At 37.4% G+C, this 115,822-nt stretch overlaps 2 protein-coding genes across 2 annotated transcripts; both read right to left on the bottom strand.

Moving 5' to 3' along the window:
* Positions 1–3,696: 3,696 nt before the first annotated feature.
* bean1 (brain expressed, associated with NEDD4, 1) lies at positions 3,697–61,419 on the bottom strand. Its single transcript, XM_051899654.1, has 6 exons — positions 60,456–61,419; positions 59,853–59,927; positions 58,907–59,035; positions 32,874–33,074; positions 30,699–30,840; positions 3,697–8,286 (listed from the first exon to the last, which is right to left on the bottom strand). The coding sequence occupies exons 1-6, from the start codon at positions 60,481–60,483 to the stop codon at positions 7,917–7,919; spliced, it is 945 nt and encodes a 314-aa protein (XP_051755614.1). The 5' UTR covers positions 60,484–61,419; the 3' UTR covers positions 3,697–7,916.
* A 14,421-nt stretch (positions 61,420–75,840) lies between these two features.
* cdh5 (cadherin 5) lies at positions 75,841–92,355 on the bottom strand. Its single transcript, XM_051899649.1, has 12 exons — positions 92,025–92,355; positions 89,106–89,330; positions 88,620–88,902; positions 88,294–88,407; positions 87,335–87,505; positions 87,049–87,227; positions 84,262–84,518; positions 83,992–84,128; positions 81,507–81,619; positions 81,317–81,419; positions 79,594–79,836; positions 75,841–78,499 (listed from the first exon to the last, which is right to left on the bottom strand). Exons 2-12 carry the CDS (start codon positions 89,328–89,330, stop codon positions 78,015–78,017), a joined length of 2,310 nt encoding a protein of 769 aa, XP_051755609.1. The 5' UTR covers positions 92,025–92,355; the 3' UTR covers positions 75,841–78,014.
* Between the last annotated feature and the right edge of the window lie 23,467 nt (positions 92,356–115,822).

The raw sequence follows: 115,822 nt of genomic DNA, 5'->3' as shown, positions 1-115,822 counted from the left end.
TAAGCTCTAAGCCTGTATCAAGGGTTAACATAAACCTCAGAATATAAGGGGTGCAACCCTTGTGTAAAATAGTCCATACAGCACATCACATGCTGCCCAACGCCCCAGTACAGTCGCCACAAACTGTACTGAATAAAAGGTTAAAATAAACCCCAGAAAATAAGGGGTGTAACCCTGGGGCAAATAATAATCCCTACATCACATCACATACCATGCAGGTAGTTACTTAGTTAGTTAGTTTCACATCACAAATTATACAGTACTTTATTTAGTTCTTAAAATTCTTTTTTTTTTTTTTTTATAACTATTTTTAATGTTTTTGAAAGAAGTCTCATATGCTCATCAAGCCTGCATTTATTTGATCAAAAATACAGAAATAAAGTAATATTGTGAAATATTATTACAATTTAAAATAATGGTTTTCTATTTTAATATGCTTTAAAATATTATTTCTGTGATGCAAAGCTGAATTTTAAACAGCCATTACTCCAGTCTTCAGTCTCACATGATCCTTCAGAAATCATTCTAATATGCTGATTTATTATCAGTGTTGGAAACAGTTGTGCTGCTTAATATTTTTTTGGAACCTGTGATACTTTTCTTGGCAGCGGCTATTTGCACTAAGTGTAAATAGCAGTATTTTGTACATTAACAGGATGCAATAATATCATAGAGTGTAAATGATTATATTTATTAAAATTATTAAATCGATGCTGCCTTTATTGGGAGAATAAAAACCCTTCTTACACCTTCCCCTAACCCCATCCAATAAACACTTCTAATATTATTAATCACTCATTAGCAGTTTATTTCCACTTTTAGAACATTATTTTCATTTTTATTGAAAATAAATGCGAGCTTGGCAAAAGGCGGATTCGAACCCACGTTGATCGTGTAAAAAGCCAAGACTACAAGCCTTACTCACTACTGTTGTGCCACTGAAGACATTAAATTTCATTGAGTGGCCCAAACTGACATAGGTGGGCAGAGCTAGTGTAAAAAGCGTTTGCCAACAAGGGAAAATATTTGCACTTAGTGTAAATAGCCACTCCGTACTTGGCAGAGGATTCATTGATGAATAAAAGGTTACAAAGAACAAAATGTATTACAAATAGAAATCTTTTCTAAAAATATAAGCCTTTACTATCACTTGTTATCAGTATAACACATCCTTACTGAATAAATTAGCTAATTTTTCTTTCAAAAAAGAAAGGGAAAAAAAGACTGACCAAAACCTTTGAACAGTAGTGTATTTTTATTTTTACAAAATGTTTCTATTTTGGAAAGATTATATATTACAAAATATGTCTAACTGCAGAAAGATTTCAATACACACCATGTTTTAAATGTATGTCTGTAACCTGTACAGTCTGAACTGCTCCAATCGGGACTTGAACCCCAGTCGCTGGCATGGGAGGCTGGCCCACTAACAAGAACACCAAAGACCACAGTCTCTAACGCAGGTTTACCTGCACAGTTCTCACCAGCTGGTCTCAGTTACAAGTCCACCAACGTCAATTTACTAACTCTATGGTTTGGTTAATTTGTCGGACAAAACGGCACATTGAGTGTTATGACTGGTCAGATTGCCTGTCAATCAAGTTATAATACATTATTATTTTTTAATACATTACACTTGTGATGGGAGTAACTAAGCTTTTCAAAGCTTCGAAACAATTGAAACAGATGCTTTGCAAAATTTCAAAGGATTTGAAACATGTTTGATATTTACGACTCTTGATTGGGCTGCCTCTGATTTACGATTTGACATCGGGGATGCTCCGTCTTGATCGGGAGCAGTTAAATAAGCATAATGACACCACACAATAGATAGAACTGGCCCACCAACCATCAAAGAGATCTCGCAATTGAACAAAACCGACCATTATTGAGATCTCGTAGTCGTACAAAACCGACCATCATAGGAATCTCGTAATGGAACAAAATCATTTGCGACAAGCCTCAAATCAGGCTGCGCCTCCCAGTTGTTCGGGGGTGCAAATCGGGCTTAAAATCTGGCTTAAAATCAAGTGTGTGGCCAGCCTAAAGGAACAAAACCGACCGTTATTTAAATCTCATAATCGAAAAAAATCTTTGAAAATCTTTGACAATCTTCGAAATCTCGTAACGGAACAAAACCACCTGTCATTAAAATCTTGTTAAGAAACAAAGCTGACCATCATTAAATTCTCATTAGGAAACAAAACCAAGTGGCATTGAAATCTCGTAATGGAAAAAAACAAAAACAAAAAAACAGCCATTATTTAAATCTCGTAAATGAACAAAATCAACTGTCATTGAAAGCTTGTAACAGAACAAAACCAACTGTAATTAAAATCTCATAAAAGAACAAAACAAGGTGTGAGTGCATTTTTTTCAAAACCTGCAATAAAACTCAATTAAAATCGTCAGTTGTTGATTCGACACAGCGCTGGGGGATGGTGTCTTGTAGTTGGTGATGTCTTTCAGTCCTTTCCACACTGATGCAGGGTTGTTGGCTGAAAACTGGTTTCTCAGCTTTTCAGAGTAGTTTCTCTTAGCCACTCTGAAGTTGGACAACAATCATGCCTGAAAAGAAGGACATCTGATTTTTCAAAATATTGGCTTACTCAAATATTTAAGTTACCTTAACTTCTTGGGTCTACTCAGTTTTTTTGTACCGAATGTAGTTATTCAGATCTACTTACATTTTTTACTTACCATTACTTAATTCATAAGGTATATTTAATTGATTTCACAACTTTAAAATTTAATCAATATTTTTAAGTGTTTCATCAAAAAATTGAGTACACTACACTATGTAAATTTAAACATTGAGTCAATACATCATCAACACTTCTTCAAAAACATGTTTTTGTCTTACCCTGATTCACTATGGTAAGCCTATTAAGTGTTTATATTTTAGACCTGATGGGATGGCTTTTTGCAGGAAATTGCATACATATGTCACTCGTGTTTCATTATATCTGTAATAGTGAAAAGTTTCTCTGGCTACTTTAAAGTGTGTATGGTGTGGGTGTGGCATAGGTTAGTTGTCACAACAAACGATCAAGGTTGACATGGAGTACAATAAATCTCGAAACTCCAGGGAATCACCTTTTTAAAAAAAATGCTGAACAGAGGCAAGTCTGCTGGCAAAAAGGAAACGCGACAGAGCTTGTAATACAATGAGAATCATTGCTTTGGCTTTTTTGGAGATTGCAAGTACTGAGGGATTTGCAATGTTGTAAAAGCGATGAGGAGATGACGTTTTATCACTCAAGAGGTGAGTAAGGTATTTTATTGAACAGATAAATTGCCACATGTAGAGTTCATTGTAAAACATTGTTTAATGTGAAAGGTCATGTGTTGTTGTAGCGCTGTGCTGGAATTCATTTGAAATTAAGTGTCTATTAATAGGCATAGCTACAGTAATGTCTACAGCTAGTCAGCATGAGATCCTTTCCATCTAAACTGGTTATATCTCTTAAGCCTAGTAGTAAATGTTTTATGAGCAGTAGGATAATCTTCATCTGCAACAGTCACGCAGAGCCGAAGCACAACTAAAACAATGTTCTTCTGTAAAATGCATGCAGTTTTTTTTTTAAACCATTAGAGGGCCAAAAGTTACACTAAAACTTAAAGGTATACTATGTAACACTACTCTGTACTTACAAAACGAACAATTTCGAAATTCTCCCAGAAAGCTTTTAGAGATTAACGTCTCAATAGAAGTCTTGTGTTTTTATTTATTCAGTGGATATAGTGGTAAAGGAATAAAGACTCTAATACAAAACATACATCAACATCTGCAGCTCTATGAAACAGCATTATCACTTTGGACAACCAACCACAACATTGTGACAGAAATGACACATTTGAGATGTAGATTCATTAAAAGTCAACATTTACAATGGGCTTTGATGCTAAGGTGCTATTTCTGGTGTAAGAATCAATATCGATGTGGTCTAATGAAACTAGTGAAATAGTTTAGCACACAAATGTAAGCCATTTTAAAGTGATTTTCCTGAACATCAGCTCCATAGATGCAACTAAAATGCACAAATCCTTAAAAGCCAACAGAAAAGAAATACTATGCAACCAGTTGGAAGTAGATCTTAATTAATTTGGCAATAATTTGGCAATATTCCTTAAAATCTGACTTGTATGTGTTAATTTTATCTTTATGCACACAGAATTGCTACAGTCTTGTGCTAACAAATGTGACTTAAACTCGAGAGTGTACAGACACAGTATTAGTATTACAGTGTGGTGGCAACAGCTAATACACCTCTGCTCGTTACATCATAGAACATCTGGACAGATTCTTTATCTAAAGTGTTGACCAATACAGCTCATGCCTATACAGAGCTATACGACCAGAACGAGACAAGCTCGACATTTACAAAATTACTTCATAATGCTACTTCTGATGTGTTATAGAATAAGTAGCCTTTCTTTATACGTAACGAGTATAACTTTTTAACTAAACATCGGTGGAAGTCAAAAGTACTTTAATATGAGAGTTCAAACTACGATAAATAAGTAATAGTGGGCCATTTAATATTCATTTCTGTTTTGAGCTGCTTTTCACTACACAAGAAACGCATTCATGCATCAAATTCAATTTAAAAATCCCTTACAGACCCTCTTTTCTATAAGTATATACTTTCGTGCGGTGAGGGGAAAGTGGCAAGAATTGAGGTGAGGTATCATGCAGTGTCATTTTCTGGGCAACTTGAAAATTAATCTAATTGTTTATCCTTTTGATCTTTCATTCAAAAAAAATTCACAAAATTCTAACCTTTCGTTGTAGTAAAACAACTGAAAGTGGGGGGAAACTCACATTATGAAATAAACGTTTTTCTCCAATGCATGTTGGTCATTGGCACCCCAGAAACTCTTATGAGTACGATATCTCTGAAGTATATTCCCATTCATACTTACGTTTTTTTTTTGTTGTTGTCGTCGTTGTTTTTTAAGACAACAGGGTCACTAGGAAAATTGTCCAGCCATGAATTTCTGTTCCACAGGAGTATACATATGAGGAAACATAAAGGCCAAATTCCCTTAATCATTCATCACAATGAGAAAAACCAAAGAATATAGTTCTGATGTGTAGCAAAAGATGTTGAGCTTCACAAAACAGAAAGTGGCTGCAAGTAAATAGCTAAAGCATTGAAAATCCCCATTTCCACCATCAGGGAAATAATTAAGAAGTTCCAATCAACTAAAGATGTTACAAATCTGCCTGGAAGAGGATGCACGTCTATATCGTCCTAATGTGCGGTGAGGAGGAAAGTTTGAGTGGCCAAAGACTCTCCAAGGATCACAGCTGAAGAATTGCAGAGATTAGTTGAGTCTTGGGGTCAGAAAGCCTAAAAAAAAATGTATCGCACAGCACCTTCATCACCACAAGTTGTTCGGAAGGGTTTCAAGAAACATCTCATCCATAAAACAAACTCCAGCATATTCAGTTGTTAGTCATGACCGAAACTTCAAAAGGGACCTGGTTCTATGGTCAGATGGAAAAAAAAAAGAAAAAAAAAGCTTTTTGGCAGCAAACCCACCAGATGGGTTTGGTGCAAACAGGGATGAAAAGTACCCTATGGTTAAATATACTGCTTGATCTTTAATGTTGTGGGCCTATTTATTATTTATTTTTTGCTGGAGGTCCTGGACATCTTGTTCAGATACATGGATTCTACCAAATACTAAAAATGTGTCACTGAGCACAAAACCTGCCCTGGTTCCCAGTTCCCTGACTTGTACCCTATAGTCTCTGACAAATGGTCTCTGATCTCTTGTCAGGTGTTCTCCAAAGTCATCAGGCATTAGACTCAGAGCTGTTCTCTTGGAAAAGGACGTTGCAATAATTGGGTGCCAATAATTGTGGCCAATGTGAACTGGAGAAAAACATCCCTCCCTTTCCACTGTTTTACTTCAATGATAGGTTAGAATTTTGTGATTTTCTTGAATGAAAGATCAAAAGGATAAACATATAGATTTATTTTCAAAGCCCCTTTTGCTCATATTTACCAAGGATGCCAATAATTCTGGAGCTGACTGTATATATATATTAGTTTCATAAGTTACATCAAAAGGTAAGACAAACCAAAAACAAATGGGTGGAAAGAAAGTTTCTTTAGCATGTTAATCTAACAGTCATGTTGATTAATAGGCACATTGTATATCAGATACATGCATGTGCAGGGAAACCACTGTTACAATGAATGAAGTGGGAAATGTTAGAACAAAAACAGGAACAAATCTGATAGATAAATGTTTTGGAAGCACAGATTGTGTCCAGCAAGAACTATCTTATGTTTCATTTCATTTTGACATCAATGCTACAATGGCTTTGCTATTGAGCTACTTAGGTACAGTCTCAGCTCTTATGTTATAATGCACACAGCATCAATGCAGTTTAGGAGAACAATGTAAAATTGTTAACACCCTTTTGCAAAGTGTCCCCTACAGCCCTTTCTAACTATAGTTTGTATTTGTCATATGAATTGATATCGTACTCATCGCTCATCTGCTGTTTTCCTAATAAGATCTTCAGATGCATTTGAAAATTAGCATTGCCAGGAGACTTTAGGAAAACAGTCTGCAAAAAAAAAAGGAAATATAAAGAAATCACAGTGATCTATGAACTAGATGTAAAACAGTGGTTCTCAATCTTTTTGACTCCAAGGCCCTCCTTTGTCCAAGACAATAATCTAAATTAAAGTCAGCATGAAATGGAAGTTGAGATATCTTTTCTTCTCAACTGTGATGTATATCTGAGTGAAACGGCATCTCGAGCAAGACAAAAGGGCAGGACATGATTTGTCCATTGGGAATGGATTGGATGGTTGTGGTTTGCTATTGCTGCGATCTCATGTGAGCGACAGGTTGTCTCGTGCCAGTAAACACGTCATCAGAGAAAAGAAGAGATGCTGCTGCAAGAGGGAGGGGAAGTTATTTTGATTAAAGATTACTAGGATACACAAATTAAAAAAAAACAAAAAAAAAAAAAACTAATGAGGTACATGGATAAATCATTTATAACTAATACTGCATATTGTCAATATTCATTTCATGGTGACTTTAAAATTATGATGTCAGTTTAATGTTGTATATCAAATTTTTAGTTTGTTTTTTCAGTATTTTAATTAACATTATGTTAATATAAATAATTTAAAGACTTTTGGGGCTGGAAGTCTCCCTCTGGTTGAGAACCACTGATGTAAGGAGCAAATAAATTATGAGTAAAAAAGTATGGACTAAAAGCATATTGATTTTCTGATGACATTCAAATTGCTTTAAAGGTAATTTCTCATCTTTGCTAGTTATTCTATGAAATTTACAAAATATTATCTTTAAAAAAAACTTTTCAGATTACAAAACATAAATGGTTAAAACCAACCCTAAATTTGAAGGAAAAAAAAAAGAAAAAAAAAGAAAAAAGGTTGTAATAGACAGTCAAGTGTAAATAGTCACTCATGCAGGAACACTCAAATTTTCACAATAAAAAGAAAGGTAAATTTCTATTCCTATGTAAATTTCTCCAGGTGATGTTTATTGAGAAGCTTTCTGCTCTTTTTAATGTCAGGGCATCCAAAATAGCGTTGAAATTAGCTGTGGTACTTGTGAAGTTGAAATCATCTATAAGTCTACCAGTAAGAGAAGTTGACATATAATTACACCATAAGCAAAAGACAAGGTGAGGTGACGCACAAAAAGTGGTCGATAGCCCTGTGCTCTCATGGCGGCTCCTGCTGTGTCAGATAAAACAGGAGGTGCAGTGTCCGTGTCAGCTGAAGTGAGAGGTAATTGTGGGCTTTAGCAGGTGTCAGTTTCAGCTCTTGACTCAGGAGACCTCAGCCACACAAAGGAGTCCCTCAAAGCTGGTTTGGTACTGGTGACGCATGAGTGTGCTAGAGAGGTCAGGATTACAGGATCCTGTGGGAAACGCTGTCCTGAGGACTGCTGTCCACTGTAGTGTGTTTGAGCAGATCCAGGGGCATCAGAGGAAGGGGCTGGTTTTGTTCACTCACTACTGCCTCGTATGGGGGCGCTTCTTCTAAAGGTAAGGCTGACAAAGAGATGGAGGCGATTGGCTGGTGTCTGAAGTCCCGTAGTCTGGCTGGGTATAGGGAAGAGCTACTTGCTGACACCCAGGAAGCACCAGCAGGCATATCCTCCGTCTCTCTGTGATAGTGTGAGGCTGGCTGCTCACGGCATGGGTCTGTGAGGGAGTAGGGGGGTGGATCGTCCGTAGGAACATATATTTGCGTCCCTTGTCCCACACATTCATCGTAACTGAAAGAAAATACCATTTTGATTAATATATACAGCTTATTTCAAAACATTTTGACAATATGTATAACAATATTACATAATTGCTGTATTTCCTATCAATATAATATATCAAATGTTTTTTTTTTTTTTTTTATTAAATATAGGAGGATCCTGTTGCACACCTTCTTTAGGGAACCACATAAGTACACATACTGTATGCATGACAGGTTACATATTCCAACCACTAGAGGGCAGGAAATGTATTAACGCTGGGATTTTCTAACTTTTTTATGCCAAGAACCCCTAAATATGATGATTTCTAACTTTTTTATGCCAAGAACCCCTAAATATGATGATCCCCTTGCTAATATATAAATACCTATAATTTGTATGGGAGAAATATGCTGTCTCCAGAATTAAATAATTGGCTTTTTTACTGTCATAATATTACATCCACAAAAATTATTAAAATATTATATGAAAAATATTAAATATAAATTTCAAATACACCTAAATGTAAGAAATCTTTAAAAAATATTGTTAATTACGGCTGTCAATGGATCAAAATATTTTGATTAAGCTCATGATTTCTCATGATACAGGTTACTTTATCATTCTTTTGGGAAATTCTTATTGGACTCAGCAGTGGCAAGGATACACAAATAACATTCAAACAATGACATATGAATCTAAAATGATGAATTAAACAATATATGTATTAAGAATCATTATGCTGGGTATATTTCATATTTAACACATTATCCTTAAAAGCTCTAGTGAAATATTTCCCCCCATTTCTTTAGGTTTTCTGTGGACCCACAAACACTCCCTTGTAGCCTCATGGGAATCCAGGCCTGTTTAAGAAATAACATACTTAAACTTAAAATGTAATAAACATGTAAGCAACATTTTACCACAAGTGTCAGATTTATGACAGATTTTTACATAGTTATGCTGTTATAATGTCTGAATGCAAGACCCTCTTGGCCTATGCTAAGTATTACTGACATTCAATTCTCTTTTTGCTCCTTCCCACCACACCAAATTGCCAATTTTACTTTCTCTTTGCGATATCCTTCTACACAGCAAACAAAGCTTCAGTGACGCACATCAGATTTAAAGCCTGATGTGTCCATCCAGGAGAAAAGCAAACAAAACGATAGAGAAAGGGAGTGAAATGGCCTACTTGCTTGCTTGAGTTGAGAGAGAGAGAGTGTGTGTGTGTGTATCAGTGGTGTAGTCCTAAAAAAAAAGAAGTGGTGTACTAATACGCAGTCTGAATTATTGTAATTATTATTCCAAAAAATGATAATTATGTTGTTGTTCACTAGTAACAATTGTTTTATTAAAAACAAATGAATACAGTGCATTCTTGGTTGACATTTTTCAGATTATTTTTGACTGCATTACAGTATTTAAACTATTATTTAAACAAGTTGTAATATAATATAGTGATATAGTATAGTGAAATAGTAATACAGTGAAAATGTAGTCCCTTAATAGATTATAGACTAAATTCTACAAGTTAGCCAATTTGACCACAATTAGCCTAATACAATAAAACATGATTTAACTAAGGGTGGGCCATGAATAGTTGTTTAGTGTTGTTGAATAGTGTTTAACTTTCAGTAGAATTCAAATGGATCGCATTTTATCATCATTAGTTTGTAACGACAGGAATGGCTCGTGGAAATCTTATCACATTTTTGGAGCATAATTCAGAGTATAGGGCGATTCGCGCGCCACTAATGCATTAAATAAACCGGGCTTCAGTTGCGCTGATAATTGGTCTTTCAGTTCGTACTAGGGCTGTGTATTGCCAAGAATCTGGATATACGATACGTATCACGATACAGGAGTTACGATACGATATAAAGACGATATATTGCGATATTTTTAGAAAGAGGATCTAATTTTAGAAAAAAAAAAAAAAAAAACGCTCATAAACACAACAATATGCATAAAACCTGACAAACAACTTTATTTTAGTTAATCAAAACAGTAAAATTTGCATTTATATCACTAATCACTATTTTGTGCAATCTAAGTAAAGGGAAAATAGTAAAGTGACTGCAGGATTCTTTAGGTGTGTATGTTTTAAAGGTTCACAGTATAGCAGTTTTTAATTTCTAAACTATTTAGCAACAGAAAGTTCATAGTCCAAATTCCATGATTGAATGACTCGTTTGTTTTATATTTAATACCGTACAGCTGCTTGCTTTTAAGCAGTCTATTGTATAAAGTGTTATTTAAATAAACGTGCCTTCACTGAAGTACTGAACTGCAGAGCTGGTGCAAACATATTCACATCACGATGACCAGAGGCTTTCTTTCTGCTGCCACCGCTGTCAATTTTGTTGTGTGTTTATTTTGTTACTGAGGAAAACGTGCAGTACATATCACATATTCTATCGAAACGCTTCTCAGCAGTGCAGATGACGTCGGGATGTTAAGTGAGCTCTCAGATTCAATGCTTTTCCCGAGTATTGGACTTTAATAACACTGCCATCTAGCGGTTGAGTTTTATACAGTCTGTGGTTTAAACCGAACACAAAGCCACGAATTTTGGATGTAAATAAATAAATATATAAATATCGATACAGTGTTTTTGAGAATCGAAACAGTAATCGCCAAACAGCGAGTTTATACAACAACATTGGACACAGTTAAAGGGGAAGCTAACATGACAATAGATTACGGACTTTCGAAGCAAAAAATACAAGTAGGTATACGCAAATACTGATCCTTAGAAGTCGTAATACGCAAACAGCCTTGCAAAAAGTAAGTATACGGCGTATACGTGCATATGGCCCCGACTACACCACTGGTGTGTGTGCGTGGTAAGCTACATTAACCAGGGTCATGGGCACTTCCAGTATAAGTAAAGCAGTCATGCCTCTGACCTCAGCTTGAGCAGGGCACAGTGTTAGAAAGAGTAAGAGCGAGTAGCAGCAGGGTAATTGGATCTCGGCATGGTTAACCATATCAGACTGTCAGTGAGAGCGGAAACGGGATGCTAGAATTGGTTTAGGCCGCCACCCCAGGCTTACACATGAGAGGTGGGCACAAAGATCTCTGTGATAGATGCATCTTTTGTCTACATACAAAAGAAAGAAATTAATACTGTTATTCATCAAGGAATCATTCAATTAATCAAAAATTGACAGTAAAAACAATTATAATGTTACAAAAGATTTCTATTTCAAATAAATGCTGCGTTCTTATGAACTTTCTATTCATCAAAGAATCCTGACAAAAAAAACGTATCATGGTTTCCACAAAAATATTTCACAAGTTTTGTGTGCACATATAATCTTAGCGTACATGGTAAACGGATTTGGCTTGCTGTCTGCTATAGAGGGGCTCGGAGAGGATATTCTACTCGAGATCCGATTGCCCCCTATTACAAAAATACATAAAGGGAAGAAGGAGGGATAAGAGGTAAGAAGTGGTAAGAGGCTGTTTTTATACCCTGGTATTAATTAGAAGATTAGATGGGTGTACTCCACCCGAAATTACGTTTAATAACTTCACTAAGCAGCACAACTACTGTTTTCAACATTGATAATAATAAGAAATGTTTCTTCAGCATATCATAAAAATTTCTAAAGCATCATGTGACACTGAAGACTGGAGTAATGATGCTGAAAATTCAGCTTTACATCACAGGAATAAATTACATTTTTAAATATATTAAAAGTGGAAAACAGTAAATTTTAAATTGTAATAATATTTCACAATATTACTGTTTTTACTGTATTTCTGATCAAATAAATGCAGCCTTGCTAAGCATAAGAGACTTATTTTAAAAATATTTAAAAAATCTTACTGACCCCAAAGTCTTGATCAAGCTCTGTGTAAATGCTATGCGTCATATAAAAATAATGGTATTAATGAAACAAGTGTTCATGCACTTTTTCCTTTATCAGTTGATTTTGATTTGATATTCATCTAGAAACTTCATATTCATCTGGGTTTTATTTTCAGACATCTTGAGGAAAATTCTCTCATGGAACCGTTTGTTAAATTAAGCTGCATGGTGGAAATGAATTATTTCTGATGCTTTTACAATTGTTGATCGTATAATAAACATATCTAATATCAGCAGCAGCAGCTGTATTGAGGGGTCTCCTATTTACTCGGAGATCTACTCCCTCTCCTCCTCCGTCAGGCTTCAGTGAGGTGATGAGAGCTAATTAACACACCACCTGCTCAACTGGAAGAGGTGATGATACCAGGGAAAATGGCTAAGCATGACTGGGACCCATTAAAGGAGCAAGTAAACACCAAAAAAGTTTTTAAGTGGTTCAGTCTAAATCAAGCTAGTCTCACTCTTCTCTCAGAGTTTCTATGTCTTTTTGGTTTCTCTTCTCGTGTCATGATGGTAATCACACCCCACCATGAACACCAAAAACTCTCTGAATAACATCTGTCGTGCTTGAAGGTTATTCTTTAGTTTTGCCACTGTATCTCTAGTTGGCTGAGATTAAAAACCTAGAGATATATCAAACAGTTGAAGTTATCAACCAAAAACAAATTTAACAAATAATAAAATATATTTAAAAAAAAAAAAAAAAAAAAAAAATATATATATATATATAACAAATGAGGCAACTGTGTAATGTGCTATTCACCCAATTCTGCATTCTTGATCCTGCCTTCTGTTTGGATTCACTAGTATTTTGTAGTATCTTAATTTCTGAATACTACTACTACTACTACTACTACTACTACTACTACTACTACTAATACCCAGAGATACATCACACAGTTGAAGTTATCAACCAAAAACAGATTTTAAAGGGTAAGTTCACCCAAAAATTAAAATGAACCCATAATTTACTCACCCTCAAGCCATCCTAAGTGTATATGAATTTCTTCTTTCAGTCAAACACAATTGGAGTTATATTAAAAAAATATTCTGGCTCTTCTAATCTTTAGTGAATAGTAACAGAGGTTTTGAAGCCAAGCGCATCCATCAATAATAAAAGCAATCCATACGGCTCCAGGAGTTTAATAAAAGCCCTCTGAAGTGAAGCGATGTGTTTTTGTAAGAAAAAAAAATCCATATTTATAACTTTATAGACTATAATCACTATTCATTTTTAATTTTCATTTTTGAGTGAAATAACCCTTTAACAGACACATTTGTTGGCACATACTAGTAAAAAAACAAAAAAAAAAAAAACAGAAATCAGGGGTTAAAATAATTCATTTAGCCTAATTAAATATTGCCTGAAAATGAATAATGTTATAAATGTGTTTATTTTTAGGTGAAAATGTTTTAGTGAATTGTATCAAAAAATTGTTTTCACATCTGCCTAGTGTTTTGTATAGAAGACATAAATATGAATCAAAATTATGATACCAAGTCAAAATTATGACATAAAAAGTTGAAATTATGAGATATTAAGTCATAATTATGAGATAAAATCAAAATTGTGAGATATATAATCGTGAGATAAATAATAAACACATTATTAAGACATTAAGAGTCATAAATATGAATCAAAAGTATGAGATAAATACGAAATTATGAGATAAATAATTTATGATCAGTTACGATAGAATTATAATTATGTATGCAAGTCAACATTTGAGTCATAGTTTATGGCATATGGATGTGTAAATTTTGACTTGTCATAATTATAACTTTTTACACAAGTGTATATATATATATATATATATATATATATATATATATATATATATATATATATATATATATATATATATATATATATAAAAAAAAAATAAGACTATATAATTTTTTTTTCCAGAATTTTGACATTAAAAGTCGAAATTATGAGATACTGTCATGATTATTTACCAATGCATGATTTTTTATTTATTTATTTAGTTAGTTAGTTAGTTGGTTAGTTGGTTTTTTTGCAGAAATGGGCCATACATTTTAAATGGTACTTTAGTGCTTTTATATTTCTATACTAAGTGTCTCATTTAAAGGATGAAATAAATTAACTTTAAAACAACTGTTGGCATTTCAATTGGTATTAACTATGTTTCTGAAGAATTATTTTCCCACAAGCCCCTGAAAACCCTGTGACAATGCAAGATAACACATAAACACATGCACATCAGCTCAGTATACCAATCCAGATATCAGCACATTTTGCAACAGGTGGAGACCACAGCAAACAAGACTCCATGCCTGGACACTTTACACTTTACACTGCCACCATAAGCAGGTCAAACAATATTGACAGCTTGACTGAATGCTCATAACCCCACAATGCTCTGGCACACGTCTCTGAGAACACTGCACTCAGATATACTGTGGTGCCACCGTGTCTAAGAATTACACACTTCAGCAGGCACCGCTAGTAAACTTGGCAATGATGGCCAATGACTGCATTTCTTGGACTGTACACAAATGCATTATGCAGTCTTTTCATTAAGTTGTACTTTACTTTGCTTTACATTATGTGATTAATTTGCAGACTTACACAAAGTCAAACAGCATCTTCCTCTGCAGTGCAGCATTCTGAGTCCAGTTCAGTCCACTTAAATATATACTAAGATAAATGAGGCCACTGTGTAATGTGCTAGTCACTCAATTCTGCATTCTTGATCATGCGTACTTTTTGGATTCAGTATTTTGTATTATGTTAATTTCTGAATAATAATAATAATAACAATAATCAAATAATGCAGACTGTTATGAGTAGCCTATGAATAAATCAATAGATCTTTATACTGACACTTGTACTTGCTGAAGTACAGCATGTCTCATTCACTACAAGGAAATTATACACTGTGTGCGTAATTATTATGCAAGTTGATTTTCTGATCATATTTTTTTTTTCCCAGGCACATTTAACCAATTCCAAACCACATCAATCTTAATAACTGCTATTAATATTGTATTTAATCATTTGTAAGTGATATATAAATGTTCATGAAGGCTGGAAATGAAAAACACCTTATTTTGAGGTGTGCATAATTATTAGGTTTACTTTTACAGACAAAATTAACAAAAAAAAAAAAAAAAAAAAGAGATTTAACTCGGACTGAAAAGTCAAAAATTATTAAATGCTCATGAGAAGGATGCAGTACTAGGATACTAATGCAATACTAGAAATTGCAAAGTTAAGTCCATGACCAATGGACAGCAAAATACTCATTGGGTCAGCAGGGTCAAACAAAAACAGGTAGAGAAGAAAAGACATGTTAACTGCAAAAGAATTAAGAATTTAGGTGAAGAATGAAGTGTGAAACCATCAGGAACCCTTTAGTCTCCAGCGCCACCATTTTCTAGAACTGCAACCTACCTGGAGTCTCCAGAAGTGCAAGGTGTCAGGATCTCAGAGACTTAGGTTAGGTAAAGAATCCTAAAAAATGACCCCCACTTAATAAGAATTACAAGCTGAAGTGTTGTGAAATACATGACTGTTTTTATAGGCTTTATAGACAGACAGATTGAGAGTGACTCTTGAAGGACCAGCACCACACCACGTTTTGGAAGTTCATTTAGTCCATCTCTGCAAAACGGACTTCAGGGTTGGAGATGGACTAAAAATGAATGCTCAAAACTTACTGCCAAATTCTGGAAGATAAATTCTTCTAACAGTGGTACAAGAGGAAGTGGTGCTGGTCTTCAAGAGTCACTCTCAATCTGTCTGTCTATAAAGCCTATTAAAAAAAAAAAAAAAACAGTATTCATGTATTTTACAACACTTAAGCTTGTGATTCTTATTAAGTGGGGGTCATTTTTAGGATTCTTTACCTAACCTCTGAGTCTCTGAGATCCTGACACCTTGTACTTCTGGAGACTCCAGGTAGGTTGCAGTTCTGGAAAATGGTGGCGCTGGAGACTAAAGGGTTCCTGATGGTTTCACACTTCATTCTTCACATTAATTCTTAATTATTTTGCAGTGTCTTTTCTTCTCCACCTGTTTTTGCCTGACCCTGCTGTCCCAGTGAGCATTTTGCTGTCCATTGGTCATGCCGTAACTTTGCAATTTCTAGTATTGCATTAGTATTGCATCCTTCTCATGGTCATTTAATCATTTTTGACTTTTCTCTTTTTTGGTTCATTTTATCTGTAAAAGAAAACCTGCCTAATAATTATGCACACCTCAATATAAAGCGTTTTTCATTTCCAGCCTTCATGAAAAATTATATATCACTTACAAATGATTAAATACAAAAATAATAGTAGTTATTAAGATTGATGTGGTTTGGAATTGGTAAAATGTAAGAAAGAAAAAAATAAAATAAATAAAAAAATCCAAAAATCAACTTGCATAATAATTATGCACACAGTGTAACCACAGATAATAAAAGAACTAAAGCCTTTTGTCACGTAGTGCTGTGTAGCTTAATCCCATGAAGAGTGAGACGCAGGAAGGACAAGATACTAGAGACTTTAATGAACAAAGCAACTACACATTAAATGCTGATGATGCCTAACAAAGTAATGGAACAGGTGTGTAACTAAATTACTGTATCTACCATGGCAACAAACAAGCAATAAGAACTCAGACAAACACAAAACAGGGAAAACAAAACTAAACAAAGCATGATTGTTACACCTTTATCATGTAACTCCAGCAACAAGCAGAGTTACCATTAGATAATCTGTTAACCAGGTTTTATCATTTTTTGTTGTTGTTTTTTTCCTTATGCCAAATAGGGTGTGTTTGTTACTTAGCTCAATTTTAGATTTGTAATTAGTTAATTTTTTTTTTTTTTAAATAGTTCTTTTTTTTTTATTTAATAATTATTATAAGCATTAAATAAAATAAATATTGAAAACATTATAGTTTTACTTTGTTTTTGTATTCTTTTTCATCTTTGAGTCAAATTACAGCACTGTAAAACTACATCTGCAAGGATCCATGCACCTGTGTTTGCTCTAACAGTTGTAATGTAACAAATAGCGACGGATCTTTTCTTCCGTATTGTGACATGTACATCAATAAACAGATTATTGAAAAATAAAGTAAGGGCAGGTAGGGCAGGGACATGGTTTGATGCATTGGCTGTTGACTGGATGGATACTCTATGGAAGATCAAGCTGTGATATTTTAATTAAAAATTACTAGGTCCAAAAGTTGAAACTTATGCACTTAAGTTATGAACTTATGCATTGAAGAACATCAAAAACAAGCATTTCGAAAACAGATAGGGTGAATTTTAATTTCATGTTGACTTGGAAGGGATTAGAGAGACTGATTGATTTTGACAGGTCATGTCGAGTTAGGTCACAAGGTTCATTTATAGACCGGATTCAGGCTTCAACTTTAATTTTCATGTAGACCTCTACTCTATAGCCTCATACAGTTGTGCTCATTTAAAGGTTCACAACACCTGCGGTGTAACCTATAATCAATATGAATAAGACATCTGTTGTTACCCTGGTTACCCTCAGCGGTGTGTTCCCCTACCCCTCATACATAAATAATAAGTCTGATTGAGAATTCTCCATGTGCAGGTGTATGTGTGTGCGGTGCTATCAAGATAAAAGCACATTCCAAATGTCGAAGCCTGCACTGCGATTAATTACAGGAAATGGTATGAAAACTAATTTGGCTTTTTCTGAATGATAAGAAGGTATAGCGCAGAGGTCGTTCTGGGCTATCTATATCCATCTGTGTTACATAAATCTGTTTGCTCTCTTCAGAAAAGGCCAGCAGGGTGAGAAATGTTTTGCACTACTTCCTCTGTTAAGGAACCTGGCTCCTCAGGGACACACACATACTGAGGTGCTACCTCAACTGACAATAATTCATTAATCAGGTTATGCAAATGTCACAGCCCAGCCATGACTGTGTCTCTCATCTCATCTATCCATATCTTAAAATAATAAACAGCCTGTGTTTTCTTTAATGTCTTTGATAACGCTTTATTTTAGCTTACTTTTAGCTTACACTTTACTTTTAACTAGTTGCTTATTAGCATGCATATTACTAGAATATTGGCTGTTTATTAGTAATTATTAAGCACATATTAATGCCTTATTCTACATGACCTTATTCTACATTCTTAATCCTACCAAATACCTAAACTTAACAACTAACTTACTAACTATTAATAAGCAGTAAATTAGGAGTTTATTGAGGGGAAAGTCGTAGTCAATAGCGAATACATGTTCCCTATACTAAAGTGTTACCATGTCTTTTTTAAAAACACACTATTGTTCTTCTCAGGAACACATATGAGCATCAGTTGTTTTTCCACCTTGGTCTAATGCAGACAGTTCACACTTCCCCAGAGAACATGATGAAAAACACCTGCAGAGGCCTGTATCAGAGGTATAGTATCATTCCACACTCAATCTTTAAAATAGATTTGAATATAAATATAAATACAAATGTAAATTTGTATATAGAATTTTTTCTCATAAATATTAAAATACAACATAACTTGTAACTTCTTTTTACTTCTAAGGAAAAAAAATAAATAAAAAAAATAATGTTGCCGCGAGTATATTGGGGCATTGAATCACGTTCAGTCTCTCGCAGAGGTGTAAAGAGTACCTGAAAACCATACTTAAGTAAAAGTACTGATACCTTGCAGCGAATATTACTCCATTACAAGTTACAAGTCACCAATACGACTTGAGTAAAAGTATCTGATTCTAACAGTACTTAAGTATTTTAGTCATATAATGTAGGCTCAAAGATGCACTAGTCCTTAACACCTAAGAGACATGCCAGTGAGAATTAAAAACAGATCATTTGTGAGGAGAGCAATCACATTTATTTTCTAAAATCAAAATAAAAGTAAACACCTCAAAATTGCACTAAATCAAGGTCGACACAACAGTCTCAGTTAAGCTCAAGTCCACAAAAAGGCCATAAGTAAACCAACATCCTTCAATGAATGTCTTGTCAATATAGCGGATAAATAAAATAATGTTAAGTAAAATGAAATAGTCAAAGTCTACTTGCACTGGATGGGGTGGATTTGACCTCATCAGCGGCTGCAGTCATGACCTCATCTCATAAATCAAACACCTGCGATTAAAGGTGCTGTAAGTAGAATTTGAACTACGCTGTTGGACATTGTTGACATCTGAAATCAACCCAAACAAACCCACCACTCTCTTCATTGCTCCGCCTCCAAAACTCACACTCCAATCCTAACCACCCTGCTCCGAGTCGGTCTCGAACCCCGGCCCGATCGCTGGTGGCATGTGAGGTGAATGCAATCAAAGACGCTAAGCAACGCATTCTCTAGCGGTTGTCAGTGTGCAGTGGTTTACCTGTACAGCTCTTACTGTAAAGCTGCTTTGACACAATCTGCATTGTTAAAAGCGCTATATAAATAAAGGTGACTTGACTTGACTCTGGCCACTGTTACACACGCAATGCGAGTGTATGTCTGTTTATCACAGCTGACGCACAACAAAATGCTTCACGAAAAATAAAGCGCAGTTGATGAACGAATGACAAGGAAGCACAAAAAATTAACGTACAGTACACAAGAGTAAATACAAAGTGTTCATTGTTATTCGCCAACAGCACAGCAGCTCCAGACAATCAAAACCGTGTTACTCACATGAGAAGGAATTAAAGCAGCCTCCATGTCTGTTTTCAGGCCTTCCCACTTAGCTCTCTCCAGCGCTGGAAAGTTTTTCTAATATAAACACGGGTCCTAAAGCGTTTTGCCCAGGCATAAACCTTCATTGCAGTGATATTCTTTTGAGCTCTTTTGTATTGTGTCCCATTTCTCGTTCTGCAGTTTTTCTCCCTCTTGCTTGTTCTCTCTCCTCGACCGTCATACGCCCCCTAATGCTGATTGGTTAGACGTTTGTTGTTGGTATCAGCCCAACTAACTTCCAAACAGTAATGCACTCACATTCATGTAAAGTAGCCTTTTTTGACAAGTTTGGCTGAGTAAAGTTAAAACGCACAAGATATAGTACCTTCAATGCCCTTTGATGGCAATATCGCTTCCTTACAGCAGAAACAAACTGCTGCAGAAAAAGTTAGGTGCCATGCAAAATATAATGTGTAATTGCATTACTCATCACAAATGTATTGGAGTAAAAAGTACATTTACTTATTCAAAAATGTAATCAAGTAGAGAGTAAAAGTTGCTAATATCTTTGATACTCAGTAAAACTACAAAGTAGCCGAAAAGATACTCAAATACTTTACACCACCGGTCTCTTGTACGTTATCTGTACACGAGTGTGAGCATGAGCAGTAAGTTGCTGGCTGCAGTTCACTTAAAGGCCACCAGTGTTGCTAATAACAAGGGTTTCTGAATTCTTTAATATAAATAAAATGTTTTTTTATATATAATTAAACATTGTAGTGATACTAAAATGGATTTAATATATATATTTGGTACTTAATTTATATATTTATGTTGTATTATTCTAAACACACACTTTATGAACTATCCATTGCCCAAAAATATGCAAAAATATATATACACACATTTCTGGTGGATATTTTTGAGCAATGGATAGTTCATGAATTGTGTGATTCTATGTGTATAGAATCATGAACACTGCAGAGTATGTGTGTGTGTGTTTTTGGGATCTGCCTATTTATTTTTTTTCTGCTCTGCGGAAGTGGCACTTCACGGGCTCCACAGGTGAGCAGCTCATATACATGCCCTGAGCACTAAGTTCCCAGGTGCCATCTGTGGCCATGGCAGCCCTGGCGTGAGTCACATGCCACAGCCCCTCCCTGCCAGTCCCACAGAGACACAAGGACAGCCACACAAACATACTGCTATTCTGTTGCAATGGTCTTGCACTTACACCTACTGCGCTAATAGCTCCTCTTTCCAAAGTCCTGAAGACATCAAAGAACAGCATAGCGGTGGACTCCATGTTAGAGTCCACATATGTGCATGTAGAATAAACTGGCATGTTCCCAAACGTGGCATGCGGAAATGCCTGGGTAGCCCAGCATAATGGTCCTATGCCAGTCCACATACACACACAAAAATAAACATTTCGCTTCCTCTAAGCACATATTTTTTTGTAGCTTTAACTCATGTTGCTTTAACTGTGAAGACAGAGAGGCATGAATTTGTAATAGTGGCTGAAAGGGCAGGCTGCAATGTGCCAGTGGTGATAAATGCACATTATGATGTGACTGGAGGCTCATCTCCTCTGATCTGAAGAGTGATTCTGCTCCCACTCATTTCTGGCACAGATGAATGAAGGCTAGCAGAGAGGCAGGCAGTGATGGAGAGCTCCGTTCAGCTTCAGTGGCTTAGCATCTGTAAGACCTCCTCTCTCAAACACTCTAAATTCACAGACACCATACAGAACACTACAGAACCGTATAACAGTAAAACATAGAACACTGGAATTGAGATCTTACAATGAAAAAAGCAAAAAAAAAAAATTGCAAAATAATATTTTTTAAGTAAAACAATATCATACAAGCAAGAGTACAATTGTTCCGAATCTCAGTGCGGCTTTAATTTGACAACAGGTAATCATTCATGCTGCTATTCAGATCAACAGCACGATTATGACTATGAGTATGATGAATTGTATAACAGTTAAACAAAAAGTTAATATTATCTAGATTACATTTTAGACACAATATTGCCAGTTACTTTGTCTATTTCTGCTCCCTCAACTAAAATCCAAATGAGGACCGATCCTGAATTAATGTTGTTGAACTAATGGGTTGAATGAATGATTCAATGACTCACTCATAAAAGATGACTTGTTTTGTTCCTGAATGATTCAGGGTGCTTATCAAACAGAAGGCTGCATCCCAGTGAGGCTGTGTGTCCTTCCAATACTAGTTCTTCTGAGGCTAGGCCAGACTCAGCATTGAACGCTAGAATGAGACAGTCTAGTAAATGTGCATGGCCACGTCACGCATGTTCTTGCCCCCACATACGGCATGAAAATACTATTAAAACATAATTTTGGAAAAAACACTTTGTATTGAAAATCTTATATCTTAAATATAACTGGCTTTTTATCAATGCAATACAGTGAATGACAAATGTCTGTGGTCTCCCAGTGGCTAAGATTATTTGCAGTTTAGTGTTTAATTTACAATGATTAATTTACACCAAAACAAAAGAAAACATGTATGGCTTAATCTCTGAAAACATTATTTTTGTCTTACATTTCACAATGAACTCAGATTAGTTCAGTGCTTGTGGGTGATTGAAGGACATGAAGGATCATTCAGAATGAGCTGAATGAAGGACGCAAAACAAAGGCTGCCTTCCAAGGATCCTTCAAATTGAGAAGGCCTTCAAAGGCACTCGATGACATGGCAGCCGAGATACGCAGCCTTACTAGGACGCAGCCTTCCATTTGAGAAGCACCCTCAGTGTTGTTGAACAAATTGCCTGAATAAATGATTCAATGGTTCTCTCATAAAGTCACACATTGCCACCTACTGACCCATCGATGTAACCTGCAGAAAGAGTCAGTAGCTGCGTTTCCATTACCCTTCAAATTGCGCAAATTGTAATTGCAAATTGAAATTACGCTCAATGGAAACACGTGAATTTCGCAAAAACTCCCAAATATCGCAAAAACTTTTTTACGCTCACATGAGGTGGTTTTTCAGGCAATTTGAAAAAGGAATATTTCGCAAAACTGCAATGGAAATTTTTTTTTCTTATTTACAGGTCACCTGACGTACAGTCACATAGCACGGTACGTTTGTACAGAAGACGAGACAGTGGTGCTTTTCTTTTCTTATTTATGCATCTCTTTCCTTGTACCTCAGCTTCACCCCCATAGATGCAACGGGAGGATGCAAGAAAAGAAAACGAGGACGGGGTAATCTGAGGAAATCTTATTTGTATATTGGAATATAATGGATCCCTCGAGCGTCAGTTCAAAGCGTCATCAGCTGCGCTCGAGTCTTGAGTGATCTGGGGACCCTTATTATTAAAGTTTGACATCTAATACTAATAGTATTAATCTATTAACAATTAATAATTAAAATAATAGAAACTAACAGTATTAGATGTCTATGCACCTGTACATCCTCGCTCATAGCTCCCCAGGAAGCTTCCTCGTTCCTCACCTCCTTACGGTGCATTTATAGAATTGAAATGGCCTTCGAGATTTTCTTTGATCGTTTTCCAGGTCACAGGCTGGAGGATGGAGGAGCGAAAAAATGAGGAAGCATCCATTGGAGAATTGAGAAGCACCCACGGAACCATATATGAGGGAGAAGGGCTTCCGGAAGCTGTGGTAAATATTACACTCAAAATAAAGCTCTCAGATAGAAGTATCTTTTGGAAATCTTATCGCGAGAGGAAAATGACTCATCGTGAGAGTTTTAGTCGCATAACATAGGTTAATGGAAACGCCGTCATGTCGCAATAGTTTTTTAATCGACATTTAGAAAATATCGCAAATCTGTAATGGAAACGTGGCTAGTGAAAAATCATCACTACACATTCCAGATAGACTGTCAGACTGTGTTAAACACAGACAAAATACCTTGAAACACAGCTCAGCCAATCAGATTGCAGGACCGGAACTAACTGTAGTAAATTAAGTTTCTTTCCATAAAAATCGCTGCATTGGATGCAGACTTTTCGCTGTAGAACAAAATGTGGTCAAGAGTGTGTAGTGGTAATCTTCCATCATCTTACCACATCCTCTCACTGAGGTGTGCGGGTATGGACCGCCTGTCTCTAATTAAATTGAGTATCTGGACCGAGGGTCGGGTATCTCTCGCAAATAGAATTACACACCATTCAGTAATTCTTAATAGGCCTCCAGGCCAGCACTAATATTCTATATCAGTCATAATTTGCTTTTTAATAGGAGGCGGCCCTGCTCTTTTAGGTAGCTCATGCTCTTGTGGAGAGGTAATTTCACCCTGTTCAAAAGCCCCTTCACAGAGCTTCACCAGAGGGCTCTGCCAGCCTAATGGAACTGTCATAGAGATGTAAATAACATTGGCACTTTGTGAAACAAGCCATGAAGGGCAGGCAAGTTGAGCACAAGCATGACCCTAACTAAACCTTTCCTCTCTGATATGCACACACAAGCACAGACAGCCACATGCTTAACAATTTAGGCATCTGTTATGCAACAGAGGAAGCACTTCATCACTGAGGAAGAATAAATACAGGAGTGATAAATAACCTAACTAGACAAAGTCACTTTAAGAGAAGATTAACTGACTCAACAGTCAGGTCAATCAGAAGTGATTGTTCTGCATGAAGTCACAAGTCAACCTTGACTTTAGTCAGGTTTAGAGTCAACATCTTTGACAGCAGCACACCACGGTTTATATTTAAGGGTAGGGAAACATTTACACACAATCCATCCGATAAGGTTCGCTCATGGGGGAATAATATTTTCAAAGTAAATATGCATGTAATGTAGTTATTTTGTAAACAAATTAACAAGTCAAATCAAACTTCCTAATGCCTCTCCCAATCTCATTTGCGTAAGAAGTTGTAGCATGACGAATCTGCATTTAGGCGGAAAATAGCCTATGGTATAAACGTCTTGCCTGTAGTGTAGCGTAAATGGATATTTAGCGTTTTTTTTTTTTTTTTTTTTTACAATGCACAACAACTGCAGAGAAATCCGGACTCACTCCTTCACTCCTTGATTTGCTTAATAAAAGCAGTTTGAGTTTGAGATTCTGTTGACAAACATGTTTATAGTGCATTATTTTCAATGTATTTATTTATTTAAATGGGGATAAGAGGGCAAGAGGGGATGGTTGTGACATCATCAAGTTCATGAATAATAATTAGCCAGGTAATTTTCCTAGACTGTTCAGCCATGTAACTTAATATTCATGAGCTAAGTCTTCACCTAGGTACACTTCATAAATATCCAGCTCAGATATGCTTAAATTCCACAGATATTCCACACTGTCATGACATTGAGATGAAATATCAGATCACCTTTACGTTTGCTCAGCTATTTTCACAAAAACTTAAAGGTGCAGTAGGAGATCTGGGAAATGTTAACATTAGCCTGCTAGCATTGAAAGCATACGAACCCACCCTTCCTGCAAATCACTGTCCAAATCCACGCCTCCTCCAAAACATGAACACGCACATACACAGCTGCTCTCGGCAAAGTGTCACAAGAGACAGCATTAAAAATTACCTCATGTCTCAAAGCACATAACATTACAATAATAATGAACGTAAACAACACAGAGAGCTTGTACCTGACTGCTGCAGATAAATTTCGGTGTTGATACTGTTGACATGGAAACGCATAACTCCAAGTCTGAGGACCTGAACAGCTCTGGTTAGAACATCACGGGTTGCCATCTCTTAATTATGTGAGTTATGGCATGAACGCTGCATAAGCTCATTGATATATATATATATATATACAGTATCTCACAGCAGTGAGTACACCCCTCACATTTTTGTAAATATTTTATTATACACTATATTGCCAAAAGTTTTGGGACGCCTGCCTTTATGTGCACATGAACTTTAATGACATCCCATTCTTAGTCCGTAGGGTTTAGTATGGAGTTGGCCCACCCTTTGCAGCTATAACAGCCTCAACTCTTCTGGGAAGGCTTTCCACAAGTTTTAGGTGTGTGTTTATGGGAATTTTTGACCATTCTTCTAGAAGCGCATTCGTGAGGTCAGACAGCGTTGTTGTCGAGAAGGCCTGGATCGCAGTCTTTGCTCTAATTCATCCCAAAGGTGTTCTATCGACACCAAACTCGCAGTCATGTTGGAACAGGAAGAGGCCATCCCCAAACTGTTCCCACAAAGTTGGGAGTATGAAATTGTCCAAAATGTCTTGGTATGCTGAAGCATTAAGAGTTCCTTTCAATGGAACTAAGGGGCCAAGCCCAGTCCCTGAAAAACAACCCCACATCATAATCCCCCCTCCACCAAACTTTAGACTTGGCACAATGCAGTCAGGCAAATACCATTCTCCTGACAACCGTCAAACCCAGACTCGTCCATCGGATTGCCAGACAGAGAAGTGTGATTCGTCACTCCAGAGAACATTGAGCTAATCTGAAGGCCACACTAAGTTTGGAGGTCTGTAGCTATTGACTCTGCAGAAAGTTGGTGACTTCTGTGCACTGTGCGCCTCAGCATGTGCTGACCCTGCTCTGTGATTTTACGTGGCCTACCACTTCATGGCTGAGTTGCTGTTGTTCCCAATTGCTTCCACTTTGTTATGATACCACTAACAGTTGACCGTGGAATATTTAGTACTGAGGAAATTTCACGTATGGACTTATTGCACAGGTGGCAACCTATCATGGCACCACGCTTAAATTCACTGAGCTCCTGACAGCGACCCATTCTTTCACAAATGTTTGTAGAAGCAGTCTGCATGCATTTTATACACCTGTGGCCATAGACGTGATTGGAACACCTGAATTCAATGATTTGGAAGGGTGTCCCAATACTTTTGGCAATATAGTGTATCTTTTCATGCGACAACACTGAAGAAATGACACTTTGCTACAATGTAAAGTAGTGAGTGTACAGCTTGTATAACAGTGTAAATTTGCTGTCCCCTCAAAATAACTCAACACACAGCCATTAATGTCTAAACCACTGGCCACAAAAGTGAGTACACCCCTAAGTAAAAATGTCCAAATTGGGCCCAATTAGCCATTTTCTCTCCCCGGTGTCATGTGACTCGTTAGTGTTACAAGGTCTCAGGTGTGAATGGGGAGCAGGTGTGTTAAATTTGGTGTTATCGCTCTCATTCTCTCATACTGGTCACTGGAAGTTCAACATGGCATCAAATTGGTCTGCATGGTCTGCACACTGCATCAAATTGGTCTGCATGGCTGTCATCCCAGAAGGAAGCCCCTTCTTAAGATGATGCACAAGAAGACTAGCAGACTAAGAACATGGATTACTGGAACCATGTCCTGTGGCCTGATGAGACCAAGATAAACTTATTTGGTTCAGATGGTGTCAAGCGTTTGTGGCGGCAACCAGGTGAGGAGTACAAAGATAAGTGTGTCTTGCCTACAGTCAAGCATGGTGGTGGGAGTGTCATAGTCTGGGGCTGCATGAGTGCTGCCGGCACTGGGGAGCTACAGTTCATTGAGAGAACCATGAATGCCAACATGTACTGTGACATACTGAAGCAGAGCATGATCCCCTCCCTTCGGAGACTGGGCCGCAGGGCAGTATTCCAACATGATAACGACCCCAAACACACCTCCAAGATGACCACTGCCTTGCTAAAGAATGTCTCCAGACCTAAACCCTATTGAGCATCTGTGGGGCATCCTCAAACGGAAGGTGGAGGAGCGCGAGGTCTCTAACATCCACCAGCTCCGTGATGTCGTCATGGAGGAGTGGAAGAGGACTCCAGTGGCAACCTGTGAAGCTCTGGTGAACTCCATGCCCAAGAGGGTTAAGGCAGTGCTGGAAAATAATGGTGGCCACACAAAATATTGACACTTTGGGCCCAAATTGGACATTTTCACTTACCAGCAGTTTAGACATTAATGGCTGTGTGTTGAGTTATTTTGAGGGGACAGCAAATTTACACTGTTATACAAGCTGTACACTCACTACTTTACATTGCAGCAAAGTGTAATTTCTTCGGTGTTGTCACATGATGATATATATTATATATATATATATATATATATATCTGAGACCCATAAAAACTGAAACATAGACTTGATGTCCAGTCACCTTACATTTGAGTAAGCAATCATTCTTTTCACTGAATGAATATGACAAACATATTGCACTCTCCATGGGAGAGAAAAAAAAAAAAAGAAAAAAAAAAAAAAACTCAAATGAAAGGTTTGCTTTGGCATGTTAGATTCATGTGGGTGTTTTTTTTTTTTTTTTTTTTTTTTGATTTCCCGATCTACTAAACACTGCCAGTGTGCAGTGTGTGCAGTCAAGAGCGCACACTCTCATTCATTTCATATCTGGGAGTATCTCGCTCCAATCGTTTTATAGGTCAGTAGATATAAGCATGGATCAGACACCTGTATTTTTTTTTCTTTTCTAGTGTGGCATAAAGATAAAGTTGCCTTTTTGCCCCCACATTAAGAAAGAACAAAAAACTGAAACACCAGGTACTAAAACTACAGCAAATTATAGTGTATTGTTCTGAATTTTCAATATGTTTATAATAATTTGAATTCTGTTATGAAGTCCTAAAGATATCAGAATGTACAGTATATCCTATCCCCAGAAAAGTTATAATTGTTTTGGAGTCTGAAGTTTCTTAAAATAAAATAATAGAATTTATAGACCCCAAATGCATAGCTTATAGTAACATGATACAGCGTATAGTTATAATGATTTCAGGATGTATAGATACCACTGAGGTCATAATCATTTTGAAATGTATCATCTCAGATGATGTTTTAGCATTGATTTTTGTAATGTATAAGTGAGGTTCCTTTACACAATCAAATTGCTTTTGTGGAGCTCTTATGAGTAACAAATGCTAAAAACAGCAAAGGCCACTGTTCATTGGAGCTACTCAAAAAAATGTTAGAATCTGGTTTTCGCATCCAAACCTAAAGTCACTGTATTGAAATGATACCTGATAAACAATAAAACCATTCTCACTCTGACACATCCCTCTGTAATGGGCTCCCCTACCTGAGAAGTATTTTCTGGGTCGCTGTGTGAAGGCAGGCAGGCTAAATGGCAAGGAAGGGAACTGACAGATTCTTTAAAGATGCCAATTAGACAAGCTGCCATTTAGATCAAACACACCAAGCTTTTTTCAGTGCAAAGCCATGGCATTTATCAGCAATCCCTGCTTGTTAGGAGAACAGGCTGAAGGCTGAAAGTTGAAGGTGTCCAACCTTCCTAACAGGATGAGAGAAGACTGCAAAAGGTGAAACCTTCTGAACAGAGAAAGGAAACGGACAGAGAGCTGAGAATAGTGAATACAACTACTCATCTGGTTACTGCAAACTATTTTTTTTTTTACTTTTTAGTCAAAAAAAAAAAAAAAAAAAAAAAAAAAAAAAAAACGCTTTTAGCGTAGTTATCAGCTCATGCTATGCTAAGGCCTGTAAAGACTGTTAAAAGGACGGCAGAATGGAATCCATTAAAGAGACGGTCTGCTTTCTCTGTCACAGCCGATAAAAGTGATCTCATTACTGATTACACACGCACACACTTCCTCTTCGACCTTTCACTGTACATACAATATATATATATATATATATATATATATATATATATATATATACACACATACACACACACACACACACACACACAATATTGCCAAAAGTATTGGGACACCCCTCCAAATCATTGAATTCAGGTGTTCCAATCACTTTTATGGCCACAGGTGTATAAAATCAAGCACCTAGGCATGCAGACTGCTTCTACAAACATTTGTGAAAGAATGGGTCGCTCTCAGGAGCTCAGTGAATTCAAGTGTGGTACCGTGATAGGTTGCCACCTGTGCAATAAGTCCATACGTGAAATTTCCTCACTACTAAATATTCCATGGTCAACTGTTAGTGGTATCATAACAAAGTGGAAGCAATTGGGAACAACAGCAACTCAGCCACGAAGTGGAAGGCCATGTAAAATCACAGAGCGGGGTCAGCGCATGCTGAGGCGCACAGTGCACAGAAGTCACCAACTTTCTGCAGAGTCAATAGATACAGACCTCCAAACTTCATGTGGCCTTCAGATTAGCTCAAGAACAGTGCGTAGAGAGCTTCATGGAATGGGTTTCCATTGCTGAGCAGCTGCATCCAAGCCTTACATCACCAAGTGCAATGCAAAGCGTCGGACGCAGTGGTGTAAAGCACGCCGCCTGCCACTGGAATCTAGAGCAGTGGAGACGTGTTCTCTGGAGTGACGAATCACACTTCTCTGTCTGGCAATCCGATGGACGAGTCTGGGTTTGGTGGTTGCCAGGAGAACGATACTTGCCTGACTGCATTGTGCCAAGTGTAAAGTTTGGTGGAGGGGGGATTATGATGTGGGGTTGTTTTTCAGGGGTTGGGCTTGGCCCTTTAGTTCCAGTGAAAGGAACTCTTAATGCTTCAGCATACCAAGACATTTTGGACAATTTCATGCTCCCAACTTTGTGGGAACAGTTTGGGGATGGCCCCTTCCTGTTCCAACATGACTGCACACCAGTGCACAAAGCAAGGTCCATAAAGACATGGATGAGCGAGTTTGGTGTGGAGGAACTTGACTGGCCTGGACAGAGTCCTGACCTCAACCCGAAAGAACACCTTTGGGATGAATTAGAGCGAAAACTGCAAGCCAGGCCTTCTCACCAACATCACTGCCTGACCTCACAAATGCGCTTCTAGAAGAATGGTCAAAAATTCCCATAAACACACTCCTAAACCTTGTGGAAAGCCTTCCTAGAAGAGTTGAAGCTGTTATAGCTGCAAAGGGTGGGTCAACTCCATATTAAACCCTACGGATTAAGAATGGGATGTCATTAAAGTTTATGTGCACGTAAAGGCAGGCGTCCCAAAACTTTTGGCAATATATTCTCAATCCAGAGGCAAAATGTTACTTACTGAGGTGGGGAATCTGGGTACATGACGTTGACTTGAGACAGCGTCTCCACATAGGAGTCAAAGTCAAAAGCAGGGGGAAAGTCCTCAACACAAGTGGACCTCAGCTCTCCAATGGAGCCACCATATGAGAGGCCATCTGGAGCTGTAGAAACAACAACAAAACATGTGAATTTCTGTTTCTTATATTATAAGTTTGAGAATGTTAAGTCTTGAGAGTGAGGCTTTTATATATATTGCACATTGTTTTGTCCATTATTTATTTCTAAAATCAATACTGTCATGTTCTTAAAGGGACAGTTCACCCAAAAATTTGAATTCTGTCATCATTTTCTCACCTCTCCACCATTTACTCATGTCATTTTAAACCCAAAAGACTTTTGTTCATCTTTACAACACAAATGATATGATAAAAATTTAAATATATATTTTAATGAAACCTGAGATATTTTGGTACCTCACTGAAACTATTCTACCATAACTTTGTGGTTAAATTCAGGACTTCTAAAGAAACATGATTGCTTTAAATGGTGAACAGATTTAATTTAAGCTTTTATTCACATGTATATATTGATCATCACATATATTCAGCACATCAAATAGTGGAAGCTCAATCAGAATCGGAATCAGCTTTATTGCCAAGTACAGTGGGTTTACATGTACAAGGCATTTGTCTTGGTGTACAGGTGCTTAGAAATAGTAAGACAGTTTAATAGTGAAAGAGAAAGTTTGAAATGAGAAGCATAAATAAGAAACTATAAAGAAGAAAAAAAATAGTATAAATATGAACAAACAATAGAGTTGATAAATATAAACAAACAAACGTAGTTGACTGATGCTCAAGAACAAAAGAGATTTGTTCTCACATCACACAAGCACGTTCAAGCTTCTGTTTTTAATTCCTAAATTAAATCTGTTTATCATATAATGCGATCTTGTCTCTTTACAATACTAGGATTAAACTGCTATCTCTTTATGAACTTTTTGAATAGTCAAAGTCTTGGTTGTGTAGACCTTCAATGAAGGGACAGATATCTCTCAGATTTAATTAATAATATCTTCATTTGTGTTTCGAATATGAACTTATGGGTTTGGAACAACATGAAGGTGAGTAAATGATGACAATTTTTATTTTTGGGTGAACTATCCCTTTAACGCACTTCCATTGCTAATATAATGTGTATAAAAATGTGGTTGTGACATAATACCATTATATTTCCTTAAGGTCTACTACACATTAAGACATTGTGGTAAAAGAACATACAGATGTCCAATCTAAAAGATTTCAACTAAAAAATTTATACCTCTGCATAAAACATACAGCTACAATTTATTGATAATAGCGTTATAGGTAAAGACACTACAAGTGTTTGTAATGGTTGAACAGCAATGAGAATGTAAATGGGTTTGCTGCCCTAACTGTCAATAACAGCATCTGCATTACAATCTGCAGTAATGTACTACATAAACTGTAAAGACCAGACTGAAATGGTCAGAGATTTAAAAAAAAGTTACGGTTTTCAGAGTAAAATTAACTCAATCATTTTTTTTTTTTTTTTCATGATATAACCTTATTAAAAATGTTTAAATGTCACTACATAAGATAACAAAAGGAATCTAACTAAGTGATGATTTTTAAAGAAAGATAGCACAAAAAAAATTACAATAACATAAGTTTGTTAGATTTAGGTTAAAAAAAAAAAAAAAAAGAGAGATAGAAAACATTAGAACATGCCCATGGTTAATGATAAAATACACCAGTGATAACTCTGCTAGGACAGTAAAATCCAAAGTAAACCTAAACCTTCAAAATGCTGCAGTTTATAATACAGTCAATGCCAAATAATAGAAAGATGGTCTTGACCATATCACTAACTACTGGACAAGGCTAAATGATAGACTCAGTAAAGCTATAAAAGGACAGGCTTTCCAATGGCATCATTCCCTGAACTTCACCAATATTTAAAAAAAAAAAAAAAAAAAAAAAAAAAAAAAAAAAAAGAGCAAAATGGGATGCTGAACTTTCAGAATAGCATTAACAAAATAGTATGACAAACCAACTTTTCATGCATGTCACATAACTACTTATGCCACAACACAGTACTATACACAAAGACTACACACAAAACCTTATGTGTTTTTGATATGTTATGGACCCCATGAAGTTAGGCCACTGACCGTAGCTGGCACGCAGGTGGGGGTTGCGCAGTCGGCTGTCTTTGCGCAGACTGCCCACAATGATGGTGATGCAGGAGAGGAAGAGCACCAGGCCGATGACGATGCCAGCCACCACCAAAGGGGACACCAGCAGGCTGGCTTCATTACCCCCTTCTTGGCAGTCTGGGTACTCATGAGCATGACTGCTCTGGTTTGAGCTCACTGGATGGAGGACATGGTAGAACCAGAGATGGGATGTGTGGAGGTTTGAGAGAATGAGGAAGATGGGAAGATGACATGAGAAAAAGAAATAAAGAAATAAGGGAAACAGGAGAGAAAGATGAGCCGGATGGTCAGTTTTTAAAGCAGTTTCAATAATTTACAGTAGCAAGTGTTACATAAAGCACAGAAGAGACATTTTCTTCTTTCCCACACAGATTTTAATGGTGTGGTATTATGTCAGTTTCCATATAATAACCCTTCTCTGAGACACACAAACACACTCACACACCTACCTCTCTGTGTACCGCAGATCAGGAATGCTCCCCAGACTTTCATCCCTCAGTGGATTAGATTCTCAAGTCTGCAGCGTTTAATTTTTAATCTTGACCCGTTTGAATTTTTAAATATGTGGGTGGAAGACTTTCATTTCAGCTCACAAGAAGCCCAACTCCAGCCATTACCTCCCCTCTGACTTCCTTCACCCGTTCCATTCAGACCAGAGAGAAACCAAAATAAGCCACATACACACACTTACACACATACACTTATAGGCTACAGAGATACAGACAGATTCAATAAAGCCTATTGGGAAAAATGATGATATTAACACTCTGTGGGCTTGAGGCCTCCAGCCCTTCCTAGAGATAAACAAGACAGAAATCAAATCAATGTATCTGTGGGGCCAGCAGTGCTTGAGAATGAGAATGGTAACCATATTTATTCTGAAGACAAAGGAAACATCTTTAAGTGTTTAGTGTAAAAAAAATCAGTAATTTTATATATTATATAATATATATTATATTCGCTATACGTTATATATATATATATATATATATATATATATATATATATATATATATTAGCTTCGCGTCATGCCTAACAATGCCCTTCAGCCGTGACTTATACATGATATAGCACTAGCCTCTCGTACCTTATTGCTTTTATAAAACGGTTACCACACAATACAAATATTAAAGCCAAAAATATGTATCAATGCAACTTTCATGAAGTAAACTTTCACTAAAAGTCTTCCTTCCGCCGGAAAAAATAGTCCCTGACCGTGAACAGCAACAGAAGTTACATTATTACGCCATTAGATGACGGCAAAGACTGTCTTTATGAGTGTGTCAGTCAGTAGTGAAGACTTATACATTGAAAAGACTGAATTGTTGTGAACATGGAACAAGACGCAACTGACAAATGCTTTGACTAGCGACTGTCAGTCACGGGAAAACCCCTTAACTCTTAAAAGGACAAGATAATACATCGGACATTTAAACAGATTTTTTATTATGAACATAGGACTGACCTGAAGGAAAATGCTAAATCTGAATGCAGGTAATAAACTCGCTCAATCGATCTCGTTCTCATATTACTCTACTAGTTCTACATAATACAGTAAGCTTCAATGAACAATATCAATTGAGAACATACAGTTTACGTTGCTAAGGGTGTTGTGTAGTGATACACAGAACCGTTGGGTGAAGCGGTCATAGCCGTGTTTTATCGTGAATAAAACACAGCTATTGACCAGTCAGAATTAAGGAACTAACCGTTTTTATAAATTAATTGAAAATGAATTTATTTGCAAATTATTTGCACAATTACTGCAGGTAAATAAAAATGCATGGTGATCACTGTTTGTTAAGTTCAGTCGCATTTTTGCATATATATAAACATTCTAATCAAAGATCGTGCCACTCAACTAATATGTCTTACCACATGTCAAATGCGTCACATGAAATCCCTGTGTAAAAGCATGAAATATGTGTATTATATTTCTGTAGATAGTCCAGTAATATTACTGTTGTAATTAAAGTGCCATTATTATACTGTTTTAAAGGTTCCTAATTTTGTTTTGCAATAGGTTTACATTCATCCAAAGTCAAAAAACATTTTAATTTTCTCATAATATAATTCGCACATCACCTAATTTCTCAAAAAGTCTGAAAGCGGTTAGTTTGAAGATTCAGTCTCTCTAAACCCCCTTCCGTGAGCCTACTCTGCTCTCATTTGTTTAGACAGCCTACTCTGTTGTGATTGGTCTACCGCTTACAGCGAGTGTCGGAAAACGAAATGCCTATTACCATATCTGAATTTGAGATCCGGAGGCTTCCTCAGTGCTTAATACACAGTGATACTAACAGGAACAATGTCGTCTGTGTTTCCGTACCAATTCCAGTGCAAGTCCTCAAGTCCTTTCAGTGCAAGCGCTGAAAACAGCATTTTCTCAACATGTCTACAACACGAATCACTTCTATGTCTCAGCTACAACTACAGTGTTTTAGGGCGGGTCAAAGTAGATGTTGTTCACGGGCAGCCAATGAAGACCATTTGTTACATTGTTACATAGGTATGTAACAGGAAGTGAGACTGGAATTGCTGACGACACGTTTCAGCAGTTCAGAATCGATTCTTTCTTTTAGGAGACTAACTATTTGTTGTGCAATTTGATCTTTAAAATTTTGCAGACCTTTTACATTCACAAACAGCTATATTATACACCACATGAAAGGTAATATTCAAAAAAAGCACAATAGGGACAACTTTAATGGTTGAACAATACAGTATCTTGATTTAATTGATCATATGAAAAAAAAAAAAACGTTTTCTGCCTGGAATGATTGAGCAAAATATCACACCTTACTGATACCAAACTAGGCCACAGGCTGTTCAAAATACTAGAAAGACTCAACACAAAATAATCACAGTCAATCAAAAGACCTCCTTAACATCAATAATTTCACACTTTTACCATCACATGTGCTTTCTCACACAAAGGTAACTAAAAAGGGTGCTGTGGTCACTTGACTATTGCTATTTTGAACTTCAGTCACTATACTGTTAGCAATTATTAATATTTTACTGAATATATTGAAACTTTATGAAGTTCCTGATTCTGAGTCAAAAATATAAATACAAAAACATATTGAAAAAGTTTTTTTTGTTGTTGTTTTTTTTAATATATTGCATCTGAGAGAATAATATCACCTGTGATATTCAGCAAACATTTGGCAAAGAAACTGAGGTGCTAAATGTTGGTCTGTTGTTATTAAACTTTGAGAAGGTGTAATACAGCATTGCTGTTCAAACACCTCAATTCTCATGAGACTCTTTAGAAACCAGGTTGTGTATCACACTCAATTAATTATTATCAGTTGACAAACCTTTACAGTTATTTAGGCAACAGAATAAAGAAATTAAGCAGTGCTATCAGTCAAATGTACTTTCAAAGACACATTTTAATTACACTGTTGTTAAAAAGTTTTGGGTCAGTAATTTCTTAAAACAACAACAACAACAACAACAAAGTTAATACATTTATTCAGCAAGGATGCAATAAAATGATCATTAGTGACAGTCAAGACATTTACTGTATGTATCTTTTGAACATTCTATTAATCAAAAATCCCGAAAGAATGAAAGCAGCACAACTGTTTTCAACACTTATAATAATCAGAAATGTTTCTTGAGCACCAAATCATCATATTAGAATAATTTCTGAAGGATCATGTAACCCTGAGAACTGGAGTAATGAAGCTGAAAATTCAGTTTTTCCATCACAGGAATAAATAATATTTTAAAATATATAAGCAATATCACATGAGTAGCTGTGTGATATCGCTCTATATATCAGCACGGCTGTGATTCGGCTGTAGGCCCGAGGCCGCAGCACTGCTGTGACTCGCCCGTAGTGCCTAATCACAGCCGTGCTGATATAGAGCATTATCACATGGCTACTCGTGAACTAGCTGAAGGAAAACTGAGTTGCTTCATTGAAGCTTATTGTATTATGTAGAGTATTACGAGAAAGAGACTGACCTAAAGCGAGCGCATTACCTGCATCTGATATTCTTCAGGTCAATCTTATATCATAATCACAAAATCAGTTTGAATGTCCACTGAGGAAAGCATTTGTCAGTTGCATCATGTAAGATGTTTTTTAAAGTAAAAACAACATCCTTGTTTACAACCTTGGTTCAGTCCCTTTCATTATAAAAGTCTCTGCTACTTACTCATAAAGACAGTCTTTGACATTATAACAGTATAAGAAGTTTGTATAATAGGAAATAAAACAGTTCAGTCACATGAACAAAAAGCAGCGCTCTAGTTAGTACAGGATTTAAGTTCAATGTACATATAAATTTATGAAACTTAATATAGCCCTTAAGCCAAATCAGTTTGCTCTGGAACAAGTAATAGATTAATAAGACTAAAGATTGCCCATTTGATATACCCAAAACGAATTATATCTCATATTTAACCAAACTCTAAAAATGCTGGGTTGTTTCAATCCAATTCAAATATGGACCAACCCAACTGTTGGTTTAAATTTTTTAATTAAATTTAAATTAAATTAAGGACTGGCTGAGATAAAGCTGTTCTTGGAGGGTACATGAGTGCTGAATGCTCGCTGACGGCCTGGAGCTCACATCTCCGAAAACGTCTAAACAAATTTTCAGAATTTTTACATATAGGTCATATTTGAGGTCTAAATAACTATTATCACACGGCTACTCGTGAACTAGCTGAAGGAACACTGAGTTGCTTCATTGAAGCTTATTGTATTTTGTAGGGTATTATGAGACATATACTGACTTAAAGCGAGCGCATTACCTGCATCTGATATTCTTCAGGTCAATCTTATATTCATAATCACAAAATCAGTTTGAATGTCTGCTGAGGAAAGCATTTTCAAATTTTTTACATATAAGTCACATATTTGAGGTCTAAATAACTACATTCTTGCCTAAAAAAAAAAAACTTTTGAAACTTAATTCTGGGACACAACAGTACAGTATCTGTGAAAATATGGTGGACTTGCTTGTCCGCCATGACACTCTCTGTGAGAATGTTGAAAGCGGAGTGATTTAAACGGTGAAACGTTTCCCGTGGTGATACTGATAGAATTCCACATGGCTGGAAAGACCTCTCAGCCAATCAGATTTGAGAACAGAACAAGCTGTTGTACAGCAAATTCACAATATTATTTTACTGCATTGTTCATCAAATAAATGCAGCCTTGGTGAATGGTGAGCATAATAAACTTTGAGCAAAAGCATTACAAAAATGTTACCAACCACACCAACTTTTGAATGGTAGTGTATATTTGCTACAGACTAAGGGGCCGTTTACACGACACTGTCAAAAAACACTTATTTCAACTAAAAACGGAAAACATTTAATGCGTTTTGGCTGTTCATTTACATGACAACAGTATTTTAGGGGCCTTTTGAAAACGGGTTTCAAAGTGCACATTTTTGAAAACGATACCGTTATTGGCTCCATGTAAACTACAAAAACGTGAATTTGTGAAAACGGTGACATGCACATATGTTTAGTATTACACGTTCAGTCTTAGGGCGTGTAGTTTTCCTTTACAAAGTGACATCGCCAACTACTGGCCTGGCATGTGTTTTTAATTATTTGCACTAGCGTGCTAGTGCGTGCCAAGGCCAGTCGTGTTTCCACTGTCAAATATCAATTCTGGAGTCTTAAGTCTTTAAATAAAGACCAAACGTTTGCTTCCAGTCATGCTCATTTTGTGATCTAGCTAGTTTTCAGTCAGTTGGTGAAATGGAAAGGTGGGGTTGTGTGACGTCAATCTATGGAGGCGTGTTAAAGGCATGTTTTAGGGTAGCGCTGTGGGGCTACTGGACCGACAGTGGAAACGCAACTTGTTTTTGGCCTTGGTGCTTGAGGTCCGAGGCTATTGGCCCCTCCCGGCATGTTGTTAACCCTGCCTCGCACTGGCTCGACAGTGGAAAAGCGGCTAGTGAGGTCTCTAAAGACCACATGGTTGCGTCTCCAGGGCTACAGCAGCATGGAAACCTCCAGGCATCCAGCTGGTGTATGCTAACATGTCTGCTGTGTCCTCATACTCAAGATGTGTGGTATTATGTGGTGAATCTGATTGGGATTGCATTTGGGAGATCAGTTCACTCTGGTCAGACTGGATTCAGTCAAAGCGTATGGCTTATGTAAGTTGTCATGTCCTTCTACTGTCCTTCCCTCTAGCCCTTGTATCCCTGTCCTGTCTAAGATAAAAACACATGGCTTTATGCTGAAGGTTGCAGCAGACCTACATGCAACTCTATTGCATAATCACTATTTATGCTTTTTCTGCCCTTCTTTAGCCTCTCCTTCACACACAACACACACACACACACACATACACGCACATGCACACACACACACACACACACACACACACACACACACACACACACACACACACACACACACAATGACATACACACTTTTCACACGCTGCTTCTTCTCTTCTTTCTCTTGTCATGCTTCCCACTGGGAACAATCCAATTCTGTGCCACGGATTTCCAAAACTGCAGCCCACATTTTGTGTTCAACATTAGGCACTTTCTCACATTACTATTTTCAGTTATGCACTAACAAATTACTACTCTTAAACTGCATATTTTTTATTGTCTTTTTATAGTAAAAAAAATAAAATAAATAAATAAATAAATAAATCTAAACATTCCAAAAATAAGATATATTTTGTAAATTTACTTTGTTTAGAACAAGTGAAAAAAATATCATAAAACAAGACAAAATATATACAATATTCAAGATAAATTCTCAAAACAAGTCTTACAAGGGTCATATAAAAATTTCCTTGATCTTTTTGAGAAAAAAAAGAGTTCCCTGTACTATGAAAAATACCATAATGTTTCTACTGAAACTGAACTTCAAAAAAGCCTTGCTCTGAAATTCTTCAATTTCAGAAAGCCATATTTACACCCAGATGGCAAATCTTCTGTGTATTACTCTATATGTAACGGAATTAAAACCCCAAACTGTAGCTACAAACTGTTTAATTAATCCAGTATTATATATGATTCTTCATTAAAGTGTACATTGCAAAAGACAAAAGGTTTTTCCATGTTGCTGAAGTTTTCAGCATGCTATGCAACGCAACAATAGGCACAGTGCCGAAACTCTACTTGGACCTACGCTCCTGCTGCACGGCACCACTCCGCTCATGTGGGCAGTGTGAATAACCTGTTCATATGGACTGCTTATGTGCAGTTTTGCGGTGCAGTGTGAAAAATGTTGAAGGGTCAGAGAGAGGGTGGAAAATGTTTATATAAAACAGTATTATTATGTAAGTATAGTCTACATGCATGTGTATTCACATACATATACTTCACATAGATTTACTTTACTCAGTTCAAGATTTTCCTGTCATTTACTCATTATATTGTCTCAAGCTGATACCAAGAAACCAACCAAACATATATTTCAGATCATCAGACAAAATTTCAACACTTTACCACCTCTCTATGTGAATGAGGTAAACATGATTCAGGAAACTGGAAAAGAAGTATCATGGCTAGAGCATTTCTCTAGCGGATATTACAGTCCTAGGCTCAACTGTACTGGAAGCTCAAGAGACAAAATACAGCAAAAGCAAATTAATGCAGGGATGTGTTCACAGTAGTATGTCTGGGATACTGCATTTATATAACATTAAGTTCTTTTCACAAGCCATGCATTAGGACTTTGCACCACTCAATGCAAGCCCCACTTTGGGCGCCACATGAAAAGCAGACAGCATCATGTTCGGGCAAAATGAGTTTGCTATAGAAAGTCAAAAAGAAAACACAGTTAAACATACATTTAAGCTTAGAAATAATTCCTGGTGATTACTTTGATTTGCACTGGATTCACAAAATATTATTCAATTAGTTAAAATTAGTTCAGGAACTGAAAGACCATGACAATAGGTTCAAGTCTCATTTCACGATGTTCAGCAGCAAACAATGTCCACGTTTTGTAAGGGTCTTTATATTAAGGAGCGTAAAACCACGGAGTGAAATATCAAACCACAAGCAACATTTATACAGTATGAGCACTTCTTCTCAGTGTGATTACTGTACACATAAACTTGCAGCAGCATTTACAGAAACATAAGGACTTCATTTAGATCTCTCAGTAACAAGGATGAAAAGTGTGCGAAGAGAAGGTCACGCGTCTACTACCCACACATTAAGCAGCACACACAACACACACAGGAACAAATACACAGAAGCTTCTAGGAAGCCGATTCTAATAAACACAAGCCCTGGTTTGTCTCACTGAATATATGATTAACAAGAAGATCACAAACAGTTCTACGAATCAAATGTGATGAATCTAAATAAATGATTCATCCAACCATAGCTCAATATTAGAGTAAGAAAATATGCAGTACATACAGTGAGGTCCAAAAGTCTGATCTAGATTTTATTTTTATTTTTTTCCCTGATTAAATGAATTAATGGAAGACAAACCAAATAAAACATTTATTTGGTTTATTTTAATTCAACTTGTAATTCTAGTAACATACTTTGTAAATAAAATATTGTATGAAATAATTTTTAGACTTCATTTGGACTCCACTGTTTGTACAACTAAAAAAATATTTAGACATGATATGCTGTAACTTATAACATACATACCTAAATAAAGCATAAATCCTCGTGTAACCCCTTCGGTCCTACTCGCCCTGCTCCGAGCGGGACTCGAACTGGCATCTCTAACAAGGCGCTAACAAGTACACTAAAGACCACAGTAGAGCTGCACGATTCGTGCAGAAAAATTGATTTTTCTGGCGATTTGCAATTTAAAATATATATAAAATCTGTTGTGCTTCTTTGTAGGGCTGCACAATGTGGCCCAACATTTGGTGCTTATATATAAATATGACTAATAATAATTATTAAAAATAAACATAATAAGAAATCTTACTTTTATAATAACACTCTCATTATTAAAAATAAAAAATAGAGTATTTAAGAATAAATACAACAATATAATAATAAGAAAATAATAATAATAATTTTATTTTACAGAAAACCTATTTTATGAAAAACTGCAGGGTTATATTACATTTAATCATTTAGCAGATGCTTTTATCCAGGGTTACCAGTTAACATGCAGGCAGCCTATGACTATAAATCATTAGAAAGGTCTAAGGATTTATTATAAAATATTATATTATTGTGATAAAAATCTGTGACAATATTTTTTCAATTTTTGTCAGGAGGTATGTAAAATCAAAAACAGAGTCATGTCTTTAATATGAAATATGAGCCTCATATGCATCCACTGTGAAAACAACAACAACAACTGTACATGAGGATTATCATATAAATTTCTTTAGAAATATTATTTTTCCTCTTATTTACCCAAAATATAATGTAAGTGAGCATTACTGAGCGCTAAACATGCCTGTTCATTCATACTGAAAGCCAGAGGGCGCCCTCGCACAGAAACTCCAAATATGCCTCACAGAAGTAATATAATTTGTGAAGTTCCAGGAAATCCCTAATACCAATGAAGGCATCCAGCTATGAGCTATCACTGTAGCTGAATAAAAAGAAGACAGAAATGCTTTGACTGATTAAACATGAAGACAATAAACACACTGCTGCTGCAATATATGGTGTATTTGAGTTCTTCAAGCCTTCTCTGGTATTTTCATAATAAAGTATATTTATAATGCAATACTAATCAACATAGCATTAATTACAGTATAGAATACTATAAAATAATATATTGTAGGCCTTGCTCTATAAGAAGCCACATCAGCTCAGAAGAGGAAGTTATTTCAAACACTCAACTGACATTATGAAGTGAGTTTAGTGTAAAAACTCATAGCGCTTTCAGAGATGGAGCAGCATTTACTACTGATCACAGAGCCACTGTACTAACACGCTGTGCATATATTTATTTAATTAAAAATCTAAATAAATCACAGCCTTTGCTATTTCAAAATCACACTAAGCCAAATCCAGTCTCTAGAATCAGTCACTAGTGCGCCTCTTGAGATCAGGTGAGTGAGGTTTACCTGCATAGCTCTCACTAGCTGGCCTCCGTTACACTTGCAGGAAGAATACTAATGTGGCTCACTACTTCGCATAGTTGAGTGCAGTGCAAAACCAAGTTTAGAAGGCACTGCAGTCCTGTGTATGAAACTATTGTTCTTGAGTAAAGAGACATGCAGTATGTAAACGCAGCAGGAGAAACTGTCAGGATTTCTTGGTCAAAACATCTGTGAATATCATTGTGATGATTTGCCCCTCTAAGAGTATGTGTAACTGTCATAATATGGCTTGTTGAGTTGCCATACTCTGTAATGATGTGAGGTGGCAGGGGTTTCAGAGACTAAAAATAACAAGAAGAGCGAAAAATGTGAAGTGACCAAAGGGTAAAATATTGAGTGGTGCAATTTTAAGTGGAAGGAAATATAGAATCCTATCATATTTTGGGGTGTCTTTTTTCCAAAAAAGTGTTTGAGTATGACCCATCTAAAACAGAGCAGGGTGATAATCCAGAGTAACAAATACCCAGTGATATTTATGATGCTCTTAGTTTTGAAACTGAAACAACTGAAAGACATTCAAATGTTTGGGGTCAGTAAGATTTATATTGTAATAATAACATTTCACAATATTACTGTTTTTGATCAAATAAATGCATCTTTGGTGAGCATTTTAATTTAATTTAAAAATCATGCAGACCCCAAACTTTTAAATGGAAGTTGTATGTATGTTTTATTTTTATTTATTTATTTTTTAAACTGTTGAGAAATAAGATACTGATCAAATAAAACTTTTACTCTGACAGCACGCCAATTCGGAGGCAGCTAACCCCATGAAATGTTGTATATATGGACAAGTACCTCATAAGTACACTTGTAAATGTGCTTCACACCTATGAGGCAAACATTTCTCATGAGAAATGCCATCTGCCAGAGTCGTTAAAAGTTGACATAACCTTTTACTCATTTCCACTTCTGGGTCCTAGGAGATCCAGCTGAGAAGGACGTGACAGATAGTGCAAGCCTTGGCACATCCTTCAATCTCTCCAGCTGACCCAGATAACACAGACCATGATTGAAAAAGTCTACAAAACTCCTCAAATGATCAAAAAAGCCTATTTAATTTTGTCACAGTCACATTTAGGGGAAGTTTAGCATAGAACTGGTTTATAATGAGTTTTTAAGCAAAAGAAATGGCATGAGAGTGTAGAAATGTCCAACATCACATATCTTATGTTTTCAAATCTGTGATGCACAGCAGGCAAAAGACTGATGAGATAAGACAGAGGGAAGAGCCCTTAGTGACAAGGTCACAGGATGGACAGACATGTTGTCAAGAACACACAATCCATTCTCATAAAGCTGGAGTGGGCCGCTCCAATGAACAGCTATTGATCCAGGCTTTGGCGTTTTGTTTCCTTTTAAATCAAGAGAGGATTTTCATGCTTTGAAGCCTCAGTGCTATCTTCTCTCCAACATCCCATTTAAAATTAGACAAGGCACTTGTACTTAAAATAATGAAGAATTAAAATAATAAAGATCATTTACTCTAACTGTGGCTAATATTGCTGTAATTAATATTTGGAATGAAGATTAACATGGCTTATAAAATACACTGAAATAACTAACAGAGGAATAACAGTAATAAAAAAACTAATAAAATTGCAAAAATGCACCCAATTAAGTCATAATGAAATAAAGAAGCTAAAATTAGAAACAAATAAAGTGAGGCAAATTAGTGCAACAGCTGAGTTATTACTGCTATAGTCTCTTGTGCATAATAATGTCTTTTTCATGCTCTCTATGCACCTGAATAAATCTCACTAACAACAGTTTATTTTCTTTAAAAGGAGCCTAACCTCTAACCCCAACTGTTCTGAGCCATTATAGGCATGCGCCTGCAGAAGCAGAAGTCCTAAACTGTCACTCTGTTCACTTCAGGACATCAGTGTGTTGATTTAGCAGCAGCAGTGCAGCTTCCGAGTATTGAGCAAACGTCAGCTCTGATCCAAGATCAGCACTGTGGAAAGCATTAGGCAGTCATGTCAAATGAGCCACTAAGCGAGGGGAGGCATGGAAAGCCATCAACACAAAAAACATCTTGTTCCCTCATGCCAAGGGCAAGTCTGGGCATACATCTTCCTATAACAGAGACTTATGAAGTAAGGAAGAGTTCATCACAAAATGAAAATTTAACTACTTTTTTTTTAAATCATCATGCCATTCATGCCACACAGTAGATTATATTAGAAGTCTTCTGGAGTCATTCAATAGCTTTTCGTTATTAAAAGGGGGGAAAATGTGGGATATTTTCCTATCGTACTTCTAAATGCTATTGTTTTTCAAAATGGCACCATATGCCTAGAAATGACACACATAAACCAGTGAAAGTTGGCATCAATGATGGTAAACCTGGCACCAAGAGTGGGGCTGATTTGTGAGATCTAGTGAAGGGAAATGCTCCTCTCATAAAGCGATCATATGGCTTCAGACGGCTTAGTAAAAATCTAGTGCATGAGTCATATGGGCCATGGCTACTTACTAAGTGGATAATTCACCTAAAATGAAAATTGAACACAAACAAATTTGTGATTTACAAAATCATTTTTTGTTGTTCCTATGAAAAACGTTCCTATCATTGAATCATAGCTTTAACCCTGACCGAGACTATCAGTGTTGTTCCTTCTTTTATGAATCATGTTATTATAAAAGCAATAAGATGTTTTGAATCTACACAAAACATTCATGCTTTATAGTATTTGCACACTGTATTTGCACATTAAAATCCGTATTGTTCATACCCCAACAAAACCTGGCAAAACCTCATATAACTGACATTAAAATTTCATAATCCTCTGATCTATGTTCATTACACTGGTGTATTTTGTCTAAACTGTGTGCATACACACCCACACAACAGTTTGGATGAGCTGTTCTAGCACAGCTGGCGTAATGCATTCATAATATTTCCCCTGCAGGGCCTTTAATGTGAGTGTGCGTGGATAAGCAGAAGAGTCAGCGGTGATCCTGCGGGCCTGTAACGGATGCTGGCTGTTTGCTCTGTGACGGATGGGGAATAATGGATCTGATTGTGGCAATGATGTTTGCTCCTGTCCGCCGCCTGTGCTGAAGGCGGTCTCTGGGAACACTGTGTCACTGTCGGGCCCTGTTTGATGAGGTTTGTTACTAGGCAGTCTGTCTGTCAGCATGCTGGGCTCACTCTAACCACCCCAAATCGACTGAACAGAACTGTGGGCTTCAGCAGCTCAAGGTCAGTCTGTACCCAGTGCCATCTGACTCGGACTGGACAACAGCTGCTGACCGGAGAGCAAGAAACTATAAAGAATTGGGGCAGCAAGCAAACACACACATATGATACCACAAAACATGAAATCACACTGACACAATACATGCACACATTAGGGTGAAAATAAGTAGGAGGAGATCAGGGATAGCTGCAACATTTTTGTCTAGCTATGAATATCTCTGGGAGATTTGGTCCTAAATCTCACAAACTTTAAAAGCAGACTTCAGAAAATGACATTAAACACACAAAGTACCAATACCAAGGTAGTTGATGTAACATGTAACAACAAATTAAATTAATAAAAGATGATTCATATACTTCTCATTTTAATAGGGTCGAACAACAAACATAGGAAAAACATGACTCTGTGTGCATGTTGATATTTGTACACTATCTGTATTTGTACACTTTTACACTACCGTTGTTAAGTTTGGTGTCGGTAAGGGTTTTTTAATGTTTTTGTCTCTTATGCTTTTTTAAGTCTCTTACGCTCACCAAGGCTGCATTTATTTGATCAAAAATACAGTAAAAGCTATAGTATTTTGAGAAATTATTACAATTTAAAATAATGGTTCTATATTCTGCTGGAGGGACAATGAATCATTTAGCTTTAGCTTCTTAACTTTAGTTTCGTTGTGTTTGTATGGAATTTAACAAAGCCCCAAGAACACCACTCTGTGTCATGCCTAACAACACTATTAGCTGTTCTAAAATCACTGTAAACCATGGCTTCACTGGGCTTATTGCTTTTATAAACTGACTACTACATATACCTGACAAGATTTCATAAAATTAACACACAGCAACAAAAATAATTTATAAATAATAATTTATTAATAACAAAAATATTTTTCCACCAAACAATGTAGTTCCTGACAAATATTAAATGCAGTGGCACAGTAATATTAATGTAATGAGGTCACAGGTGTGTGTTTATAAAGTATTTTACAACGCCTTCGAACGCAGCTCATCTGATCATAATCAAGAACCAAAAAAATATGAAAAAATATATTGCCACTAATGAAAAATTGAACTTAGTTCAAAAAATTACTTCCACTTTTTTTGTCTCTAAAACCTATAGCATTACATTAAAAATGCATGACACAACAATTGACAACAGGAACAAAGTGGGTATACTAATGACAAGAATTTTAATCATCCATTTTTTGCATTTGTGTCAAGCAGGGCGCGGCCGAGAGCCTTGGGAACGAAGCAAGTCTTGAGTCCCATGCAAGAGAAGACAAGACAAGCCTTTGGGACATTTATGTTGGTGTTTTTGTTTTAGTTTATGTGGCAGTCGTCTGTGACGGGCTGCCACTTTACTTTTTATTTAGTTGTTTATGGTTATTTTGTCATTAAAGTTACTTTTATTGCTCGCTGGTTCCCGCCTCCTTCCCTAAACTTGAAAATTGTTACATTGGTGGCAAAACCCGGGAGGAAGGAGGGGCACACTGTCGGAGGAGCGGTGAATGGTTCGCTTGCCGGTTTCCACCTCCTTCTTCCCTGAACTTGAACTTTGTTACGGTGTTGAATAAGTATCATTACACCTAGCTAATATTACAGTCTTCCCATTTATCAGACTAATAGGAAAACTACTGCAAGACATGTGAAAGCAGATGTATGATAGTGAATATGTTGTCAGTTATCTCATCAAAATCATGCCATGCAATTTCTCAATACTAATCAAAAGACTAGTCTAAATTTTTGCTTTTGGTTTGCACATCTAGATCAAAGGGGGAGACAGAATGCAACATGCCACAGTGAGTTTTTCTAATGGATATTCAGAGACATTAATTTGTGGTATAATGGAGGAGAAAGAGTCTGCTGTACAGTACATGGTGGAGCCTGTAGTGAATTGGATGTGGGTCAGAGAAATGCAGCATATCTAGGTCATACTGAATTGTACAGAGGCTTAAGCCTTCTCTCATTCTGGCTCACCTATTAATAAAGCCCATAGGGGAGACACAAATTACAATTCTGTCTGTGACACTCCATATTCACAAATCACAATCTCATTATTTAGCCAGACAACAAACTGTGCAGTGAGGAGGTAAATCATTGGGAACAGCTTTTATATACTGGCTACTCCCTAAGTTTTTTTCCAATCAGATGCTAGATGAGTGCTGAAATAAATGCTCTGGAATTCAGTGATAATTCACCCAAAAATAAAAATTCTGTCATCATTTAATAACCATCATGTTGTTCCAAACCTGAACACGAAAGTAGATATTTAGAAAAATGTTGGTAACAGTTTTGGTGATCATTGACTTCTATTGTATGGACAAAAAAAGTCATACAGGTTTGAAACAATATGAGGGTGCCAGCCAACTCGGGTCTCCCTTTCTGCGGCAAAACACCTAGTCATTGGGGGAAACTGTAGATTGTTGCAACTGTTGGTATGAAAGTTCCCTTGGTTAACAGGGAACTCTGATAAGCAGGACGGAATGAGGTTGTAATATATCCTCTGGAGAGATATATTTTAAATGTGGGTAAAAAATAGTGCCATAAACAGTCTCCCAAATCAGACTTACTGTAAAGTCAGCATGAAACGGAAGTTGCGATAGTTTTATCTTTCCCATTGTGACGTATATCAGAGTGAAACAGTTTCTCAAATAAGAAAAAAAAACAAAAAAAAAAAAACATAGGCGGGACTTGATTTTGTCCATCGAGAGTTGATTGGATCATGCTATTGCTCCAATCTCATGTGAGTGACAGACTGTCCTGCCCTCACACAGAGAAACATGTCATCAGGGAAGAGATGTCATTGCATAAGGGAGAGGAAGCTATTTTGATTAAAGATTATGAGGGCATTTGAATTAAAAAAATTATAATGATGTGCACGGATGAATAATTTATAATAAATGCTGCAATATTCTATAAAAAAAATAAGAATTTTGATTTCATGGTGACTTTAAAGGCACCTTTTTTGACAAGCAGGCATGTACACAGATAGATCCCAAGTGGTGCTCAGGCATCTGACTAGATAAGTGCCCTTTTTGCAAGACATTTTTTTACATTTTATATTTCAGTATTTATGTAAATTTGGACGATGGCATAAATTCTCAGTTAACTGTGTGCCCGACAACTGCATTTAAGTTCTAATTCTGTGAGACCGCATGAGCCCCTGCCCTTCCCTCTTTTAGACATCAAAGTTAGCGCACGCAAATTGCGTGCCCTGCAGAGCATCATCCACGTCTCATGGTCCTGTAGCACTGTTTGTCACTTCTGTGAAATTAAACCACTATTAGATCATCTCAATTAGTCTGACTTAGGCAAAAGCCCTCTTTAAGCTTAGCACTGGTGTAAAATAGCATTGTGCAAGGACAAAAAAGCCACTAAAATTAATAAAAATGATATGAAGATATAAATTGCCCTTGTATGAGTTTGTGTTCATAACATAAAATATTATCACGATTGCAAATGTGATATTCATCTTATACAACAGTTCAATAAACGAAGTTTATTATATTAATTTACTATTTTTAGACACAACATTGTCAGTTTCTGAATGAATCGGGTGATTCAATTCAATGACCCATTCATAAAGACAGTTGCTGAATTCGGAACCGCATACTACTCTTACAATTTTCCCCATATCTTTCTATGGCAAAATAGAAAGAGTAGTATGTTAGTATGCAGTTCCGAATTCAGCAAGTCACTTGCTTCGTTCATGAATGAATTAACCTGTTTGAACGAATTGGTTGATCGAATGATTCTCTGATTTACTTATTAAGACTTGCTGCCACCCACTATCATTTTATTTTCCCCAACATTTCTATATTTTAAATTTTATATATAGAACATTAATTTCTTAACATTATTTGTGCAATTGTAATCGCAGTGTAAATGGATTGTTAACCAATATTCAGTTGCAAATATGTTAAAGGGTTAGTTCACCCAAAAATAGTTCACCCTCATGTCGTTCTACACCCCTTCGCTCATCTTCGGAACATAAATTAAGATATTTTTCATAAAATCCGATGGCTCAGTGAGGCCTGCATTGACAGCAAGATAATTAACACTTTCAAACGCCCATAAAGGTACTAAAGACCTATTTTAAAACAGTTCATGTGACTACAGTGGTTCAACCTTAATGTTATGAAGCGACTTTATTCAACAATATCAGATATTAGAGGCTTTTGCATCTGAAGTCTTCATCTAGTGATGGGCGATTTTAAAACACTGCTTCATGAAGCTTCGAAGCTTTACAAATCTTTTGTTTCGTATCAGTGGTTCGAAGCGCGTATCAAACTGCCAAAGTCACGTGAACCATTGAAATTTCAAAACACTTATGACGTAACAAAGCCTTGTTTACTGAAATTGCATGACTTTGGCGCTCTGAAACACTGATTCGAAACAAAAGATTCGTAAAGCCCCCCCCCCCATCCCCATCCCCCATCAGTTAAACAAACAAAGCAATGTTTGAAAACAGTTGGAAAGTTAAGAAAAACAGAAAAAAACTATTTTAACACTTAAAAAAATACTCCACCTTTAATAGCTGTATATACATGAAGGACATAAATTAATCATTTGCAACAGTTGCTAGAGGAGAAACTTTATTTACAATAGATTGCTGTAGTGTCCTCCAGCTATTGCACTGCAGTATGAATGTAATTTAGTGTTTTTTGCTTAGCCAGTGTGTATTAGTCAAAGACAGCTGCCTCAGTCTGCTACACTGTCGTGGGAGCTGTCAGACGGATTTGGTAAACCAAGAGAGAGTATAGCAAGTCATTGTCAAAATCTTCCCGCTCCACAGTCTAATCCTAGAAGACTTTAATTGAGTGCAACTATCTGCTTTCATGTTTACTGCTCCTGAACTTTATAATGAATCTGTGAGATGTTTGTAATACCACAACCACTCAAAATAACAGAAAACACAGCACTGCACTAAACCTTAGAGCACAGCCTATTATAAGAATTTGACAACACTCACTATTCAACATAACTTTAGCAAATACTGTTGCAGTACAACAACGTCTCGGTTACTAACGTAACCCTCATTCCCTTAAGGAGGGAACAGAGACATTACATCAAATTAACATTATGGGGATCTCACTTGGGAGCCCAATCCCATTTGAGTGGTAACAAAACAAGCCAATGCACTTTGGCGAGTGAGATTTTCATGGCAAGCCACTCCCCATACATACATACAGGTACAGTATATAAGTTGGAGTGCAACTCACTCATTCAGATTTGTGCTGAGGAGCCGGGGATGGGATCCCGGCCATTCAGCGGTGGTACAAGGTTATGACAGGTGGGACGTGGCAGACTTAAGCCACACGTGGAGGTTCCAGAAACCGGGACGTGGGTGCAATATGGTGCCCCCTCCTGAGAAAGCAGGTCTTTCCTGAGGGGACTCCGCCAGGAAGGTGCTGTCACGAGAAGCATCATGTCCGAGAACCAGGTCCGGGTGGACCAGTAGGGTGCAACCATCAAGACCTGCTCCTTGTCCTCCCTGACCTTGCACAGTATCTGTGTGAGCAAGCTCACTGGGGGAATTTGAGTAGGCCCGTGAGCTGTTGTGAGAACTCGTCAGCTGCACAATTGTGCTCACCCGGAATGTAAGTGGCACGGAGCGATCTGAGCTGCTGCTGATATATACGCCACCATCAATGCGTTGTTCGACCGGACCAGCACATGCTTGCAGTACTGCTAGCAACTCAAGGCAATTGATATGCCACTGCAGTCAGGGTCCCATCCAGGAGCTCGAAATTACACACCTGTTGCATAATGCGCCCCAGCATGATCTGGAGGCATCGGTTGTGACAACAACGTGCCTGGACACTTGTTCAAGGGGCACTCCAGCCCGTAGAAAGGCAAGGTCTGACCACGAGCTGAAAGTGTAGTGACTGATTGGTATGATGGTCACCCGATGTGTGCCACAGCGCCATTCCCATCTCGGGACTCGGCCGTGTAGCCAGTGCTGAAGCAGTCTCATATGCATCAATCCGAGTGGCATGAACGCGGCAGCGGATGCCATATTCCCCAGGAGCCTCTGAAAGAGTTTCAGTGGAACCTCTTGTTTTCCCCCTGAATGAACTCAGGCAGTTCATCACTGAATGTGCACGCTCGTTCGTGAGATGTGCCGTCATGTTGACCAAGTCCAACTCCATAGCGAGAAAAGAGATACTCTGCTCAGGGGAGAGACTGCTCTTTTTCCAGTTGACCCTGAAGCCCCAGATGGCTGAGGTGCCAGAGCACCAGGTCTCTTTGCACCAGGTCTCTCAGATCTTGTGATTGGGCCAGAATGAGCCAGTCGTCGAGACAGCTGAAGATGCAAATGCCCACTTCCCTTAGCAGGGCAAGGGCAACCTCCGTGACCTTCGTGAAGACGCAGGGCGACAGGGACAGCCCAAAGTGGAGGACCTTGCACTGATATGCCTGGCCCTCGAAAGCAAAGTGTAGAAACGGTCTGTGTCGGGGTAAGATTGAGGCATGAAAGTAAGAGTCCTTCAGGTCGATTGCTGCAAACCAATCTCAGGGACGAACGCATGTGAGAATGCGCTTCTGTGTTAGCATCTTGAATGGAAGCTTGTGAAGGGCAAGATTCAAGACACACAGATCCAAGATCAGCCATAACCTTTAATACTTAACATGACATAATACTTTTAACATAACATCATACTTTTGGTCTTACTATTTTTCATATTTAATTTTTGTATTGAATGTATGGAAAATATTGGTAAAATGTACCAATTATCACATTTAAAAATAAACACTTTTTGGCATACCATAAAAATATTCTGTAGCCTATCTGGGCCTGTATTCACAAAACATCTTAAGGCTAAAAGTAGCTCCTAACTTGCTGATTTAGGAGAAACTCTTAAAAATAATGGGTGTGTCAGTCCTAAAATTAGGACTCCTAAATTTTTGCTCAAAGTATTTCACAAAGCATTTTAGTGCTAAAACTAGCTTTTAAATCTGTGAAAAGTTAGGAGTAGTTAATAGGACTCCTAAGTCACCAAGACCAAATCACAAATAATCCTAAAATGGTTGTTGCTGACTATCCGCCTCAGCAGTCCTACCAAAGACACTGTTCACCATTGAGGCAATAGGACATAGAGCCTTGGGTGCTGAGCCTTTTCTTCATAAATGCAATAAAAATATTTTGATTTACAGATTTTAATCTGTGATGACATAAAGGTTAGTTTATATACAGGCAAAATGCATTGAATGATGAAGAATAAAACATTGCCGTCAAGTTGAAAATAATGTCCTATCGTCGGTGGCAATAACTTTGTGGGCAGCTCGGGTGACCCGAGTTTGAGATCCGGCTCGTGGACCTTTCTCGATCCCGTCCCTACTTTCTCTCTTCTACATCGCTTCCTGTCTACTCACTCTCCTATCATAATAAATCAAAATAAATCTTTGAAAATATTTAAAATAAATAAATAAGAAAATAATGTCTGATTACCTGTGGCAGTTGTTTTCACGAGTTCACACTTACAAATGATCGAATAGAGTAAAAGAGTAAAATAAGCATATTTGGAGTGCTGTCCGAGGAGAGGCCCTGAGCTCGGAAAACCATCCGTGAGTGAGGAGTCGGGGTGGCGGAGGGGTGCAGAAAACTATTGAGGTAACTAGGTGAGTCAGCTGTATCTATATATTCCTCCTCTCTTGCCGATTAGATAGGCAATTTGATCGTGCTCCTCCAGAACTTTATGAAACATAATGTGTTGCTTGAATTCTGCAATCTTTCGAGATGCAGACATGTAAGAGGCTGAGAAATTAGCTGAACATATACTTATTTAATTAGTGACACTTAGCCTACATTTTAAAATCTTTATTTGAATATGGCAACATTTATATTTTAAAATCTTTATTTGAATATGGCAACATGATACCTTATTCTACAATATTTCTATGATTAAATCACTGACAGAGACCCCTCCCCCATCAGCCAATCACTGTGTGCATCGTTAGTAAGCACGTTGGCATCATCCATAGCAACGAGGTCAACCTGCCCTTTCTCTTTTGTCTCAGCAGCTTTGTGAATAGGTTTTAAGAGAAAATTTTTAGCTACGAACTTTTACTGCTATTTAGGAAAACTCTTAGTGGTAAGATAAAATGTTTTGTGAATACGGCCCCTGAATTATATAACAATTAGGCTATCCATCTCAGTGAAAACCATGTAGCATACCAAAATTTCATAAACCGTAGAAGTGAAATCTTATTGTAAGGCACGCAAACATGACAGTCAAGTGGCTCTTAGACGGTAAGCATTTCTTTGACTGGTTAGCTTTTTTAAAACGGTCTTTTTGCGCTCGCAATCTTCTAACATTACACTCTGACACACTGTATTTCTTGGCACACTTGTTTTACGCGGATTTGGTGCCACCTATTGTTGCAGGTGTACTATTCACGTAAAAATCTAGACCCTGAATATAAGACAAACCCATTTTTTCAGATGTATTTCTAAGAAAAAAAGTCTTATATTCGGAACAATATGGTATTGTTTAGTCGCAAATACTTTGCCGTACTGATTTAAAAGGTGTCACATTACTCACATTCACTCAATAACCTATATTAAGTATTTTATCCTCCCAACTTTATAAGCTTAATGAGTTCCAAATGCCACTTTAAATAGCTTCTTTCAACTTTTAAAAACACAGAAGCTCTTCCAACGAGATAATGTTGCCAAAAAAGTGAGCACCCAAAAATACAGTGGTTCCTATTCTCACCTCGAAGATACTTTCCTGTCATGGATGGGCAGCCATTTAAAGACGCCATTCCCATGTCATTTAACCCAGTTTAAAGGGCACAGTGGCGATAAACCTGGGCGCTTTGGATACCACATATCCCAAGCAAGTTAAGCTAAGGGGGGATTAACGCCAGAGATCCGTATTATCTAGACCTCTAGGGTTTTAGTGGGTCAGGGGATGCAATAGCAGGGTCCATTTCCACAGGATTTTCCAGCTTTGATCCCACTCTCGCCGATATGGCTGGCAGGCTGAGCCCATGGGATGAGGCATTGGCCCTGAGGCTTAATCTAGTTTAAGTGGCACCCATGAACCACTTCTGTATGTCTCACTCAATCAACAAGAATCCACCCATCTCCCAAATATAGATCACCTAAAAACATTGACAAAGATTTTCACTTTGGGATAATTCGGACTGCCAGGCACAGATGGAAAGCGCTGCAGGCTGGAATCATTGTGCTGCTGTTGAGTAATGCTGAATGCTGCAACTGCAGCTGTTACTGAGATGCTGTATACTCAGAGCACAAATCCAATAAAAAAGGGATCTCTTATTTTATTTTTGCTCCTTTTAATATGGTCTGATAAACTACAGTAAATGACAATCTCTCATTTAAAATTACATTAACAATTATGAACATGCACATTTAACTTTGGCATGCACAATACATTAATGACCATCAATATCAGACAATATTCACAGAATTTTACATTATCTGTATTGGTATGAAATGATGAATCCAATACTGAAAGTAAACAATGTAATGGATTTTTATACAGTTTATTTTCTACTATATCTAAAAAAAGCTTTACTGACCATTAAAATAATTATTGGATATTGGTCAATTTTTTCTTATACTGGTCCATTTCCAAATTCATTTCTATGCCAACTTTGTAAACTGCTTTATAAAAGAAGTGATTTAGTCCTAAAGCAGTAAAAGGATTTTACAGCAGTAACAATCTAGGGATCCAGCCGCAATGGTGGAAAAACTCATAAGCATTACATTCATGCTAACTCCCACTTCTCTCCTCTCACTCTTGTATATGGCTCATATGCATATAGATTTATATCTCTTGCAAGGTTGCTTCTTTCCAAGAGTGAAATTGTTAGTCATGCTCGCATAAGGATGCATCAATTTTTCAAAATTCATGCAGATATGGTCAGATACTTCCTGATGGCTGGAGCTGGAGGATATAGTTTGATGAAAAAAAAAAAAAAAATCTTTGCACTAAAATATGAGCAGATCACATGAGCATTTAGAACAGAGCAAGTCTCATTTTCCATGCCAAGTGCTATTTGTCTAATGTTTCAAATTTTCAGTCTCTGCAGAGAAAAGATAATATTTTTTAATAGGAACAGAATTCATAGTTTGTGATATGATATGAAACTGTAAAATATACGGTTAAAAGCACTTTGGCTATATCAGATGTCTCAAGGATCACAAGTGAATAAACTTTATAAACTGCACATCATTATCACTAGAGAGGAGAGCTGAGATGGACTGTTTTAATGTGGACCACTGACATTGACAGCTGTGCAAAAGCACGGCCAACTCAAGGATGTATGTCAGCGTGGGTACTCTTCCTCAGGGAGGGCTGTAATAAAGCTCATTTTGATAACCCAAAACTCAGAGCCGCCCGTTGCTCATCTAATTGGAAGCGTTTATGTGAGCAGCAGCAGGAGAGGCCTTCGTTCTCACTCTAGAATTAAAATGCTAATGCACTCGAAACAAACAAAACAAAGCCTTTCTACATCTGGGATTTGCATGAACTTGAAAGTATCCATGAAAGTCAATAACAGAGGGCACCAAGTTTGAAAACAGAGCATTTATCCAGCATACGACACCATGCGAAGCCATCTGACAGGAAGAGAAACAACCACGCATGAATCTAAAGGACTGATGCAACGACAAAGGCAACATTTTCCACCACTTTGAATCTTTCTTTCTTCTCGTCTTCTTTGCCGCTTCTTTTAGCCTCCCTCTGGGATGACAGTAGGAGGGAGAGTGTTTATGAGTGGGCTGTAGAGGCAATAATGGTAGATGTTGTCTGTGCCAGTGATGTAGGGAGAGGTATGATGGGTGTGCTATTCCACACGCACAGCAGGAGCATCCCCAGTGGGCTAGAGGCAGCGTCACCAACCTGGCTGCAACACACAGATCTAACCAGCTGAGACAGTGCCTGACTGAAGGTCACATCAGGAAGAGAGGAAACGGCAGCATAGCAGGCAACCTGCTGATCAATACTAACTCTTTAATTGATCAGTAAGTAACATGAAATATGTACCAGTTAATATAATGTCATGCTACAAAAACATTTGGTTTGTTCTATATAGAAAGCTATTGTATTACTTCAGTATACTTGCATTATAATGCTCAAGTTCCATTGACCACTTTTATAGTGCTTTTTGTCCTTTGGTCATTGACAGCAAAAATAATGTAGCTTTTTATCAGTATTTATTTCTTGTTATTTTCTTCCGTTGCGCGGGCTGGGAGCTTGAAAAAAGCTGGCTGCAGGAACCACAGGGCTACCGTGACATTTAAAGTGTTGGATAGATGAGCAATGTATCATGTATCAGAGCGAATTGAGGGGAGGGACAAGAGAGCGCTACTCTATGTGAGTGCATTTTTAAGGACACGACGTCCTGCGACCTGCAGGCTTCTGCATTGTACATGAGATTTTAACATCTGAGGAAAGCATATACGGTACATTTCAATATTTCAAGTGATCTAACGCTAAGGTGCCACAGGTTCTCTTCAGGTGCCACATACCACTACCTCAAAATATTCATGTTAATAAATTCATGCAGGGGGTTCTAAACAATATAATAGAAACTGCTTATATTTCAATATAATATCTCAGTCTATCTAATGCCTTACATTTGTCAGAAAGCATCATTCCCTACCTATTTTATACATAATTCCTAACAAACACAACAAGATGCAACAATTTCCAAAGAAAGGCAATTTTTGAAATCAATGAGGTAATGTTAAACAAAATACAACCGTCATGTTCTTTCGCTACGTGTTGAAAGCCTTGTGACATCATCAGTGTAAGTAGATACAATCTCCTGTGTTGGTAAACAGTTTAGCCAAAGGTCAGTCCAAATTATCAGATGCCCTAAACGTGCTATGGCTGAAGGGACTGCCTGTCCCTTACGGAGGCGTTTAAAAGAGGATGGTGGCCATTTAGCCGAACAAGATTATATGTCAGTGAAAGAACAGTACCATGATCACACACATTGCCTCAGGTTTCACAATACTGGTCTCATATAATAGTTACAGCAATAACAAAAGATGAGATTCTGATTAAAATTTGCAAGGAAAAGAATTAACTGCAGTCCCTTGAGCATGTATTAACATTCAGGAACCATTTTTCTCATATTGAATGGACTAGCAAAACTAATTTCTTATTGGATTTGTTTGTACAGAGTTGAGAATGATCCCTGATGGCTGACAACCTGCCTTTATGTAATTCAGCGAGAAGCTGTATCGCTCTCAGTCAAAAACCGAAAACATTTAAATTATCATTCTTAGATGACATTTTTGGCACTTTGAGATGTAGTTTACATGCTTTATATTTTGTTTGCACTGTAACTGAGCTCATTCAAGCTGCCAGACAAACAGAGGAGAAAAGTGCTTCCTTTAAAACAACACTGCTTAATCAACTCAGTGTCAAGATAGCCCAGTTGAATCACAACTTGGAGCCGCGTTGCCATGGTTTCGGTCTCGACCCCCAACTAGCTGCCTACAGTTTGGTTTGTTTGTTTATTCCTCAGGATAAAACTGGCATCAACATTACATGTGTGTGAAGCCTCTGTTCTATAAATTTGTGTAAAATTGTCATCTGTCTCTCAGAGATGTGTTTGTAACACATAAACCACCAGTGGTAGGTGAGATACAAATCATGGACTGGAAGAGACAGTAAAGGATAGAATACAGCTCCACACTCTTTGAATACATTTTATATCTATAGAATACTGAAAACTGGACATTTTGCTTACCTGAACAAATCAGTTTCATTAACATGTACTCCCTGCCACAGTCTTTCTTATAGTAGCATCTTAAACGACTGACCAAGCAGGTTCCAATTTTGACCTTCTCCTTTTTGCAAAGAAGGATGATGGTCTCATCTGCAGGAACAACAGAGAGATCAAAGGGAGAGAAAGAGTGACAGAATGTAATAAGTATGGAAGTCAGGGTCACCCATAAGTTTAAATGACCTTTGGCTATATCCCACCCAGGGATTTTTCAATCATATGACCACAGACCCTACATATTATGTAACAGTCAGTTCAGACAGATACACCAACTAACCTTCTCTTAAACACTTAAACTTGTATACAAAGCAAAATCACAATTTCAGATTTGTAGTGTTTACATGTCATTATTGCGTGTCATGTCTTATTCTTGTATTTTCTATACACCCATTTGCACAAAAATTGAGATAATTAGAAAATACGCATTGAGCTGTAAACAGTTGCTGATTTATTTTCAAATGGTTCATTCAACAAGTGCAAAGAACAGCATCTACACCATCTACAACTTGATGACTACATGAATACTCTGGGCTATTTAGCTTATCTTTCCAGGGCTCATTAGTCAGGCTACTAATGATTTAGTTTTATTTTGCATAGGACCATACTCAATACTTTTCAAAAACAACAGTGTCATAACTATAAAGTGAAGAATAAAAATGATGTAAAACATCTTTCTGGCTCATTCCCTGGGCAATAACAAACAGAATACCACTTCAAAGTATAGATTTTTCCCTTGAATTGCAGCCAAATTGTGTACTTATCTTTAAAATGGAACCACAGCTGATAATGTAATGGCATATATACGGTGTACACTAACCTCCAAATAACCTAAAGCAGCTATGCCTAATTATCCAGGGCTCACAAGTGCATTTGAGAAAGCATGCATAAAAGATTCAAATAAAGTACTCACATGCTTTGGTGTAATTCTTGCCAGTCTTGATTATATCTAAAGTAGTGAAAACAAGAGGACAGTGCAGGAGGAGAACTGGAAATTAAAAGGGGGAAGAGAGACAGAGAGTGTGAAAGGAAGAGGGGGAAAAAGTTTCATTTAATTATCATAGGCTATTATTTTAATTCTACATCCAGCTTGCAGGGTTGCCTCTGACAGTGTTACCTCTCATGGGATCTGAGATGTGTGTGCAGGTGCAATCATTCAGAATCAATAGAGACCAACTGACTAGAGCAACAAGCTACCATGGAGCCTGGCTAATAATTCAACAAACTAGTGCTACATAGTGACCTTTATGTTCAAGTTATGAAAATAGGCAACTCATTTTAAGGGTGGATGTATATAGATAGATAGATAGATAGATAGATAGATACTAACGTAGTCTATTAATTAATAAATCCTTAATATGTGTTAACACACGAAGCACTTTTATGTTACCTGATAAAACATTTTTACAGAGTACATTTCAGCGTAAAGAGACCACAGTCTCTGAAACACAATAAAACGAAAACTGTGGTGTCTGTATGACTTTAAGATAAGGAACAGGTGAAGTAACCTACTTACCCGCTCGCTGAAAAGAAAATAGCCCCATGCAACTTGAACGTCAGTGTTTCTGGGATTGCTCTGCAAAGCCCATTTGGACTCAGAGCTGCAGCTGAAATTTACTCTGCTGACCTCCTCAGACGTGTTTTAGCCTACCACGGTCCTGCAAATTCAGCTCCTCTACATGTCTAAATATCTCGCGCGGTCGTCTTGTTCACTGCATGCATGTGCCGCACATCAAATCATGACAGTGCTGCGCAAACCCCGCTTTACTATGAATCCAAATTCCAAAACGATTTCCTTGCTTGATCACGGCACTTTCATTACAGAGACTGTAAAAATCACGGTATACAACTGCTGTATGTGTATCCTCGCCACCTCATGGCTGAGTCTCCTGGCACTTCATAAGGCTTTCTGAATAAAGAAATGAGGGCAGGTAATGCTGTGCCATTATACACAGAGAGAGAGAGAGCGAGAGAGCGAGCGAGCGAGCGAGCACTACTCTCGCGACAGACAAAAACTGGTAGAGTAAATAACACGTCTCAGGCTAAACAGATATACGAAGAAAAAAAAAAAAAATCATAGGTCTGCTTTGCTCACCTCTACGCTCACTTTCCTGTTGAGCTGCTTGAAACAACAGTAAATAACTTAATTACGGCACATTTGTTATTATAGTAATGAGTGTAGATTTGTATGCTGAATAGTTTAGGGATAATCACAGGAAGCAACATTATACTGTATCATTAAAAATATATATATTTAACTGAACTTAATAAATTTGGCTCTATTCACTAATTTGTTTTCTCTATACACAAAACTGTGAGCAAACATAAATAAGGACAACACCACTGACATTTCTACAATTAAACATATGTAAATAAATCAAATGTCCTCAATCTAGTATACTCCATTCTTCTCCATAATGGTAACTCCCAAAACTTCAATCTGTCTTTGTCAAGTGCCGCCACACTCGTGAGAACCGAAGTGCATTATGGGTGTCGCCGGCATGTGTAAGGTATCAAACAATCTGTGGGTGCTTCTCAATACTCAAAATGATGCTTCCTCGTTTCCTCGCTCCTACATCCTCCAGCCTGTGACCCGGAAACCGATCGAACTCAGCCATCTTGAAGGACATCTCAATTCTCAAAGGCTGAATCCCAAATGAAACACTTCTATGGACTTTCGGTCTTGTGGACTTACAATGGCTGCGTGTCCGTTAGGTCCACGAGACCGCAGGGTGTCCCATTCATCATTTTAGGTTTCAGAAGGGTGTTCGCGAGCACCCCCTTTGCGGCCGCTATGCGCCCTAGATGCGCACTTCAGCTGAGCCCCCAAGTCTGCGAGCTACACAAAGTACTTTACCCGGCAGTCAAAGCGGCATTACATCACGAAAGTGCGGACTCAGAGGAAGAGCGTGAGGGTTTAGGGTGCCATTTGGGACCGGACCAGGGATGCGTTCCACTCCACTTTTAGACACGCACTCCAAACTTCCCTAAGCACTTCCCCTCGGGGAAATCCCTGCCACCATTTTGAAGTGTGTTCCACTTCGTGAAATGGATGAGGGAAGTTTATATATATAATATACAGTGGGTACGGAAAGTATTCAGACCCCCTTAAATTTTTCACTCTTTGTTATATTGCAGCCATTTGCTAAAATCATTTAAGTTCATTTTTTTCCTCATTAATGTACACACAGCACCCCATATTGACAGAAAAACACAGAATTGTTGACATTTTTGCAGATTTATTAAAAAAGAAAAACTGAAATATCACATGGTCCTAAGTATTCAGACCCTTTGCTGTGACACTCATATATTTAACTCAGGTGCTGTCCATTTCTTCTGATCATCCTTGAGATGGTTCTACACCTTCATTTGAGTCCAGCTGTGTTTGATTATACTGATTGGACTTGATTAGGAAAGCCACACACCTGTCTATATAAGACCTTACAGCTCACAGTGCATGTCAGAGCAAATGAGAATCATGAGGTCAAAGGAACTGCCTGAAGAGCTCAGAGACAGAATTGTGGCAAGGCACAGATCTGGCCAAGGTTACAAAAAAATTTCTGCTGCACTTAAGGTTCCTAAGAGCACAGTGGCCTCCATAATTCTTAAATGGAAAACGTTTGGAACGACCAGAACCCTTCCTAGAGCTGGCCGTCCGGCCAAACTGAGCTATCGGGGGAGAAGAGCCTTGGTGAGAGAGGTAAAGAAGAACCCAAAGATCACTGTGGCTGAGCTCCAGAGATGCAGTCGGGAGATGGGAGAAAGTTGTAGAGAGTCAACCATCACTGCAGCCCTCCACCAGTCGGGGCTTTATGGCAGAGTGGCCCGACGGAAGCCTCTCCTCAGTGCAAGACACGTGAAAGCCCGCATGGAGGACTCCAAGATGGTGAGAAATAAGATTCTCTGGTCTGATGAGACCAAGATAGAACTTTTTGGCTTTAATTCTAAGCGGTATGTGTGGAGAAAACCAGTCACTGCTCATCACCTGTCCAATACAGTCCCAACAGTGAAGCATGGTGGTGGCAGCATCTTGCTGTGGGGGTGTTTTTCAGCTGCAGGGACAGGACGACTGGTTGCAATCGAGGGAAAGATGAATGTGGCCAAGTACAGGGATATCCTGGACGAAAACCTTCTCCAGAGTGCTCAGGACCTCAGACTGGGCCGAAGGTTTACCTTCCAGCAAGACAATGACCCTAAGCACACAGCTAAAATAACGAAGGAGTGGCTTCACAACAACTCCGTGACTGTTCATGAATGGCCCAGCCAGAGCCCTGACTTAAACCCAATTGAGCATCTCTGGAGAGACCTAAAAATGGCTGTCCACCAATGTTTACCATCCAACCTGACAGAACTGGAGAGGATCTGCAAGGAGGAATGGCAGAGGATCCCCAAATCCAGGTGTGAAAAACTTGTTGCATCTTTCCCAAAAAGACTCATGGCTGTATTAGATCAAAAGGGTACTTCTACTAAATACTGAGCAAAGGGTCTGAATACTTAGGACCATGTGATATTTCAGTTTTTCTTTTTTAATAAATCTGCAAAAATGTCAACAATTCTGTGTTTTTCTGTCAATATGGGGTGCTGTGTGTACATTAATGAGGAAAAAAATGAACTTAAATGATTTTAGCAAATGGCTGCAATATAACAAAGAGTGAAAAATTTAAGGGGGTCTGAATACTTTCCGTACCCACTGTATATAAACTTTCCTCGTCCATTTCTACTTCATATGTACACTTCAGGCAGCTCCATATACCACAATGCAACATGATTGTGACGTCACCGCATATCGCGTTTAATTTACCCGACTCTATGATATATTAATGTTTTTTTTTTTTTTTTTTTGAATATTTAAAACAACCCAAACACACCTATATACACATAGAATGCTGCATTAAACAATTTCGTAAGGGAAAAAATTAAATAATAAATCAACTCCATAGCGGATTCCAAGTGATCAAGGGCGTAGGACGTTCCAGTTCAGCCCATTGCAAAGGTTCCGCAAGTAGTGGCCACTCATGCAATGTAAGCAATGACGTACAACCGAGTCAAGGAGACTGAGGGAAGTTAGCGAGGGAAGGGCGAAAAACAAACTGGAACGCAGCCCAGGATACACAGGTGTATCCTTTGCGGAAGTCTTTCTCGTTGAGAAACCTGACGCACATATATATTCTCCTCCCCCTTCATATCTGTCACAATAATTTAAATGTATGCTTTACTTTTGCAGTTTAAATAAACTTTACATCTCTCATATTTCAACAGGGCATCTTGCGTTATTAATATTTATTATGATTGTTTTTAAAATAACCAAACTTTAACAACATGAGGGCAGATCCCTCGAGCGCAGCTGATGACGCTTTGAAGTGATGTTTGAGTGATCAAGAACATTCCAATATGCAAATAACATTTCCTTTGATTCCTCATTCCTCATTTTCTTTCCTTGCATCTTCCCCTCACATCCTACGGGGGTGGAGCTGAGATGCGAGGAAAGAAAATCGAAGGAAATGTTATTTGTATATTGGAATGTTCTTGATCACTACAGAAACACCCCCAACCCCCCTGCCACTGACCACTTCTCCTGAAGACCACACTGCATGACGATGGGGATGACCTCTTCCTCTAAGAGCTGGGCGGCTTTCAGGTAGACTCAAGTGTCGGAACACATTTTGGAAGAGTTGTTCAGCTGTTTCTAATGGAGTGGGTAGTCCCTTCAGAAGGATTAACTTGCATGCCTTGGAGAATCGGTCTACCACTATGAGGATGCAGGTGTGGGACTCTGAGGATGGTAAGTCAGCCATGAAGTGTGACCGATGTGTGATGATGGACGATTCGGTATGGGTAGTGGTGCCAGCTTTCCTTCTGGTAGATGATGGGGTGTCCTTTATATGGCACAGACTGAGCAACCCTTAACATATCAGGAGACATCCTGGGTCATGGTGGGCCACCAGTAACGATTACGGGGGAGCGAGAGTGTTCGCTGGCTGCCTGGGTGTCCAGAGAAGTATGAACTTCCCGGAGAAGTATGAACTGCATGAGGGACAGGCGTAGGGATGATGGAACATAAGTCAATCCCTCAGGACCTCCTGGCGGAGCTGGCTCAGAACGAGTGGCTGTGGAGATCTGGTCATCAAGGGACAACTGGATGGGGCTCACTATAATGGCTGGAGGGAGTATAGGTTCAGGTGGAGTAGAATCTGGCTCTGGGTGATATATATGTGAGAAAGTTTCAATCTTTATGTTTTTGTATCCAGGTCTGTAGGTGTGAATGAAGTTGAACTGGGTGAAGAATAGCACCCACCAGGCATCACGTAGATATTCCAGATTCCGATGATCAGTAATGATTTCAAACTGATGTTGGGCTCCCTCCAGCCAATGTCTCCACTCTTCAAGAGCCAATTTGATGGCCAGTAGTTCTTGATTGCAGATGTCGTAGTTTTGGTCCGCCGGGGACAGTTTCTTAGAATATAAGGCACATGGATGAAGGACCTGCGTCATGTGGTGGCGATGTTCGGCCAGGTTCTGGGAGTATATCAGGATGTTGTCGATGTAGACAATGACGAAACGATGGAGTATCTCCTGGAACACCTCATTCATGTATCCTTGGATCACGGAGGGTGAGTTGGACAATCCATATGGCATCACGAGATTTATAGTGACTTGATGGTGTGACAAAGGCGGTCTTCCACTCATCACACTCACATATCCGAATGAGGTTACACGTGCTATGCAGGCCCAGCTTTGTGAAGATGCAAGCCCAGGGCTGCTGGGACCAGAGGAAGGGGATAGCTGTACTTGACAGTCTGGGCGTTAAGTGAACGATAATCTATCCACTTCTGATGTACACCTTCATGGCCTTCTGTTCCAGGATGGACAGTGGACAGATCTTACCCTTGGGTAGAATTGCCCCAGGCACCATGGCTGGTGTGGTGGTAGTTTGATAGCTAGTTGTTTGCCAAAAACCTGCTGGAACGCCCTATATTCGTGGGGAATTTCCTGGTTTTTGGCAGTTTCAGGACTCTCAGTGGTGGTGGAGTTCAAGGAGATGATGATTGCCATTCGGCAGAACGCTGGTGTGGTCATTTCTTGACAGGTGATAAACAGTTCTTGACACAAAAGTCACTCTACTTCTGAATCCCTCCTGTATTACAACTCACCAGCAGGAAGTGCTGTGACATCCAAGGGCGTCCCAGAATGAGATCAGCAGTAGAACCTTCCAGCACCTTGAATGAGATCTGTTCCTGATGAAGACATCCAGTGCAGAGCGTTACTGTGGGGGTGCAGTATCAGACGCGACCACGGCCCAGCGGTTTTCCCAGTATGGAGTGGATATTCAAAACTTCTGTGCATTGTCTTTTCTTGAGGTTGAGCTCTTGAATGAGATACAGCAGTTATAGTCAGAAATGTAATAAGAGGAGGACATTGTATGGTACTCACCGCTGGGCGTGGTGGTCTGATAGGACAGTTGGAGATGAGATGTCCCTCAGCCCCACAGTACAGCCATAAATGTTGGAGAATTCTGCATTGACGCTCCGCACGGGTCGGATGTCTTTTATAACTTACTATGGTTTACATGCAACTCAGGAAAGCCCCTTTCACTTTAATGGTATTTCTGCAGCTGTTAAATCTCAGTGGAGGTAAAATACAGCAGATCAGCAAGTGCAAGTGTGAATCACTTTCTCACTAGTACAAGATCACACCTCTGGGATTTGAGAATGCAACAGCTCAGCAGATATGAATGGGAACAGAATGTGCAGAAGCCATTAGATGAATTGCCATTGCTTGTTTCAAATCTCAACAGCCCCTCATTCTTGGCATGAGCTGTGCTGCACCATACATCACTCGCTTTGCATAATTTACTGAAAAAGACATGTATTATTATTATCATACTTAAAATTTATAAGTCTTTTTAAAGTCCTGTCTGTTTGTATTTCAGAGCTGTATATGTGCTAGTGTTACCCTGGCCAAACACGCACTCCAAACTAAATATTTTCTGTCCACAGATGGATATTTACGGAAATGACAACCACAGTCTACAACCAAATTCACTCTTGAAAACAGCACAAAACCAACTGCACAAAATTATAAATCATAATGTTATGGTTATCACTATATCACCAATTTCCAGAATGGCTTCTGGATTATCTAGTACAGTGGTTTTCAGTCCTGGTTTACAAACCCACAGAACAGCAAATTTTGTCTCTCTTATCTGACATACACTGTTTAATTCATGGAGGTCCTCCTAACAAGCTGATGTTCTGAATCAGGTTTGCTAAAGTCGGCATGAAATGGAAGTTGTGATAGGCTACATCTGACATCACATACCCCCCTACTATATAGTAGGTGAAAAAAAAAATGTGACAAGAGAAGTATGTCCGAATTCACAGTACTCATGAAAGAGTAGCCAACAGTACCCAGATGACTTATTACTTCTGGTGATTCGCATTCGATGGACACTTTACTATCCCATGGGGCCACGGGAGAGGATTTGTGAATGGCAGTGAAGAAACCCAACTGATGCAGGCAGACAACATGGTACATGTAAGTACATCGGGATTACATTCATACTACACTCATTCATGCTATATAGGACATGCTTTTTTGTGGTCACAAGGTTATTACTTATTCAAAATAAGTACTCAAAGAGTATGCGATTTTGGACGGAACCATAGTCTTTTCTTTAATATTGTGATGGATATCTGAGTGAAACAGCTTCTCAAAGAAGAAAAAAAATTTAGGGTGAGACTTGATTTTGTCCATTGGGAATTGATTGGATCGTTGTGGTTTGGTATTGCTGTGATCTCATGTGAGTGACAGGTTGCCCTGCTGTCACCTACAATGATGTTGTTGCAAGAGAGAGGAGAAGTTATTTTTGATAAATTTTGATACGAGTATTTATTTAAAAAAAATAAAATAAATAAATAAATAAATAAATAAAAATACAATGTGCTCAGATAATAAATCGAATCAAATAAATCAGTTATTAATGGAGTAGTATCCCATTACAAAAAAAAAAATAGTATGGGTGTTATGGGTGTGGTATAAATAGGATGTTAGTATTTGTTTCAGCACTGTGTAGACAATGACCACCACTAAAAAAAATTACACAAATGAAATTGGAAATGTTGAGTGGAATTAGAATAATCTGGCACACCTCTAATGTGTTCATGTTTTACTCCATCACAAACAGCTCTGTGTTAATGTGACCTTATTCTAGCTGTCGTTATGCATCTTGTTTGTTGGTCTGAAGTGTTGAGGTGTTAGTCTTCAGTGTCACATAATCCTTCAGAAATAGTTCTAATATTAGGATTTGATGCTCAAGAAGCATTTCTTATTATTAGCAAAAAAATTGTGCTGCATGCTTAATATTTTTGTGGAAAGGATACATTTTCTCAGTGTTCTTTGATGAATAGAGAGTTCAAAAGAACATAATTTATTCAAAATAGATTAACATTAATGGATGTCTTTACTGTCACTTTTGATGCTTAGTCCTGATGCTCCTTATGTTTTTGTAATAATTTTTTATCGTACTGCATAAAGAAAACGGATTGTTTGTGCTTTCAAGGTGTTAAAAATAGGCCAGTCACATTGTCCCTTCCGCAGGGATGATATTGTGCTGTCCTCTTGTGTTCACTTTGTCAAACTACACTTGGAACAAAAGCTTTATTTTGTTTTAGCCCATTCTTCTATACAGAATAGTTTTGTTTAACATGTATGTTTCTAGAATGTTTTGCTTGAGCAGCCTGAAACAAATTCAAAATGTGTATATCTGAAAGCATTTAACTCTGAAACAACCCATCTGACAATATGGCACCGAAGCTGTAAGATCATTTTATCATTCAGTGAATCGAAAACCACTGCATTCTTTAATTCCTGTCCTTTCAAATGCACATATTCTTTTTTTTTTATTCTGAATATACTACTTTGCATGCACTACTTCTAATATACTACAGTTAAAAAGTTTGGGACACATTAAATTGGTCATAAGTGACTGTAAAACATTTATAATGTTACAAAAGATTACAAATAAATACTCATGTGACTGAAGACTGGAGTAATGGCTGCTGAAAATTCAGTGTTGCCATCACAGGAATAAATTTACAAATTTTATTTTAAAATATAATAATAATAATAATAATAATAATAATAATTAGAGATGCACCGATGTATCGGCCAACAATCGGTATCAGCCGATAAAAGCTATTATTATCACTTTCGGCCATCGGCCGATTGTTTGAAAACAGCCGATGATCAGGGCCGATTATATCCTGTCAATCAAAAGAGTGCGGAAAGACGTGTTCAGACTGCAACTCATACATACTGTGTGTGAAGAAAATCACTCTTGTGTTGAATTTCTTCTTCTTCTTCTTCTTCTTCTTCTTCTTCTTCTTCTTCTTGGTGGTTGGCAAACCAGCTTTTGTGCTGAATTTTAACGCATTAACAGTTTAAAAATAGTGACGCTAAAGCAGGCTCTTTTTGACCCTGTGAATCACCCGTATTTCAAGCCAGGGTTGCCAGGTATACGTTTTTATTTGTAGCGCCTCCCATCCAATAATCGCAAAAGGCTTTGTGCTTTGTTACTTCTGATAAGAATAAACGTTTAAGTTTTCAAATCCTGTCCGTTTTATCATGAAATTCAAACCAAAAATGGCGTTTTGACGCTCTTAAATATGACGTGTCAGATCGCTGTAATGCCTCAGTTCAGGCGGCAGTGCGGAGCGCGAGTCTTTTCTTCCTCTTCAGTACAAGTTATATCTCGAAAAACATGCATGATCATCAGAGGTATGTTGAAAGATATAGCCTAGTACAACTTACCAGAATGTATCATGTCATCACTTTATTTGTGCTTCAACCGCGGAAAGACGTCAATAAAACAGCTTGTGAACAATGTCACATCATGTCAAATTTACCTCAGGAATGTTTTCCAATGTTCACAGTTCCTTAGCTCTCTCTCTCTCTATATATATATATATATAAAAAAAAAAAAAAAACACTAGAGAGGAGCTGTTACTGTTTACTGTTAATTAGGTTTGTGTAAATTTGCCATGAAGACAACAATTGTTTATGAAAACTACCTTATGTGATACTAAGTTTTATACATACATTTCAGTTTTTATTTGAGTAATTATTATATCTGAAAATAAACAGCAGCTGAATATAAAACTTCTATTGTTAATTGTAACCTTTAATTTGGTAGTGTAGCAAATGAGAGGGTTCCCTGTATAGTTTGCAACATTATTTGGGAGAGATTTTTTTTCCTTAAGAAAAACCAAACTATCGGTATCGGCATCGGCCGATATCATTCTGAATAATCGGCTATCGGTATCGGCAGAGAAATTTGAGATTCAGTGCACCTCTAATAATGATAATAATAATAATAATAGAACAATTATTTTAAAATGTAATATTTCATAATATTGCTGTTTTTACTGTTTCCCTTTCGAAGTGGAACTTCGACACTGCATCTTGGTGTTGACGCTATGGGGAGCGCTATCAGCGTGTAAACAATTGATGTTTTATTAACAAAGTTCGGGAGGAACACGTTCAGATAATCTACCCAATCAGCACGAGAGGAAGCTTATATACAGAGCCGACTTACCTCTGTTTTTTCAGCATCCCTCCTCTACTCCACTCCCTCCTCAACTCCTCACTCTCGGAGGCCTTTCCTCAGACAGCATGCCAAATATGCATATTTTAGTATTATATCCGATTATATGTAAGTGTGAACTCATGAAATGACAATAATCATTCGCAGACAGCACTCCATGACGTCACGCAAGGAGCACCAGTGAGTATAAAAGGGAATCTGAGGCCCTGTTTACACCTGTTATTAAAATGCTTTTTTGGTGGATCGGATCTCAAGTAGACAAGGGAGACATTCTCATTTTCACCTGGTGTTTTAATTCATCTCTTTTGTCTACTTTTAACCACTTCTGTCCAGAATTCTTTAAGAGGTGGGTCTATGGCTGGGTAAATGTATGGGCTTTTTCAGGTCTTTCGATCTAATAGACGAAATGAGCTCACACAATTTACATATGAACATGACCAGACAAAACAGAAAAACACACAGAGCAACAGCTTTCGTTTCTACTCTGATAGCTGCAAGACCACTCCAAATGAGTGCCTATTAGAAATCAGGAATGCTTATAGAGAACATTTAGAGAACAGAGAACCAGCAAGTTGAAGACCTAATAAGTTTTCAGCTACCTCTGGAAGTGGTCGAAAGTGGAGAAGCTCAAAAAGTTTTACACCCCGTTTACACCTGTATTTAGCGTTGTCCACTTGTGATCTGATCGACCAAAGCGCATCTTAATACCGTGTGTAAACAGGGTCTAAGTTACATGTCATCAGCTTTTTTGTCTTCAGGAGCCGCTTGTTTGTATGTAAATGTAAGATAAGAGTCTTTTGGGGAGCGTTTGACTGTCGAGCAAGCTGGATGCACTTATTACGTTGCATTCGGTATAAGAAGATCTGTTCTTTCTTGATTCTCTCCCGAGCGATAAGAATCTAGCGTTTGCACTGAGCGTGTTCGGCTCTTGAGGGAATTGGAGGCACTCATGGCAATGCATTCGCAGTAGGAGGCTCTGTTATTGCTTGATTCTCTCTATAATGATAAGAATATAGCGTTTGTATGGAGCGTGTTCGGTTCTTGAGGGATCTGAATGCATTCATTGTAATACGTTTGCTATGGGAAGCTTCACCCATGCATAACTTTCTCTTGAGGGGTGATAGTCTAGGGTCTTCGCTTCATGGTTTGGGTCCCATGGCCGCTGAGGTGGTAGGGCGGGATCGATTGCGGGGATTGTAGGCAGAGCATAGGGAGGAGGCTGATGGGAGTTTTTCCCTTTTGGGCTTCTCCTGCTAGCTCTGTTGCTTTCATGTTGGCTCAGAAAGCCACTCTGTGTGTGCTTCCTGAGCTGACTGATTGTGACATGTCTAATTCTGAGGATTAGATGTGGAGAGAGTTGAGGCAGGTGTTATTAATAATCCGCCTCCTCCCCTGTCCTGCATATAAATTTTCGAGCCTTTTATTCCTCCTAGATCTCCGCATTGAGATGTCAAGATAATGGCGGAATTTGTATTCAGCTCGTATAGTAATTCCCATGTAGTCAAACTATTTGTGTGTGGAGAGGCTGCGTGAGCAGCGATATGTGAGGATGTCCCAGTTGAAGAGCTGTTTGTGAGCTATCTCTCCCCTGGTTCTGCACGCTCTTTGAAGGCTCCCGCCTTACCAATGAAGCGAGTGTGTTTGGCTCTTAAGGGAGCTGAATGCACTCACTGTGATGAGGCATGGTGAGGGAGCTCCCCTCTAGATTAACTTTTTTCTTGTGGGATGAAAGTCAGGTGTTTGTACCTCGCGGTCCAGGCCCTGTGTCAACTGAAGTGCAGCAATTTCAATCGTGGCTCTGAGATCTTTCAACTTATTCTCCAGGGATTGGACATTGGCAAGCAGAATGCTCGGCAGAGAAGAGCTGTGTGCTCTTTTCCTCAGTCTGTTGTGAATACCAGCACATTTCCAGCTGTGTTTCTTGCTCCATCGCCTCAGGGAATTATTCAGCTGGCCATTGTTCATCTCCGCGTTCTATAGTATCTCCACAGGGCTGTGTCCTGAGTCCCCTGCTCTACTCTCATTACACAGATGAATGTGTCCTCTCACAGCTCCACATGATCAAATTTGCTGATGATACTGTTGTTCTGGGCCTCATATCCAAAAAAAAAGACCACACACTTGGATGAGGTAGAGAAACTGACATCATGGTGACAGGACAACTGTCTCTCTCTGAATATGAGCAAAACCAAAGAGCTGATTGTGGACTTCAGGAAGAGACAGCAGCAGACCTACAGTACACTCCTCTCATGATCAGTGGGACTCCTGTGGAGAGGGTGAGCAGCTTCAAGTACCTTGGAGTGAACATTTCTGAGGACTTGAATTGGACTACACACATTCAAGCTCAGGTGAATAAAGCCAGGCAAAGACTGTACCATCTGCAACAGCTGAGAGAATTCAGGGTTTTGCCAGAAATACTGAAAAAATTCTATTCAGGGGCCATAAAATTGTGTATTAACCCAGTGCATCTCAGTGTGTTATGGTAACAGCTCCAATCAAGACTGCAAAGCCCTGCAGAGAGTTGTGCACCTCAGGGACTGCACTCCCCTCTCTGCAGGACATCTACCTAGTTGCTAAAATCAACCACCTTCCGTATTCAAATTACGAAAAAATAACGGAACTGGCATTGCATCAGGGAAGGCGTAGGACGTAGCGTAAGTTTCTTCATAAGTAGAATATACGGAAGGCGGCATTTTACTTCATAACTTTTTAAATATGGATATTTTTTTTACACAAACGCTTTTTACACAAAGGCCTTTATTAACCCCCCGGAACCGTGTGGAATATGTTTATGATGGATGGATGTGGATGGAGACACTTTTTTCTTTAGCTCATACTTGTTTGGTAACGCTTACTGCCATTATAAAGCTCGGATGCGTCAGGATATTTTTTAATATTTCTCCGACTGTGTTCATCAGAAAGAAGAAAGTCATATACACCTAGGATGGCTTGAGGGTGAGTAAAGCTTGGGGTAATTTTCATTTGAAAGTGAGCTAATCCTTTAATGGACCTGCGTGAGTTCTGTTATGGAGGAGTAAAAGAGGTGAATAGAATTCAGCTCTATCGCCCTCTCCAGCTTTATAGGCTTGGAGAATAGAGTGGACACAGATTATGTTTGCTCGCTTCTCTAGGAGAACCATGCTTAATCCTTTCATGCTGCTTTGCAAGTGTTTAGGCACAGTATGGACTAATGTTAAGAGCGTGAGTCGTGGTTAAAAAAAAATTGTGATCCGCTACCTTTTCTGGTCTACAGTGATGCTGTGGTTCAGCATGCTCCTTTGGAACTTAGGTCCAAGGGCAGATTGATAGAATGTAGAGGACCTTGCTACTGTATATGGACACTACGTTATCATTCTAGACGTCCTTCTAAGGAGGATTTGAAAACAATCATTGCTGAATTGGCACAGGTATGGAGCAGGTTTTGGTTAAAAGAAAAACAGTAATCTGGAAACACTCTTTGTGCATTTTTGGCAAATATACTTTTAGATTAGGTTGTAGGACATCCTGCCCCCTTCACCTACCCCTTAAGTTGAGAGTGACACTGGTCAGTGGCTGTGGGAGGAGGTAGATTGCCTTTGGCATCTGTCTTGCTCCACTCTGATATCCTGAAAGTATCTTTTCCAGAGTAGAGCTACAGTATATTTTCCCATACTGTATGTTAGGGTCTAAAGTGGAATTGCACACTCTCCTGGGGATGGGTTGCTTAGCAGGTACCCCCTTAGGGTTGATAGAGGTTAAACGAAACTTCACATACTTTTGAAAATCCAGCGTTTAGTTGATCCTGGAAAGGGCTCATTGTCACAGTTGTAAACACTATGGCTTTCTTCTTGCACAAGGGGATTTGGCGTCATGGCATTTGTTTCCAGGCGGACCGTTAAAGAACGGACATCCTGTAGATTTCAACCAACCAGATGATGACTTTGAAAATCCTGAAGTGTTTCCAGTTAAGTGTGCCATATGCATCAGACCTTGAGCCAACGGTCTGTGGGCGTGACGTCTGAGGCTGAGACAAGGGTATGAACTGCTCTACCCCAGTTACATTAGGGTCTTTAAGTAGGGCCTAAGCTTCCCTGTGTCTTCCTTAGGGTATAGCGCCTGGTTGATGAGTGTTATTGGGCAAACTGCAATATGTCCTTCTCTTGTTTGCCTCCCTTTTCTGACTAATGGTAGGGACGTTGGCAATACGGAAGGTTGTAGCTTGGACATTATGAGTTGGACTACATCTTAAAAAAACAAGCAGTTGACCACTCCCGAGTTTTTTTTTTTTTTTTTGCACCCTGCATGCTCCTTTTGGTAGGCTGCTCCATAAGAGCTTTCTCAGGCAATATCTGAGTGATACCAGAGCATAGCCAAGGCTATGTTGTACTAACTGGGACTTCAAAAGGGATTGTCTCAGGTTGTGTATGCAACCTAGTTCCCTGAGAAGGGGAACAAGAACCTGCTGTCTTTTTGCCATGTCTAGAGCTTGCCTGCAGGTCTCCTTCGGACAAAAAAAGTTGATGACAAAAGAGTTGATGATGTGTAACTCAGGCACCCTTTTATACTCATTAGCATGTGAAGTCATGGACTGCAGTCTGCCAGTGATTATTGCTGTTTGTTTACACGTGCTTCAGACACGGGTCACACTGATGCCGTTCCCCATAGCGTCAACACCATGATGCAGTGCCTTTTTTCCCCTTCTCAGAGAAGCGGGTTGCATACACAGCCTGAGATGATTTTTGATCAAATAAATGCTGCATTGATAAGCAAAAACACTTCTTTCAGTCTTACTGACCCCAAACACTTGAACGGAAGTGTAACTAAGGTAAGATAACACTGGTTTGGAAGACAGCATGTGGTTACACAAGGAAATGGTGATGATAAATCATTAGTTTTCAGGTGAAAATGTATTTGATGATTTTTCCTCATCATATAGCATCATCTCTGTATTCATTGTAAGAAAGCCCTTTGCTCAGTGAATAATGGCTGAGTCTGAAGCCTCAGGAAGTCCCAGCTGGGTGTCTCACAGATGTGTTAGGCGTGACATCACTGTGGAATTTCCGCTAACATGCCGCCTATCTGTATGATCTGTTTGTCTGCTCAATAAACAACAGACATCGTGAACTTCACCTCAAGGCACATTCTGCTACCCAGACAACATTGGTTTAATGAGACGCACACTCTCCTGCCTTTACACTCAATCTTCAGAGGTAAAAGAGCCCTTATTTCACATTTCGTCATTCAATTTTAATCAAAACATAAGGTTTTTCTCATTAAACTGTATTCTGCAATTTATTTTAGATGAAGGATAGTGAAAGCATTTTACGGAATATGAAGTTTATTATTCAAATACAAAATTGGCAGTTTTAAAAGAGAAAACAAAAAGAATATTTTAACAATAGAAACAATAGAAAAAAGGCACATATTGTTGTCCCTCGAACACACAACAGAACCACATACTGAAATATTTAGTCTGACTGCCCAACACTGACATCTACTGGACCTTCTCATCAAATCTCAGAAACATCTGTTCATTTAGAAAAATGATCATAGAACACACTGTACGTTTTAAACTGGCCATTATGTCAAGAAGTGCTAATTCAAAGCATACATACTTAGAGGAACTATGATAAAAAATAAGGAACAATCACATATACAGTCTTCCAAAGTTAAATGGTTCCAGTCTTTCTGTACATTGTTTTACTTGAGAAATATGATCATTTCCTTTATGAGAATGTGCAGTCTATGATTTTCTCTTAAGTAAAAGTCTTTGCCCAGTAGTTATACAGTCTATTGATTAAACATCTAATTCTACGACCAATGATAAACATACATTAGAACTATAATATATTCCCCTAAAATAATTTAAGAAAATGATGAAAACAGATGTACAGTCAAATTAGATTATATGGTGAAAAAAAAAAAAAACATTCAAGAGCAGCACATTTTTTCAAGAGCAGGACAATGCTCTGTGACCAAGACAGTGTGATTTATGCTGTTCTTTAACATTTCCCTGCTCTCCTAAGTTTTCTTTCTTTATCCCTCCAAGACAAGAAAACAGGAAAACTGTTTCAATCTGTTCCTTCACTTGAAAGATAAGGGAACAGGAAGTGCATTTCCTTATGCTCACACAGACAGGAAGTTGACATTTCAGTGATGGAGCTGGTCATTTTAAACAAGACGGTAGAAGAGTGCTTGGCATGTAATTCCCTACAGGAAAGGGAGAAGGTGGCTTCCACATATTGTGCCCATGGTTAATGGGGGAAATAGGTTTGTGCACAGAGGTAAATATTTAAGGTATAAAGACGGTTTACACATTTTTCAATGAAAACTGTCTATTTAGTCTTGAATGAAGGATGAACAATAGTCAAGACACTCGCTGGCCTGCTACATGTTTTGGTTTTAACTATCATCAAAATAACATTTAGCAATTTCAGCTTTGCATTATTCTCTTTTGATGCTGTTAAATATATAGCCACGCTTATGATTCACATGGTAGTACAGTTATTGAGACCACTTCTCGCATTTCAACAGGCATACAACTCACTGCACATTTCCTGAGACGTCTGCAATTGCCTTATAATGGTCGACCTTAGAGATTTGGGCTTTACTCATAACAATCTATGTGCTGATGATTCCTGTCAAATAAACGTGGAGTAGCCTTTAATTCTTTCAAAGTACAGTTATCAACACTTCCTCTGTTGCTCCCATGGCAATACAGTAGTTTTCCTGATGAGAGGAGTCTGCTGAACAATGCTGGCTCCACAATTACTCTCTGAGTCCAGAAAACACTTGTATAGATAGAAAAAAAAGATAAAACACAAACTGACAGTTTTTACAGGAAATACAAGATAAAAAATGAAAAAGACCAACACACTCTCATTGCTACTCATAACTTGTACGTTTTGGTGAATCTGATGCAAATTTATATTAATTTGTGTGATCTCATTTATATGTTTTCATGAGGTCTATTTTTAACTCCCTGACAGTTAGGTTTAGGGGTGGGTAATGTTTTCACACAAATCTTATCGTACTATAATTCATACAAATTCTTTATCAGTTTGCCAAAACGTAAAATAGTTACATTTTCTCATGAGATTGGATTGAGTAATACAATATATGTAATAAGAAAAAAATGGTGTGAGCAAGAAAGAACACATATTTCGTTAACACAAATTCAAATTTGCTGTAAGGATAAAACAGCCTAAAAGTGAGTTTGTCCAACCAGTGTCCAATGCGGTTTTATACAAAATCCACCTGGAAAAACAACAGTCTAAAAGACCAAGGCAAGTTTTTCTACTAACATACACTTATTCTATGAAAATTACAAATACAGTAGTGTTCATCAAAATTTCATAACAGTGTTTGAAAGAAACAAGTATTGGCACTTCTTAATCACTTTCTTAAAGGGACCCTTACAAAAAGTCCCTTAAAGAGAAGACAGAAGTCTCCATGTGTCACCCCTGGACAATGACCACCAGATGACAATGGGCTTCAGTAGGAGCTATCGGTATCAGAGCCATCTACTCCATAGAGCTGAGCCAGGGTCCTGAAACGAGGTCCCCACTCATTTAAGAAGTCGTAATCCAAATTGGACCCACTGGAGGACGAGTCCAAAGAGCTAAGGGAACCAGCCAGGGATTCAGAACCCTCATAGCCGTAGATGTGTAAAGTATCGTAGGGAATCCCATCACGGTCATGGTCCGCCTCATCCTTCTTCACCTCGATCATCACGGCCATGTCACCCTTACAAGCAGGGGGTTTCTTCACCATGGCATAAAGCGAAGACCCCGCGCCAGGCCGAAAACTGCTGTCGTGACAGGCGGAGGTCAGGATGGAGACGTCATAACCATTTGTGTCCATCTCTCCACCTCCCTCCTCGTCATATCTCACCAGCTGCTCATGGATCTCGCCAGACGACTTGGCGACCAAAACATCTTTCTGATAGTGCCTCCGCAACACAATGAGGATGACGATGACTAATATGATGAGAGAAATAAACACAATATCACTATAACCTCTCTTTTTCGCTTTCTTTCTTTCTTTCTTTCTTTCTTTCTTTCTTTCACAAATAATCATTTTAACATCTTGATTTATTTCTGTAATCTAAACACATTATGAGATTTTAATTGACAGCACAAGTAGAAAAGAACATAAGGTGGAACCCGTGGGAATTTTAAAATAGCCCTGGTGTTGAAAGTCTCCTATTATCATGGGAGTACATGAACCTCAACACTTCTCGTGTATCTGATGGTGTGACTGATCAGTGTCTTTTAATTGTCATCACATCGTTTTCCACATCTGGAAATGTAAGCGCAAACTTCTACTTCAGAAAAGGTGTATAGATGCAAGCAAAATGTCTTCATCTCACACTCTCAAAAATTAAATAAATAAATTAAATAAATAAATAAATAAACTGGGGTACCCTTTCATACCAGTACCATTTAGGTTTACTTTACATTTATGCATTTAGCGGACGCTTTTATTCAAAGCGACTTACAACAGAGGAATAATATGTGTCTGTACTAATATGCACAGTGTAGGGTTAAATAAGGTACAAAAGTGTACCTTTTGAAAAGGTACTGCACCAATGACAGCTTTTGTACCCTTTTTTCTGAGAGTGTACCTTTGTACCTTTTTTTTTAAATCTCATCACAGTGAACCAACCAACAATGACAGAGAATGTGGAGTGCCTCTTTTACATGCTCTTATTTAGACTGTTTGGTCCCTGGGTTATTTATACAATCACACCACTTAAAGGATCCAAAGATTGTGAATTAAATAAACACCATCTCCACTTGGGAAATTACAGAGAAAAGCCTTTCCTCAAAGACTCACATTTAAAGTGTTTGCATGTATTATTAATATGACAACCCTGATGTCATGTCATAAATCCTTCATAACCTTTTTTGCTAGGCTTAATTAAATAATGCTTTTGGTTTTTAAAAATGTGTTCCCTTTTTTTCCCCTTAAAAAACACTGAAGAATGAAGAATGTGTCATTGGCCTTGAACGGATATCTTTGCAACAGAAAGAATAAAAGCAATTGAGATAAGAGATGCATGTAAACATACCCAGGATGGTGACGATGCAGAGAAGAATGGCTAAGAGGGCGCTGACGCTCACTCCGGTTTGGGCGTAGGCCTTACAGTACTCAATCCGTCGACCCGACTGGCATGTGCACACTTTGATCGGGAGTACTGTAATGCTCTTCTGTTCTGGTGTACCTCCATCAGTGATTTCGATTTCGAGCGCATGTTCCACTGTGTGCTCTGTACTGAAACCTCCTTGCTTCAGCACAATTCTCGCAGTGTTATCTACAATAAATATTAATAATTGAAGAGATGCAGTCATTAATTTTGTTCTTATTTAGGGGAAATGACTGACTATGTATGCCACAGGTGCAAGCTAACAATTTTCATCAGCAGCTCTATTGTTGCCATTGAACTCTGCTTTTGTTTTCTGTTGATGCTTGGAGGGAAATGTTGCTGAGATTCTTGTGACAATTCAATGCAACCAGGCCTAAGAATATCCCATTTTACACAATAGTAGGAAGAGTAAATCTTCACTTTGGCATTCATGTGGCATGAATTGAAATGCTCATCCAGCACATTTGGAGGAAAGTCAGTTGCAGTTGTAAAAAGTAACATTATGTGGTCACTGAATACATGGCTAGGAATAAAATATATTATTTTATAGATTACATTTATAAATAATTTAAACCATGTGCACTACTGTTCAAAAGTTTGGGGTCGGTAAGATTTTTGGTAACACTTTATTTTGATGATCCACTTAAGATATAAAGACGTATAAAGAGAGTAGACATTCTACATACGTAACTTTGCAACTACACATCAACTACCAGTCAGAGTATTAGTAGACTGTCTCTTAATATCCGTTTTATTTTGATGGTCCCCCAACAGACATTCTACTGACTATAAGTAACTTTGCAACTATATGTCAAATTATTCTGCTAACCTGAACCCCAACCTAACAGTCTTCTAACAGCCTACTACAGTCTACTAATACTCTAATGAGAGTAAGTTTACATGTAGTTGCAGAGTTACTTATAATTAGTAAAATGTCTGAAGTGGACCATCATTTTTAAATGTTTTTGAGTTTCTGAGTCCTTTATGCTCACTAAGGCTGCATTTATTTGAAATATTATTAGATTTTAAAATAACTGTTCTATTTTATATGATAATGTTAAGCTGAATTTTTTTGTCTTCAGTTAGGGTTTAATTCTTTAAAAATCATTTAAATATGCAGATATATAATTTTTATTAAAAAGAAAACTCCAAGACATTTTTCTTTGTTCCAGTCAATGCACCTTAACAATCTACTTTGGTTTCCCTTCTACTTGTTTCTGCCAGTTTAAAATAGTAGTCTGTCATATTAGCTGTGAGGAAAGAAACCACAGTGTTCTGAAAATGTTCCTCAGTCTGGCACATTTACAACATGGAGTGTCAGATCATAGATTCATTGTGCAGGGCTGCTGCTTTTAGAAAGCTTGTACCTAATGCATTTTACAGTACTTTGGTGGGTTTATTTCTATTCTTTTTATGCCTGATTACACTAAGAATGATCAGCAGTTAGTTTGCTTTGGAGTAGTCTAGGGTAAGTATAAAACAGTCTTGATGTCACTCATGAAGAAAGACTAGAAACGTCCTTTTCATCACCTCACATCTTTTATATTCACTGTTTAACATTATCCTATATTTATAATGGTAGAGCATTTTATAAAAGATGATTAGTACTACTCTATGGATCAATTTTAGTGAACATGAATTTACTCACCTTGGTTATCATAAAGGGAAAAGTTTGCACTTTTTTTTGCCAGAGTGAAACGGAACCTGCCTGAATTTTCATCCTTGTCGTAGGCACCAATAGTCCCAATGATCTGCAAGAGGGTAATAAATTAAGGAGTATGGAAATAGATAATCATAATAAATTTGTTAATGTGAAATGTATTAAGATAATTCCTTACTGTGTCACGTTTATCACTTTCACAAACATACACGTTGCTCCCATTAGTTAGTTCTGGTGCATTGTCATTAATGTCAAGAACCTTAAGTTTAACCTCTGCATAGGACTTTAGGCCTGAGAAATCAGAGAAAAAAAATAAAACAAAACAATGAACACTTTTTGTTTTTGGTAACACTTTACAATAAGGTTCATTAGTTAACATTAGTTAACTACATTAGTTAACATGAACTACTAATGAACTGCACTTCTACAGCATTTATTAATCTTTGTTAATGCTGATTTCAACATTTACTAATACATTATTAAAATCTTGTTAACATTAGTTAATGCACTGTGAACTAACATGAGCAAACAATGAACAACTGTATGTTTTCATTAACTAATGATAACAAAGATTAGTAAATACAGTAACAAATGTATTGCTCATGGTTAGTTCATGTTAGTTAATACATTAACTAATGTTTAACTAATGAACCTTATTGTAAAGTTACCTTTTTTTTTTTTTTTTTTTTTTACAAATTGTCTGATAATGATGATGAGATGCCTATTTTATTTAATATTGTCAAACCTACAACTATTATTAAAGGGTTAGTTCACCAAAAAAGGAAAATTCTGTTATTAATTGCCTACCCTTATGTCGTTTCAAACCAGAAAGACTTTTGTTCATCTTCAGAACACAAATGAAGATCTTTTTAAGGAAATCTGAGAGCTTTCTGTCCCTTCATTGACAGCTATGCAAATATCACTTTCAAGCCCCAGAAAGGTAGTAAAGACATCATAAAAGTCCATGTGACTCCCGTGGTTTAACCTCAATTGTGTGAAGTGACGCAAGTGCCTTGTCTGTGCAAAAAACATAATTTACCACTTTTTTTTTTTTTTTTACAAAATATCGATCTCTGTCGCATTCACGCAACAACGTCTGCTTAACACGCATGCGTCGTGGTGCTCTTGCGAACGCATGTTGAAGATTTTTATGGGTTTCAGAAATTCGTACGGGTTCGGAACGACATGAGGGTGAGTACTTAATGACAGAATTTTCATTTTTGGGTGAACTAACCATTTAATTATTACTATTTGTCTATGAGCTCCATCAAAAGTTTATACAGTACATTACTGGTGGTTGGCTAGGGTTATTTGATAATTCTTATATAAAACAATTAACTACCAATTTTTGCTGATATATTAATTTTTAATTAAACCAAAGTATTCTTGAGAAAAAAACAACAACAAAACAAACAAACAAAAAACACCACCAATAATTAGCACAGCAAAACAAAACAGTTCCCACACTCTAAAAAATGCTGGGTTGTTAACCAGTGGCTGGGTTTGTCCATATTTTACCCAAACATGGGTTAAAACAACCCAGCATTTTTTAGAGTGCAGAAGTCCCATTCTGTTGGATTTCCTAAAACAAATACTTGATTAGATAATTTAGCCAGAGCTAATTCAGCAAGCTTGTGATCCCTCCAGTATATTAATAAAACTGAAATAGCCCAAGATAGTTTATATTTTGGAAACACAAATACTACATTTTTTGACACACTTATTTGAATAATGTTCCACTAATGTTAATAAATATATGTTAATTGGAAGGCTAAATTAAATTATTATTACAAATATAAATTGTCCTTGAATGAATGAATTAATAATGAATTAATGAATTACGCATTTATATAGTGCTTTCATATGTACTACTGTACACCCAAAGCGCTTAACAATCGTATCAGGGGTCTCTCCTCATCCACCACCAGTGTGCAACATCCACTTGGATGATGCAACGGCAGCCACAGTACAACGGCACCAGCCCGCTCACCACACACCAGCTGTAGGTGGAGAGGAGAGAGAGTGATAGAGCCAATTCAATGGATGGGGATTATTAGGAGGCCATGATTGGTAAGGGCCAATGGAGGGAATTTGGCCAGGACACCGGGGTTACACCCCTACTCTTTATGAGAAGTGGCATTAGATTTTTTTAATATCCACAGAGAGTCAGGACCTCGGTTTAACGTCTCATCCGAAGGACGGTGCTTGTTACAGTACCGTGTCCCCATCACTATACTGGGGTGTTAGGACCCACACAGACCACAGGGTGAGCACCCCCTGCTAACCTCACTAACACCTCTTCCAGCAGCAACCTAGTTTTCCCAGGAGTCTCCCATCCAGGTACTAACCAGGATCAGCCCTGCTTACCTTCAGTGGGCAACCAGTCGTGGGCTACAGGGTGATATGGCTGCCGTCCTTATGCATGAATTGAACATTTCAATTCATTTAATAATAATAATAATAATATAAAAAGCGCAACTTAGTTCCTGAAAAATAATTCCCATACTTGCATTTGTGTTATTTCACATTGTTTATATTGTTTTTATGCCTTCAATATTTGTGGAATAGGTAAGAATATATATATATATATATATAAATGGTGTGTGCAGACTATTGATTGGCAGTGTAAATGTGTGAGTTGTGAAAGCTTGTTTATATCCTACCATTTTGTATATCCTCATGTGCTGTAACATTGAATGTGTATGAGGATTTTTGCTCTCTGTCCAGTTGCCTCTTCAAGGACAGATGTCCTCGTGCAGAATCCACAGCTACAGGACAGTTTGGGTCTTCAATAGAGTACCTAGAGGGATCATTAGATTAAATCTGTTTTATTTCCATCTGTTTACTCTATAACCTTTATTGACAGTACAGCAGAACACAGAAAGCCTTTCATCTTTTTTGATACATGAATAAAAATACATTTCAGTTTATACCGTATTTTGTGTCTGGTTTTATCTGGATCCTTTGCTGAAACAGCTCCAATGACCGGGGACTTGAAGGGGCCCTCATGGATTTCAAACTTGTATTCAGTTTGGTTGAAAACAGGTGGTTCATCAACATCAATTACATTGATGGAAATTTGGGCTCTCTTCAGTAGGGTTGGTCCTTGGTTATCTGGTGATTTAGACACTGTGCGCTCGTCCACGTTTACATTAAAAATGTATGTGTTTTTTGTTTCATAGTCGAGAGGCTGTGAGGGATTGGAAAGGAAAAAAAGAAGAAAAATAACAATAAAGGTACAAGAGCTTACATTTCAACTTTGATTCAACTCATGAACAGCATTGCTCAGTCTTAAAGGGTTAGTTCACCCCAAAATGAAAATTCTGTCATTAATTACTCACCCTCATGTCATTCCAAACCTGTAAGACTTTTGTTCATCTTTGGAACACAAATGAAGATCTTTTTGATGACAGAATGTTGTCAGATTTCTTTCCATAGACTGCCTTTGCAACTACCACTTTGACGCTTCAAAAACTTCATAAAGAGTTCAGAAAAATAATTCATATGAATTGAGTGGTTTAGTCCAAATTTTCAGAAGAGAATTGATCGTTTGTTATGATGAACAGATTTAATTTAGGCTTTCTTAAACACTGAACATAAACAGAAGCTCAACTGAACCTGAATAACGCATAAGAACAAACCTCTTCCAGAAGCTCAAACATGCTGTGTAACACACAAGAATAAACCTCATTGGTTACGCAACACATTTGAGCTTCCTGAAGAGGTTTGTTCTTGGCGTTATTCAGGTTTGGTTGAGCTTCTGCTTATGTTCGCTGATCAATTTTTAAATGCGAGTAAAAGCCTTCAGAAAATTTGGACTGAACCGCTTGATTCATATGGATTATTTTTCCAGTCACTTTATGAAGTTTTTGAAGCGTCAAAGTGGTAGTTGCAAAGGCAGTCTATATGGAAGGGAATCTGACAGCATTCTGTCATCAAAAAGATCTTTATTTGTCTTCTGAAGATGAACAAAAGTCTTACGGGTGTGGAACAAAATGAGGGTGAGTAATTAATGACAGAATTTTCATTTTGGGGTGAACTAACCCTTTAAATCAAATCCCCTTCCCTCTGTTTATTAGGAGATCTTTCAGAGCTTAACTCTGCATCATATTACTTAAAACTAGGGATGCACCAATACCATTTTTTTAAGAACCGAGTACGAGTACCGATACTTTTTTTCTAGTACTCGCCGATACCGATACAGATGCCTATACATTTATTAATTTCTCTCTCTCTCTCTCTCTTTTTTTTTTTTTTTTGGTGATGTTGCAGTTTTCCAAGCACAACACAGTGAGACTAATGAATGTAGGACAGCTTCTTTGTTATTAATGAAAAAAGTAACAATTTTTATGTGCTTGTCACAAACTTAAAGAACACAAATTTCACAGTGTCCAATAACCTTCAAAGGGCATAATTACCAATATATATAATTGTTGTTATATAAAAAGAAATTTACAAACAAATTACAAACAATACAACAAATACTATAGAGATACAAATTAAATAAACTTGTTTTTCAGATAGAGTAGGTTTATTTACCATGTGTACATTTATTTAACATCTTTTGTTGTTTTATTAACATTAATGACAAATATAGGCTACGGTCCCTTTAAGACCGAATCCATGGATACTGACACATATCCTGTTTTCACCCAAATGTTTACGTCATCTTAAGCCATAACCGACTGTATTTACGTGAGACACTCCACACTATGGATGGACAACTACTGTATGTGTGCATTTGACCATCCAGGCGCAAGGAGAACTGATCGCGCGCTGTCTGAGAGAACTGGGATCGCGCGCAAGAAAGAGAGAGTGCGCGCGAGAGAGAGAGCGCTTCTGGTCTGTGTCAGTCAGCGTGATTCCACCTATCCCGCCTTCACTAATCGATAACGAACTGTGATTAAAAGCATGCAGTTCGCAATGTGTGTGTTGTCATCATTAATTTTGAAGTATTTCCACTCCCTTGAGACTGACATTGTTTCTGCTGCTGCTGCCGGTGCCTCTGTGCACGGAAAATTCTGTCACGTGAGGTATCGGTCTTTGGTATGGGGGTATGTTTACGAGTACGAGTACAAGTACATGAGCTTGGTATCGGGCCCTACTTAAAATCAGTTATATTACTCTAATGCTGGCCAAGAACGCTATTCTTCAAAACTGGAAAGGAAAACCAAACAATTATTAAACATCAATCATTAGTTAAATTTATCTAGACCACATGGCAATGGAAAACATAGCTACTATAGCAAGAAAGAGCAATAGAGTCTATTTGGAAATGTGGTCGTCCCTTTATAAGCTTTTTTGAAGTAGAGGATTAAGTTTCCTCCTTACTTTTGCGAAATCCCTGTTTAGCAGTATGTATCCATCTTTGTTACTTTACATTCTTATATAATAGGACATGCTGTGATACCTTTTTTTCTTTTTCTTTCATTTTATTAAACTGAGGTACATCATATATTAATCTCCATACATGTTCAGAAATACGATGCACAGTCATACAGTAGAACTCATTTAAGGCATGATGTTATTTCAAGTATTAATTTCTATATTTTTGGATCTGTAAAACGCAGATTACATTAAGAATGGCAGTATGTTTTTTCACATTGTATTGTTGTAAAATACATTGACTTTTTTGTGATGTAATAAGGAAAAAAAAACTGCATTCTAAAAAGTCAAGTTGGTTAATAACTAGTTTATGTAATAAAGCTTGAAATACTTACCACTTTGAGGGTAAGAATTCCATCTTTCTCATTATTTCGTTTGATGCCAAACACTTTATCATTTTCATGTACAGTAAAACTTGGATCTTTGTTTTGTAGTTCGTCTTTGTCCTCCACCCATAAGATGCCAATTTCAAATCCGGGTTTGCTGTCTTCTTTCACACCAAATTGGTATTTTCCTGCAGGAGAAAGTGACATTCTGTTGGTATTGACTCTAAAAGTACTCTAGTCCAGCACTCAGTGTGTCTTTACAAAATATTCAGTTACAGTTTTTAAGTTGACTTACCTGACTTGAAGGTGGCAATATTGTCATTTATATCATTAATGTTAATGGTCACAATGGCAGTAGCAGAATTAGTACCAGACTCCATTCCTGGCATATCTTTGGCTTTTATAGCAATTAGGTACTGACTCTGTTTCTCACGATCAAGGTCGCTTTTCGATGTATGGATTTCACCTACAAAAAAAAAAAAGACATCTATAATGTTACAAAAAGATTACTATTTCATAAACTTAGTAAATGCTGTTGCTTTTGAACTTTCTGTTCATCAAAAAAAAAAAAAAAAAAAAAACTGGAAAAATGTATAATAGTTCCCAATAAAATATTAAGCAACACAACTGTTTTAAACATGGATACTAACAAGAAATGTTTCTTGAGCACCAAATCAGCATATTAGAATGATTTCTGAAGGATCATGTGACACTGAAGACTGGAGTATGATGCTGAAAATTTCCTGAATGCCTTCATATGTCACATAACGGTTGTATATAAACTCTCATGAGTTTAGGGATACCTCGAAGGAACACATTTTAATAACATAAGCTCAGGAAATAACCACTTGTGTATAGCTCATGAAGACGGACAGAGAATGGGAGATAACTCAGGGCTTAAGTAGACAGAGCAAATAAAGGGGGCTAATGAGTTAATTAACAAAAAACAGGTGAACTGAATACAACAAACAAACTAGCAACTAGGTCAGAGGGAAACACAATGAAACAGAACATACATGTTACATCATTGGAATAGGTTACATGTTAAATAAATTAAAACTGATTTTTTTTTTTAAATTGTAAACAGTTTAAACAGTAAAAAAATATCACAATATTACTGTTACTGTATTTTGATCAAATAAATGTAGTCGTGATGAGCATTAAAAACTTCTTTCAAAAACTTTACAAAATCCTACTGACCCAAATCTTTTGAATGGTAGTGTGTGTATGTGTATATACTGTAAATATATATACCTTTATCGTTGATCTTGAAGAGGTCTGTCCCATTTAGCAGTTCGTACTCAATTTTTCCATTTGGAGTGGTGGGATCATCAGCATCAGTCGCATTTACTGTCATTACTATCGATCCTATAAACATAAAAACAAACATAAAAATCATAGTAGTTCCAAGGAAATTTTTATTTAATGCTTTGCTGGCTGTTTTAGACTACTGCAACATCCACATTTCATAAATCCATGGTTTCAAGTTGTACTATATCATCTGTCTTGATTTCCATTTGTGAATTTGTCCACATATATGGCCACCATGAAAAAATATATACTTTATGTTACTCTGTTACCTGCTGTAGAGGACTCGCTGATAGATCCAGAAAGGTTAGGTGGAAAAACAGGTCTATTGTCATTAACATCCAAGACCACTATTACAAACGTATCATTTTTGTCCACCTGCCTTCCGGTTTGAATGTTGATTATTGAAGCTGAGAGTTTGTATTCACTTTTCTTCTCCCGATCCAGCTTTGCATTGACCAAAATATCCCCATTGTCATTTACAGTAAAAATGTCATTAGCACCTTCTCCTTCGAGAATATATCTTGAGGACACAGAGAAATGTGTATTCTCTAGCTAAAAAGAGAAAGAAAGGGAAAAGATGGATATAAAAAGCAAGCATTATGAAAAACAAAGATTCTGTTATATCTAAACTATAGTAACACCTCAGAAGACTCCAATTAATATTTGAAGTACATTTGAAAAAGTAGTAGATTTAGCATAATATTCAAACTATCACTATATAAATCATTTTATTCATTATGGTTTAGACCCTTTACCTTTCCAATTTTTTCAGGTGGGGTTTTTAGAGCTGATTCCTCATATGCATAAAGTTTATCCCATTTCCAATCTCTCTTATGTCTTTGGAGTACTATGCTCGGCATAGATGGTTTTTTCAGAGCTTTCTGGACATCAGCTCCCATGCTGAGGGTACATAAAACGACCAGGATACCTGCCCAGCATCCAGGCTCAGTCATCTGCCTCCAGGCAGACAGTTTCATCATCTGTGGACCATGTGAATAGAACATCAGAACAAAAATATATACATGAATTCATGTCTTTCAAACATGGTTACTTCAGCCTCACGAACCAAGCCGTTAATGTTGCAAAGAAAGAAAGAAAGAAAGAAAGAAAGGTCTTTAATATGTACTAACATCTAAATTAATCATTTGATACAACACAATTATTGTGTGCATAGATGTTTTTACATTGTAGGCCACTTATTTAAAATGTAAAAAATACCTGCATGCAATTACAGCTGTAATTAATTTCTTTAATATACATCTATAACACTGTTGACTCCTCCCTTACACCTTAACCCACCCTTAAACCCATATCACCAAACCTGTCCCTAACCTAACCAAATCCACCTCAATAGCAGCAAACGTGTTTTGCAATACATTAACACAAGTACATTGTACTTAACAACTTTTTTGGATGTTAAAAACACCTAATATAAAGTGACCGAAAGAAAGAAAGAAAGAAAGAAAGAAAGAAAGAAAGAAAGAAAGAAAGAAAGAAAGAAAGAAAAAGAAATCCTTTGTTATCTCTGACTATGAAATCCCTTCATTAAATTGCCTGTCTCATTAGGGTTCCTCCTGTCGCACAATCTTTCGACTGTATGCTTCTGAATCATGGGAAACAGCACACTCTAACTGTGTGACATTGTAAAAGCCTACTAATACATTATCTAGCCTAATATGTGTCTGAAAATTCAGAGGCTATTCCCATCCCAGATAACACACTTTAGCTTGATGGACCATTCTTATGTTAGACTCATTTAGATGATGATATTAAGATGAGGTGGATTACGCTTCTTAAGTGTTCCCAAATTGCTAAATCTTTGCTTGAGGGCCTCATAGACTCTTCTATTCAAAATTATTACTTTCACATAAGGTATAAAATCCCCTCTTGACTCAGTTCTGAAGAACCCTTTACGCCAAAAAATGTTATTTATAAGGAGAAAGGTATACATGAAATAACTGAAGTATAAATGAAATAATACTTTCATGTTTAATGGGTTATGGGTTAGTTTAATATTTTGTATTTTCTACTGATAAAGTATGTTTGAGCTGTTTAATTCATAAATAATAATAATAATAATAATAATTTAAACAATATGAGCTCAAACTAAATCCATAAAAGGATCACATGGTGAGAACCCCTAAAAGTGCCTGACAGAACTCTTTAAGGTTCTATATAGAACCTTTTCTTCTAAGAGTACACTTTTATTGGACAAGCAGTGTTGATGTAACAGATTTAAAATATCACTGGATGTAACAGCACCACCTCACTTGTCTGTGTTAGCTATACTAAATTCCAACTCCTGATTCTACTTTTTTTTCGGTTGGTTTCATTGGTACAAAAACAGCCATATTGTTTTCTAAATGTTGGTTACTCAATTGTAACTTTTTGTTTGTATAAACTACCGACAGGCTTGTGTCTATGGCCCATATTCAGTCAGAAGCACTTCTGGTTGTATTATATTGCAATATTAAAAACTGCAGTTTAGTTCTGACACCCTCTCGTCCTTAATTTCTATTATATTTTTTAAAGGAAACAGAGTAAAAAATTTTAATTCAAACAAGTCTGAAATTAACCATCATATATATATTTTTTTCTTATTCCCAACCACCTCTTTCAGCATAAAGATTTTTTTTTTTTTTTTTTTTTTTTTAATTTAATGCAGTGCTATCAACAGCTTTAGCTGAGATTCATTATAATCTCAGTACATTGACACTGAAGCATGTTTAATACAAAAATTGTTCTTAACATTTGATATTATTGAAAAGCACACCATTTCCACAGCAATTGTTGTGTAAACCAGTCATTTGAAAGTCTTTCTCTCTCTCTCTCTCTGTGTGTCTATGTGTGGGCTTTAGATTAAAATAGGTTTAATCATGGAGCAGCTTCCAGCAATCTGCAGTCTGCCTACTCTCTCCTCTAAGAAATTCAGCCTGACATGCATCAACTCTACCCTCCATTTTATCACTTATCTTCAATGTCACAAGTTCCAGAAACCTGTTAAAAGTGTCACTGTCTAAAGTGTGTGCATTGCACCTGTTCTCACCTCTGACTCATCTGGTACACCTCTCTTCATTTACAGTCTAAGTATATGTCGCATAATGTCAAGCTTACATCTGGCATGTTTTATATTATTTATAGACTAAACTGTGCTGTTTTACATGACCTTTAATAATAGTATCATCAGCTTTCATTGTCTGTATAATGAGATAGAACTGATTTCTGCATCTCTTAAAACATTATTCCTACAGTGGCATCTGGGGTGAGACAATAAGAATAACCTGTAACTGCTGTGCTGTTTCAGGAAAAAGCAAGACAGATGGTGTAAGGATTTATTATCGTTTCTCTGTCCCTAAGTAAAATGTTACATCCAGATAAGTTCAACGTCTTCCCATGGGTAATCAGTGTTCCTTGGGAATTTCCTTCCTGTTAGCCCAGGAAGCATCATTCAAATCAGAGTTTTATTTTGTATTTTTTTTAAGCAAAGATACATATTAGAAATATTACTTAATATAATTTAATATAAATCACATCCACACAGTATATATTATACAGTCTTTAAAATATGTGAAAATTTAGACTGAACTTCATGGCTTTGACTTGAAATATATCACTAGAAAAACAAAAATATAAATTTATATAACATATACAAATATATAAAAAAAATCACCTACTAGAGTTTTGTTCCCTTCAACAGTCTTTCTTGATTTGAAAATCCCTACAGTGAATGAGTCGAGTTATATCCTCCTCAGTTTCAGGTCAGTGGTGTCTGTTTCCAGCTGCATGTGAACCTGTCTGAGCTCCCACAGAGCTGCTCGCTGGACAATCAGGCCACTCCAGTGGCTAAAGTGATCAGCCCAACCCAGCCGTTCCTCTGGCAGCTTCCTGTTATTGTCCCTGCCTCTTTAGTCCAGCTCCAAACCCCTCTCTGGAAAATCAGATAACATTTGCAGCCCCCTGACCACCAGTAGTTCTGTGAGGCAAACGGCACATTTCGCCACTGAACGAGAGAGAGAGAGAGCAAGAGCGAGAGTGAAAGAGATAGGGAGCGAGTGCAGAGAAAGAGACCGAGAGGGCTGGAGGTGGGAGATCATTAAGTTCCAGCTCGCTCCCTGAAAGAGGAGAGGAAAGCAAAAGTGATTTATTATTCAAACCTATAGAATAAAGAGCATGATAAACAGGTTAACTGAGTTAAAGTAATCCTGAGAGATTTTCCTCAGAGTGGTATTAAATTTTTCAGAGGGCTGGGGGGGGGGTCTACTCGTGCGTTCAGAGGAGGGTTGAGTTTAGGGACTGGGACTTGCTGCGGATGTATGTATCTGTCAGATGTGCTTAGCGTTGTGCCCCATTGATCTAAGTGGAGAGAGTCAGTTTAGTAGGATTAGTTGCACGGAATGGCCGAGCCGTTTTGACAGGGGACCTAAGATAAATACCCCTGGGTGCTTAGACAGAGAGGCAATTGCTGAAGTGCAGCCCTGCTTGACATTTGCTTTTGTTTGTTTGTCTGCTCCTTGGCTTCCGTGAGGATATTCTTATTTCTTCGAATATGTCTATTGGCCTTCACTTTGGAAGACGTGGCTGACAGACTCCACCATGACAGGCCTCTGGTGAAAAAGTCTGTCTGACCTTTGATCCTTTTTAGCCCTTGCTCAGGCCGCCCTGCAGAACTTTTGTTCAAATTTGGTTGACTTCAAATCTGTTTTCTCTCTTAGAAGTGTACATCCTGACCTTGTTTTTTTTTTTTTTTTTTTTAAGTAAAGCATGAAAACTATTTTGATTATAATAATGAGAAGAAAGAGTTTCACCCCATAGTCTTGAAACAAATTCAAACTTCAAAATGGCATGAAGTGGAAATAGTCAAGTGTTCTTTAACTAACATGACTTAAGAAACACTTCATTCTGATACCTGTCCAATCAGATGGTACCTTGGAATGTAAAACTTATAAAAGGTTAGATGATTGTTCAGAGAATGAGGCAAGAATTTTATGCTTAGTGAATGTCTTACAGAAATGGTCAAGGTCAACTCTCTCCACATACCTTGCTTTTAAAATTGAAGCTATTTATTTACAGTATTGTTGTCACCGTAGACATACAGTGCTATTCAGTACATTGCTCGGGTGTCAGGTGTATTTCTCAACAAGAAATACATCCTTAAATTAAATGGAGCAATTATTTCATGAATTTAATTATTCAATTATTCAATTTTATATTATTAATAATTATAATAATAATAATTACCTTCGTGATGGAATGGCCACATGTCCAGGATGCTCCAGCACTCCTTAACCCTACACAGGAAAATAACACCTCTGTGAACATTTAAATGGTTAGTTCACCCCAAAATGAAAATTCCGTCATTAAGTACTCACCCTCATGTCGTTTCAAACCTGTAAGTTTCGGAACACAAATGAAGATCTTTTTAAGGAAATCTGAGAGTTTTTCTGTCCCTCTGTTGACAGCTACGCAACTACCACTTTCAAGCCCCAGAAAGGTAGTAAAGACATCATAAAAGTCCATGCGACTCCAGTGGTTTAACCTCAATTTTATAAAGCGACGTGAGTGCTTTGTTTGCGCAGAAAAACATAATTTACCACTTTAGATACAAAATATTAATCTCTAACGCACATTCAAGAGAGCACACGATGCATGCATCCAGATTAAGATTACTGAACTTTATGTTCCTCATTGTCATCGGAGACCTTTCCTTATGCCTCCTACAGGCACAGCTGTGGTGTTTAACCCTGCCGCTGTCCAGCAGACATTCTTTGCACCATCACCCACCAGACTGCATGAGGGAGTGGATGCCTTGTGAAGTGTGTGCTTTAAAAATAGCAGGGTTCTTGTCGTCTCTCATTTGCCCTGGGTGAGCAGCCAAGCGCATGGAGGCCCTCCGAGAAAGCTGATGTACAGCAAGTTTGAGGCGTTTGGACTGATCTTAACGAGACATTAATGTTCACTTAACGTGATCCTAAATTCACCCTGGGGCATAGTTTGGATGGAATAGCATGTGCGTGAATCGTCCTCCTTCAACTGAAAATGGACCCCTTTAAAGAAATCAGACTTTCATACTGAGTGCAAATGATTTGGTGCCACAATGGGGATGAAGCAATGAAAGCGTTAAAGTCTGTAATTTTTAGCTTTGGCAACATGTCTCAGAATAATTGTGTTACGGTAATACCAGTGAAAATTTGTTTAAATAATGAAACACAAAGAACCCCTTCAAAAGCTAATGAGAAGCGCCTGAGGAATATGAATCGAATGCATCCTGCTGTTTGCGAGACTTCAGCTAAATTATGCAGTATGAAGAACACAATAGCATAAAAACTCATTTAAGTTAAAATTGTTTTCGCTTTTGTATGGCGTCTGAAGTTTAAAAATGGCTTTTGATTTCTTTGGATGCAATCCATATTGTTGTAATAAGTATTGGTTTTAGAGATTTGAAACATTTTGCCTAATGCAATAACAAAGAAATAAATACATAGACATATCAAAGCCGCTTGCGAATTTACTTTTCAGGAAGCATATTAATTTGAATTTTATCACCCCATTCAAAGAGGCAGCTAGACTAACAGAGCCAGCATTGGCAATGCAGCTTCCAACAGCCAGTTAGTGCATTATTTTTGATGTTAAGATGTGTGAAGAGACGACCTGGAGCAGAGAGCTACAAAATAAGAATGCAGTCGCAGTTGTAAGAGAAAACAGACCCGGGCGATACTTTCATGTCACTTTCCTTGCACTCACATGTTGAATTCATTAATTCCCAGAACATATTCCCTTCAGGTTTAAGCACTTGAGAGAGTTAAAATTGCCAGAGAGTTTCATCATGGGCCTACTTGCCCTTCATACCTTTTTTCAATAACAAATGGGGGAAGCATATTCAAGGGTGGGTAATCACAGCAGCGAGATTGCCTCATAGCGGGTAGCCAGAAAAAAAAAGAAAAAAAAAGTGTGATTTCGCAAATATTATTTCAAAGACAACAAAATATCACAAAATATTAATTGTACTTTGTACCATCAGAATCAAAATGTAAGAAATGAGGTGAAAGATCGAGCACTTCCGTTCCCCTGTGACTGAGTAGGGGTGCAAGATTCGCAAAGGGAGGGCTGTTGAGCGCGACATCGGTGACATGCTACCAGAATTAGTCACACGAAATGAATCGCGTTACATTTTTTATCTCTGATGTCACAACCCCATGTATGGTATACAGAGTATCACGCCCACTGTGATTAGTAATGCCAGCTTCAAAGTCTGTTCTCCCCTCCTACACCTTTCCAAAACGGAGAGGTCTGCTAATCCCATCACTTCAGTCCTAATCAAGCAGCTCCAGCCCTGCAGTAATTTCCGTAACGTCAGCCCCGGCTTCCTCCCAGACCCAAACTAATCTTCGGCTCATGTCCTGTGTTTGAACCTTCAGAAACATAGCTGCAGAGGCTTTGACCAGCACCCCTGAACTTCAAATCACTGCACAGATTTGTGCTTTGCTAACCAATTACACACACATGCTGAAACATGCTGTTAAAGGGCAGGGATGTCGCAATTGAAAGCACATCTTGGTCACCTTGTTGTTCGTTGGGGACAATGATGAAAAACAATTAGGATTGTGAAAGTTTTTTTAATTATTATTTCATAAAACACTTCTTCGCTGAGGGGCTAATGCTATTTGGACTTGCAGCACACATCTCTCACACAGAGACTCATTTTGTCAAGTCTCCTGAGTGTAATCATCTCAGTGTGAGCAGAAACAAACGTTCTCAACTGGCCAGCTGTGTTTGATCCATGGGATTTCCATTCTGTCAACAGGAAGTAAGGTTAGAGGTTTAAATAGGGATGTTGCTACTGTTTCAATAGGGGGAAGTGGATTGACCCGAGGCTGAATGAAGCATTCCTTAGCCTGAAGAGAAACACAATTCACTGGGGACTTTGAACTCTGTCTAGGCTTTTTTTTTTTTTTGCACCTAGAATTCCTTATGGTCAGCAGATTTCATTTCAATCAGTGTTTTTAAAGAAGCAATCTTACAGAAATGTCAGATTAAAAGAGGTTTTGTATTTTTACGTGTTCAGTTAGTCTCGCGCCTCCACGTCGTGCATTAAAATTGTGCACACCTAACCATAGATTATCCCTTATGTAATAAAAGAATATACAAGTTAAGCTCAATCAACATTACGTACTGTCATAATGTTTTATCATTTTGATTTGTGCCTCCTTTCATTAAAAAAAAAAAAAAAAAAAAAAACAAGGTTACAGTGAAGCACTTATAATAGAAATGAACGGGGCCAATTTTTGGAGGACTTAAAAGCAGAAATATAAAGCTTATAGTTTTATAAAAAAAATACTTCCGTTATATCTTCTGTAAAATGTTGCGTTTTATTTGAGCTGTAAAATTGTTCTAGTCATTTTTATGGTGTTATGTTGTCATGGCTATCAAGCACTTTAAAGTTGAAATGATTTTTTGTTGTCATCAACATTATGCCACAAGTGCTGGTGATTGAGTTTAACTGGCATTGAACCCAGAATATTCTTTTAATAGTTATCTGATTTAATAGATGTGAGATTATAGACAAATGATTCAATAAAGCTCTTCTTTTCTTTCTCTTCTGCCTTCTTTCTTTTTTACCTCCTGTATGCCCTGTTTATCTGCTTATGCTTTCACTGCATAATCTTTAGTCTTAAGAACCAATTTCAGTCATTGAAAACACAGTGTTTAGGAACTTCCATCTGGGCAAAGGGTGATCGGGGGTCATGTTGTCGCACAACACTCCACCCCCTTGCCAATGCAAATCTGCACTCTTTGTATTTTTCTTTCTGTGTAAAGCAACCGACCTTGTTGTTAAAAACAACAAAGTTTAATATTCTCTCAACAAAGTTTAATATAATATTCTCAGATCTTTTGCTGCTATAAGGAAGATAACAAAGACAGCAGAATATCAGATGGGGCTCAAAATAGCAAACCTAAAAGACTGATATTTTATCTACATATTTGTCCTTTTAAACCCTGTTTAGAGAAAAGTCACTGGCGATTTCTGATGTTCATAAGGTGAACGACCCGGTTGAAAATGGGACCTGAGAGTACACACTTCACATGACACTATTTCCTGAAAATGTTCTCAGGCCACATTTTGAGGAAGCTTTTGCTGAAGGGCCCCATTTGCCGCTATAGCGAGAACTGAGTCAGTGCAATCCAGCGAGAGGCAGTAATATTGCTCTGAAAGCCTCTGTAACCCTGAGTCACTTGCTGGCAGCTGGTTGATTTCTGAGGGAGCGTAATTTGGTTGGAGCGCCTTGCCTTATAAGAGATGGAGGGGATCAACCCAGATATCCATTAGTAAAGACTTTCTAAGCCTGTTATTAGAGGGGAGAGGGGGATCTATTAAACGATATCAGGGAGATTTTGAGTTTAGTGAGATTTGAAAGCCACCCCCCTTCCCACACCTTCTTAGCGATTTGCATTCTCTTTTGTGATATTATCAGGGACATTATTACATTTTCCCAGGACTTCTATCGTAAGCTGGTCCAGGCGTTTGGTCTTCTTTGGGAATTAGACTTCACTTTGGTCATTTAAATTAGCTAAACATTGTCTCTAATGGAGTTAATTATCTAAAGCATCCATTTTAAGGACTAAGTCTTTTAGTCACACATACAAATGACATGAGTGGGCAAACAGAGGCACAAGAGCTATTCCTGTAACTATGCTGTCGTACCCAGAATAAGAGGTACGATTCGTTATACCGCTGCAGGCTAAGTCTTAATTGATGCATGATTAAAGAATAAAGTTCACTCCCACATATTATGGATAATCTCTAAATAAATATTGCTAATTTGTTTCGTACATTACATTGAAGTTGACTGTCATTAGCTCGTATGTTTAGTTGTCTTTTTGAAAAACAGTGTAAACATTTCAGTCATACTTTGATGAGAACATAGGAGACCTCATCAATAGATTCCATGCAAGTTATTATGCCTCTGAAAATTAGACTGTTTCCCATTTTCTAATGGAATTTGAAAGTTTGAGGTCACTTTGAGATTTTTGAGATTTTCATTTTCATACTTTTTGTAAAAAACTACCTTTATTCAGCAAGGACACTTTAAAAAGTAATTTATAATATTACAAAAAAAAAAAAAAAATGTATTTTCAGTAATTGCTTTTGAACTTTCTATTCATCAAAGAAAACAGGGAAAATATTAAGAAACGCAACTGTTTTTAACATTGATAATAGGAAATGATTCTTGAACATCAGTGATTTCTGAAGGATCATGTGACACTGAAGACTGGAGAAATGATGCTGAAAATTCAGCTTTACTATCACAGGAATAAACTACATTTTAAAATATATTCAAATAGAAAAGAAATGTTTTAAAAATTAATAATATTTCACCAAATATTACTGTTTTACTGTAAATGCAGCCTTAGTGAGCATAAGAGACAATTTTCAAAAATGTTTGAACGATAGTGTATATTGTATTATTAATATTATTTTATGTATAAATAATATAAATATATGTATTTGTTTTAAATTTTCGAGTGTGGGTCTTGCAAGTGAGACTGAGAGACAAAAGGAGTATGTATGTGTGTTGTATGTGGGGAAATAAGGGTGTAGCACTCCAGTTCGTTTATCCATTCACCATGAAGTTACAGCTATGCAAAACAAAAACTCATAAATGATGCATGCCAAACATAGAAATAAAATTAACCACTTTCAGCATGCCTGTGTCCTTAATGTCTGGCCCTCAAGAAAAAAAAAAAAAAAAGGATCTGAAAAATGGTGTTATAAGGATCATTATGAAAATATGTCAGGATTTAAACACAGAATCATATTACAATAACAAACAATAGCGAAGCTAGACATGATATAAAAAATGAGTTCGAAAATCAACTGAAAAAAAGAAGAAGGAAGAAATCGATCTTTTTCTACCATGCCTTGAGTTTAGGAGCCCTCTGTCTGGATGGATGAATAGATGGGTCTAAGGCTCCTTCATTCAAATAAACAGTATCTCTGATATTATAATGATCTCAATCTAGCTACTCTTGGGTTGCACCAGCCATTTCTTACTTAAAGGGATAGTTCACCCAAAAATGAAAATTACCCCATGATTTACTCACCCTCAAGCCATCCTAGGTGTATATGACTTTCTTATTTCAGACATATACAAATAAAAGTCCTGGCTCTCCCAAGCTTTATAATGGAATAGAGGATGAAATTTTGAAGCCCAAAAAAGTGCAACCATCCATCATAAAAGATATTTACACGGATCAGGGGGGTTAATAAAGGCCTTCTGAAGCGAAGCGATGCGTTTGTGTAAAAAAAAATATCCATATTTAAAACTTTAAAAACTAAAATAACTAGCTTCCGCCAGACGACCGAACGCATACTTTACAAGTTGACTTGCGTCACAAGAGTAACCCCCTGACATGATGTATGATGCAGGATGTAGGAGTAGCGTAAGGAGTAACAATCTAAAGCTCCTCTTCTCTTATATCGAAATCCTCTGACATTTCTCTTTAAAAATTCTTGTTTTAGACTTCTAATTCGTGACTATTGTTTTGTTTTGCTGTATCTTCTGAGCTTCTGCGTTTGTCATTGCGCATTGCGTCTGGTCAGAGTTCACTCTTTCGCTGTAAATCGATGCGTACGGATGTCTGCCAGAAGCTAGTTATTTTAGTTTTTAAAGTTTTAAATATGGATATTTTTCTTACACAAACGCATCGCTGGTAAATGAATGCAAAGGCCTTTTTTTACCCCCGGGAGCCGTGTGGATTACTTTTGTTATGAATGGTTACCATATGACGGCTGAAGCAGCAGCGAGCGCCCAGCACATGACGCTGTTTTCATGGTAACCAGATACATTGTGAACGGAATGCAAAACTATAGTGAAAACATCAAATTATCATGCAATACAATAAAATAGCTTTTCTTCCCTGCAAACGATACCATGATGAATGTGAATATTTAAATTAAAGGCAAAAACAAAACAAAAGGTGCAGGTATCTGCATTCATTTCAGTGTCAGTAGAGGGCGATCCTCTTAAGATGGAGGCGCCGTCCCAGCATGCAACGCAGCGGGATGTAGCTTCACATTCTCTATACAGATACAAAAACATAAGAAATTATGATCATGACTAATTTTATTTGACATGCACATCACGGACCAATGCACACAGAAGAAGTGTTGAGCTGCTAACAAAGTAATCTACGCATAATGTTCTCTCTCGAGTGCATATTTCCGCATTATCAAAGACTGTATATCTAAAAAACTGAAGTCTGTTTTTGATGCAGTTCACTCAGTCTGGTATTTTATTCCAACCAGTGTTAATTTTGTTGACGAATAATTTTCATCAACGACATTTTTTCACGGACGAAAACGAGACGATGACTAAATAAAAATGCGTTTTGAATGACTAAAACTATGACTAAAATCTACTCTAATTTTCCTCAACGAATAAAAACGAGACGAAAATGAAAGAGAGGGACGATTTAGGAAGATATCCAGTCAAGACTGCTGTCCTGTGTGGAAGATGCGCACATTTGAAGAGTAACGTGCTGATCTAACCGCGGGAAACGCGTGCGCTGTTGCGCGCTCTACAGGCTCGTCCAGCAGCACTTCAGACTGCATCGCAATCAATGAACAGCGCACATTTATGCCAAGCGATTTCTTATAAGCTAATGTTGATGAATTATGACAGTGTTTACTACACAATGTTTATATGGTAGTATGTTTTAGACGGTTGTAAGAATGCATATTTTATCACCCTCATGAGCAGCCTGCTATAGGCCTAGTGCAGACTCGGGATGGTTTATAATTATTATTTTTTCCTGGTCATTATTGTTATTTTGTGTTTACATGATAAACTGTATTTAATTTAATTTCTATTTAATTCATAAAATACTGTATCTAAAAACATTATTTGACACGTTATTCAATATATTTTACAAGTATAAGGCTTATTATAGTTAACTAAACCTAAAACCAAAGAAATCTTCATTACTTGAAATAAACGTTAACTGAAATAAAAAATAAATATATATATAAAAAATGTAAACTTATTTTATTATCTAGTTTCTAAGCTTTGGCTTAAAGGGTTAGTTCAGCCAAAAATGAAATTTCTGTCATTTATTACTCACGCTCATGTCGTTCCAGACCCGTAAGACAGAATCTTCGGAACACAAATTGAGATGTTTTTGATTAAATCCGATGGCTCAGCGAGGCCTGCATAGGGAGCAATGACATTTCCTCTCTCAAGATCCATAAAGGTGCTAAAAACATATTTAAATCAATTTTAAATGAAAAATAATAGTACCTCAATAAGTGTCAATTACTACAAAGTACTGAATTTTACTCTTTCGTGTCTTTTTGCACTTGAATGGTCAAAAACCGTCCGCTTTGGCGAGCAGAGTACAGTTGGGTGAACATAAACAGTTTGGGAAATAACAGATGTACCTATATCAGTGTATAGGATCTGTGTATTGTTAGAGAAATGCTTAATGCATTACAATTTACCTAAATTAGATTTTAGTAGATTTAGTCGACTAAAATCTTATGATATTTAGTCAACTAAGGCTAGACTAAACTAAACTAAAACTAAAAAAAAATTCCGATTACTATATGACTAAAACTAAATGGCATTTTAGTCAAAAGACTATGACTGAAACTAAATCAAAACTTGCTGTCAAAATTAACACTGATTCCAACCCTTACTCCTGATCACATATTTAGTTTATGCGTAGAGCTATGTATAGAGATATTAAGTATACCGGTACAACACAATATTTAGAAATGCACAAGTTGTAATTTAATATTGCTTATTTACATAGGTTAAGTTGTAACTAGCACATAGCTGGTGCAACTGGCCCCAGGTGTGAAGTTAGATGCAGTTAAGTTCCTAACCTTCTTAATGATGGTAAGCCCAAATGCTGGAGAAAAAGGGATTGTGGAGAAGTCAAAACAAATCAGAACAGAAAAACAAGTGCATTCACATGGCAATGCAAAGTGCGAGATTATCAAGGTTAAAAATCTAATCCCTTTATCTTTTTCATCTCTTGATTGCTTCACCAAAGCCACTTCCCCTCACTTGGCAGAGTACACACCTTACAACCAGCTTTTAGTCTAGATTAAGAGAGGCCCTAATCCCATTCAGAGAATCTGATTAAACCGCTGCTTCGAGAAATCCAGTCATGCCTTATTTTTGTTCTATCCCTCCTCCCCCATATCATAACAGAAAATAATTCTCTTGTTCTCACTTATTTGCCATTATCTTACACTATAAATTCAAATAGTATTCCTTACTATAAAAACACTATGTTTGCTTGATTTTAACCAAAATGTTGACTTTACTACAAATGTTTAATTGTTGCTGAAATATTAGAACAGATAGTTAACTAACTTAATTGGAGTAAAATTAAAAAAAATGTTCAAGACATGCTGTTACGCATGCGTACTGAATGACAATTCCCCCTCCCCCCACACAGCGCAGAAGCACACGGACTGAGGATTCAACGTTATGTTTGCAGAGTAGATCTTCTTAGGTAAAATCAAGGTAAAAGCTATTCTTGCTGTCTATTAATGGCTTGTTTACTCAGGAAACCCAAGTTAAGATTAATTGATTGGTTTGAGCGCCATTTTGTGAAGCAAAAGAAAAAAAAAAGGGGGGGCGGGGGGGGCAAATCTTAATAGACTTTGCACCCATTTCCTTCATGTCGGCAGTTGCATTAACTCTTTTCCCAAAGTCATCTGTAATTTTTAATTGTCAATACAACTGAAAAATTTGAGAGAACATCACATAAGCTGACTTCATAAATTGATGTTGATTTTCCCAAAAAAGGTTTTATTTATTTTTTTTTTTTTTTGGTAACACTTTATTTTAGGGTCGTTTAACTAGTTGCTTATTAGCATGCATATTACTAGAATATTGGCTATTTATTAGTACTTATTAAGCACACATGAATGCCTTATTCTGCATGACCTTATTCTACATTCTTAATCCTACCCAATACCTAAACTTAACAACTACCTTACTAACTATTAATAAGCAATAAATTAGGAGTTTATTGAGGGAAAAGTCATAGTTAATAGTTTATATGTGTTCCCTATACTAAAGTGTTACCGTTTTTTTTTTACTTACCATTATGGTGATTCATGTTCCCTTTGGTTGGGCACTTGGAATTTTGTTTATGTGTTTGTAATTCTCTTCTTTTTGGTGCAGTGGTGCATCAGAATTTTGTGGTTTTAAAAGAAGAAAAATAATAAGTCATTTTTAAAAGGTGATCTGATTTCTGATCATTGTTCAGTTAGATGTTTAACTTTCAGATTCAATAATGTTTTAAAATATTTGTGCTGATGTAATGAACATCTTGTGAAACTATTAATTGGGTATTTGTAACCATACCTTGCAGCTGAAAGCACTTGAATCACACACACATTTTAACATTCAGCATGCAAACAACAATGGTAACAATTACATTTTATTTAAAGTAAATTAAGTACTCCCTACAGTTCTTTTTTTAGTTACTAGAACTCTTGTGTAAGTGAACTATACTAACAAAGCTTTTGTCAGTACAACAAACTATTCCTCTTTCACTTTATTTGAAGAAAATGTGGAAACCGATTGTAAGTAGTTGTATAAGTCTCCATAGCTTAAAATGGCAGATTAAAACCAAATGGAATTCCTCCAGTAATCTTACTATTAAATCTTAAGTAAGATTAGTAAATATTCTAGAGTATGTTAACTAGAATTGACATTAAACTAACTTGATATTTATTACTTAATTTACTTAATTTACTTGGGAAGTTTTCCCTTTAAGTTTGCTTTGCAAAAATAAGGCAATCAGTTTCCAAACTTTTTTTAAGTAAACTAAACTTGTTAGAATTTACAGTGTAGATTTCTCTTCTTTTCTTTGTAACATTGCAGAGATTGAAAGAGAATAGATTATTTAATTAATAATAGTTCAACCTTAATGTTATGAAGCGACGAGAATACTTTTTGTGCGCAGAAACAAAACAAAAATAACGACTTTATTCAACAATTTTTCCTCTTCCCTGTCAGTCTCACAGTCTACGCATTGGTGCAGTGAACGCAGTGCAGAACTTCCATGTTCTACGTCAGAACGCCGACTCTGTATTGGCTGGATCCTGCGTCAGCATCACCTATGCTTCGTGGTGCTCACGTGAACAGCGTCGGCCAATACTGAGCCGGCGTTCAGATGTAAACACTGAAGCTCTGAACTGCATACACTGTGCCAACTGCAGAAAGAGAAAAAATTGTTGAATAAAGTTGTTATTTTTGTTTCTGCACACAAAAAGTATTCTTGTCATTGTTTTTACTACTTCTCTGGACCTTGAAGGTGGTAATTTCCTTGCTTTTTATAAGAGACAAAAAAATCTCTTGGATTTCATCAAAAATACCTTAATTTGTGTTCTGAAGATGAACGAAGTTCTTGCGCGTGTGGGACGACATGAGGATGAGTAATTAATGACAGAAATTTCATTTTTGGGTGAACAACTAACCCTTTAAAATAACTATACCCTCACATTGGCCAGCATCCTACCCTAAATATTATGTATTTAGATTAAAATCTAAATATGTATTATATGAAATCGAAATCAGCATCAAAATGTGCAACAACAACATTATTAAGACATATAGGTTATGGTATACTGTACAATAGGCTTTCAATACACTAAATTAAGCATTTTAAGCATCCCGAAATTTTGGATTGGATTATATTATATACTATAATAAATATACAACAACAATAATAATATACAGTAGTTTTTGAAACATTTGTGACACACAGTGTTATAATTGTAGTGTTCTTCAACACCAAAGAGGATGTTTATCCGTTTTTTTTTTTTTTTTTTTTTTTTTTTTATCTGATGACTAACAGATGACTCAGCTCAAGGAATCAAAGGGTCAAGATTTGGCTGGTTATCATGGCCTTGTTAGCCCCTGCTGGTAGATGCGTGACTACACCATCTGGTTCCAAAAAGTAACTTCATCCTGCCGGTCATTCCGATTTTTTAAATTGCATTTCTTGTTAATGTTTGTTATTATTATTATTATTATTATTATTATTATTATTATTTCTCATTTTTAACTTGCATAATCTTTGCTTTTATCAGTTGTATTGCTTATATTGTGTACAGCGCTTTGAGAAGCTGCCTTTAAGGCGCTTTATAAAATAAAGTTTATTATTATTATTACTCTAATGAACTGACAGTTTCAAATCGCTCAGTCCTGCTTCTACGAATCTTGTGCCAGCAGTGCAACTGCTAATAATTACACTATTGTCCACAGTAGCCTATAGCTCTTTTACAGCTGTAATTGAAGTTATTAACGCTGTCCTACATATTATTGGGAAGCTGCTTTAAAATAGTCTGTGTTGTATAAAGCGCTTTATAGATAAATGTGTGCTTTCTCCGGGTATTGCAGACCTTTTAGCAAGGAATCACAAAGCTGAATGTCTGAGATTCCCGAGAGCTTTTATAGCTCTGTATCACCATCTTGTGGACAAACGCGATTCTGCAGCCCGTATCCTAGCATGTTCTCACATGAAAGAGGGGGAGAGTGCTGAATTGTAATCGTTGTAATTTCCTTGTAAGCTAATAATCAAAGACTTTTTCAATATAGACAGTGATTAGCCTGCAAGTGACTATGTGTCTTCATCAAGGCTTCTCTGTCAGCTTAATTTCCATGGCCCTCGTTGGAGCATCTCCAAATGGCATTGGCTGCCATATTTGAAGAGGCAGTGAGCTATTCTGTGTAATTATCACTGATGTGTATGCTTGCGGTGGAGTGGCTCATTCCAAACTTGGATAACATTCAGAGACAATTGCCTGCACAAGCTCTGGGATATCACACAGACATATGCAGATGCACAGACATGGGCACACTCGCACACAAGTGTTCACAAACTCCCACACGCACACAGAGAAGGCAGAGGATTTGAGATTAAATGACAAACAACATACTATTTTTTTTCCAAAATAATTTATGCCATCTCTGGTGCAGCTTTGATCTGTGCTGTATTATTTGTAAATTCATCTTTGATTTTAAATGCAGATATGGCCTTCCTTGTTTATGTTCACATCACACATTATCATTCAAAAGTTTGAGGAAAGTAAGGTTCTTTTATTCAGAGAGGACACATTAAATTGATCAATAGCAACAGCAAAGACATTTATAATGTTACAAAAGATTACAAATAAATGGTATTGAACTTTCTATTCATCAAAACAACAGCAACAACAACAACCAAACAACAACAACAACAACAACAACAACAACAACAAAAAACACTGAAAAAAAATGCATCATGGTTTCTAGAAAAATATTAAGCAGCACAATCTTTTCAACATTGAGATTTTTTCTTGAGCATCAAATCAGCATGTTAGAATGATTTCTGAAGGATCATGTGACACTGAAGACTGGAGTAGTGATGCTGAAAATTCAGTAGCCGTGCGATATGGCTGTATATCAGCACAGCTGTGATTCGGCTGTAGGCACAAGGCCACAGGCCGAGTGGCATAGGCAATCACGCACGGCTACGAGTGTGATATTGCATTTATGCAACAGTTTGATGGCACGAGTGTGTAAATAAATAAAAACAACAACAGAGTGTCTTTAAAACCCTCTTTTGTACAGAACTACTTCCTTTCACCACGGATTCAAATCTCAAGTTGACAGTTTGACCAAGCATCACTTTAGAACTTGCAATGAAGGAATGTTGAGTCCCTCCACTAAAACTCATTGTATTTTGTACAGTATCCTACCCAGCACCAGATGTCTTTTGAACAAGTTTTTGCTGAGTGGGATTACTGAGAGAGAGAGAGAGAGAGAGAGAGAGAGAGATCGCCTGAGCGAGCATTACCTGTGTCTGATATAACATTCATTCTTCAGGTCGATGTCCATACTATTATATCCATTATAAAAATCTGTTTGAATGTAACTTTCACTCAATCCATATTACGCACTAATGGACCCTTTCTCAAATACAACATATTTATAAAAAATAGTATTTATTGATCAACAATATTTAAATTAACAACAATAGCCATTATAAATGACACACTAGAGTGCTGTGACAGGTTGTCAAGTGTGCCTTGTGGATAATTACCAAGTGCCAAAAAGTAAATAAAATAAAATAAAATAAAATAAATGCTACACAGTTAAGAATATATCGTCGGTGTCAGGCGGAAACCCGTATCTCTATATTTCCTCATATTTGTTTTATTTTTACTTTTTTTAAAAATCAATGGGTGCGTCTCAATCAGCTCCCTTGCTCCCAAGCTTGTGAATCAGTATATGGTGTACACGAATTCGGAGGATATACAAGGTTGATTAAAACATGATTAAAAATAATTAAAAAAATCCTAATGACCCCAAACTTTTGAGTGATAGTGTACATGAACAAGTGCTCAACCTCATCGCTAGAATTCTATTTGAATTCTAAAGCCGCTTCAATGGCTTGAATAATATACTTTACATTCAAGTTTCAGGTTGAGTCCTAAACACTATTCAAAATCATATATGAGAACTGATTATGACATTTATCACAAGTCCTCCATGACAAATGTTACATTACATGAATAAATGCAATGAACTTTCACAAAACAACATTCTCTGACAGTTATACACACATTCCTGTCTGCTGTTTACATCAATTTGTTTTATTGTCTGTGTCTAAAATGTGGTTTTGCTGGGGTCAAACACATCCTAAACAGAAGAAGATACCAGTCGCATTTCTGTTAAGTACATCTCAATGTGGTAAAACGGTATAATTCATCAAGAAACTTCATTCATAAAGGGCCCTAGTGGTCGTGAGGCCTTCAAACACCGGATCATTAAACAGCAGAATTACATTGTGAGATTTCATTGCATCATGGGCAGCACCAAGGCCGTACAATGACTCACATTTGAAAAGTACTCCACAAAGACCTAATTAATTAAAAAAAAAAGTAAAATAATTTCAAAAGCAAAGTACAACATGTTTGTCATTTGTGCGTTTGTAGAGAAAAAGACTATAATTAATGGATAAATTGGACCTAACAGCATGTATGTGGGGGAAAAACAACACCATCAAAATTATGTTAGGTTACGTTCATCCTCATTGACCTTTTTAATCACAGAATTATGAAGCACAAAAACAGTCTTTGTCTTTAATTATCTTTTGGTTTGTCATTATTTATGTGAACTGCTAGGGTAATGACTCACAAAATCATTAAAAAGCATTTGCTAATGATGCTATGTCTTTAAAGACAGATGCGGTGACTGTAGGGAAAGTGAAGTCATGGCTGTCAGATATTTCTAAGCTACAATTTGCATAAGAATCATATTTTGAGCATCTAAATCTGTCTTTTTGTACATATACTTTAATTAAGAAGTTATGCCTACAGAACTGGAAATTGCAAATTGTGAATTTTCTCCTGTGGTGACGTATATCCAAGTGAAAGGGCTTCTCAAATGAGAAAAAGTAGGGCTGGACTTAATTTTTTCCATCTGGAATTGATTGGCTCATTGGATTATTGCTGTTTGCTTATTTGTTTATTACCCAGCCCATGCGCCAGTCAAGTCACTTTATCTTTATTTATATAGCACTTTATGCAATACAGATTGTTTCAAAGCTGCTTTACAGTGATAAACAGAAAAAAAGATTAGCGATACAAACAGAATTAAATTTTGCTGTAAAGCAGCTCTAAAAAAGACAATAGTGTCATTCAGTTCAAGTCAGTTCAGTGTTGATTCAGTTCAGTTTAATAACTGTGTAAATTTCATCAATTATAAGCGGGTTAGTTCAATGTTGATTCAATTCAGTTCAATAACAGTGTCGTTGCAAAATTCATCAATTATGAAACGAAGTGCCAGTGTACACGCCATCAGAGAAGAGATGTCATTGCTAGGGTAAGGGGCCAAGAATGAGTTTGATAAAAGATTATGAGGTATATGAATTAAAAAAAAAAAAAAAAAAAAATGATGTGCACTGATACATCATAATAAATACTGCAATATTCCATAAAAAGAACTGTCCATTTTGATTTCATGGTGACTTTAAATGTCTATTCTGCACTTATGAATTCAACTCAGCTTCCCTACAAGTTTTGTTTTTATCTTTCTCTCTCTCTCTGTCAAAGATGTATTTTTGTGTTTGTCCACTGTGTTGTTTTGATGTTATGATGTATGCAGTTATCTTTCAGTGACAGCTGGTGGGACATGTTTACTTCAGCTCAACAGGAGCTGACTCACATCTGTACGTACATGTCACCTTTTTGCCATATCGTAACTTAAAGAAGACATGCTAATGAAACTCTGGGCCTTTACTGATGGCAACTCCACTGATGTGCTCCCAGAAACATCCTGTCAACTTCAGTCATGCTACTGAAGACTGGAGCGAAGTTCTGAACCAGTCATAAGGGAACCCATATGAAAAAATCTTTCATAAAATCTTTCCAAGCAATGAAATGAGGCAAGTTTGTAGAACATAAGTCTGAAAGAATAAGACGTATAGAAGATGATGAAGAAAAAAATCTGGTTGTTTTCCACAGCACCCGTGTAAATGTACGAAACCTTCACTTCCACTGTGGCTACATTTACACAGCAGCTGAATAAAGTTATCAGTCTCATTCCTGACTACAAGTTGTTACATGAAACCAAATTTTGAGACCAAGTTTAGTTTTTTTTTGTTTTTTATGCACTGAACTGTAGTTTACAACTTTGTCACACCATTATATGTGAAGAACTTTTGTCAACCTTCATTTTTCACTATTTATTAAGATCATTGAATTGGACAGCAAGTGTTTGAAAAAAACTGGAAATGGAACTAACACACGAGAGGATACAAGAACAGACTGACACCCCCTATACCAGGGGTGGGCAAACTCGGTCTTGGAGGGCCACTGCCCTGCAGAGTTTAGCTCCAACCCTAATCAAACACACCTGAACCAGCTAATCAATGCCTTCAGGATTACTAGAAAACTACAGGCAGTTGAGTTTTATCAGGGTTGGAGTAAACTATACAGGGCAGTGGCCCTCCAGGACCGAGTTTGCCCACCCCTGCCCTACATCCTTAAATACGGCACTATTTTAGGGGACAGCCATTTGTAGTGGTGTCCAAAACCATAGTGGACATTATTGAGTGCACATATTCAGTCCCACAATAACAAGTGTACACCTGATGTATGCTCGATAGCTAGCTAGAGAATACCCATAATGCACTGTGAGAGTCTGACCAGAAGATGGCACCTGCAGCTGATTCATCCATCCATCAGTCCATTTTCCAAACCGCTGGTCCAATGTGGCTACATAGCATAATATCATACAGGTATAAATTCCTTGATTATTCAATTGTTTAATTAAGGTTTATACATAGTTTCCTTGGCAGTTCACTCACTCGTTTTCATTTACTCCCTCAAGTGAACTATTAGTGGACTAATGTAAGGAATAGTAAAAGAAAGGGTAAAGGGGGCGATTTTGGACACAGCCAAAGATTCTTTCTGCAAGTTACATCGATGAGCCAGTAGGTGGCGACACTTTATTAGTGAGTCAACAAATCTCAACCAGTTCATTAACTCAACTAGTTCAATAAATGCGCACTCCAGAATCTCGGTGGAAGTAGGAGGAAGTTCCAGAAATAACTGCGATAAATTATATTATTGTCATTTTAAGACCATTTTATGCCACTGAATATATATATAACAGCATAATAATGCAAGTAGGCCTACACACTTTCAAATGACAACAACCATTTAATTCTTTAGATCATGGAAATGAAGGATTAAAAAATATAATATCCTAAATAAAAAACTTGAATAAATGGAAAATATTTTCTAAAAAAGCGCAAAGTAACAAGTAAAAGAAAAAAAAAAATGCAAAAATGGCTCTATGAAGATTTTCCATTTACAGATTTTTCCCTGACCTTCTTTTCTCAGTAAAGTAAGAGTGCACTATTGGTGAAAACACAAACCCTACTTAGCAGTCAGATGTCCTTATGAACAAAGACATTTATATTTGCACCTGAACAGTGGATTGCGGCTTTGAAATCGAGAGCATTCGGATTGTTCTTCCAAACTGTCTGTAGTTGTCAGGAAAACACTATAACACCTCAAATAACGCCTTTTTTTTTTCACCTGTCGATGACTGCTCTGTGTAGGAACTGCAGATGACAGCATGACTGCTTCCTCAATAAACAAGCTACAATTGGTACAAAATGCAGCTGCTAGAGTTCTTACCAGGTCAAGAAAATATGATCATATAACACCAATTTTATCATCTCTTCACTGGTTACCTATTAAGTTCCGTATCGATTATAAAGTACTGCTAATGACCTATAAGGCTCTAAATGGTTTAGCTCCTGTGTACTTAACCAATCTTTTATCGTCCTACAATCCTTCACGCTCTTTAAGATCACAAAACTCTGGACTTCTGGTTGTACCTAGGATAGCTAAGTCCTCTAAAGGAGGGAGAGCGTTTTCACATTTGGCTCCTAAACTCTGGAATAGCCTTCCTGATAATGTTCGGGGCTCAGACTCGCTCACCCAGTTTAAATCTAGATTAAAGACACATCTCTTCAGCCCGTCCCGAGGTGACTAGAGAGTACATCAGTTTCAGTTTGGATCCAGCCTCTTAAGAAGACCTCAGATGACTAAAACTTTGGAAGAGACGGCGCCAACTCCTGCGATGACTTCAGAAGATGCAACATCTGGATCAACACGCACATTCACATTCTATATATCCTAATTATTGTTAATATGTAATTCATTTTTCCAGGAGCTCTTTGCTTCTACCTCTAATTAAATTGCTAACAGTGATTGTATGTTAATCGCCTAAATTATTACATTATTAGCTAACTGCAGTCTCCAAATTGTAATGTTGACATGCATTCTCTGTAAAGCTGCTTTGAAACGATATGTATCGTGAAAAGCGCTATACAAATAAATGTGAATTGAATTGAATTGAATGATTGGCAAAATGTTGGTGACATTCATTATCATGTAAACATAATGGGCGATATATTGCGTCACCAAAAATGATTGAGGTCATGTACATACACTATATTGCCAAAAGTATTGGGACACCCCTCCAAATCATTGAATTCAGGTGTTCCAATCACTTCCATGGCCACAGGTGTATAAAATCAAGCACCTAGACATGCAGACTGCTACAAACATTTGTGAAAGAATGGGTCGCTCTCAGGAGCTCAGTGAATTCAAGCGTGATAATGTGATAGGTTGCCACCTGTGCAATAAGTCCATTCGTGAAATTTTCTCACTACTAAATATTCCATGGTCAACTCTTAGTGGTATCATAACAAAGTGGAAGCAATTGGGAACAACAGCAGCTCAGCCACGAAGTGGTAGGCCACGTAAAATCACAGAGCGGGGTCAGCGTATGCTGAGGCGCAAAGGGCGCAGAAGTCACCAACTTTCTGCAGAGTCAATAGCTACAGACCTCCAAACTTCCTGTGGCCTTCAGATTAGCTCAAGAACAGTGCGTAGAGAGCTTCATGGAATGGGTTTCCATTGCTGAGCAGCTGCATCCAAGCCTTACATCACCAAGTGCAATGCAAAGCGTCGGATGCAGTGGTGGATGGCGGATGCAGTGCTAGAGCAGTGGAGACGTATTCTCTGGAGTGACGAATCATGCTTCTCTGTCTGGCAATCCGATGGACGAGTCTGGGTTTGGCTGTTGCCAGGAGAACAGTACTTGCCTGACTGCATTGTGCCAAGTCTAAAGTTTGTTGGAGGGGGGATTATGGTGTGGGGTTGTTTTTCAGGGGTTGGGCTTGGCCCCTTAGTTCCAGTGAAAGGAACTCTTAATGCTTCAGCATACCAAAACATTTTGGACAATTTCATGCTCCCAACTTTGTGGGAACAGTTTGGGGATGGCCCCTTCCTGTTCCAACATGACTGCGCACCAGTGCACAAAGCAAGGTCCATAAAGACATGGATGAGCGAGTTTGGTGTGGAGGAACTTGACTGGCCTGCACAGAGTCCTGACCTCAACCCGATAGAACACCTTTGGGATGAATTAGAGTGAAGACTGCAATCCAGGCCTTCTCACAAAACATCAGTGCCTGACCTCACAAATGCGCTTCTAGAAGAATGGTCAAAAATTCCCATAAACACACTCCTAAACCTTGTGGAAAGCCTTCCTAGAAGAGTTAAAGCTGTTATAGCTGCAAAGGGTGGGCCAACTCCATATTAAACCCTACAGATTAAGAATGGGATGTCATTAAAGTTCATGTGCACATAAAGGCAGGCATCCCAAAACTTTTGGCAATATAGTGTATATTGTGCGATAAACCACATTATTGCAATCATTTGTCTGTTATTAAAACAGACAACATAACAGCTTTATCAATGCAGAAATGTTTTCTGGAAAAACCTGAAATTGCTAAAAAAGAAACAACTCAACAAAAATCAAGGGTCAAGAGCTCAACTAAAGCAAACACTGATCACTATGATGGTGACCTCAAACAAAACATTTTCAGTAAGACATCAACATCTAAACCTCTGTTAATTCTCAATAAGAACTTCAGTAGATGTCTGACAGAAATAAAGTCAGTCTGGTTAAGTTAAGCTGGTAATGCTGTTTGTGGAGTTGTTTAATCAGATCTTGAGATATTTAATGCATTTTATCTTCAGTTGATTTCATCTAAGGCTGTGGCTGAAGAAAGTTGTAGTTTGTGTTCTTATTTCTCTTTCTTTCAGTGCTTGTTCACAGCAGGTGTTTGAATGATTGAAAGAATGTTTCAGGAACATCATACTAACCTTTAAATAACATTCTATTAACATTAAGGAAACTGGTTATTTTTATGTTCTTGGAATGTTACAAATAAACGTACCTAGAATGTTGAATTTTAAATCAAAATTAAGTTGAAAGAACGTTTGAGGAACATCATACATTATAAAAACGTTCCTCTAATGTCAAGAAAACTGGACATTTTTTATGTTCCCAAACCAACACTGAAAATTTGGAGGACGTTTTTATAACTAAATTCTGTTAGCTGGGATAGTATTCGAAATTACAATTAGTGTGTCCCAAATCATAGTAAGTATTCCAAATATACCTGGATGGTCTACTTTTTCCGGTTAGAATCCGAAATGTAGATCTGTGCACACTTAATGGCTAATATTGCACAAACACATTATGCGTTGGACAAAGATTAGATTAAAACTACAAACACAAATAAAGTGTTAAAAAACTACAAACATGGAGGATTTGCGAGTCTGACAGTTAAATAGAGAAGTTTATGCTGCGTTCCAGATGAGGTTATGGAACATCCCAAATTAAATGTCCCACTTCAGACCTCAGTAAGTTCCAGGCAATCAGACGTTACGTTCACATGTTGACCACATTTTGTCGCCATGACACAACGAGATCATGTCGTGTTTTTGTGTCAATTATGGCAAAAACAGAATAAAAACAATTAACATAAACTTAATGTCTACGTTAAAGTCATTTTTTTTTTTTTTATTTATTTTTTTTTTTTACGTTTATGCTCATTGGAAGCATGACTTGCCAAAATCTTGAATGTGATGTCAAATGACGCATCTCACTGAGGTTCAGAGGTTGGGTTTGATTGATGTACTCTGAGTTCACAGGTAGAATGACCGTCTTTGAGTAGCGTTCCAGACGTTATTTTCTAGAACGAAGTGGGAAAAATCCAAATTCCGAGCCGTCTGGAATGCAGCATTAGATAAAGGCGTTTGAGTGATTAATAATCAGTATAACCTGGCGAAAATATATTTATTCAGTGTTATCCACATTATGCTATAGCTCATCTGCAACGATCATTTGTAATGATACGTTTGGTCATTAACTTTTAAATACACCGTGCTCGCGCATTGTGGTAGGAACACTCATTCAAGCTGCACAAAACGTGAAGATCGCGCATACAGAGAGGAACGCAAAAACTAGTTGTCAGCGCTGTCCTGTGATTTATCACTAAAGTAGCTTAGAAACTCAAAAGTTATTATAGCATATATTTTTCTACTTTTGAAGTAACTATTTACAACCTACAGCTTCACAATTAATAGCGAGACGGTATGACTAATTCACACACGCAATGGCTCTCATTAGTACTGGTAGCTACTGTGCTAATTTTTCTTTATCTGATTTACAACAAGCAGAAATCTGTAAGAAATGTTACGAACCATAGATAAAATAACCGCTGAAAGTGAGTTGTTATGTCAGATCACTCTTTCATTAGGAAAAAATATCCCACCTTTATTAGTCAAGCATATTTACAGTACAAACCTTGTAAGTGAACTATGAGGGCAAAAAAAAAAAAAAAAAAAAAAAAAAACCGAAACAAAATAATCGTTCAGTAATCAAGGTCAAATGTTCAATTAATCGAGGTTTTGATTTTAGGTCATAATCGTCCAGCTTAAATATGCTCTGTATTACAAACCCATATCGCTGCTTTTGCAACATTAATGCAAAGACTGATAGTAGCCTAGTCTACAGTGTGATCTTGGAAATTA

This window comes from Ctenopharyngodon idella, chromosome 7 (assembly GCF_019924925.1).
Source record: "Ctenopharyngodon idella isolate HZGC_01 chromosome 7, HZGC01, whole genome shotgun sequence".
Lineage (NCBI taxonomy): Eukaryota > Metazoa > Chordata > Actinopteri > Cypriniformes > Xenocyprididae > Ctenopharyngodon > Ctenopharyngodon idella.
The sequence above is the reverse complement of the archived record's forward strand: the minus strand, read 5'-3'. Positions and strand labels throughout refer to the sequence as shown.

Coding starts and splice junctions, on each gene's coding strand:
- bean1 (XM_051899654.1), bottom strand. CDS start 60,483: ATGGGGCTATTTTCTTTTCAGCGAGCGG. Junction 59,036..59,852: donor CAAGAATTACACCAAAGCAT/GTGAGTACTTTA, acceptor TTGTTCCTGCAG/ATGAGACCATCATCCTTCTT. Junction 8,287..30,698: donor TACCCAGATTCCCCACCTCA/GTAAGTAACATT, acceptor ATTTTCTTTCAG/TTACGATGAATGTGTGGGAC.
- cdh5 (XM_051899649.1), bottom strand. CDS start 89,330: ATGATGAAACTGTCTGCCTGGAGGCAGATGACTGAGCCTGGATGCTGG. Junction 88,408..88,619: donor CAGCGAGTCCTCTACAGCAG/GTAACAGAGTAA, acceptor TTATGTTTATAG/GATCGATAGTAATGACAGTA. Junction 79,837..81,316: donor TTCCCTTTATGATAACCAAG/GTGAGTAAATTC, acceptor TATTTATTGTAG/ATAACACTGCGAGAATTGTG.